The 141,843-nt window shown below is 45.3% G+C and overlaps 4 protein-coding genes and 1 pseudogene across 11 annotated transcripts in view; 2 read left to right on the plus strand and 3 right to left on the minus strand.

Moving 5' to 3' along the window:
- Nucleotides 1-32,183: 32,183 nt before the first annotated feature.
- LOC142845117 (U6 snRNA-associated Sm-like protein LSm6 pseudogene) lies at nt 32,184-32,409 on the minus strand (annotated as a pseudogene).
- Nucleotides 32,410-46,019: 13,610 nt separating this feature from the next.
- Csnk2a1 (casein kinase 2 alpha 1) lies at nt 46,020-94,790 on the plus strand. 5 transcript variants are annotated; one of them, XM_075962490.1, is made up of 14 exons: nt 46,047-46,173; nt 63,449-63,602; nt 65,067-65,276; nt 68,952-69,063; nt 71,769-71,870; nt 72,362-72,412; nt 73,704-73,763; nt 75,724-75,807; nt 79,960-80,070; nt 80,602-80,703; nt 82,847-82,947; nt 83,645-83,793; nt 84,907-84,993; nt 86,659-89,593. In XM_075962490.1, the coding sequence occupies exons 3-14, from the start codon at nt 65,176-65,178 to the stop codon at nt 86,772-86,774; spliced, it is 1,176 nt and encodes a 391-aa protein (XP_075818605.1). In that variant the 5' UTR covers nt 46,047-46,173; nt 63,449-63,602; nt 65,067-65,175; the 3' UTR covers nt 86,775-89,593. The 5 variants fall into 5 exon arrangements, with proteins under 5 accessions (XP_075818602.1, XP_075818603.1, XP_075818607.1 ...); XM_075962489.1 differs by lacking the exon at nt 63,449-63,602 and adding an exon at nt 62,739-62,921 and having other exon boundaries at nt 46,053-46,173; XM_075962487.1 differs by lacking the exon at nt 63,449-63,602 and having other exon boundaries at nt 46,020-46,173; nt 86,659-94,790.
- Nucleotides 94,791-101,725: 6,935 nt separating this feature from the next.
- Nucleotides 101,726-119,849, plus strand: Tbc1d20 (TBC1 domain family member 20). The gene is made up of 8 exons (XM_075962493.1): nt 101,726-101,920; nt 109,993-110,178; nt 112,330-112,410; nt 115,652-115,838; nt 115,994-116,095; nt 116,350-116,491; nt 117,227-117,414; nt 117,616-119,849. Exons 1-8 carry the CDS (start codon nt 101,854-101,856, stop codon nt 117,869-117,871), a joined length of 1,209 nt encoding a protein of 402 aa, XP_075818608.1. The 5' UTR covers nt 101,726-101,853; the 3' UTR covers nt 117,872-119,849.
- A 2,413-nt stretch (nt 119,850-122,262) lies between these two features.
- On the minus strand, nt 122,263-137,351 carry Rbck1 (RANBP2-type and C3HC4-type zinc finger containing 1). 3 transcript variants are annotated; one of them, XM_075962495.1, is made up of 13 exons: nt 137,234-137,351; nt 136,748-136,836; nt 135,681-135,825; nt 133,523-133,616; nt 132,558-132,756; nt 130,947-131,062; nt 130,699-130,872; nt 129,668-129,828; nt 128,510-128,621; nt 125,416-125,595; nt 124,807-124,905; nt 124,398-124,541; nt 122,263-122,863 (listed from the first exon to the last, which is right to left on the minus strand). In XM_075962495.1, the coding sequence occupies exons 2-13, from the start codon at nt 136,767-136,769 to the stop codon at nt 122,783-122,785; spliced, it is 1,527 nt and encodes a 508-aa protein (XP_075818610.1). In that variant the 5' UTR covers nt 136,770-136,836; nt 137,234-137,351; the 3' UTR covers nt 122,263-122,782. The 3 variants fall into 3 exon arrangements, with proteins under 3 accessions (XP_075818610.1, XP_075818609.1, XP_075818611.1); XM_075962494.1 differs by lacking the exon at nt 137,234-137,351 and having other exon boundaries at nt 136,748-137,130; XM_075962496.1 differs by lacking the exons at nt 129,668-129,828; nt 137,234-137,351 and having other exon boundaries at nt 136,748-137,113.
- A 3,931-nt stretch (nt 137,352-141,282) lies between these two features.
- Trib3 (tribbles pseudokinase 3) overlaps nt 141,283-141,843 on the minus strand; it is a 7,904-nt gene continuing 7,343 nt past the window's right edge. For both annotated transcript variants that reach the window (XM_075962499.1, XM_075962497.1), the window contains exon 4: nt 141,283-141,843. This exon is cut by the window's right edge and continues 661 nt beyond it. The gene's annotated coding sequence lies outside the window, so the exon portion shown is untranslated.

The raw sequence follows: 141,843 nt of genomic DNA on the forward strand, positions 1-141,843 counted from the left end.
TTGTGTAGAGAGTGAGAGACCTCAGAACACTCAGCCCTAAGTGGGATATCTCTATCAGATCACTCCTGTCAGGCCTCAGGAAACCCCACAGAAGAGTATTCGGAAAGAGTGCACGAACTGGAGAAGATGGAGGACACCAAGAAAACAAGCCCCCCTAAAACAATAGGACCAAGGCGCACATGAACGAACGAACTCACAGAGACTGAGGCAGCACATACAGGGCCCGCATGGGTCCACATCAGGCTTTCTGCATCATATTATGGCTTCCAGTTTGGTGTTTCCAGGGGATCCCTGAATGTGCCAACGAGTGGGTCTGATTCTTGTGCCTTCTCTTGGACTCTTTTCCTTCTGTTTGTTTATCTTGTCCAACTCCAAAATGATAATTTTGTTTTATCCTATTATATTTTATTTTGTTATATTTTATTATCATCCCTTAGAAGTCTATTCATGTTCTAATCAAATACAGAAAGGGAGTGGATCCAGATGGGAGGGGAAGTGAGGAGGAACTGGGCGGAGTAGAGGGAGGGGAAACTATAATCATATTATGTGCAGGAAAAAAATCTATTTTCAATAAAAGAAAAGCCCATAAAATTACTATTTTAAAAGGACACTCTAGATCCCTCCATAAATGGAAAGCCAGTATCTTGTGCCATAAGTAGAAAGTAACCTTAAAAATAAGCACAGTGAAGACAAACAATGTCATTAAACTCCGACCGGATCTGGTGGCCTGCACAAGGCTCTGGAGGCCTTTTCTCTGTTGAAAAGGAAGTGTTCACAGAGTGTGGAAAGCACGCCAGCGGTCAGGGAGACTGTGTGCCTAGCAACAGACTAAAGGGAACTGCAGAGGGAAGAAGACTCCACTGCCAGCAGCAGCCCAGGTGTGTCCTGCTGTGCCCAGCCCACCTTGGGGTGGAGGGGGAGTGGAAAGTGGGAGGGTGGAAGGGGGGGCTGTGGTCTGTTTTCCCTTCCGGTGATGTGGGATTCCCCTCTGTATGCTGTGAATACCATTGGTGAATAAAAAACCTGGCTTGGCCTGTTGATAGGGCAGAACTTAGCTAGGCAGGGAAAACTAAACTGAATGCTGGGAGAAAGAAGGGCGGAGTCAGAGAGAAGCCATGTAGCCTGCAGGAGACAGACACCTGAACTTTATCCAGTAAACCACATCCCCGTGGCGATACACAGATTAATGCAGATGGATTAAATTAAGATGTAAGAGTTAGCAAATAAGAAGGTAGAGCTAATAGGTCAAGCAGTGATTTAAATAATATAGTTTCTCTGTGATTATTTAGGGGCTGAGCAGCCGGGAACCAACAAGTGGCCTCCTTACAACATTCCTGTAGGAGGCTGGTCTCTCTCTTACATGCTGGGCAGGCTGGAGGTTGGCTCAGACTGAGCTGATGGCTCTGGCCAATCAGGTGTGCAACTGTGCACCCTGTCAGAATACTGCTCACTGTGGTTGGGATGTTTGTGGTCCCTCACAGCCCACGTGTTGATAGATTGGGGTTATCTGATGGCTAGGAAGTTAGGTCATTTGGGGATGCCCTCAAAGTGGATAGTAGGACTCTGGTCCTTTTCTCTCCTGACTCCCTGGACACTATAAAGTGACCTTTGTCCCAATGTGACTCTGCCACTTCATGCTCTGCCTCTCCTCAGACCCCAAAGCAATGGGGCAGGTGACATGTGAAATTCTCAGCGAAAAGAAATCTCTTCATTCCAAGCCAGCTTAGGCATTTTTACAGTCCCGGGGAGCTGACAATCACACAGAAACTAGCGGCTGTTTTTATTTACTTACTTACTTACTTACTTACTTACTTTTGAGACAAGGTCTCACCCCATAACCTTGTGTTTCTTTTCAGCGTCCTCCATTATCCTCATGGTGGGACATGAGGCTGGGAGGACAGCAGCATGCAGGCAGACATGGTGCTGGAGAATTCTACATCTTGATCTAAGGCAACAAGAGGGAGTCTCAGACACTGGGTGTGGCTTAAACATAGATGAGACCTCAAAGCCGGCCTCCAATAAGACCACACCCACTCCAACCAAGCCTCACCCCCTAATAGAGCCTCTCTCCCTTTAGGGGGGCCATTTTCTTTCAAACTACCACAGCGGCTGTGCACTTTGTGTCTCCCTGATCAGCACCCAGTACAGAGGGTCTGAGAAACTTTACCTCAGAGAAACATCAAAAGACTAAGAAAGTGAGCAGAAGAGGGAGAACAGGAAAGGGACACTTCCACAAGTCCTGGATGCTAGGACTTGCACTCAGAGATGCACTAAGAGAACCGGGAGCGTTAAACACATGGCCTTTGTAAAGGAGTGTCTATGTCGTCACACCTTAAGCTTTATTGTGCATCTGGAATTGGACTGGTGGTTGCCTAGAAACCGTTCCCAAACTGTAGTGTGTTTTAAATATGCTGGCGGTAAACTGCTGGTCCTTAGACTCCCTGAAGCCTGATCCAGGTTGATGAAGTCAGTTGGCACTGGGTTTCATTCTCATGTCTTCATACGGTGTGCTTCCCTGTCTGACTCCTGCAGGGACACCCACAGTCTGGGTGCAAGTAACCTGGGACTGACTTGCAATTGTTGGAGTTCAGGCTACCCCCATCTTGTAGCTGTTTCAGTCCGTATGGTGTCTGTACCATATCTACAACACAGTCACTGGGCAGGGGAGAGACAAGGCTCAGCCTCTGCTTCATGAGTGGTGAGCACCATTGCACACAGTTGCCTGGTTTATGCAATGCTGGGGTTTGAATCTGGGGCTTCGTGAATGCTAGATACACACTTAATCCTGGTTGTCCTGGAACTCACTTTGTAGACCAGGCTGGCTTTAAACTCAGACATTTCTGAATGCTGGGAATAAAAGCATGTTCCACCACACCTGGTTTCTCGGCCTTCCTTTAAGAAAAAAAAAGATTTATCCTTGTTTATTCGTCTCTGCATGTATATGTCACATGTGTGTGAGTGTCCTCAGAGATTAGAAGAGGATGTCTGAGCCACTTGGCGTTTGCGCTAGGAAACATAGTTGGGTCTTCAGCAGGCACAGAGTGCTCTCAAGGGCTAAGCCATCTCTCCAGTCCTTTCTCAGCAACCCCTCCAATATTATCACAGTTTACATAAGTGCACAGAAACTCACAGAGCAAAAGGCATCAGCCACTGTTCGGTGTGAAATGCTGTGGGACAATGCGCGTCATTCCTCGGGGTGTCCTAGCTCTGTGCCCTCAGCACAAAGTAGGAAAAAAGATGAAATTCTATCTTCTTTACACTAACACCTTGTAGTGGTGTCCAAACACAACCGTGCATCCCCTGTGTTCTAAATGGTCACTTTCTTTGCAACAGGATTCAGCAAAAGCAACATATTACTTGCTGTGTAGCAGGAGCCATTTGAGTTTAGGGGCAGGAGATGTCTCTAGCATGCAATAATTGTGACTGAGTCATATAAGTCTCCTGATCACGCTTGCTTTCTGCATTCCCACATGTCCCCACACTTAGCAATCAGTACACCCCTATGTCCTGTCCAAACATCCTGAGAGGCAATGAAGGGGAGTGGGGAGAAGCTGCCATGCATAGTCCCCGGATCTACATTTGAACCCTAGCCTAACCTTTCAGGGACAGTTTCCTCGTGCATCGCAGAGGTTCAGAGCAGTAACCATTTCTTGCCTTTTCTGAGGGTGAATCATGAAGTGCAGTAACGTTCAGAACATTGATAGCAGTGTTCAACACCTCTGTGCTCAATAACATGCAGCGGCCACCATCACAGAAGCATCCCGTCAATACTTGCGAGATGCTGCTTTCAGGGCTGGTGAGATGGCTCGGTGGATGAAGGGGTTCGCTGCCGACCCTGGTGGCCTGAGTTCCATTCCTAAAACACACATGGTGTGAGGTGAGAACTGGCGCCAAGGACTTGTCCTCTGACTTCCACACATTATGTGGTACACACATGCCGACATACATACAAAATATATAATCAGATGTTTAAAAAAAAGTCTGGTTTTGTCCCGTGTGTATGCATACACAGATATGTGTGAGCATGCAGGTGTGCATGCAGACGTATGTATGTGCCTTCATGTGGAGATCAGATGACAACCTTAGACTTAGTTTCCTCAAGGGCTGTCCCCTTATTTGAGACAAAGCCTCTCACTGGCCTGAGATTCGCTAAGTAGGCTAGCGTGTACAGCCAGCCAACCTCAGGGATGCACAGTTTCCGCCCTCCCAGTGCTAGTATCAGAGAGACAGGCTGCAAGGCAAGGACATACAGAGCTGTCACCCAGCCCCTAATGTCTTTTCTGATCCATTTTTACCTAATATATATTTTATTGTTGCTGCCGTGACAAAAATTTTCTTGTTGCCGCCAACAAAATCATCTCAAAGAGGAATAAGTTGGTTTTGGCCTCTGTTTGAGGTCCAGTCCATCACGGTAAGGAAGGCATGGGGGCAGGGGACACACTCGAAAAGCTGATGGCATTCCTCAGTCACCCAGCAGAGAAGGATGGTGCTGCACTCCTGCTTGCTTCCTCATTTCCCTTCAGCTCACGGGATGACAATGATGCCACCCATATTCAGGGTGGGCCATCCCCTCTGCAGCTGACCCTCTCTGGAAATACCTTCACAGACATACCCAGAGGTGCGCCTCCAGAGAGATTCTAAGTTTTTAATTACAGGCATGTCACTGTGTGCAACGGGCGGTGAGAGACAACTTGTGTGACTTGGTCCCCTCCTTTCATCATGTGGTCCTGGGATTGAATTCAGGTCTTCAGGCTTGGTGGCATGTGCCGTCAGACACTGGGTCCTCCCACCCAGCCCTTCTAGGATTCTCAATCCAGTCAAGCTCACACCAAAAATAAACCATTGCACTTAAAGAGGTAACACTATGTGTACAAATAAATAAAAAGTGTAATGCAAAGTTTTTGTCTTAAAAGAAAAGACAAAAAAAAACCCAGATTTTTAAAATATAAATACACGTGAAACTTGGAAATGGTGGCACACGCCTTTAATCCTAGCACTCGGGAGGCAGATGGATCTCTGTGAGTTCGAAACCAGTCTGGTCTACCGCTAGAGCGGTTACACAGAGAAACCCTGTCTTGAAAAACCAAAAATTAATTAATTAAAAGTTTTTGTGTTATAAGAAAAGATGAACAGATTTTTCAAGCATAAATACACTCAAAATGGTGACTGGACAAATGAATGGAATAATGGGTAAAAGATGGTTGGGAGACAGAAGGATTGGTACATGAAGAAGAGATGGAGAAGGAACAGGTTATTTGCATGACAGTTGCAAACAGAGATTGGTGAATGGTGGCTACATGGATGATGAATGGAGGACAATGGGCAGACAGATGGAAGATGGATAGCTGATTAGGTATCTGTCTGAATGGGTATGTGGATGAGAAACAGATGGATGGGGTTGGCAAGCAGACAGATGGTGGGTTGGTGCTGTGTGCATGAAGATGGATAAGGATAGGCGGTATAGGAAAGGATGAATGGACTTCAGACTAGATCAGTGATGAATGAATTATTGGTACTGGTCAAAGTACGAAGAAATGGATAAATGTCACTATAGATTGATGAATGGCATCTGATCAGAACACAGATGGATGTATGTGTTATCACAGTTTTTAAGGGTCCTTCCCACCAGCCTCCAGCCCAGGTCTTTGACAGGAATCCACAGAGTCGGCCAGGCTAAACTTTTCTATCTGAAGGGGGTTAAGGAAAAAGACACTCACAAACACTCTTGATGTTTTCCTTCTTTATTCCTGTTCTTCTTTATTCTCTCTCTTATCTCATGTTGCTTTACAGGTTTTATACTCCAACAGAATCTTCCAGGCAGCAGAAGAGTCCAAACAGTTGCATTCCATTTCTCAAGTGAATGATTACAGGTAAAAACATGCTTTTCATTTCCCTCACATGGTCAAACATTTTATGTACCACAGGTGAAAAATAAATTATCCCAAGAATTCATATACATTCATACCCAAGCGGCTTGTTATAGGTTAACCATGTGGCAAGCAAGGTGTTCTTGTCAGGTCTTTTACTGGCAGGCTGCATTTTGCAGTTACAAAGAATAGGCCAATTACTTTATTACTTGCCTTGAAAGGTGATCTTATAAGGAATCTTAAAGAAATCATAAACCTAAACTTTTATATATGAAAAAGAATCAGCCAGCTCTACTTTAGATCTTTAGGGTGCATATCCATTCATTAATAGTTTTTTACATCAGGAGATTGAGGACATACATGGGGATAAGGAATTAATTATCACCACTGGTGATCAACCAAACCTAGCAAGGAGAGTATGCCAGCCAGTAATAATTAGGCTGCCTTGTTCTTGTTCCCTCACCTTAAAGAGCTCTGCATTTAACTATGTGTTTTTTGAAAATTTTAGGTTGTCTTCTTGGGTTTTTCACCTCAAAGTTATTTAACAAAGACATCTTAGTCTAACTTGGTTATTTTCAGAGCTTTGTTTCAGCCGTGATGCACTCTGAGACCCATGAACATCTCCTGACATTAAGGTTCAAAGAATTTAACCTAGCTGGGCTATAGGGACTCAATTGTTAGTCATTAACTTGAGCTACAATCCATGCAGCTTCTTATGTGAGACTCACAGACCCTGGCTATGAAACATATCCTTGTATTTATTTTTATTCATCACAACTCTGTATAAGCTATCATTATTATTATCAAATCAGACAGTACATCTTATGGGAGGGGTCATCTTCTTGACAATTCACAGGTAAAAATGCCCAGTACAATGGGATGTTTCCAAGAGATAAGCACATTATATCACAGGCGTGGAGATCCCACGCCCACTCACACCATGCTAGATACCAGGGAAAGAGAGCTGCAGCAAACATGGAAAGGCACAGCAGAAGCAAAAGACATTCTGGAGTCTGGAGTCCCGTGGCCTTGCCTAAACAAGATTAGCTCATCAGAGGATTCTCTTCTGGTGGGCTGACACCTGGAACTTCAAATGCAACTTGCTGCTCCTCCAGCATGGCACCCAGCACCCTCCAGCTCTGATTTACTGTGAGTGCTCTCTTCTGGGGGGGGGGAGAAATGGAGCTGCTTTTGGAGGTGCCTTCACTGACTAGTAGGGTTCATAGGAAATACACTAGAGGCTTGATTTTATACCACAGCAATGTAGGGTAGAGGAACCTGTTGCCAAGCAAGGCAGGGACTGTTACGGCATTTCGCAAACAGTGAAAGCACAGCTCATGTTGAAGTCATCTTTTCAAGCTTACGTCCCCTTTTCTAGGTGTCTGTTTCCCCCTTAGGATGGGTGGTCCCTCATCCCTAGGCTAGCCCTTCCACACATCCCTGTACTATTCAAAGCAGGCTTCCTCCAAGAACCTCCTATGTGGCCTGGAGGGAACCCTTTTCTCCCCTTTTAGAGACCTCCGACTTTGCTTGCTCATCTTGGCCCACATCTGAACATCTGATACTCGCTGAGACTGGCCAGGCAATGGGCTTGCTTACTTTTGACCTGGTTCCCACTTCCTTGAAACAGTTTGGTCTTTTTACACAGTCCCAAGCAACTTGTCTTTTTTGTTTCTTTGTTTTTTGTATTTTCAAGACAGGGTTTTTCTGTGTAACAACCCTGGCTGTCTGACTGTCCTGGAATTAGCTTTATAGACCAGGCTGCCCTCAAACAGTAACCCACCTGCCTCTGTCTCCCAGGTGCTTGGATTGAAGGCATGCACCACCACTGTCTGCTTTTTTTCTTACTTATTTTTATTTCAGAAGTATGAATGTTTTGTCCGCATGTACATCTACGTGCCCGAGGAAGTCAGAGGATGATATTAGGTCCCTGAGACTGGAGTTACAGATGGTTGTGAGCCATCATGTGGGTGCTAGGAATCAAACTTGGATCCTCTGGAAGAGCAGCTAGTGCTTTAACCTCTAGGCTCTCTCTCTCTCTCTCTCTGTCTCTCTCTGTCTCTCTCTCTGTGTCTCTTTCTCTGTCTCTCTCTCTGTCTCTGTCTCTCTCTCTCTCTCATGCACACACACACACACTTTTTTGTTTTGGTTTTTGCGTCTAGCCCATGTTAATCTTGAACTCTCTATGTAACTAAGGCTGACCTTTGTGTGTGTGTGTGTGTGTGTGTGTGTGTGTGTGTGTGTGTGTGTGTTTGGGGTGGTTGGTAATACTAGATCTCTACCACATCAAAGATCTCTACCCCTGAGCTATATTACTCCAAGACTAACCTTGAATTGATCCTCTTTCCTCTATCTTCCAAACACTAGGATTACAGGCCTACCTTTAGCACACCTAGTTATTTATAGCGACTTACAGCATAAAGTGTATACCGTCAAATTACTCAGAGCTTTGACAAAATTTTCACAGAGCTTGAAAAACTAAAAGAGTAGCATTTGAAGCCAGATATGGTGGCAAAAGCTTGAAATCCCAGCAATTGGGAGGCAAGGAGGAGGGCAGCCATAAATTGAAGTCTGTCAGGGCTACGTCACAAGACCCTATCTCCAAACAAAACCAAAAAGAAGCCAGACTATTTGTCAGGTTTTTCTCAGTGGGACCTCTATATGTTAGGTTTTTCTTGAGCTGAGACAAGCCTCTCTGCCGCCGATGCAAATAATTCCAATCAGACCAAATTAAACCAATTTAAAAGACGCCCCTGTTTAATGCAATGCTCCCTGATAGCACCGGGAAAGCATGGAGAGGGGAAGAGAGAGAAGGGGAGACCACACAAAACCTGGAGACCACATGTTCATTCTCTGGGGGGCAGTCTAAGTAGCCTGTGGGAGTGGTCTTGACCCTCCCTGGGGAGGGGTCACTGTTTGGTGGACTGTCTAGGAGGTGGCGTTTGGACTAAGGCAACTCCCAGGGGAGGGGGCTTGAAATGGAGTTTCTGCCAAGTATTCCAAAAATGGATGCCAGGGGGCTGGGATGAGACCTCCCCCCCATGACTATAATATTCCAGACTCTTTGTATAAAGGGGTGTTAGGGAGCTGGGGTGATGCTTTTGACCAAGCACTATTAACCACCAGGAGAAAAGGGAAGGGAATGCAAGGGGCAGTAGCTGCCTTCACTGTTCCAAACTGTCCTGCAACTATAGACACAAACCGCTAAGACTTCGGTGCCATCTCCTGACCCTCACCTTGGCGGAAGTGATGGCTCCTTGGAGTCTTTGCTCATAAGAGACCCCATACTATATAAGCCAGGAATCTGTACCCATCATGTGACTTACAAATAACAAGAAGACAAAGTCCACATTGGTCCTTTATCCCTGTGTCCTTGGTGCATGGCACACAGGAGATATTCAGAAAAAAAATGTTTAATTGAATGATGAATTCATATACGGGTCCCCCGATTTGACTAAGAAAAGTTAAACTCTTCCCAGGAGATGGGAAAATGGAGTGGGTCTGACTCTTACTACCGAGGAGCAAGGACAAGGTACCACCATGAAGGGGCTGGAGAGACGGTTCAGGTGTTAAGAATGTGGGTTGCTCTTCCAGAGGACCGGAGTTCAGTTCTCCCAGCATCCACATGGTGGGTCACAACCATGTATAACTCTAGTCCTAAGAAATCTGATGCCTTCTCTGGCCTCTGAAGGCACTGAACCACCAGCAAAAAAGGGGGAGGGCAGTGCAGTGGCTCAGTAGGTGAAGCAACTCGCTGCCCAGGCTGACGACCTGCATTCCATCCCTGGGAGCTATGTGGTAGAATTTAGGAACTGACTCTCCCGTTGTCCTCTGACTTCCACACTCACACCACGGCCCAGGCCCAAACCCCCGCCCCTACAGACACACCAAATAAATAAAATGTAATTTAAAACGTATGAACCTGAGCGTGGCTTTTCCGAGTGGATGCCAATGGGTCACAGACATGCTGACAGCCAGATGTGGGGGTGCATCTTGAGAAATACCAAAGAGGGGTCAGTGGCGCCTGCCTGTAACCGCAGTGTTTGGCAGGTTGAATCAGGAGGATGGTTTCAAAGCCAGCCTGGGCTGTACAGTGAGACTCTGTCTAGAAAAGAGCTCACTGCATTCAGATTTCTGTCACCTGCCAGTCTCCTGAGACTTTTGACTCTGGGGCTCCTGTACAGGGTCCCTAAGGTCAAGGTCCTTGCCTTGTATCTAACTCTAGTTCCCAGCACACAGCTAGGCTCTGGACAGGTCCAGCTAGGCCCCTGCTTTACACACTTGCTTGCTGTGGTCTCCTCCCCGTTGTATTGTCTGCTTCGTACCCCTGCCTGCCCCGCCCCAGGCATTCCCTGTGGGGATTGGTACAGAAACTCCCAGCTCCGGGTGAGCGGCAGGTTAATTTCCTCCAGGAGCTTCCCTCGGCAAACAATGAGACAATGGCGGGCCGGAGGTAGCCTGCGTAAGACCGTGAAGAAGGGGAAGTTGTAATCTGTGTGCGAAGCCAGCAGGCGGGCAAAGGGGCAACAGAAGCCAGCAGGCCAGCCCAGGCCCTCCACCCAGCCAGCCCCTGGGACCCGTTAGGCCCCAACCTGAAGGTCACCTGAGTCGCCCTTGAGGAAAACAGCCCCTAACTGTCTTCTAGAAGAAAACAGAGGTGGGTGGGGCACGCCCCCCCCCCCCACTCCTTTTTCCGAAGGCCTCTCTGGATAACTCCATCTGCGCACCTCTGGGCACCGGACTACAAGATTTCCCCAAAGATCATCCGATTCTGGCTGTGTTTTGCTATGTGGCAGGCTACCCAACCTCTCTGTACATTCTGTTCCTAATCTGTGTGGTAGTTTGTGCCTCGATCCCAGCTCCTGGGAGGGGATGGTGGAAGGATCTTGAAGTTGAAACCACCCGGGAATACTGCATACCACCCTACCATCTCTTGTTGAGTGCCAAGAAGATTCCTTCTCGCCCTTCATCCAGCAGGCTGGTATTAAGTATCTGCTATAGACTGGCACTGTGCTAGATGCTGGGGGATAGTCCCAGTCCTGTCAGCAGCTGCAATGGGTCACTTCAGGAAATTCTGCTAAAGAGCTCCTATATTGACAGGCAGTAATGGCGCACACCTTTAACCCCAGCGCTCGGGAGGCAGGTGAATCTCTGCGAATTCGAGGCCAGCCTGGTTCACAAATAGAGTTCCAGAACAGCACGCGCTGTTACAACAGAGAAACCAGGTCCTGAAAAACAAATAAACAACAACAAAAGAACTACATAACAGATCTTAGCAGAAGAGTCATGTTAGGAATAGTTCCTAACCGCGAGCTCCCTGCCGACGCAAAATTCCCAATCAAGCCAAATCAAAACAAGCTGAATTAAGAAATATCCAGGTTTAATGAAAGTTCTGCACTCTTGGGTGGCCCTCGAGGGGTAACCAGAAGCCGCAGGATCACGAACCCCTGGAGAAAGAAAGGGAGGCCATGTGTTCCTCTTTTGGGGGATCACTTAAATATCCTGGGAAGTGGTCCTGACCCCACCCCCAGGGAGGGGTTAGGACTTGGCCCTCTAGGATTTGGAGTCCAAACCAGGCCTGGGGGCTGGAATAGATGCGAGGGGCAGGGGCCTATGCTCCCAACTTGACAAGTCAGGGCTACGTGAGACAGACCTAGAGTGCAGGTGGGCCTGGATTTCCTAGGGCAAGGGGAAAGGTCGCGATACAGTGGCTGAGAGGGAACAGCAAAGGAAGACACAGGTGATCTGGAAGTGTAGAGGTTGAGGCTCCCATACCCTCCACCTTCCAGAGCTCCCCTCCCTTTGTCTGAAAACAAAGGAAAGCCACCAAAAGTTCTAGTATCTGGGAGAAGGGGCTCCTTCTCACTGGACACATTATACTTGACAAACCTTGCCATCCCTGGCAGGGTTGGAACTTGCCGCGCCTTCTCACAGGTAAGGAATGTGGGCTTGGAACAGGGTGGGAGAATGGGGGGGGGGGGAGGAAGGCTCTTAGCCCAGAGGCCCTCAGAGTTCTTTGGGAAAGGCCTTCCCTAGCTCCCTGTTCCCAGGCCTTCTTCCCGTCACCCCAAAAGCTCCTCCAAATCTAGTCATGTGCTCATAAGCAGAAAGGGACAGGGACAACCCAAGGATATCCCCACCTCAGGTCATGACCTCATATGTCCCCAAAATCTAAGTAGCCACTGTCCTAACCTGGATTCAAGAGTAAGTTTGGCTCTCCCCACAGAGGCTGCACCCAACTGTACGGCTCTGCCAGTCCAAGGAAGACTCTTAAAGAGCAGCTCCCAGGCTGGGTGCGTAGTTCAGTTGGTAAAGCATTTGCCTAGCACTCAGGGAGCCCTGGGTTCAATCTCCAGCACTTCATAAACTAAATGTGGTTTATCTCAGGATTTGGGAGGTAGAGGCCAAAGGCTCAATAGCTCAAGGTCATCTTTTACTACACACTGAGTTCAAGGCCAGCATGAGCTAAATGAGACGCGATCTTAAAGAAAAAAAAACCAGTTTCCATCAGCGTCCTAGCTCCCCATTAATCCCCAGCCTACACTTGCGACCAGGCAGCGCTGCAGCGGGCTTCCCTGCGGATTGTTCTCAAAGACCCCACTCCACCTGATTCCTGCCTCTTACAGAGCACCCTTTGCCCACCACGCCCTCCCCAGTACAGTCATTTTAAAGACTAATCACTTCGGGCTCCGAGCCCTTCTATGGTGGGATCCCACGAACGGAGCCTGAGTCCTCCCCTACCTCCCCCCCCCCACAAAGAAACCCAGACTCCTTTCTGCTGCAGCTGTCCTGTGTCGGTGGTTCTCAGCATCTGGGTTGAGACCTTGCCAGGGGGTCAAACGACTCCTTCACAGGGGTCGCCTAAGCCCATTGGAAACCACAAATATTTCCATTACAATTCATACCAGCAGCAAAATGACAGTTAGGCAGTAGCCACTTAAACAAGTTTATGGTTGGGGGCCACCACAACATGAGGAACTGTAGTAAAGACCACAGCACTAGGGAGGTTGAGAACCGCTGTCCTTCCTCCATCCCTTCCTCTCTGTCAGGGTCTGGGGACCGCAGCTCCCTCAGAAGCTCTGGCTCCACAGCTGTGGTGTCCTCCCTCATGCTCCTCTCTGCCTGGCTACTTGTCTATTGTATAGGAGGCCCCAGAGGTACAATGGTGGTCACTCAACAAATATTTGTTACATGAAAGGAACCCACCCCGTCGATGGCATCCCTCTGCCATTCACACGGTAGGGTGGAATACACTCACTCTCACTTGCAGAGGGTAATCCCATTTCTTTTTCTAAACAATAACTTCTCTCACTTTGCTTTTTTTTTTTTAATTTTCGAGACAGGGTTTCTCCATAGCTTTTGGTTCCTGTCCTGGAACTAGCTCTTCTAGACCAGGCTGGCCTCAAACTCACAGAGATCCGCCTGCCTCTGCCTCCCGAGTGCTGGGATTAAAGGCGTGCGCCACCACCGCCCGGCTCACACTTTACTTTTATGTGCATTGGTGTGAAGGTATGCACAGTTGTGAGCTGAGCTGCCATGTAGGTGCTGGGAACTGAACCCAGGGCCTCTGGAAGGACAGCCAGTGCTCTAATCACTGAGCCATCTCTCTAGCCCCAAGAGATTACATTTCTTTTTTTTTTAAATGTTTTCTTTTTTTTTCAAATATTTATTTATTTATTATGTATACAATATTCTGTTTGTGTGTATGCCTGCAGGCCAGAAGAGGGCACCAGACCCCATTACAGATGGTTGTGAGCCACCATATGGTTGCTGGGAATTGAACTCAGGACCTTTGGAAGAGCAGGCAATGCTCTTAACCTCTGAGCCATCTCTCCAGCCCGGAGATTACATTTCTGAACTCCCACTTAAGCTCAGAGAAAGGTGGCCAAGCCCTGATTCCTCGGAGCTGTCTCCCTGAGACCAGGAGCCCCCTGTGAGCCATCGGATGCGGGAGCCCTGCGGCTCTCCCTGTCACCTCTTTCTGCAAGGAGGCTCGGCCATGCTGGAGTGGTGTTGGCCTGGCTGTTAGCAGCAACCTCCTCTCAGCAGCTCCGCTTGTTCCAGGAAATCCAGACAGAGTTTCCCTCCTGGAGGCGCCGCCCAGAGGAACCCTCTAGGGAAAGACACAGCATTTTTGAGGAAAGGGGTGGGAGGGGTGTGGGAGAAAAAGTCACACACACAGACACATACACAAAAAAAAACCAAAACAGTGGCTGAGCCAGGAATGTGCCTGGGTGAACCAGAGCCAAGCCTCCTGTCACATCCACAGCTGTGCTGGCCAGGGCCCTGCGGGGGCGCAGGCGGGGCGGGTCAGGACAGGGGCAGGACACCAGCTGCCAGCCTGCTTCTGGCTGGCAGGGCTCCCTGCCACCATCCTGTGAGGAGAAGCCGTGGAATGACCCAACCACAGGTCAGAGCACAGCCCCCTGACACTCCCTGGGCAGAAGGGCCCCGGGCCCCTCTCCGGCCTGTTCTCAATTTCATGACCAGTCTTGGAGAAGTGTTGAAACAGGGTCATTTTTCAACAAGGGCTGGACCGATTGGGTGAAGAACAGCCTCTTTTCTCAGCAGGGATCTTGACCCAAAGTTCCAAATTCAGGGACTCTGTGAACTTGGAGGCAACTTTGAAGCCATGAACTTGAAACAGCTTCTTGCACGGGGTTGTGTAAGTGAGACCTCGCAGCTTCTGAATGAGTGCAAACCCGAGCTGCAGTAAGGTGACGGGAACATTGTCAGGCAGGCGTGACACGCCAGGGGTCGGTTGCATCCCACGGGTGGCAGGTGGTGTGTACTGAGCTCCGACTCCTTTTCTTAAATTTGTTTTCATTTTTTGAGACAGTTTTCTCTATGTAACAGCTCTGACTATTCTGGAACTCGCTTTATAGACCAGGCGGGCCTCAAACTCATAAAGACTTTCCAGCTATGTGGCCTCGAGGCACATGGGATGGGCTTATATTGGCAAAGCTCACAGGTCACTATACTTTCCCATGAGGCTTTGTTGTTATTTTCCAAGAACTACAACTCCCAGAATTCCAGGAAGTTACCTGAACCTTGGGCAGGTGGGACTTACAGGTTAATTTAGGGTCTAACAGAGAGAGCCTACCCCGCAAAATGTTCTCTGACTTTGACATTGTGTACACCCACATACAGATACATACACACAATAAACAGTGTTTTTAATTTTTTGAGTTATTCATTTTATTTATGTGTATGAGTGTTTTGCCTGCATGTATGTCTGTGCACATGCCTGGAGCCCATGGAGTCCGAAGGAGTGTCAGATATCCTGAAACTGGAGTTACAGGTGGTTGTGGGTGCTGGAAATAGAACCCAGGTCCTCTGTAAAGGTAGCCCGTGCTCTTAACCACTGAGCCATCTCTCCAGCCTCATAAATAAGCTTTTGAAGGTGTTTGCCCACCACTATATCACTCATCCTCTTTAGTATTATCTTTAATATTATGGTAATAAGGGCTGGGGGAGACAGATTTTTGACAGAGAACAAGGTCTTTACCCAGCACCAAAATGCCAGCGAATAAATACACTAATTAAGTCCAAGTTTTCCGTCCTGTAAACAGACTCAGGACTTGCGGAATGCCACGAGATCCCTCCCCATCCTGTGCTGTCCTGCCCCACAGCATGTCCTCAGAGGTCACTCTGCTCCCTCACTTCACTCAAGTCTTTGCTCACACGTCACCTTCTCAGGGACACCTGCCCAGGCCATCCTAAAAAGAGGAGATGTGGCGCATGCCTTTAATCCCAGTACCCAGAAGGCAGAGACAGGTGGATCTCTGAGATCAAGGCCAGCCTGATCTACAGAGCAAATTTCAATACAGCCAGAACTACACAGAGAAACTCTATATAAATAAATAAACATAAACTAATAAAGTAAAGTAAAATAATATTGCAGGATGTGACAGTGGCCTAGGCCTGTTTTCTCCACACAAAGGAGGCTGAAGCAGGAGGGTCATGAGTTCAAGGCTAGCTTGAACTACATACATAGTGAGACCTTATCTCGGAAGAATAATGAGGTGGAGGGAGCTGGAGCACTGGGTTCAGTAGTTAGGGGCGTTTGCTCTTGCAAGGACCCCAATTTAGTTTCCAGCACCTACATGGAGGCTCACAGTCATCTGTAATTCCAGTACCAAGGGATCCAAGTCTCTCTTCTAACCTTCATGGGCACCAGAAACACATATGATATATAGACGTGTCCTCAGGCATAACATCCATACACAAAAAATAGTAATGAAATGATAAAATATTTTAAAGTTACATTATTTTAAAAATATTTGTTATTGTTGCTTTCTAAAACAGGGTTTCCCTGTGTATCCCTGATTGTCCTGGAACTTGCTCTGTAGACCATGCTGGCCTCGAATTCAAAGATCCACCTGCTTCTGCCTCCTGAGTTCTGGGATTAAAGGTGTGCACCACCAGGGCCTGAGCCTCAGGCAGGTCAAGCAGCCAGGTAAGCACTGTACCACTGAGCTAGATCCCCAGGCTTTTTCTCTTGTGGTTTTTTTTTTGTTTTCTTTTGTTTCAACTTTATTTCTTATTATTGTGTATATAGTGGTTGTATGCAGCAAGCAAAAGACAATTTTCAAGAACACGTTCTTGTTCCAGGCATAGTAGCACACACATTTAATCCCAGTCAGTGCTCCAGAGGCAGAGGCAAATGGATCTCTGTGAGTTCAAGGCCAGCCTGGTCGGCAGAGCAAGTTCCAGGAGAGTCAAGACTGTCACACAGAGAAACCTGTCTTGAAAAATAAAGGAAGGAAGGAAGGAATGGTGGGAGGGAGGGAGGGAGAGAGATTGAGAGAAAGAGAGAGAGAGAGGGAGAGAGGGAAAGAAAGAAAGGAAGAAAGAAAGAAAGAAAGAAAGAAAGAAAGAAAGAAAGAAAGAAAGAAAGAAAGAAAGACAGAAAGAGAGAGAGAGGGTTGGCAATGGCAAAGTGGCTCATGAGTGAAAAAGTGCTTACTGGACAAAGCCTGAAGATGGGAATTTAGTCTCTGGAACCCATAATAAAAGGAGAAAACTGACCCTGGAAAGTTGCCCTCTGTCTTCCATACTCCTGCTGTGGTACCCATTCTCTGTCTCTGTCTCTCTTCATTCTCTCTCTCTCTCTCTCTCTCTCTCTCTCTCTCTCTCACACACACACACACACACACACACACACACAGAGGCACACCACTAATAATTAATATATCTTTTAAGACAGAAAATCAAACTGGAAAAAAAGGAAAAGGAAAACAACTAGGTGACGAGGTGTCCCTAGACGAACCCCCGAAAAGCAAGCACTGCAGACAAACCTCAGTGCCCTGGGGTTTGTGAAGGATACTGTGTGGAACAATACTGATATCTGTTGGTGTTTGTCTCAGGGGACACACAGTAAGTACTGATAAAATCCCCATTCCTTCTCTGGAACCCACAATTAAAGGGACAGACAGAGATACACACAAACACTTGTAAGTCTACCAGAGTAGACTACGAGTTTGAGGTTCTGATATAGAAGAATCCATGTTGCACCAGGTGTGTGTCAGGGCTCAAACCTGGGACAAGCAGCTGGGGTGGGTGCCAGGTGCTCCCAGCGTCTCTCAGTACCTGATCCAAGTCACTCTACGCTAAACTCCAGCTCAGGCGCTGGGCTGGGCCTTCCCTTCCCCCGCTTTTCTGAGTCCTATGTAACCTAGCCATTTTGGTTACACGGTTTTTTGATGTCTTTGCCTCTTGGTTCCTGGCTCTCCCCGCTTCCCTACCCCTCTCCTCACAAGGCCTGGTCCCATCACCCATCATGTCCATCCCGTACTCTCCCAGATGCCTCTGTGCCAACCGTGTTCCCTCTCCTGTCTATACTAAAAGCTCAACCCTTGAGGAGCAGTGCTGTCCTCCCTTCCTTTTCTCCACTCAGCCTAAGGCTCACTCCTGTAATCTGAGTACTTTGGAGGCGGAGGCCACAGATTTGGGCCACCCTGAGCTACACTCTGACATTCTTAGCCTGCTTGAGCTACATTTATTTCTTTTTAAAAAAAAAATTATATAAAGAGTAGGTACAGATGGTACATGCCTGTAATCCTTAAGAGATGGAAGGTGGACGACCAAGAATTCAAAGCCAGACTCAGCAACATAGCAAATCTGAGGCCAGCCTGGGCTATTTAAAATCCTGTCTTAAAAAACAAACAAACAAACAAATAAACAAACAAAAACTCAACACGCAAGCACAACAATAAAATCTGAGCCAGGTGAGTTCAGGAGTTTGAGGCAGGAGGGCTAATTACTGCAAGTGTGGAGCCAGTTTGGTCTGCTCAGTGAGACTTTGCCTCGCAATAAATAAATATAAAAATATGCTTTTAAATCCTTGCTTGTGTGCTGCTCTATAGAGAAGCTTGCACCCATGCCTTCAGTGTGCATCTTCCTTTAATGCCTGTCTGTAAATCTGGATCGAAATCCTACCCACCCATCCCCACCCCAGCCTGCCCTAGACAGGGTTTCTCTGTAGCTTTGGAGCCTGTCCTTGCTCAGTGGACCAGGCTGGCCTTGAACTCTGCCTGCCTCTGCCTCCTGAGTGCTGGGGTTGAAGGTGTGTGTCACCCACCGCCTGGCAAGTAGGTGTGGACTGCTGTGAACCATCATGTGAGACCTTTCTTTTGTTCTAATTTCATCTGGGCTGGGTATTTAGGCTGTGGGCAGGACAGCCACTTGATTTGATTCAAAGGCTATCACTTGCCTACTTTTTTTCCACCCCCCTCTCTCTCGTTTTTTGAGACAAGGTTTTTCTGTGTAACAGTCCTAGCTGTCTTAGAACTTGCTTTGTAGACCAGGCTGGCCTAGAACTCACAGAGATCCTCCTGCCTCTGCCTCCCAAGTGCTAGGATTAAAGGCGTGTGCCACCCCCGCCCCTTGAAATTCTTAATAAACTCCAATTTTGCTTTAAAAAAAATTTTTGTCAGCTAGATGACTTAGCAGTTAAAAGTGCTTGCTGTCAAACATGATCATTTGAGTTAGAATCTCAGACTCCACATGACAGAAGGCAAGCATTGACTCTTGTAATTGTCCTTTGACCTCCACCCTTGACCATGGCACATACGAATCTGCGCACACGGACACTCACAGTTAACAAAAAAAATCTACAAAAATCCATATTTGTAAATTTTCGTAGTTGAAAAACAAAAGGACGAAGGCAGTAGAAGGCAGACGGACATTTGCCATTGCCATGGACAGGACCAAAGGCAGCAGCCATGCTGCACAGATGTGAAAGGCTTGAGGACACCCAGCCCCCAGCCCAGCCCTTGACACCCACCAAACACCTCTTCCTTTCGGTGAATCATGTGTTTGTGGGCTGAAGGCAGGGTTATCCCAGCCAGGAAGCCCTCCGAGTCATCAGACTAGGCAGATCCCTGAAGCGGAAAAAACAGTCCTCAGAGGCTGGTTCGAGTCCCTGCCAGGCTGTGTGGTCTCGTATGAGCTGGCCAATGTCAGAGGCCAGAGAGCAAACAGCTGCCCGGGCTAGAAGTCCTTGACAGCCACCAAGGCTATGAGGGGGATGCACCTGCAGACCCTTCTTCCTCAGGGTCTCAAGGACACAGGCACGGACCCATAGACAGGACAGGCACAGGGACCTCCTGACCTAGCCTTGGTTGACCTGGCTATCCTTGATAGCCCCCAGGTAGATAGATATCTTTGTCCTCATTTACAGATGGGGACACAGGGGCTCAGAGAGAGGGAAACCATGCCCTAAACTTACATAGTCATTACATGTTTTGACCCTGGACACTCGGAAGGCCACTTCAGTCCCCAGGGCACTTCTGCCCTGGCAACCTCAGCCGCTGCAGGGGCTCAAGGGTGGGGCCTGCTCCTTGTGCAGGCCTATTTTTAGAGTGTGCAACAGGGGCTAGGGGAGAAGCCAGGAATGACAATGGGGGGAAGGGGGTGGGGTTGCTGGCGACCGCCCCCGCACCACCAGCCGCCCCATTTCCTCGAGGAACCAAGTCGTGCACAATACAAGGAAAGCCGAATGGGGAGTGACAAGGGGCTCCTTCGGGAGGGGGGTGACCTGACCCATCAGGGCAGCTGGGGGCCCAGGAGAGGTCTCGGATCAGGGGAAATGGACCATTAGTCCAACTGCCTGGCCCAGGACGAGGGATCTCTCATACCCGACAGGCACACACACACACACTTATCCTCACACGTCTTTGTCTCTAGCTGTCTCAGTGGCCTCAGGGGGACCAGTGACACTCAGTCAAGGGGTTGGTCCTCTGGGGAGGGTGCTCTCAAGGTCAAGCTGCCATTGGAAGGCCTTCTGTGACCCAGGTCAGGCGGTGGCTCTTGTGGCCTGCCTTCTCTACCCCTCTTCCAATGGATGGGTCTAGATGTGGCCCGCCAGGACCCAGCATAGCATTGGATGGGTGACGTTTCTGTGTTTTCTCTTCAAGGCTCCTGCCCTGCCAGCCACACAGACACAATTCTACCGTGCTCTCCCCATCTGACCTCCATCCTGCCCTGTGCCGCAGTTCCTGCTAGGGTATCCTCTGCTGCTCCGTTCTCTCACTGCTGGGACACAGAAAGCAAGCCAAGTGACAGGCTGGTCTGCGCACGCACCCTTGCTACCAAGCTGTGTGCTCGGTACATAAAGCCAGTGAAGTTCCCCTCTCCCTGGAGACACCCCCTGTCCCTCAGCCCCCAGCCCTGTCCAAGGAAAAGTGATCCCTTTGAACTTCCTTGAGTACAGAGAACTTCATTCATCTCCAGTTTAGGGAGGAGAGAACAGATTCCGAGAATGGGATGCAGCTTGCGGAAGATTTGAGGCAGCCCAGGCGAGTTCTACCTGGGCCTGGGGTTCCTAGCTGTGTCACAGAAGGCCATGCTCGTCCTGACTTTCCAGTCTGAAACGCTCCATGGCAGAGATAGATAGGTTCCCCACCACAGAGCCTTAGCCAGAAGATGAAGGGGGTGGTAGGGGTGGGAGTGTGGAATGCAAACCCAGGCAGGTGTTGGTAGGTGGCCACACAGCACCAGCTGGGGGATGAAGCCAGAGGTCCAGACGCAAAGCCTGAGCAGCTGTGAGACGGTTACCCCACTCTGGGTCCCACACAGCTGTCAAAGGAGCAGGCTGGGCTCCTCAGCCAGCAGCTGGGCATCACGGCCAGAGCTCAAGCGGAAAGCAAAGCCTACGGTGCATTTTAAACCTGCATCTAAGAAGCCTCTGGAGCCAGGTGCGGCTGCTCAGACAAGTGATCCCAACACCTTAAAGGCTGAGGCAGGAGGATTAAGAGTTTTAAGCAAGCTGAGCTAAGCAGTGAGACCCTGTCTCAAAGCCGCCAAAGGCCAGGGGGTGGGGATGAGGTGGGGCTCGGAGGCACTCTGTATGAAAACTGTATAAAGCTGCTCGCTGCATAAGATGACAGGCAGAGTTACAGCCCCAGGATGCACGTAAAAAACACTGAAGAGCCAGATGTGGTACTGAACATCTGTAACCCCAGCACTCCTTCGGTGAGACGGCACGCAGAGACAAGAGAACCATCCAGAAGTTTGTCAGCCAGCTAGAAAGGGGTGCACAGCACAGCAGCAGAAACAAAGAGACCCTGTCTCAGTAAGTCAAGGACTGACACCTGAAAGTTGCCCTCTGACCTCTACACACATGCCAGGCTACACACACATGCACACACACGCGCGCGCGCTGGCACGCACAAACACACATACACACACACATTAATTAATTATTTTTCAAAAAGCGAAAAGGAAGGGCCTGGAGTGAGGCAGCTCAGTAGTTAGGTTCTTCTGCAGAGGAGTGGATTTGGTTTCTAGCACCCATACCAGGCAACTCATAACTTTCTCTAACTCTGACTCCAAGAGATTTGCTTCCTTTTTCTGGCCTCCGTGGCTCCTACATGTATGTGCGCGCACACACACGTAAATAAAAAAGTAAAATAATTCTTTAAAGTCAAAAGGGCGCCGGAGAGATGGCTTGATGGACAAGAGAACCTGGCGGGTTCGGTTCCCAGCACCCACATGGTGGTTCACAATCATCTCTACAGCTCAGAGAATCTGATGCCGTTTTCTGACTTCCGTGAGCACTGCACACACATACAGGCAGGAAAAAACCTTACACATATAAAATAAATAAATCTAAAAAGATAATTTTAAGAACAGGGGCCAGTGGGGCTGGAGAGATGGCTCAGAGGTTTAGAGCACAGGCTGCTGTTGCCGAGTTCAATTCCCAGCAACCACATGGTGGCTCACAACCATCCGTAATAAGATCTGGTGCCCTCTCCTGGCCTGCAAGTATACATGCAAGCAGAACACTGTATATGTAATAAATAAACATATCTTTTAAAAAAAGAAGAAAAAGAGGGGTCAGAGATATGACTTAGCAGGTAAAGGGGCTTGCTGTTAAACCTAAAGATCTGAGTTCTATCCCTAGGACCTACACTGTGGAAGGAGAGAATTGACTCCTGCAGGTTGTCCTCTGACCACCTTGTGGCATGTATCTGTACATGTACAAATTAAAATGCACTAAGCTTTTTAAATGAATAAATAAGGGCAAAAATTTGAGGAAGGGCCTTGCCCAAGGTTGCACAGCCAGCAGGATGAGAAAGATGGCCCCAGAGCCCATCCTCAGGCTGTGTCGCCCTAGGAGGGGAGCAGAGTCTCAGCTCAGCCTGCCGACTCTCTTTTCTTCCTTTGTTTCGCTTTGTTCACGCTGGCTAACACTACCAACTGAACCTCGTCCCCAGACCTGTTTCTCCCTTCCAGCCTCAAATGATCCTCAGCTCCCAGAAGCAGCTTGGGGCTGCCAGCTCAGCGTATTTGGCAGAGTTCAAGCCTGTCCTAGACACGTTCCGCTTGTGCTACAGCCAGTGCTGTGACCAGCTTGCTCCGGTTCTCGGCCCAACAACACGGGGCTCTTGACGACTTGTTGCTGCCTCTATTTATTCTTCTGCACAGAGAAGATTAAAATGCTATCTACCTAACCACATGGTTTTCTCTAGGGCTGAAGAAAATGTCTTGGAACTAGACAGAGATGTGGTTACCCAGCCTGAAGAGATAAGTACACAACATCAGTTTGTAGATTTGTATGTGAATTTCGCCTCACTTCAAAAGCTGAAAGAGTGGAGGAAGACAGGGAGATGCGTCTTCGGGTAAATGGCCCCGGGGCAGCCCTCACTACCAAGCCTGACAACCTGAGTTCAATCCCCAGAACCCACACGGTGGAAGGAGAGAGATGACTCCTACATCAGTAAAAACTAAATTTGAAAGAAATGATTCCGGTAAGAGTGGACACAGAGAGAAAACTTCGCAGACCTGCTTTGAGGGTGAAAAGAGAGGCAAACATCAGGGATTTAAATCCAGATGAGCTGCTGTTGCCTATAATCCCAGCACATGGAAGGCAGAGGTTGAGCAGCAGAAATCTAAGGTCACTCTCAGCTACTCCGTGAGTTCAAGGCCAGCCTGAGCTATGTGTAATAATTGTTCAGTGTATTTTTTGAGACTGGAGTCTCCTGTGGTCCACAGGGCCCTAGAACCTATTGTATAGCTGAGGACAACCTTGACATTTATCCCTCCCTTCTCCCCTACAATGCTGGGATTGCGGGTGTATGTTACTTTGCTCCCAAATCCACACTTTTTGCTTCCATTGTTCCTTAGTGCCTCTTGTTGACCAAGGGCTGCCCTCGCAGACAGCCATGACAACTTTCTTGCTGGATTCTCACTTCAGCCCTGGCCTGCAGGCCGACATCTTCTCCAGACACAGCAGGAAAAGTAATGACAGAACCTATGTCAACTCAGGGGTGGTGGCATATGCCTAATCTCAGCACTTGGGAAGCAGGGGCAGGTGGATCTCTGTGAGTTCCAGGCCAGTCTGGTCTATGAAGTGAGTTCCAGGACAGCCAGGGCTACACAGAGAAACTCTGTGACAAAACAAAAACTCCAAAACCAAAAAAATCTAAGTCAACCCACATATATCTCAGGGCTCAAATTCTTCCCATCCCATAACTGAGCCTTGATGGTCTATACAATCAAAAGTTCAGGTCCAACCTAGACTAAAGTAAGCTCAAGGCAACTTAGTAATTTATTGTTTCAAAAAAAACCATTTCTATTTATTTATTTTATTTTATGTGTGTGGGCATTTTGCCTGCATATGTGTCTGTGCAGAATGTGTGTGCAGTACCTGCAGAATCCAGAAGAGGGCATCAGATCCCCGGAACCTGAGTCACAAACAGTTGTGAGCAGCCTTGTGGCTGCTGGGAATCAAACCAGGGTCCTATGGAAGAACAACCAGTGCTCTTAACCACTGAGCATCTCCAGCCCCAAAATGTTTTCTTTTTCTTTTTAAATAGAGGAATAGGGGCCCAGCAAGCTGACTTCTTGGGTAAAGGTAATTGCTACCAACCCTGACAACAAGAATTTTATCCCCAGGAGCCACATGGTGTAAGTCAAGAATCAACTGACTCCCTGCAGAAAGTTGTTTTCTGGTCCCACATAGGTCCATGGATACACTCCCTGCAACACAAATAAGCAAAGGAAAATAGCTAACATTTCTACAGCAGCCTTTTTTGGTTTGGATTTTGTTTTTATTGTCATTTTCCAAGACGGGTCTCTCTATGTGGCTCTGGGTGTCCTGGAAATCACTCTGTAGATCAGGCTGGTTGTGAACTCACAGAGACCCATCTGCCTCTGCCTCCCAGAACGCTGGGATGGAAGGCATGTGCGTTAATATGGCCAGACTCTTACAGTGTTTTTTTTTTAAATATTTATTTATTTGTCATGTATACAATATTCTGCAAGCCAGAAGAGGGCACCAGACCTCATTACAGATGGTTGTGAGCCACCATGTGGTTGCCGGGAATTGAACTCAGGACCTTTGGAAGAGCAGGCAATGCTCTTAACCACTGAGCTATCTCTCCAGCCCTTTTACAGTAGTTTTTAAGACCCTGTATGATCCGTTGTAGACAGACTTTTCTGTCCAATCAGCCCGCTCCCCAATAACCACAAATAGACTTAATATTAATTATAAATACTTGGCTAATAGCTCAGGCTTATTACTAGCTAATGCTTACTCTTTTTTTTTTTTTTTGGTTTTTTGAGACAGGGTTTCTCTGTAGCTTTGGAGCCTGTCCTGGAACTCCCTTTGTAGACCAGGCTGGCCTCGAACTCACAGAGATCCTCCTGCCTCTGCCTCCCAAATGCTGGGATTAAAGGCGTGCGCCACCACCACCCGGCTAATGCTTACATTTTAAATTAACCCATATTTCTTATCTATACTCTGCCACTTGGCTCAATACCTTTTCTCAGTATGATAAGCTCATCTCCTTCTCTCTGCATCCCCTGCTGATTCTGAGAACCTCCTCCTCTTCTTCCTCATGCTCTCTTTTTTCTGCAAATCCTGCCCAACCTCTACCTGTCCAACTATTGGCCAGTCAGCTTTTTTACTAACCCAATCACAGTGTTTCTAGTGCGTCTGGCTATCCTTTGAGGACTTTCTGATGCTAGCTAGGCTGGGGACAGACAGCTATTACGAAAGAAGAGGCAATGTCATTACGGTAAGGGATGGGGCTTAGATTTGTCACCAAATACTTTCAGCAGCTAAGCACTGTAGAAAAGGCTCTTGTTCTCATCTTTTTTTCCTTTTAATTTGCATTTACTTATTTTAGTGCACACACACACACACACTACATGGCAAGTTATGGAGGTTCAAGGACAACTTGTAGGAGTTGGTTATCTTCTCCCACCACATGGTTTCCAAGAGTCAGACTCAGGCCACCAAGTTTGGCAGCAAGAGACATACATGAATCAGGTGGGGTGGTGGTACAGGTCACAGAGCAAATGTCAGGACAGGCTCCAAAGCTACATAGAGAAACCCTGTCTCGAAAAAGAAGAGAGAGAGAAAGAAAGAAAGAAAGAAAGAAAGAAAGAAAGAAAGAAAGAAAGAAAGAGAGAGAGAGACAGAGAGAGAGAGAGAGACAGACAGAGAGAGAGGGAGAGTTGGAGAGATGGTTCAGCAGTTCAGAGCACTGGCTGCTCTTGTTCTTCCTAAGGACACAGGTTCAATTTGCACACATAAGAGCTCACGACTGACTGTAATGACTCCAGACTCAAGGGATCAGATACCTTCTTCCGGCTTCCACGGCACCAGGCGTGCAGGTGTCACAGGCATACAAGCAGGCAAAGCATCCATACACATAAAAATAAAATGAGAGACAAAGACAGAGGGGTAGACAGAGACAGAGATAACAGCAAGACAGCATTTGAGTCAGACATTAAAGTGCCTCTGGTTTCTGCCTCAGGGCTCCAACCCAAGAATCTCAAAGATTGCCTGAATTAGTCTCCTGCAGATTCCTTGGACATGCAGACTTTTTTTTTCTTTCTTTCTTTTTTTAAAACAGGTCTGACAGTATGGGTCAGGCCAGCGTCTGTCTGTGGTAACAAAGCCAGGAGTCAACCATCTACAAGGCAGAAACACGACCCAGAGTCTCCACCTGGTGGTCGTACTCAGAAGTGCAGCATGGCTGGTGCCTGCCTGCTTCAAATATCCCAGACCTGGACCGTGGACAGGAAAGCAGCTTTAGGGTACACCTGACCCCTCTTCTCATTTGCAAGCACACCCACCCAGTGTAGGAGAGCTCAGTGGACACGGCGCAGTGTGGCCTGTCCTGTTCCTTGTTTCCTGTCCCTCACTCCCTTCTGTCAGCTTCCACAGCTTCCTCGGTTTCTCTCAAGCACACCGAGCATGTTCCCACCTTCCGCTGAAGTTCTTTGCTGGTATCTCCGTTCTGCCTCCTCAACTTCTCTCCCGCCAATGCTCTGAGGGCTCAGTCCTTTGCTTCAGTCAGTGCTCTGCTCAAATGCCACCCCCAAGAACTTCCCTGACTACACTCTGGACCCTGGCCAGCCCTATGACCCTTCTTGCTTCCTGCCTGCTGTTCTCATGAAACCATGAGCTACAATAAGGCTGAGGTGTTGATCAGCCCGGCAGTATCGCTAATGTAGCCAAGAGGCACTCAATACATGCTTCCGAATGAGTGACTTCCTTCTATGAGACAGTTATCGTTCCCTTTTCTTCCTCTGGAGGGGAAACTGAGGCGTTTGTGAAGTAACCTGACTCACACAAGTCCGCACAGGAGGTCGGTGATTGGGATCTAAAAGGACAACGACCTTGAACTTCAGGTCCTCCTGTCTTTGCTCTCCAGTGCTGGGATCGCAGGTCTGCACTACCACTCCTGGTTCATGAACAAACTATTTTGACTATAAAATTTTTAAAAAATATCTGGACCAGTTGTGCAAGCCTGTAATCTGTGTCAGAACCTGAGGCAGGAAGATCACAAGCTCAGGCATCTTGGGCAGCTTAGTGAGACCAGGCCCCAAAATGAAAAAGTAGAGTGGGAGATGGCTCATCGGGTAAAGTCCTTGCTGGACAAGCGAGAGACTCTGAGTCCAGATCCCCAGGAAAGCCAGATGTGATCCCAGGGGTGGACATGTGTCACTGACCAGCCAGTCTACCTAAACTCACAGGCTCCAAATTCAGTGACGAGATCCTATCTCAAAAAGTAAGAAGGTGAGCAGTTGAGGAGGACATCCAACGCTGATGTCTGACCCCCACATGCATGTACACACAGGCACACACATGAACATGTACATACATATGTGTCTTTTTTTAACTCTTTTGTGAGGCCCACCACCCAGCTCCCAAATAAATACACATGGAGGCTTATTTTTTCTCATAAATGCCCAGTCTTAGCTTGGCTTGTTTCTAGACAGCTTTTCTTAAATTATCCTGTCAATCTTTTGCCTCTGGGCTTTTGTCTGTGTATGCAGGCTCACGCAGGAACAAGTGTGGCTTGCACACCACTTTGGCTGAGAACTTCGCTCACAAGTCACCACCATGCAAGTCAACTCCCTAAACCTCTCCAGACCTTGGCACCCACCACCCTCTTGTTTTGTGTATCAACGTTTGTACTGAGTTTTATTGTTTGGTTGGAAGCGTCACCCCAGCCGCTGACACCCCTATGTTCCAAAGAGTCTGGAATGTTTGGGTGGGGGCTTCACCCCAGCTCCTGGCACCCATTTTGGAATGTTGGGTGGAAAGCTCCATTTCAAACCCCCTACTCTGGGAGTTGCCTCAGTCCAGACTCCACCTCAGAAAAAGGCCACCAAATGGTGACTCCTCCCCAGAGAGGGTCAAGAGACCACTCCCACAGGCTATTTAAACTGCCTCCAGAGACCAAACACATGGTCTTTCTGGTTCTCCCTCCCCCTCTGGTTTCCAGGTCTTCCTCCCCAGGGGGTCTGAAGGACCACTGGGGAACGTTGTCACCCATTAAACCTAGGCTTTTTCTAATTCGGTTTGATTTGGTCTGATTTGGATTATTGCGTTGGCGGAGAGGGTTATCGGGCAGGAAAAACTTTACATCTATCCCACTTTTCTGTTTGCTCCTTGACATAGTTAGGGTTCCTATGACGCAAGGAAACACCGTGACCAAAAGGCAAGTTGGGGAGGAAGGGGTTTATTTGACTTACACTTCCAGATCATAGTCCATCATAGGAGGAAGTCAGAACAGGAAGTCGAGCAGGGCTGGAACCTGGAGTAGGAGCTGATGCAGGTGCTATAGAACCCTGGACCGCCAGCCCAGGGATGACACCATCCACAATGGCGCAGTAGCTGATGCAGGTGCTATAGAACCCTGAACCGCCAGCCCAGGGATAACACCATCCACAATGGCGCAGTAGCTGATGCAGGTGCTATAGAACCCTGGACCGCCAGCCCAGGGATGACACCATCCACAATGGCGCAGTAGCTGATGCAGGTGCTATAGAACCCTGGACCGCCAGCCCAGGGGTGACACCATCCACAATGGCGCAGTAGCTGATGCAGGTGCTATAGAACCCTGGACCGCCAGCCCAGGGATAACACCATCCACAATGGCGCAGTAGCTGATGCAGGTGCTATAGAACCCTGGACCGCCAGCCCAGGGGTGACACCATCCACAATGGCGCAGTAGCTGATGCAGGTGCTATAGAACCCTGGACCACCAGCCCAGGGATGACACCATCCACAATGGCGCAGTAGCTGATGCAGGTGCTATAGAACCCTGGACCGCCAGCCCAGGGATGACACCATCCACAATGGCGCAGTAGCTGATGCAGGTGCTATAGAACCCTGGACCGCCAGCCCAGGGATGACACCATCCACAATGGCGCAGTGGATGATGCAGGTGCTATAGAACCCTGGACCGCCAGCCCAGGGATGACACCATCCACAATGGCGCAGTAGCTGATGCAGGTGCTATAGAACCCTGGACCGCCAGCCCAGGGATGACACCATCCACAATGGCGCAGTAGCTGATGCAGGTGCTATAGAACCCTGGACCGCCAGCCCAGGGATAACACCATCCACAATGGCGCAGTAGCTGATGCAGGTGCTATAGAACCCTGGACCGCCAGCCCAGGGATGACACCATCCACAATGGCGCAGTAGCTGATGCAGGTGCTATAGAACCCTGGACCGCCAGCCCAGGGATAACACCATCCACGATGGCCTGGGCCCTCCCTCACTGGTCAGTTATTGATAAAATGCTTTACAACTGGGCCTCATGGAGGCATTTCCCCAACTGAGGCTTCTTCCTCTCTGATGACTAGCTTGTGTCAAGCTGACACAGGAAATCAGCCAGGACACTCCTCAGACTCCTTCCCAGGCTTCAGCCAAATCCCTCTGGGTTGATGAGGCCGCGCTCGCCCTTCAGCAGTGTAATGTAACTGAAAACAAGCAAACAGCCTCACCAACAAACAGGGCAGCTCCTCGAGTGGTGGCTTTGGTAAGAACTGACAGTAACACAGAGCCCCTGTGTCCGTCATTTCCCAAAGGTTGCTTCCCATCTCTTCAAACCTCTAAACCCCCTCCTCCACTCAGCTGAACTTCTGGCTTCCTGTCACTTGGGGGAAACTATCTTGAGAAGGCTTTTTTCCACAGGCTTCCTGCCCAATACGCTGTCTGTCCTTCTGTGGCCAGAGTGAGCCACCCAAGCTCACAGGCCAAGCCCCCAGCTCCACACCACAGCCCAACCCCCTCCCATCAGGAATATCATTCTTGCTACTTGTCCCTCCCACACTTAGTTTCCTATCCTCTGAAGCATTCTCCATATAAAATGCACTGATATTTCTTGGTTGAGAGGACTATGTTGGTCCTACTCTGCCCTCTCTCTGCTATCCCATCCTCAGTGGGAGGGTGAAACTCTTCTAAGGTGATCTGTACTTCTTACTACTACCACACGCCTTCTTGGTGTTCTTCCAAACTCTTGATTTTTTTTAAGATTTATTTATGTATTATGTATGCAGGGTTCTGTCTGCATGCGTGCCTGTAGGCCAGAAGGGGGCACCAAATCTCATTAGAGATGGTTGTGAGCCACCATGTTGTTGCTGGGAATTGAACTCAGGCCCTCTGGAAATGCAGCCAGTGCTCCTAACTGCTGAGCCATCTCTCCAGCGCACCCCTCTTGATTTTGACAAAGGACATTTAGAAAAACTATAAAATAGGGCCATGGATATAGCTAGGTTGGTAGAGTATTTTCCTGACGTGTCCAAGGCCATGTGTTCAGTTCCTAACACTGCATAAGCCAGATGTGGTAGCTTAAGTCTCTGTCTCAGCAATCCAGAGGTGGAGAGCAGAGGACCAGAAGTTCAGAGCTCTCCTGCACTGTACAGAGTATTCCAGATCAACCGAGGAGTCGTGGAACCCTGTCTTTAAAATAAGAAAGGAAGGAAAAGGAAAGTGACAAAATAGCACATGGTGAGGCTGAAGAGGGGGCTCTAGCCGAGGATCCAGGTTTGATTCCCAGCACCCACATGGCAGCTCTCAATCATCCCTAGTGACTCTAATCTCAGGAATCCAGTGCCCTCTTCTGGTCTCCGTAGGCACTGCATGTATACGGTGCACAGACACCAGCACAAATACCTGTACACAAAATAATCAAATAGAAAATTTTAAATAGCTCAAGAATCTTCAAATGAGCCGGGCGGTGGTGGCACACGCCTTTAATCCCAGCACTTGGGAGGCAGAGACAGGCGGATCTCTGTGAGTTCGAGACCAGCCTGGTCTACAGAGCTAGTTCCAGGACAGGCTCCAAAGCCACAGCGAAACCCTGTCTCGAAAAAACCAAAAAAAAAAAAAAAAAAAAAGAATCTTCAAATGCCCATTTCCCTGATTTCACCTTTTTGTTCTATTGTTTCTTTCTCCCTGACTATGACTTATTTATTATTTATTTATTTTTTCTGTTTTGAGAGTTTGTCCCTTTTTCTTTTCTACACTTCTTTTTTTTTTATTGAGAAAAGGAAAAAAAAAGTATCCGCCTCCTCCCAGCCTCCCATTTCCCTCCCCCTCCTCCCACCCTTCTCCTCCTCCCCCAGACTCCTCTCCCCCTCCCTCTCCAGTCCATAGAGCAGTCAGGGTTCCCTGCCCTGTTTATTATTTATTTTTGATTTTTTATATTTAGTGTGTGTGTGTGTGTGTGTGTGTGTGCGCGCGCGTGTACAGAACCAGAGGACAACTTATAAGAATAGGTTCTCAGTCGGGCAGTGGTGTTGCACACCTTTGATCTCAGCACTCAGGAGGCAGAGGCAGACGGATCTCTAGATTCGAAGCCAGCCTGGTCTACAGAGCAAGTTCCAGGACAGCCAGGGGTGGGTGAGGGTTGGACTGATTCTCTCCTTTTCCCATGTGGGTCCTGGTAGATCACCCTGAGCCTTTGCAGTAAATTACAGACATGACTCTCATGCTGAAAACAGGCATTTATTTCCCAAGATGATAACCCACATTGGGAAGTTTTATACTGACACGAATTTATTATCTAATATATGCATCTTATAAAATTTATTATCTAATATACACAGTTTATCAAATTTCCCCAGTGGTCACTCTGATTTTTTCTTCCTCCCTCCCTCTCTCCTTTCTTCCTTCCTCCCCCAGATTCCTTTCTTCCCTCCCTCCATCCTTCCCTCCTTTCTTCCTTCCTTCCAAAACAGAATCACATATAGCTCAGTCTTGCCTCCAACTTGCTATGAAGTAGAGAATAGCCTTGAACTCCTTATCTTCAAGCCTCTACTTCCTAAGTCTTTTTTTTTATTACTATTATATTCTGTACAGACAGGAGTAAGTGTGAACAGGAAACGTTTAAGATTTGATTTGTAATGTAACACCTCCATCTTATTTAAATGTCAACTAAAAAACAAAACACACCAACCACTATGAAAACAGGCCACAACTAGGGTCGTAAAAGAACAAAAAGCAAACTCTTCATAATCAAGTACATCCAAGTGTGAAGAGAGCTGCTCCTGGTGCCTTCACATCCTCCGCTTCTGTGTACTTATATACAGCACATAGTTTCCGCGGATGAACGCATCCCCGTACTTATTCTTCAGCTTCATTTGCATACTCATCCGTCTGTTCCAGTGCTAAATTCATGGAGCCATCCACGCAGGCCAGGACCTCTCGATAATCCTTCACCACAACCGGCCATCGGATGATCTGCTTTAAGAAGTCGCTAGGGGCTTGCTTCCGCAGACTCATTCTTAACAATCGTGGCAGGCAAGGAACTGAGTTCTAATCTCCTCTGTTACATAATCAGCGGTGCAGCTGGTAACTGTCACCAGGTCACCTCTCACGGCTCCAGGCCACTATTATCTTTGTTAGTTTTTACTTTTGAGACAGAGTCTCAGTATATAGTCCAGACTAGCCCAGAACTTGCTATGTAGCTCAAGTTGGCCTCCAGTTTGCATCGATCCACCTGCTTCTGTTTCTCAAGGGTTGGGATTAAAGGTGTGAACCCCAGGCCCGACACACACTGTGTTTTCTTTTTTTTTAAGACTATATTTGTTTATTATATTTAGTTTCCTGCCTACATGTATGTATGCATGCAGGTCAGAAGAGGGCACTAGATCTCATTACAGATGGTGTGAGCCATCATGTGGTTGCTGGGAATTGAACTCAGGACCTTGGTAGAATAGTCAGTGCTCTTAACCTCTGAGCCATCTCTCCAGCCCCTGTGTTGTCTTTTATAGCAAGGGTCTGCAAGTCTTTCCTGACCTGGGATCTGGTATTGTCTGTAGTTGCTGTCTGCTTAGTCTTCTTCCTCTAGACCTTTTCTTCAGGCCATCTTTAGTGGATGCAGTGTCTGCAGAGCACAAACTGAACATCTGGCGGGACCTTACCCTTACACTTGTTACAGCTCCATCTCCAAACACAATCACATTGAGGGGTGGAGCTTCAGCATTGCAAGTAAGAACACACGTCAGCTTACAGCTTCTAACATTACCTCTCTGGCTGGGCTTATCTGCTAGGTTCTGACAGATGACTCTCCCTTCAGCCTAAGCACTGTCCTCGGACCGCTGGGAGTTAGACAGACCTCAGTCAGAGCTTCTAATCACACCCTTCCTGTCACCAGAAATGGCTTCTCTTGTGACTTGAAAATTCTTTCTTTCCATTCCCTAGCCAAAAACTTTAGGGATGTCTCATTTCTCTTCTTTTTTAAAAAATATTTATTTTTACATGAGTGTGCATATGTGTGCACGTGTGTGCGTGTCTGCTTGAGGCTATGCATACCACATGTGTGCAAGTGGTTACAGAGATCAGAGGTATTGGATCCCTGGAATTGGAGCTACAGGCTGTTGTGAGCCATCTGATGTGGGAGCTGAACTCAGGTCCTCTATAAGAACAGTAAGCACTTTTAACTGCTAAGCCATTTCTCCAGTGCCTTTCCTTTTACTGTGTTGGTTTCTGGGTTTTTGTATGTGCAGGTGTATGTGTATGAAGGTACAAGCGAACATGTGGAGAGGCCAGACGTTCACGTCAGATGTTTTCTATGATTTTTTTTTAATAGAGAGGGTCTCACTGTGTACCTTGACTGGCCTGGAACTCACTATGTAGACCAGGCTGGCCTTGAATTTATAGAGCTCTACCTGCCTTTGCCTCCCAGGTTCTGGGACTAAAGGCAGGTGACACCGTGCCCAGACCCTCAATTGCTCTTTTGTTTGTTTGTTTTTTGTTTTGGTTTGTTTGTCTTTGGACAGAATTTCTGACTAAACCAGAACTCCCTGATTCATCTAGCAAGCGACTCTCCGGGATTCTCCCACCTCTGGCCTTTCAGGCTGGGATCACAGGTGTACACAGATGTGCCTGACTTTTGTGTGGGTGCTAGAAATCTGAACTCAGGTCTTCGTGCTTGCACAGCAAGCTCTTTACCCACTGAGCCCCACGGCGTAGGCAGGCGTTCTCCCAGCACGGTGCTGCTTAGCCTCTTTTCTTCTCTCGCCTCCCCACACCTGTCTTCTCAGCCAACCCTTAAATGTTCACGCTTAAAGTATACTCAGGCTTTAATGTGGTTTAAACCCATCACTGCCTCTCATCTGAAGTAGCAGGGGCCTCTTTCCTGGTCTTGCTGGGTCCATCTTCATTCTCAGTCCATTCATTCCTCATTCAGCATACATAGTTAAATGGATAGAGCAGGAAAAACTGAAAACTGAGCCCTGGTCCTTCCTTTTAGGTCAAAGCCTTCCATATCTTCCCACCTCACTCAGAACAGAAGGCAGAGTGTTTACAACCGCCCAAGACCACATAGCATCCAGGCCTTTGTCTTCCCCCTGCTTGCTTAGCTCCGCCACCCTGTCAACTGACGGTTCTGCATCCCCAGCAGGCAAGAACCTTCTTGGGGTCCTCCCTCACCCTGCCCCCTCTATTGGGAGCAGTCTTCTCTTTGGCACCCTCATGGCAGCCTGCACCACCTCTCCTGGGTCTGGCTCAGTTTCTTCTCCCCAGTGAGGCGCTGGTGATGACTTGGTTTGAAAGGACTCAGTGGCACTGCCTAGTCACCTTCAGTGGTGATTTCAATAAGAATGGGCCCTAGGGTTCCTATATTTGAATATATGACTATATACTTGGCCCTCAGTTGGTGGAACTGTTTGAGAAGGCTAAGAGGTGTGGCCTTGGTAGAGGAGGTATGTCACTGGGGGCAGGCCTTGAGGTTTCAAACAACAATGCCATTCCCATCTCTGCGGCCCCCCTCCCGCCTCCCTCTTGCAGATCAAGGGTGTAAGCTCTCAGCTACTGGTCCAGCGCCATGCCTGCCTGTTGCTATGCTCCCTGCCATGATGGTCATGGATGTACCCTCTGACACTGTAATTCTTTCTTCTGTAAGGTATGTTGGTCACGGTTCTTGGTCATAGCAATAGAAGAGTTGCTAAGACACCTCTCTGTTTCGCTTCCTCTCTAACAGTCACTAGTACCTGTTAGGCCATAAAACATTCAACACACAGAACCTGGGATCCATGGAATGAGAAAGCCACAGAAATAGACCTTACTCTGGCATTCCCAAATGGTAATAATCCACACTTACCACGTGCCAGTCCATGTAAAGGACTTTACTGTGCCCACCGAATCTAATGAGGTAAAAATCTACACCAGTTAGCGATGGCTGTCATAACAACTCCTCACCCAAACAGTCTCTGCCCTCAGGGGCCGAGGAGATGGCTCAGTCATTGAAGAGCTTGCTGGGCAAGTATGAGAGCAGAACTTGTATTAGAATCCAGGCATGACAGCACATGCCTGTATCCGAGGTAGTTAAAATTCCTTCCCTGAAGGAGAGACAAACAACATCCATGTTCTCATCCTAATGTGATTCTACCAAAGTTCGCCTTGGAGAACCAACGCGTTCATTATTAGATTTCCTTACGGACAACCGTCAAGAGGGTAGAGCAGGACCACGGGTGACATTCAAGTATCCCTGATAGGAAGATAACTCTTCCATCGCTGTATAGATGGAGTTCCCTTCCCTCATCCTTTCCCACTTACATTCTCAAGCCATTCCCAGAGAGATCGCATGCAATTAGGGCAGAACTGCATGCAACTGGTCAGGAGGTGTGGATGAATGTAATAATATGGAGCGGCGGCGAGGCTGCGTCCCCAGCACCCCGCCCAGACGGCTAGCTTTACCGAAATAATTACACGGAAACTGTATTCTTTTAAACACTGCTTTGGCCCATTCCTATCTAGCCTCTTCTAGGCTAATTCTCACATATTAATTTAGCCCATTTCTAATCATCTGTGTAGCACCCCTAGGTGCGCTTACAGGGAAGATTCTAGCCTAAGTCCATCCTGGGTCGGAGCTTCATAGCGTGCATCTTCCCTGGAGCAGGTAGCATGGCGTCTCTCTGAAGCGTCTGCTCAGGAGAGGAGAGCTGCGGAGTCTGCCCTCACTTCCTCTTCCTCCCAGCATTCTGTTCTGTTTACTCCTTCCACCTATCTCCTAACCAATGAGAGCCAAGCAGTTTCTTTTAATTTAACCAATGACCTTCCTCCATCAGATGAAGACGTGGGTAAGAGTCATGCCCACTCGTCCCTGGCCTTCTTTCTATAAGGGGACACCAATAGTCAACAAGCCCAACAGTGATGGTCTTTTGCGAGCTGGCACAGCTATCTCATGAAGATATGGCTCAGAGAATAGTCCTGCGCAACATCCTGCACTGGGGAGGCAAAAACAGGAATATCTCTGGGGGCATGCTGGCTAGTCAGGTTAGCCGCTTGGTGAGCTGCAATTTCACTGAATGACCCTTCCTCAAAAAAATAAGGTGGAGGCACTGAGAAGATGGTTCAGTGGCCAAGAGCCATGAGGACCCGAGTCTGGATCCAGTACCAAAGTAACAAGCCAGGTGTGGTCTTGTCTGCACCTGAAAGCCTCGTGCTGTGGGAGGTAGAGACAGGCATGTCACTAGGAACTGATGCTTAGTAGCCTATCTGAAAAATCAAGCTCACAGTTGAGTGAGGAACCCTGCCACAGAGAATAAAGTAGTGATAGAGGAGGACGCCTGGACCCTCTTCTGGCTGCTGTGTGCACACAGGAGTGGGCACCTACACACAGACGTGTACATACACGGTGCACACACAAAATAAGGAGGAAGACACCCAGTGTCGGTTTCTGGTCTCCGTGTGCACATAGATGCATATATCCCACATACACAAGCAGGTATACCACACATGTTTGAACACACACACACACACACACACACACACACAGAACCTATAGCTTTCAAAAGCAAATACTAGCCATACATGGTGGCATCCCAGCTACTTGAGAGGTTGAGGCAAGACTATCAAAACTTCAAAGCCATGGCTGGAGAGATGGCTCAGTGCTTACAAGCACAGGCTGCTCTTAACCACTCAGAGAACTTTTTGATTTCCAACACTCACCTGATGGCTTACAATTACCTGTCACTACAGTCCCAAAGGATCAGACACCCTTTTCTGACCTCATGGCACACTGACATACATGCCACCAAAAGACCCCTATACAAAAACTAAAAAATTTTAAATTACTGCAATCTGGGGAAATGGTTTAATGGGTAAGAACACTTATTCTTCAAGGAAAAGGACCTGAGTTTGTACCCCCAGAATCCACGCAAAAAGAACATGGCTGTGTGTGCCTAGAAGCCCTGGGAGCTCACTAGCCAACCAGCTGAATCAAAATGCTGAGCCTCAGTCAGCGAGAAACCCTGTCTAAGAGTGTCGTAGTTAGAGTTTCTATTGTTGCAATGAAACACCATGACCAAAAAGCAAGTTAGGGAGGAAAGGGTTTATTTGACTTACACTTCCAGATCATAGTCCATCATAGGAGGAAGTCAGAACAGGAACTCAAGCAGGGCTGGAACCTGGAGGCAGGAACTGATGCAGAGGCCATGGAGGGGTACTGTTTACTGGCTTACTTCCCTGGGCTTGCTCAGCCTGCTTTTTTAGAGAACCCAGAACCACCAGCCCAGGGATGACACCACCCATCATGGGCTGGCCCCTTACCCACTGATCACTAGTTGAGAAAATGCAGCTGGATGCCATGAAGGCATTTCCTCAACTGAGGTGTCTTCCTCTCTGATGACTCCAGCTTGCCTCAAGTTGACACACAAAACCAGCCAGTACAGAAAGGAATAAGATGGAAATTGATAGTGGAAGATACCCGATGTCCTTTGCTAACCTTTACCTGCACACGACACACACACACACACACACACACACACACACACACACACACACACACACAGCCGCCGGGCTGGAGAGATGGATGGTTCAGCCATTAAAGGCTAGACTCACAACCAAAAATATAAGAGACCCCGCCTGCTTCTGCCTCTTGGCTGCTGGGAATAAAGGCTTGCACCGCCACTGACTGCTAAACAGTTCTTACCTTGTTTACTGAAACTGTTGTTTGTTTTTTTAAGAAAATAGAACTCCCCTCCTTTATTTGTTCATTTGTTGTTTAAAATAAAAAGAAGGCATGGCTATGTAGCCCAGGCTGTTCTGGAACTCATGATCACCCCGCCTCAGCCTTCTGAGGGCTTGGATTCTATTCTATTCTATTCACCATACTTGCATGAAAGAACTCCTAAGGCCACACTGTAATGTTCACCTGGTCATTTTGTGTATAATCAAGTCACTTGGGTGAGCCTAACATCTCTGGACAAGAAGTGGCAACTGCCCCCAGTTGGGAGAGAGTGAATGAATAGTCACTAGGCCATTTAACTGGCCATAAGATATATCTTTTCTTTTTGCTATGATTTTAAAAAATTGTTTATTTACTTGTATTTCGTGTATATTGGCGTTTTGCTTCATGTATTTCTGTGTGAGGGTGTTACATCCCCTGGAGCAGGAGTTATAAACAATTGTCAGCTGCCCATGTGGGTGCTGGGAATTGAACTGGGGTCCTCTGGAAGAGTAGGCAGTGCTCTTAACTACTGAGCCATCTCTCCAGCCTGTCTGTTATGCTTTTTAACAGTTAAGGGAAGGAACAGAGGCTCCGAGAGGTCAAAGAACTTGTCCAAGTTTCTACCATTATTAGGCAACTGCTGGAATCCAGCCAAACTGCTGACATATTTACAAACTGCGTACCCCGCCAAAGGGTGTGGGTGTTCTATTCACAGCAACACTTGAATTCCTAATCCTCCTGTCTCCACCTTCCAAATGCTGGGTTGACAGGCATGTGATGTGATGCTCAGCTATTACTGAAAACTCTTAAGCAAGAACAGAGCCTGGCACTTAGTAAACTGTCCTCCAGCCACGGTAAGGGTGACCTACAGAAGGAGGAAGCTTCGGGCCAGAATTGATAAGGGGTTAGGGGTGTGGTGCCAGAAAAAGGAAAAACAGTCAAAGGAAAAGCCAAACAGAAAACGACAGAGGTGAGGAACAAGTTGAAATACATTTTTATTTTTTATTTATCTTTTGATTTTTTTTTTTGAAACAGAGTTTCTCTGTGTAGCCCAGTCTGTCCTGGAGCACACTCTGTAGACCAGGCTGTCCTCAAACTCGTGGAGATTCGTTTGCCTCTGCCTCCTGAGTGCTGGGATTAAAGGCCTACATCACCACATCTGGCAAAAGACATTTTTGAGTAAGCACTTTGTAGGGTTATGGATGTAGCTCAGTGGTAGAGTCCTGTCTAGAATGCACAAAGCCATAAGTTCAATCCCTAGCACTGCAAAACCAAACAAGCAAACAGCAGCAATATTAAACACTTTCCATTTTATGGGGTAGTAAAAATAAAATTCATGTTTGTTGTTTAAAAAAAAAATTCAAACAGGGCCAGTGAGACCATTTAGTTGGTGCCTGATGACCTGAGTTCAGTCCATGGGAAGCACAGGCTAGAAGGAGAGCCCCAACACCCAGAAGTTGTCCTCTGCATTCTATTATGTGTTACAGAACACTAGTGCACACATAGACAAAGTAAGTGAACGCAATAATAAGAATTATTATTATAATGAGAATTTTAAAAATTAAAATAAAATGGTGGTATACACCTTTAATCCAGCACTTGGGAGGCAGAGGCAGGTAGAGTTCTGTGAGTTTGAGACCAGCCTGGTCTGTATAGCAAGTTTGAGGCCAGCCAGGAATATACAGTAAGATACTGTCTCAAAACAAACAAACAAATAAATCAATTTTAAAAATCAAACAATACAGACAGGGATGCTGAAAGTGAGAGCTTCCTGCTTTTTCCATTCCTGATGGGCTCTGCTAACTGATGGTGCCAGACCCTCCTGGACCCTTCTATAGAACACATATACCCACTTTTTGTCTTTTTTTTTTTGGAGGGGGGTGGCACAGGCTCTATGTAGCTTTGACTTGCCTAGTTCTCACTTTGTAGTCCAGGATTGCCTGGGCTGCATTAACAATCCTCCTGCCTCAACCTCCCAGGTGCTGGGATTATAGCATGTAATACAACAGCATGCCCAGACAAAACATTCTCAGCCTCTCTCCTCCTAATTTTTTCCCTAGCACTGGGAGTTGAGCCTAGGCCTTGTGCATGGCAGGCAAGTGTTCTACGTCTGAGATGCATCTCCAGCACCATTTTCCAATGTGGTCAACAAACTATTGTTTTGTCTCTTGCTTTTTATTGTCCATCAGTAAACCAGAGCCAGTTCTCCAAGTCAAGACATAATAGTATCCCCATTCTCCTTAGTCACTGTGATGTGCTGCTGTGACCTGGGACAAACTGTTGATACTCTCTTGACCTGCATATGTATAACGTCTAAGGAAGAGTCACAGGAGTCCTGTTATGACTACAAGAGTTAAAATATAAAAAGCATCTTGAAGTTTGTTTTGAGATATAGTAAATGCTCAAAACTCTGAGTCCTTGGGCTGAAGAACTAGCTCAGTTAGTAAAGAACAAGCCTCCTAAGCATGGGAAGCTAGTTCCATCCTCAGAGCCAATGTAGTAAAAAAAAAAAAAAAGTTAGGTATGAGGGATAGAGGTTAAGAGCACTTGCTCCTGAAGAGGACCCAGGTTGGGTTCCCAGCACCAGCATGGTAGTTCAAAACTGTCTGTAACTTCAGTTCCAGGGGTCAGACACCATCTTCTAGCCTCCTTAGGCACCAGGCACACCCAGGGTACACATAAGTACAGGCATATAAAATAAATAAATACACATACAATAAAAATAAATAAATCTTAAAAAAAGGCAAGTGTGATGCTGCATGCTTCTAATTCTGGTGATGGGTGTTGTTGGTTGTTTTACTCTTTTACTCTGTAGTTCTTCTGGGGGCCTGCCACTTAGCTCCCAAATAAATCCACACAAAGTTTAATAACTGCTTATAAATGCCCGGCCTTAGCTTGGCTTGTTGCTAGCCAGCTTTCCTTAACTTAAATCATCCTGACTATCTTCTGCCTCTGGGCTTTTCTTTTTCTCTATTGTGTATATCTTTCCTTCTCACTTACTCAGTTGCTGGTTGTGTAGCTGGGTGGCTGGCCCCTTGAGTCCTCCTCCTTCTCTCGCTCCTAGATTCTCTTGCTTCAGGACCTTCTCCTTCCAGATTTCTCCTTCTATTCATTCTCTCTGCTTGCCAACCCCACCTATCCTTTCTCCTGCCTCACTATTTTGCTGTTAGACAGGCAAAGAATCACAGTTTCACAGAGTTAAACAAATGTAACATAAAAGAATGCTACATATCTTTGCATTATTAAAACAAATGCTCCCACAGCATAAACAAATGTGGCATATCTTGAAATAATATTCCATAACAGATGAGGAAGCAGAGATAGGTGGGTCCCTGAGGCTTGCTGATCAGTCAGCAGGTGAATTTCAGGCTAGTAAGAGACCCCGGGTCAAAAAAAAAGTGGCACCCAAAGAATAACATCATCATTGTCTTCTGATCTCCACATACTTTCCTTGGCACAGACACACAGACACACAGACACACAGACACACACACACACACCCCGAGTGGTCTTCCTGAATCTGAGATGGCTAGTGTCACATGACTGGCTTTCATCAATAGAATAAGGTAGAGATAATGTTCTAGCATCCCCTGAAGAAGTCTTATTGCTTGTATTCTCTTCCTTTTGAAGGTCATCACTTAAGGAAGCCAGAGCTTATTTACTGGAGAAGCCAGATTGAGGAGAACCAATATTCAGACCACAGTAGCAGCCATTTTTCAGATGTGTAGAGAAGGGTACAGAGGAACATTCAGCTTGCTGACTACAGACACAGAGTGAGCCCACACAAAACCATGCAATAAAGCAAAGAGCTGTCCCAAGGTAAATCCGTAAACTGCGGAGGCAGCAAACAAATGGATGGTGTCATTTAAGTCACTGTGCTTTTCGTTAGCTTGCTAAGCAGCAGAAATCTGATATCAGGGTCACAGTACAGAAATGAGCTCTAATGACCGAGGCTAGAAGGCTGTGATCTCCCTCAGTTTCCACATTGGTACAATGGGACAGTTTTCATTCTACCTTGTCTTATTATATGAGGATTAAACATGAAAAAGAGCATTCTGCATACAACATGAGGCAAGCAATTTCGACTTCTTTTTAAAAATATGCATGAGTGTTTTACTTGTATGTATGTTTATGTGCCACAGAGGGCATAGGGTCTCCTGGAACTGGAATAACAGATGGTTATGAGACACCATGTGGGCACTGGAAATTGGATTCAGGCCCTTTGAAGGAACAAGTACTCTTAGTCCCTAAGTCACATCTCCAGCCCCTCATTTTTTTCTTTTTATGTGTTTGTGTGTGGATGCCTGTGCATGTGTGCTTATGCTTGTTTATACAGGTCATAGGTCAACCGCAGGCATTGCTTGTCAGGCAGCACCTTGGTTTTGGGACGGTGTTTTTACTTGGCCTGGTATTCACCATTTAGGTTAGGCTGGCTGGTCTTTAGGCCTCAGGGCTCCACCTGCCTTTGCCTGCTCAGTGCTGGCAATACAAGTCTGTGTTACCACATCTTTTGGACTTTTTCCCCCTCTTGGTTCTTAGGATTAAACTCAGATCCTCATATTTGGGAGGTATATGCTTTCCCTACTCTGCTAGGTCTGCAGCCCTCTTTTCCCTCCTTTCACGGTTCTTTCCAGGCGTTGCTATGACAATTGCCAATTGTCAAGGCACTGGAGAGTGTACCATTTAGTATGCAGATGAGATCGTAATGAAGTTGGAGGTAGTCTGGCAGTAACCCTGGCAGCCCTGTTGGATCCAATGATTTCAACCAGTCTACCTGAGGAGAATCTTCTGGCTTCTGGCATCCTTGTCCTCAGAGGTAAACAGGATCCAGCAAGCAGAAATCCTGGTAAGGGGGTCTGGTGGGATGGCTCAGCCAGTCAAAGCACTGCTGCCAAGCCTGGCAACCTGGGTTCCATCTCCAGACCCTATACAGAGGAGGGGAAAAGCAGACTCCTCCAAATTGTTCTCAATCCCCACATGCATACACACACACACACACACACACACACACACACGCTTTTTTGTTTGTTTGTTTTTTTGTTGTTGTTTTTTGAGACAAGGTTTCTCTGTATAACAGTCCTAGCTTCCTTGGAACTATCTCTTGTAGGCAACACTAGCCTCGAACTCACAGAGATCTGCCTGCCTGTACCTCCCAAATGCTGAGATTAAAGGCATGAGCCACTATCACCAGCTAAATTTTTTAAAAAAAAGGAAAGAGAAAAGAAAAAAAATCAATCCTGATGGTTGAGCCTGTAGTGGCTTCAGACTCAGATCTAAGCACTTGGGAGGTTAAGGCATAAGAATTGTCAAGGGTTTGATCCAGCCTGGGCTAAAAGTGTGATAAGATGTTTTTGAAAAAAGTGGGGGGGGGAGCTGGAGAGATGACTCAGAGGTTTAGAGCACTTGCTACTTTTGCAGAGGACTCAGGTTTGGTGACTCACAACTGACTGTAACTGTCTGTCCACTCTGGCCTTTGTAGTCACCTGTACAAACATAAACACAGTGCACATACACATGTATACACACATATGCACACCCAATACAATAGATACATAAATAAAAACTCAGGCCATCTATGCACTGCTCAGATCGACACTGTCATCAGAGAGGCAGATGTGCTAAGCCCAAGACCTCCATTTCACTCAAAGGCACGGCTTCCTTGAAACGGCCAGTGTCCTGACCACTCTTCTCCCATATTCTCTACTCCTTTCTTCCTTGGTTATAAGTGTTTCCGAACCTAGGCCGACTTCAAATGCAGCAAGCTCTTTTCTGCCTTGGGACCTCTGTACCTGTTTTTCCCTTCCTAGAGTGAGCTTCTGTGCTGCTGGATACTTTAGAACCACTTACCATTTTCATTCATAACACTTAGGCTATCTAAAGCTCTAAATCTACTCACAGCTCCTTGTTGTCCTTCATAGCATCTGTCTGTCTGTCTATTTCTCTATCTATCTATATCTTCTATCTATCCATTCATCTACTATCTATCTCATCTATCTATCTATCTATCTATCTATCTATCTATCTATCTATTATCTATCTATCTATCTATTTATCTATCTATCTATCTATCTATCTATCTTCTATCATCTGAGACAGGATCTGATGTAGCGCTGGTCTCAAACTCACTAATCCCAAGTCCTGGGGTTGCAATTAAGGGTCACCAGATTCAGTTTATGCAGACTGTGGGAATTGAACTGAGAGCTTAGAACATGCTAGGCAAACACTGTACCAACGGCGCTACATCCCAGATACAGCTCTCTGGTTTGTTTGTGACTGGTCTCACGAACTCCAGGCTGGCCTCAAACTCCTGATCTTCCTGCCTCTACCTCTCCAGTGCGGTCACTACAGACATGCATCACCATGCCCAGCTGGGTAACCTTGAGATCATCTTGTTTGATCACCTCAGTTCACAGATGGGAAAACTGGGGCCCAGGGGAGAGAATGGTTTTAGATTGCAGACACCCAGATAATTGTGGATGCTCAGGCAACTGGGATCAAACATCACAGGCCTGTCTGGGAGAGGCCCATGAAAGGTAACTGACAGCTCTCTAAAGCCGTCGGTACATATCTGCAAGCCACCTTCATTCTTTCATGGTGGGGGCAGGAGAGTCTCCTTGGGAGCAGAGGTGCCCGTCAGCTGACACACTGTGAAAGGAGGGTTGCAGAGGGTGGAAAGCATAGCCCTGGAACACACAGTTATTCTGAGGCAGCTAGGGAGAATGGCTGCTACAGAAATAACCCAGCCTCCTCACCCTTGTTCCAGCCCTCACACCTCTGCCCCACCAGAGGCGAGGCTAATAATCAATAGCGTGCAGCAGCTCTCGCAGACAGACACACCAGCTTCTTGTCTGCTAGGGGGCTCCCAGTCTGATGGAGGAGGTCAGCTAGGGACCTCAGACTGCTACGCGACGGCACCTGGGTTTGGGAACTCAAGGAGAGCAGTTCCTCAGAAGAGAAACCCCCTGAATGAATTTGACCTATGCATACAAGTTCTCCAGTCCACAAGGTAATTGTAGCACAGTTCAAAGAGAGGGAGCCAACAATGCCAAGTTCCGGCAGTTTTCAGTCTTAGTAAGTGGGACATCAGGAATTTTACAGAAGGTAAGAGACTAAAAGGAAGGGGTTTGAGCAAATTTTTTTGGGGGGTGGGCGATATTGAATATAAGCCGAGTGTTAGTGCACAAGAGAGAATTTTGAGACTCCCCACAGGAGTATTTTGAGCAAAAGGAGAACATACTCTGGTATGCATAGCAGAAAGAGCCCCGCGCCTGTTTGGAGAAGGAAAAGCGTGCAAACAGAGTGAGGATGAGGGTGGATTGAAAGGCAGACAACCCTATAGTGGTCCAAGTAGGCAGCTCTGGGTAGGATTCCATAGATGGAACCGGGCCTTCTTCTCTAGAGCTATTACTAGCTTTTCCTAGATTACAGAACTGTAGAACCTAGAGTCACGCCACCTACGGTACCCAACTTTCGTTAGTCTAAACTCTTAAGTTTGAAGGGGAAAAAAGTGCTGCTGGAAACCAAAACCTAGACCAGGGGTCCAGGCAGGACAGACTTCAGTTCCCAGGATGCTTCACTCTACAGTACGGAAGGTCGCGCATGCTTCTTTGCAGAAAGGAAGGGCCTCGTCGGCTAGTGGCTCTCTCGCTAGGCGTAGTGCGGGAAACCTAACGAAACGCCATCTTCGGCTGGGTCAATCCAACCGTTTGTATGCTTGATGGGACGCTCATAGTTTGCCTAGCCACCTATTACAGGTTCTAACTAAAATGCACCTCTCTGTTAGAATTCGCACTATTAAGTTTTACGATCAGAATTCCAATTCAGCTCCGCAGGCTCACCCCGAACGCTCTCAGATGACACTGAACTAGCCAGCAAGGCTGCAGGGAGCCTACGAGGGCGGGGCGGCTCCGCCCTTTCCGGCTCCGCCTTGCCGCTGGTTGGGAGGGGGCTTCCGCTTCCGGCATTGGAGGCTGTAGCCTCGCTCTGGTCCCTGCGGCTGGCGGCCGAGCCGTGTGTCTCCTCCTCCGCCGCCGCCATATTGTCTGTGTGAGGAGAGGGGAGCGCGGCTAGTGCCGCTGCCGCTTCCACCACAGGTACCTAGGGAGCCGCTGGCCGAGGTCATCGGGGCGCGCGGGTGAGCCCAGGCCCAGGCAGCAGGGCGAGGTCGTCCTGCACGCTCTCCGCCCAGGCGGCCTGTCGCCTTCCCCTGCCCCCCTCGCCGCACACAGCAGCCGAGGCCCCTGCAGTCCATCCCGGACTCTCGCCGCCGTCCCGGAGTGCGCAGAGCGAGGCGGAGGGATCGGCCGGTGCGAGGGTGGGGAGCTGGTTGTCAGACTCCGGCTTCTTGCAGGAGGGAGGCTGGACTGGGCGGAGACTAAGGGACAACTTGGAGGTGGGGGGCGCGCGCGGGTGCTGGGGAGGCGCACGGAGGGATGGGGCCTGCTGGGCAGAGTGGCACGGATCCCTGCGCCGCGCGGGGCAGCGGGGAGAGGGCCCTTCCTGGGGTTCCTCTGGGCGGGGCTGAACTTCCTACCTGCAGACCCGGTGCCAGGTGGAGGGTGCTGGTGAGGAAGGGCGAGGGAAGCGCAAATTGGGGCCGACCGAGCGGATTTGGGCTTGAGGGCTCCTTGGAAGCCCGGGTGGAGGAGGAGAGGTAGTGGAAGAAAGAAGAAAGTTGGCTAAGAGTTTAGACATGTTAATGACCTTTTGAAAGAAGAGTACTTTCGAGTTTGTTTCTTTGATTTTTTTGCAGTTTTGGAACAGATCTAGATTAGGCCTGTAATGGGTGAAACTTCTGGAGTTTGTTTTGGGGAAGCAGGGTCAGAGTTGGGAGAATTGCTTCCTTGTCTTTGCTGTTGTGGGGGAATAATGCTTTCTGAAAAGGTGGCAGGTTATTTGGAGAACTGATTTCTCTTGTAACTGTTGAATTTTTTTGGAAAGGGCCTAGGGGAGAAAAAAAATGAAAACCAAAGTAGGGAGGGAAGTTTTTTTTTTGCCCCCCAAAACTTGGAGACCTCATTTCGTCAAATAACTGGCCATATAGGCCGGTGACAATGAAGTAAAACTTCCCTAAGGTTCTCAGATATCAGAACCAGTGACTTAGCTGTGTGACCTAACCTCTGGAGGCATTGTTTTTCTACTTGTTAAATGGTGGTATTTCCTAGTTTACAAGTTTATAAGTTTGTGTTAAGGAGTGTCTTAAGATAGTTTGTTTCAAGTGTTTGCTAGACTATGTAGCAAACATTAAGTGTTCAGTCCATATGACTTGTTATTAAAGGGGCTAGTTGATATGTTCAGAATTCCTCCCATCTAGGTACAGCTTATTGTTAGGCGTCACTTCAGCAATCATCTCTGTAGCTGGTTATAATTACTTAGTAGACCTGAGGCTGAAAGTCCAGGACAGACACTAACTTCTTCCCTATATGTCGTCTTGAAAAGTTCACCTGCTGCAGTCCTACCAGGGCAAGCTTGTCCTTCCTTGACTTTGAAATATTTGGCCTTAGTTTGTTATTGGAGGAGGATGTGTAACTTGAAGAAAGAAGGAAAGGGTTGGATATTTACTTAGATTGGTTTTATTAATAGTTGCAAAGTTAGGTTACTCTTTGGCAGCTTTTCCTTGACGCAAACTAAGCACACCATACCTGCTTTATTTTGGCTTTTATGGAAAACAAGAACAGAAAATCAAGTACTCAAGGGAGAAGGGAGATCATGGACCAGTTTCTGGGTTACCTGGAAGTTGGGACTTGACTGAACTAGGCAGTAACATTTCCATGATGAGGTTTTGATTCATCCACTCTGTTACTGTTTGCTTGCTTTTGTATTTTGTAGCCCAGGATGGTCTCGAGTCCACTTGCCTAAGCCTTCAAATATAAGGAATTACAGGTGTGATTACCACACCCAGCTTCTTGGTACTGGATTTGTCTCTGAACATAACATTTCGTATGTGTGTGTGTGTGTATACATTCATGTGTATGCTTTTTGTCTGTAGGTGAACATGGAGGCCAGGTGTCTTACTCAGTTGCTCTCTGCCTTTTTAAGTTATTAAACCTTTTCTTTGTTTTGTTTTGTTTTAAAGATCTGTGTCTGGACTATTGGGTGGTGGTGGTGGTGGCTCACACCTTTAATCTCAGCACTCAGGAGGCAGAGGCAGGCAGATATCTGATTTTGAGGCCAACCTAGTTTATAGATCAAGCTCCAGGACAGTCAGGGCTACACGGAGAAGCCCTGTCTAGAAAAACAAAAAGAAAAAAAATTCTTTGTCTGTGTGGGGATATGTGTGTGCACATGAGTGCAGGTAGCCAAGGAGGCCAGAATGGGCTGGAAGTTCTGGAGCTGGAATTACAGGCAGTTATGAGTTGCCCAGTATGGGTGGTGGGAACTGAACTTCCATCCTCTACAAAAACAAATCTCATTCATTTAAAAAAATTTTTTTTTTCTTTTCCTTTTTCCGACATGGGGTTTCACTGTAGCTTTGGAGCCTGTCCTGGAACTAGCTCTTGTAGACCAGGCTGACCTCGAACTCACAGAGATCCGCCTGCCTCTGCCTTCCAAGTGCTGGGATTTAAGGTGTGCTCCACCACTGCCCAGCTAAGCAATACTCATTCTTAGCTACTAGGCTAGCTCTTCAACCCCTCTACCTTATTTTACTTTCTCATTTGTTTGGTTTTTGTTTTTCGATACAGGGCTTTTCTGTGTCACTCTGGCTATAGACTAGGCTGGCCTCGAACTTAGAGATCCATTTGCCTCTGACTGGTATTAAAGGTGTGGACCACCACCCAGCATTTTAGCATTCATTTTCTTTTCCTGAGACAATATCTCACTAAATCTGGAATTCCATGATTTAGCTCAATGAGCCGTCCAGCCAGCACCAGAGATGCTCTTGTTCCTACCTCCCACCTATGCTAGGATTTCTGCACCTGACTTTTTATGTTGATGCTCAGGATTGAATTTAGGTCTTTGTTTACCCCCTTAGCACCAACTCGGGCCTGACCATAACATTTTTACATCTTACAGTCATTTAAAGACAAGGAAGACTTTTCTTAGAAATAGATTTAAGCCAGGTAGGTGGTGGTACACCCCTTTAATCCCAGCACTTGGGTGGCAGGGGCAGGCAGATCTCTGAATTTGAGTCCTTTCTGGTCTACAGAGTGAGTTCCAGGACAGCCAGAGCTACATAGAGAAATCATTCTGTCTTGAAAAACAAATGATACCTTACCTGTGTGTGTCTATCTACACAGTCTGTAAATACATTGTTATGTAGTAGAAAAGAACTTTGCAGGTGTAGTTAATGTTAAGACTCTCTGAAAGATTTTATTTTAAATTATATGTATGTGGGTTCTGATGGAGGCCAGAAAAAAGGTGTTGAGTCCCTGGAGTTGGAGTTACGGGCAGTTGTAATCTGTGCTGGTGGGGGTGCGAGGAATGAAACTCAGGGCCTTTGGAAGAGCAGCACTTCCCCTTACCCATTGAGCCATCTCTCTAGCCCCCAAAATCTTAAAATAGAAAATTAACCTGGATCCTGGCTTAGTCACAGATTGATTACATGAGCACTTAGAATCAGAGTACCTTTTCATCTGGATTAGATTGGTGGATGGGGCAATCAGACAGATTAAAGCATGAGAGGGACTCGGTTAGGTGCATTTAGAGAAGGCTGCAAAGAGAATATGAGAAGGCATGTGGGTACCCTCTAGTATCTGATAGCAAGGGAATGAAGACCACAGTCCTACAACCACGAGGAACTGAATGCCAATATCTAAAAGAACTTAGAACTGGATTCCTCTCCAGAGTTCTCAGCAAGTAAAACAGTTTTGTAGATAACTTGATTTTGGCCTTGAGACCCTAAACTAGCCAGGCTCACCCAATTTATAACCCATAGAAAACTTAAGATAATAAATTTGTGGTGATATAAGTCACTACATTGATGGTACTATGGTAGCAGAACACTAGAATAGATTTTGGTACCAGGAGTAGGGTGTACTGTTAACCTAAACATAGAAGTGCCAGTGGGTGGAGGCTGGAAGAATTTTGAAGAATGTGGTAGAAAAGACCTAGAACAGATTGTTAGTAGGAATGGGATGCTAATGACTTTACTAGTGAAGTCTGAGATAGGAGTGAGTTACACGTTACAGCAAATGGAACAGAAATTGTATCTTGCGCCATGGAAGGCAGAGCTTATAAGTTTATTTGCAAATAAACTTAGGTGTTTTTTTGTTGTGTTTTTTAACTTAGATGTCCTAGCAAAATGATGAAGGTGAAGCTTGCTTTAATTGTGAATATCTTTGTAAGGGAGTGGACTCCCCCCCCCGTGAAATTAAAGAAAGCCCCATTGCATTCTTGATAACTTTATGCCCAAAGGAACGATGCTAATGTCCGTTGAAAGAAGTAGGAAAAAAATTAGCCGGACAGTGGTGGCACATGCCTTTAATCCCAGCACTTAGGAGGCAGAGGCAGGTGGATCTCTGTGAGTTCGAGACCAGCCTGGTCTACAAGAGCTAGAGCTAGTTCCAGGACAGGCTCCAAAGCCACAGAGAAACCCTGTCTTGAAAAACAAAACAAAACAAAAACAAAAAAGATGTATTTTTAGCTTCAAAATTCTGGCAAAAAAACCCAAATACAGAAAGACAATTATCACATGTACTCACTCATAGGTGGTTTTTAAACATAAAGCAGAGACACTAAGAGAGACATAGATCTAATCTACATGAGAAGTAGAAAAAAGACAAGATCTCCTGAGTAAATTGGGAGCATGGGGACCTGGGGGGAGGGGAGAGACAGGGAGGGGAGTAGAGAAAAATGTAGAGCTCAATAAATATCAATTTAAAAAAAAGAAAAAAGAAGTAGGAAAAATTAAAGACGATTGTTGCATATAGAGGACGTGAGCATGCTTAAACCCCTGTCTCTTAAGACCAAGAGCCTAGAGGATTGAAACAAAGCAGCAGAGAATTTTCTTTGGGCAAGAAATGGAGTGGACTTTGGCATCACTTTGGGTGTATTTCTTATGTTTGTATTCCAAATGTTTTAGTTAACACTGTAGCCCAGAACATCTTATACCTAAATTAAATGATGATATTTTGTTGTTGATTTTGTTTTGAGGTAGGATTTTGCCATGTATGCCTTCTTAACCTGAAGCTCACTAGACCAGGCTGGCTTGGAAGGAATTTGTTGACTATTCTCTTGTCTTTGCTTCCCAAATGCTGACATTACAGTTGTATGCCACTACTCCTAGCTGAGATTTAGGTTTTTTTTTTTTAACCTGAAAGCATTAGATGAGACTTTTGGACTTTGTCTTGATGCTATAGTGGTTGGAGACCTTTGGGAATTTTAACTTGGTATAGGATGAATGTATTTTGTGGGAGAATGTAAATCTTTGGAGGCTGTAGGATGAACTATAGTGGACAATGACCCCACTAAAATGTTGGTACCCTAATCCCTAGAATATTATGTGGCAGAAAGACTATTTAGGGCAGTGGTTTTCAGTCTTCCTAATGCTGCAACCTTTTAATACAGTTCCTCATGTTGTGGTGACCCCTAACCATAAAATTATTTCATTGCTGCTTCATAGCTATAATTTTGCTACTGTTATGAATGATAATGTAAATATGTGATACATGATTCCTCTGAAAGGGTTGTTCAATCCCCAAAGGGAATACAACCCACAGGTTGAGAACTGCTGATGTAGGGAATTTTAAGGGACTCAAAGGATTACTCTTTGTTTTTTCCCCCCTCTGGAGATTTAGTCTAAGCACCGTTTCCCCTAAAAAGCAAAGAACCTGCTTCTGGATGGGGCAGTCCATGCCCTTAATCCCAGTATTCCAAAAGCAGATACAAGTGAGTCTGAGTATAAGGTCAGCCAGGACTACATAGTGAGATTTTTTTTTTTAAGCAGAGAACTTTGGGTGGAGTTAGAGATTCCATCCTACCATTCTGGGAGCTGGCAACAGGGAAACTATGAATACAGCAAGCAGCTTTGTGCAAAAAAGAGAGCTCCAGCTGACAGCCAGCCGTCAGAGGAGCCAGTTCTCCAGTCCAGCAACCATAGGAAATTAAGTCAACAACCTGAATGAGCAGGGAGCAGATTCCTCCCAGAGCTTCCAGCCAGAAAAATGGCTCCTTGATACTTTGGGTGTGACTTAGTTGGCCACTCAACAAGATCCAATTAAGCCCGCTCTGCTTCTGATTTACTGAAACTGGTGTAATTTATGTTGCTTTTTTTCTTGTTTCTGGTAATTTGTTACAGCAACAATAGAAAACTTTACACTGACTTTTGCTAGGTTTATTTCAGAATGTTGAGTTAATTGTTTTCTAGAGAACAAAAGCAGCAAAGATTATTCCTAGAATAATGTATAGAGTAGCACTTATGCCTTGAGCTTGATATTTAAAATATGTGTGAGTGTGTTGCCTGCATGTATGTCTAATGTCCATAGGGACCAAAAGAGGGTATTCGTTCCTCTGGAATTGGAGAGAATTCAAGATGGTTGTATGCTTCCATGCAGGGACCGAAAATTGAACTGGAGTCCTTTTAACCTAAGTGCTCTTAACAGCCGAGACATCTCTCAAGCCCTTAATGTTTAAATATTTTGTTCCTGTCCTCAGATGCAATATGAAGGGCCTAGATAACCTGCTAAAGTGCTGGATCTAGTGCTGAATCACTGTGGCAGCGTCAGGGACGTTGGCAGGGTCTATTCTCTTACAGTGCAGCTTACTCAAAGATATTACTTATTTCTGTCTGTCATTGTCATTTGAGGTTAGATTTAGCAATCATATCTACAAAATGATTTTTTCTTTTTGTGAAAGGATCTCGTTTTGTAGCCCACGCTTTCCTAGAACTTACAGCAATTCCTTGCCTCAGCCTTCCAAGTACTGGTATTACATGTAGCGTCCACTGTGCTCTGCTTGACTTTGTTCTTTTAATAGTGTCCTTAGGTTGGAATCAGAAGATTTGGACTAACTAAACATTAGAGTATGAAGGAAGTAAGACCATTTCTTTCATTGAAATACAGTTGACAAATTAACATTTCAGGGTATAATGGACTTTTGAAATTCTCTGCTCAAGTTTGGTTTTTAGACTTTGCAATAAGGAAAATTATCCTCTAAAGGGCAACCAGGATGACTCTAGAGTTGTCTAAAAGATCCTGGTCAAGACTCTAGTCGTGGCATTGAACCTGTATTCTTTTTTTTTTTTTTGATGTCAATTATCTTTTTTTTTTAAATCTTTTTTTTTTATTGAGAAAATGAGAAAAACTGTATTCTTGAGCACCCTAAAATACCTGGGATTATAGTTAGTTCTCTCTGCTTGCTTCTTCATTGAGTCATTGTGAGGATTAGTTGAAAGACAGTACCTAGCTCAGAAAATGTCCCCAACATATTAACTGTTTATAACATGTATAGTAACTTTACAACTTGTATAAAAATATATAATTGCAGAAACCTACATCTGATGAGGTTTGCCATTTAATTTGCTAAGGGCTCAGCATTTTCAGACAATAATTAATTATGCTTGTAATACCTGATTTAAAATTACGAACCAGGCATAATGCTACACACCTTAATCCCAGTACTTGGGAAGCTGAGGCTAGTGGATCTCTGAGTTCAAGGCCATTTTGGTCTACACAGTAAGTTCCAGAAACAGCCATTCCAGAATGGTGCATTCTTTTAATCCCAGTACTTGGGAGGAAGGGGAAGGCGGATCTCAGTGAATTCCAGGACAGCCAGAGCTGCTTCACGAGAAACTCTGTGTTAAGCCTCGCCTCGTTCCCCGCCCCCAATTCAGTAAGTAGCTGAGGATGACCTTGAGTTTCTGCTCTTAGTCCCTTGACCTTCCAAGTGCTGAAATTATAGGCGTGAATATTTTACAATTTCTATATGTCACATGTCAAATGCCCCCACTTCATCTATTCTTTTAACACTGGTCTTAGTTCTTTTGGTTTTTGTTGTTGTTTGTTATTGTTTGTTTTTTGTTTGGTTTTTCGAGACAGGGTTTCTCTGTAGCTTTGGAGCCTGTCCTAGAGCTAGCTCTTGTAGACCGGGCTGGCCTCGAACTCACAGAGATCCATCTGCCTCTGCCTCCTGAGTGCTGGGATTAAAGGCGTGGGCCACCAGCGCCAGGTTCTGAGTTGTTTTTTATTAGCTGAAACATTTTAGTCTGTTTAGAAAAGTGAACAGTTGGAATTTTTTCCCACAGAAAAGAAACAATTGATAATTTCTAGCCAATATTTAAGTATTTTGTTACAGATCAGAATCCAGCAGTTGTTGACCAAACATGTTATAGAAATCAAGGATTGAGCCTTTTTAAAAGTTTGAGGGAATAGATAATTACATCACAAGATAAAGCTAGGAGTGGTGTTCTATTGTTTCTGCAAATTTTGTGTCTTTTAGCCTTAGATTTAAAAAAAAAACCTACTTAGCAACAGTTGCTATGGTGGGTGAGCGCCTTTTAATTATGATGATGTTTTCTTACATGAGAAAAATACTGTTATCTGAAAATTTTAGGATTGAGTATATGGTTAGAGGATTTTTTTTCATAATTTGTATATGTCAGATCTCAAATACCTTTTGTCTGTTCTTTTAACTCTGAGTCTTGTGAATTTTTCTGAGTGATTTTTATTAACTGAAACATTTTAGTCTTAGAAAGGTGAGCACTTGGAATTTTTTTTAGTTATGATTAATGCTCTAATGGGCATTTCTCAATTTAGCTATCTTACTAATGCACTATGAATTTTAAGAAAATCACCCACTTAAAAATGAATGGACAGGGCTGGAGAGATGGCTCCACAGTTAAGAAAAGTGGCTGTGCTTCTCAGAGGGCCTGAGTTCAATTCCTAGCACCCACATGGTGGCTCACAACCGTCTGTAACTTCAGCTCCAAGTCATCTGATGCCTTCTTCTGGCCTCTGTGAACAGAAGATAAGAAGCTATGATGGTGTATGCCTTTGAGATAGAGGCAATCTGTGTGTGTGTGTGTGTGTGTATATATATAAAATACAGTATATATTTGCATACTATGTACCTGCAATTCCATAGTGTGTCCTGTCTCAAGAAAAGATACTCCCTCTGAAATGGAGAGGGGATAATTTTAGAAAATTGTGTCATTTTTGTATTAAAAAGTATAAAGTGGCCATTTGGATTAGTCAGGAGATTTCTCGGGCACACCCGACGAAATTCAGCAGCCCCTGAGTGCTTGCTATACTTCTGGCAGGTACTATACCAAGGACCCCCAGATACCGTTGCTCTCAACTTCACAATTGGCTGGCATTTTATCATAATAAATACACTGTATCTCAGCTTAGTAGCTTTTTGTGGTACCCTGAGGATCTTACTCTGTGCCCCGGGGTAATTTCTAAGACAGCGGTAGGAACTGGATGGGAGAGAATGGAATTTAGAATTCGTTGAAGTTGTTAGGGGGTAGGAGGACTAGGAGGCTAGTAGGAAGAACTCTGCTCTTGGAAAGTTGAGGATCAAACCTCACAGTCTCTCAAGCCTTGTTTTTTGTTTGTTTGTTTGTTTGTTTGTTTGTGTTGTTTCAACCTCTACAGCTGGAGTAATAGCTACGTGGGATGATTTACTTAACTGTTCTTCAGTTTCTTCATCTGTAAAATGGGGTTAGTACTTTACATCTCAGAATATTCTGAATTGTGAAGATTATTAATGAAATCACCAGCTAATAATATATCATGTCAATGCTGGTGTTGCTATTTTTTTATTCTTGATTTTGATTTTCTGATGCCAAACGTTCTTACTTTCTAAAGAGACTCTTGACTTGTACATCTTGGGTTTGGTGTGGCCTGCTGGGTGAGTGAGACACTGAGTTGTTGCTTAGGTGTGGATCAGTATATAAGTCACACCCAGTGTAGTTTTTTTTAGTTTTTCGAGACAGGGTTTCTCTGTAGCTTTGGAGTCTGTCCTGGCACTAGCTCTTGTAGACCAGGCTGGTCTCGAACTCACAGAGATCCGCCTGCCTCTGCCTCCCATAAATTGTGAATAGGGAGAGAGTTGGACAGTCCTGTGAGACAGTGTTGAGATAGTCCCTACCTCACTCTATAGCCCAGACTAATCTGGTACTCACTTATGTTAGCCCAGACTGACTTTGAACTTGACAAACCTCCTGTCTCAGTCTCCCCACTGCTAGGATTATAAGTATGAGCTCTTTTCTGTTTCTGTAGAAATTATATGATTTGTTACAAATGGGGATGAACTCGTGTATGTGTCTGTCTGTCAATGTCTCTGTGTATAGAGGTTAGAGGATAACTTTCCACAGTCAGTTTTTTCTTTGTACCCTGTGAATCCTTGAGATTGAAGTCAACAGCCATTTGGCTGGCCTGATAGAATCTTTGTTTACAAGTGCTTTTGTTTGTTTGCTTATTTTTTTTAAATGTTTATTTATTTAATTATTGTGTATACAATATTCTGTCTGTGTGTATGCCTGCAGGCCAGAAGAGGGCACCAGACCCCATTAACAGAGGGTTGTGAGCCACCGTGTGGTTGCTGGGAACTGAACTCAGGACCTTTGGTAGAGCAGGCAATGCTCTTAACCTCTGAGCCATCTCTCCAGCCCTGTTTGCTTATTTTTAAGATGTGGTCTCACTGTAACTCTCTGACTGTCCTGGAACTTGCTAGTAAACCAGGGTGGCCTTGAACTTGTAGGGACCCTCCTGCCTCTGTCACTTAAATACAAGGATTACAGGCCCATATCACCATGCCTGATATAAATCATAAACTCTCTCATTTATTTTTGTGTTTTGCCCTTTTGGGGTTGGGATTTTTTTGAGATAGGGCCGTAGCTGTGTAGCCAGGGTTGGACTTTAATTTAAGGCGATCCTTCTGTCTGAGTCTCCTGCATGCTGAGATTACAGGGGTAAACCATAACACACAGTGAAAAGTACGTTTTTTTTTTTTTTTTTTTTTTTTTTTTGGTGTGTGTTGCTGTGGGTTGAGCCTAAGTCCTTGGACATGCTATGTAAGTGCTCATAACTGAACTGTAACCCCAATCTCGACTCTTTTGTCTCTTTTCCTTTACTGGAGGTTGAACCTGTGGTACTGCACATTCTAGACAAGCACTCTTTCTTGTCCTCTTCCTTTAAAAAACAAAGCCTGGTAATCAAAACAGTAAATTTTCAAGCATGTTGAGTATAAGTTAAAACTTGATTCGGGAAATAACCAGGCCAGCTTAAAGATAAACAATTATATTTTTACTTATTATAAGGGGAAACTCACGCCACAGAAATGGGAAGTCTAAGTTCCACTGTGTCCTGTGGGAATCACACAGAGAGAGCCAGCACTTGGTCCCTCCCAGTTTTTCTTACTGGGCTCCAGGTAGCCACACCTTAACTAGGTTCCACTTCTTAAAGGTGATTGGTTAACAAAGCTTCGCCCATCAATGTTGGGTCTTTTTTTCCCCCTGTGTAATTTAGTTGGAGATTATTTATTTTCATTATTTACTTCTGTTCGTCCGTCTTTCTGACAAGTTTTCCTCCCAGAATGTTGCACTTCACACTTTGAATATACTGAAGAATTTTCAGATATCATTCTTAAGGACTTAACTATCCACCAGCAGCTACCTATGTTTTCCTGTAGTTAGCATGTAGTTGTGCTCCTGGTTTTTGTTTTAATTTTTTACAGCCATCTTATAAACCAGTTTCTTAAAACATGTCCTAAGGTGACCTTCATACATCTTTAAAGCAAAGACTTTGTTTTTAAGGCCCCTCAGACAGCCACTCCATCTACACCTCAAGACAGTAGTTTTAGTTTGTTTTGTTTTGCTTTGTTTGTTTGTTTTTGAGACGATCTCACCACGTATCCCTGGTTGGTCTAAAACTCACTATTAGACCTGGCTGGCCTTGTACTCCCAGAGATCTGCCTGCCTCTGCCTCCAGAGTGCTGAGATTAAAGGTGTGTACCACTACACCCAACATGGCAGTGTTTTTGTTAGCTGTTAAAAAATCAGTTTGCACCTATTACTTAGGCAGAGGCAGGTGAATCTGAGGTCAAAGCCAGCCTGGTTTACCTAAAGAGCACCAGACCAGCCAGGGCTACATAGTAAGACCCTGTCTTTTTGTTTGTTTTTAATTTTAGTCATTTTCTTCCTTCCTTATTTGTTGTGCATTGTTGTTTTGCCTGTGTAAGGGTATCAGGTCTCCCGGAACCGTTACAGATGGTTGTGAGCTGCCCTGTGGATGTTGGGAATTGAACCTGGGTCCTCTGGAAGAATAGTCAGTGCTCTTAACCACTGGGCTATCTCTCCAGCCCCGTTTGTTTTTGTTTTTAAAAAAGGTCTTTTTGCAGAATTTAAAGACCTGGTATTGAATTTAGTAAAAAGAACCTATTTAGGTCCTGAATCCTAAATAGACTTGGGTTCAATTCTATTTTTTATTTAGTACTCCTGTAATGGGGGGAGGGATAACAGGCTATTTACCTCTGAACCTGAGAGTTTGCATCTTATGCCACACCTATTTTAAGAGACATCCAAATGGTAGCAGGAATTATTGCAGATGTAAATGTTGAGTTCCACTTTAGATGGTTTTAGGTCTCAAAGTTTCTGTCCGCACGTTCCAAAGAATGGTGGCCAGTGAGATTAAGCTTCACACTAAGACTCATTTTGCCTCTGTTGTCTGATCAAAAAATAAAATACACAGTTAATGACTTTTCTGCCTGTTAAGTTTTTAGGGTAGAGTTATGATAACAAAATAACTTGTTTTTTTTTTTATTTAAATGTTTCACTTTGGAAGACATCCTACTGTTGCTGTGTCATTTATTTAACATTGGTACTAGTTTTCTGGTGTAAGGTGGAAAAATAAAATTTACACAAAGGACTTCAAATGTTGGTGTTTTTGTTTTGTCATTTTTTATAAGTTTGTTTTAGGTTAGAAATACTTTTGAAGAGCCTGGGCAGTTTGGATGCTCACTTTACTAGACGTGGATGGAGGTGGGTGGTCCTTGGACTTCCCACAGGGCAGGGAACCCTGATTGCTCTTTGAGCTGACAAGAGAGGGGGACTTGATTGGAGGAAGGGGGAGGGAAATGGGAGGCGGTGGCGGGGAAGAGACAGAAATCTTTAATAAATAAATAAATAAAGGGGAAAAAAGAAATACTTTTGCATTGCCTTTTAAAGCATTAATGCTGTATATTTTTTGGTAGGAATAAAAGCAGAGGGCCCATTTGTGTAGTAGAATTGTCATCTAAAGATAATGCCCAATGGGTTCCTCCTTCAGTAAGGTGTATTATTGTGACCCTTTATGGAATTAGATCTTACTTTGTAGTCCTGACTGTGGAACTTGTGATCTTCCTCTTGAGTGGTTGCATACAGGTATATGTTATCATGCCCAGCTTTAAAGTGATTTTTTTCTTTTCTTTTTTCTTTTTTAATTTATTTAGTTTTGTGCACATTGGTGTGCCAGTCTCTGATTCCCTGGAACTGAGTTATAGACAGTTGTGAGCTGCCATGTGGGTGCTGGGAATGTTTGAGCCTGGGTCCACCTAGAAAGGCAGCCAGTGCTCTTAACCACTGAGCCATCTCATCAGCCCAGTAATTTTTTTTTAGGAAGGTATGGCGCGTATCAGACTAGTCCTTATGCAAGAGTTCTATCACTGAGCTATATCCACAGCTATTATAAATATTATATTTCAAAACCAGACCCTTAGTATGGCCAAATATATTTACTGTTTTTTTTTTTTTTTTTTTTTTTTTTTTTTGCTTTTTCGAGACAGGGTTTCTCTGTAACTATGGAGCCTGTCCTGGAACTAGCTCTGTAGACCAGGCTGGTCTCGAACTCACAGAGATCCGCCTGCCTCTACCTCCCGAGTGCTGGGATTAAAGGCGTGCGCCACCACCGCCCGGCTATTTACTGTTTTTTTTTTTTTTCTCTTCCACTTATTTACTGTTTTGAACAGGAAGTTTTCTTAGTTGGTTGTGGCTCACACCTTTAACCCAGGCAGAAGGCAGGTGGATCTCTGATTTCAAGGCCAGCCTGATCTAAGGAGGCCTTTCAGGACAGGCTCCAAAGCTACACAGAGAAACCATGTCTCCAAGAGAAAGAAAGAGACAGAAGAAAGAAACTTTGGAATTTGAAGGTCAAAGAAAATATGGGAACTGTCAAAATTCTAATTGTTGGTCTTATTAATCCATTTTGTTATTGGGGGGTTTTGTTGCTTTTTAGATGGGATTACTCTGTAGCCCTGGCTGTCTTGGAATTTACTCTGTGTACAGGCTGACCTTGAACTCTGAGATCCACTTGCCTCTGCTATTGAAGTGCTGGGATTAAAGGGGTGCACCACTATCCAGTAATTTTATTAAGCTCTATTTTTTCCTCAATTTAATTCACCAGTATCTTTTTTTTAAAAAAATTATATTTTTCCATTGTGAGGAGGGGGGCACCTGGTGGTCCTCTTCTTCCATCATGTAGATTTTGGAAGTCAGACCCAGGTTATCAAGACTTGATGCTAAGTTTATTCACAAAGCCATCGTTAGAGCCCTATTTGTCTTTTGTGTATGTATGTGTTTGCACTGTATGGGCACACTTCTTTGCAGGTGCATGTGAGTGTGTGGGGGGCCTGACAATACTAAAGCATAAGCAGCACCTTTCAGATGTAGTACTGTAGATAAGAAATTCTGGTTTCAGGTGGTGGTAGTGGTGTACACCTTTAATCCCAGTACTCAGGAGGCAAAGGCAGGTGGAACTCTTGAGTTCGAGGCCAGCCAGAGGTACACAGTGAAACCCTGGCCTCATAAAGGACAACAAAACAAAAAACCAAAAGAAACAAATTGTGGTTTAAACTACGGATGGTGGCATGTGCTTGTAATTACAGAACTTAAGGAGCTGAAGCTGGACTGTAAGAAGTTCCGGGACAGCCTGGGGCTACCTACACAAGGCAAGCTGGAGCTACAGTGCAAGACCCTGTCAAAGAAGGGTTTCATGGAGATGTCTCAAGCAAGGGAGCTTAAGTTCAGATGCCCAGAATCAGATAAATGCCAGGCAGGAGTGACTGTCCACCTGTAATTCTAGCATTGGAAGGCAGAGCCAGGAAATTCCCCTGAGCAAGCTGGCTAGTGAAACTAGGTTTTGGGTAGAGACCTGACCTCCAAGAGTAAGGTGAAAGAACCTTGGAGGAAGATTTCTGACATCAACCTTAGGCCAAAAGTTATTTATGTAAGGTGCAGTGTGGTAGCTAGAGTAGTAGTCCTATTCATTTAGTACAATGCCAGTATTTTCTCTGTGTCTTGAGTTTTTAAAATTTCAGTAATTGAGTCTCTTAACAGGAAAGACCCAGTAATTTCTTAAAGTTGGATACTTGTTCTTTAAAAAAAATGAGGAAAAAAATAAAGTTAGCTTCTATTAAACTATTGTTGCCACCTGTCTAGTTCTGAATACTACTGTATCTTTTCTGAAGATACTTTGTAGATCATCCATCCAACTTGGATATCCTGTTGGAATATAGCTTAATGCCTATGTTACATTGTCTCCCACGGTTCTTGAAAGAATAAGTTGTGCTAAAATTATCAAATTGGACTGGAATTTAGGCTCATCAGTTGAGCACTTACTGCCCTCCAGAGGATGCAGGTTTGATTGCTGGTACTGTCCTGGCAGCTTGTACTCTAGTTCCAGGGGACCTGACCCTTTGCGTATGGTGCACATACATGTAGGGAAACATTCATACATAGAATAAAAATAAATATTTAAGAAAGTAATAAAGGGCTTGGGTGGTGGTTGTTCACTCCTTTAATTCCAGCACTCTGGAGGTAGGAGGCAGGCAGATCTCTGAGTTTGAGACCAACTAGTCTACAAAGTGAGTTCCAGGACAGCCAGGGCTGTTAAACAGAGAAACCCTGTCTCAAAATAATGGAGGGACCAGGTGTGTTAGTATATACATTTAATACACAAAGAGTCAGACAGGAAGATCCCTGTGAGTTCAAGGCCATCCTAATCTACACAGTAAGCTCCAGGACTATAATACAGAGATAGTCTCAAAATCATCATCATCATAAAGGGACTAGAGAGTTGGCTTAGCTGTTAAGAGCACTTATTCTTCCAGAAGACCCAGGTTTGATTCCCAGCACCCACATGGTGCCTCACAGCCATCTGTAACCTCAGGGGCTCCAGTGTTCTCTTCTGACCTCTGAGGGCACTATGCACACACATGCAGGCAAAACACTCATACACATAAAAAAATTTTTAAAGCTAATTTAAAAAAATCAAATTAACTCTTTAAATTTGAGGCAGGTCCTCACGGAACTTGTATTGGCCTCAAAGTCACTATGTAGCCAATGATTTTATTTATAGCCAGGTGTAGTAACCCACACCTTTATTCCCAGTACTTGTGGGCTAGAGATAGATGAATCTCTGGGTTTGAGGCTAACCTTGTCTATACAGTGAGTTCCAGGATGGCCAGGAAGTGACCCTGTCTCAAAAAGAAAACTAAAATAGAATTATTTTTATTTTATGCTTGTGTTGTTTGCATGTATGTATGTGCACCATGTGCATGTGGTGCCTGTGGAGGCCAGAAGAGGTGTTCAGATTCCCCCAGAACTGGAGGTCCACATGGTTGTGAGCACGTTAGATGGGTACTGGAAACCAAACCTGCGTCCTCTCTTAAGAATTTTTGTTTTGTTTTAATTTCTTTGGGTGTTTTGTCTGCATATATGTCTCTTCTCTGTACCACATACATACAGTGCCCCTGAGGTCAAAAGAGGACTTTGGAGTCCCTGAAACTGGAGCTACAGGTGGTTGGAAGTTGTCATGTGAATGCTGGGAATGGAACTTTTCAACCACCAAGCTATCATCTCTCCAGCCCCTGAACTCGAGCTTCCAATTGTCCTGCTTCTACCGCTCAGATAATGGGATTATAGGTGTAGGTAGGTGCCAGTAAACCTGACTTTGTGTGTTGCTGGTGCTGCTGAGTTTCGAATTTCCATCCCTGTGTGGAATCATTGAGACACATAGCAAGACATTCATTCCCTCCCTCCCTATATCTCTCTTCCTCTCTTTCTTTTCTTTCTCTCTCTCGACCTTGCTTGTCAGGTCTCCAGAGGCTACCTTAAAATAAGTTGAGATGTGATAAAACCTCCAGTACAGCTTTGTTTCTTCCCTCGATCTCCATAATCAGTCTCAGTTTCAGTGCCTTCAGAGTTCAGATTCTTACAGAGGGGATCACCTACTGGACTCCCTATCTTACAAGATAGGACTCTTAATCTTCAGGGACTGACAGTGGCCTTTCAGATTTGCTTATTTCCCTGGGTCCTATTTTCTTTCCACTTTTTAATTGTTCTTTTCTGACTCAGAAGACCAACAAGGAAGAACAGAATGTGCCTAGTATATTCAAAGCCCTGGGGTTTAACTCCTAAGACCACCCCTAATGCCACTTTTTTCTTTCTTATTTTAGGGGAGAGATTGCTTTTCGAGACATTTTCTCTGTATAGCTCTGGCTGTCATGGAACTACCTCTATAGACCAGGGTAACCTTAGACTTATCAGTGATCTGCCTGCCTCTGCTTCCAAGCGCTCCACCACACCATGCCAGTGCTGCTTTAAGAAAAGGCAAGTTTGTTTGACTAAGATTGGGTTTGTTAGCCGGGCGGTAGTAGCGCTTTTAATCCCAGCACTCGGGAGGCAGAGGCAGGCGGATCTCTGTGTATTTGAGGCCAGCCTGGTGTACAAGAGCTAGTTCCAGGATAGGCTCCAAAGCTACAGAGAAACCCTGTCTCGAAAAACGAAAAAAAAAAAAAAAAGATTGGGTTTGTTTCTTTTTCTTGTTTTGTGGTACCAGGAACTGAATTTAAGGTTTTGCAGATGGTGTGTAAGCTTTTTACTATACTATTATCCCAGCCCTTGTTTGACTGAATTTTGATTTTCTAATTTCCAAGACAAGCAAGTGCAATTGGACTTTCCCTGAATTTTCCACAGATGTGACTGGTTCTCTACAGCAGTGCTTAGTTAGGTACTTTCCTCACATAGTTGCTTTTTCTTTGAGTGTAGTCCTGCCTGAGGAGTTAATACAGTCTGACCACATTACTCAGACTTTTGTGTTTGTTTGTTTGTTTGTTTGTTTATTTGTTTGTTCAGTTTTTGGTTTTTCTGTGCATCCCTGGCTGTCCAGGAACTCACTCTGTAGACCAGATTAGCTTCAAACCTGGAGATCTGCCTGCTTGTCTCTCAAGTGCCAGGATCAAATGTTGTTTGTTGGATTCTACCATGTGGATCCTGGGGGGTTGAACTCAGGTCCCTAGGCTCTGTGACTGTCTCACTCTCGTGCCCCCCCCCCTCTCGCGCGTGTGTGTGTGTGTGTGTGTGTGTGTGTGTGTGTGTGTGTGTGTGTGTGTGTGTGTGTGATGGAAGGAACCCTGACCTCACATGGTAGGCAAGTGCTTTCAGTCCCTGTCCTGTGTTTGTGTGAGATAATGATGGAGCTTGAGTGAAGGTATTTTGTATACTAGGAAATATTTCATCAATGAACTCTACCCCCATCTCTCATAATTTCTTTTGATTAGTATTTAAATGTACTAAATAAAACTGTGGTATAAAAACCAGTTTCGCCTTTCACATTCCAGAATAATCTTTTGTTTCAAATACTAGGAAATTCAACAAAAATTACTTTAGTAGAACTATGTAATCCACCTTGTATAACTATCAGATTTTAGACCATTTCGAAGCTTCTAGTTTTCTTTTTTGTTGCCATGTTGAAAAGCAGGTGTCAGCTGGGCAGTGGTAGTGCACGCCTTTAATCCCAGCACTTGGGAGACAGAGGGAGGCAATCTCTGTGAGTTTGAGGCCAAAGTTCCAGTACAGCCAGGGCTATAACACAAAGAAACCCTGTCTCAAAAAACAAAAGAAAAAATCCTAACATTGCATATGGATTACAGGCTACTTTGTAGAATTTGGTTCAGATTAGCTGGGATATTAAGCATAGCATTATATTTGAGATTGTTATTATTAGTAAAATGGTTTTCCCCAAAAATACTTTGAAAAAAGTAATTTGTTGTTTTTACTTTTTTCCCCCAACAGTTTGAAGAAAATAGGTCTGAAACAAGGTCTTACCTACATCTGCCTCTGAACACAGTGACTGCCAGATCTTCAAACATCAAGTTCAGCATTGTCTGCCAACCTGTCTGACATGTCGGGACCCGTGCCAAGCAGGGCCAGAGTTTACACAGATGTTAACACGCACAGACCTCGAGAATACTGGGATTATGAGTCACATGTGGTGGAATGGGGGTAATTACTTCCATTTACTTCAATGCCATCACCCACAGTGCTGTATCTTGTAGATTTATGTTAGTAAGCCTTCCCTCCAAAGCACAAGGACAAAACCGAGCTTGCTTTCTTACATAAGTTTATTACACAGCAGTTTGGTGATTTGGCAAACTTAGTTTCTGGGTTTGTAGTCTAAAAGTCATTGTGATTACTTCTCTGGTTTATATATCTTGGGGATTATGGTACTAACAAAGACTTAGCTGTCAGCTTGCCTTCAAGCTTTAGCTACTATTCTGGAACCTTGGGAAGCTGAAACAGGTAGAATTCAAAGTTAGGACTTGCCTGGGCTTCTGAGTTAAAAGCTAGCATTGAAGATACTAGAGAGGTTTTTAAGTCCTTGAGAGACTTTAAAATCACCAAGCTTAATTACGTAAGGTCTTTTGGGGGGTCAGAGTTCTGTCCCATGGTGATAGTAAAGGATGAAACAGTTCTCTAGAAATAGAAACTTCTTTTAGATGAGAAGCAGGATTTACCTTTTATCCTTTCCATGATCCTAGTTATGTGCATCGTGGAATGCAGCCCATTTATCCTCCAGAGCTGTAGCTTACTTCAACAACCGTGTTTACTCTCAGAGTTACCCAGAAGAGGCTCATTTGAACATTTGCATTTCCTGTCTGAACATGGAGAGTTTTGTCACTTTTGTGATAAAAGCATTTTGATAGATTAAGTACAAAATAAAGCAATTTGAAAACTCATAGAGGTATAACTCAGCTAAATTTGAGAAGCTGAGACCAGATGACCTTGAATTGGAGGTCCAGGGCTATGCAGTAATACCTTGTTTTTTTGTTTTTGTTTTTTAAGTTAACTTCCATATATGATATTTTATATCTGATTCCATATGACTTTGTGTAGTCTGTAAGTGGTTAAAACTATCTCCCTAAACTGTCATAGGGTATGGTTTTCATTCTGGTATGCTGTGATATTTAACAGCAAGCAATTTTCCACATATAAGGAGACACTCTTGGATTAGAGATGGTGTTAAGAACCATGGTACAAACCGATAAGTGTTATCACTATTGATAATCTTAACAATTCTGTAATGTCATGGACTTTGAACTCAAGATATTACCTTTTTTTTACTCCTTCAAAACCAAATGCTCTTCCATAGCTCTGCTGAAATGGTACTACAGAGCCCTTTTGAGTGTTTACATGGTGCTGTTTGCTTGCTGTGTTAGTTCATATGCCCTTGTATAAGAGAACTCAATGAGTAGAAAGAGATCTGATAGTATTAACATTGTCCATTGTTCTTAGTTCTTTATGTCTCCTTTCATTCTCCTTTTTAACTGAGAAAATGAATGGCTGATAATCGTGCATACTGTATTATAGGAATAAGTAGAATTAGCCCCCCATCCCCTGTTACTTAACCATTAAACCTAGGGCCTTGTGGATTGTAGCAGGTACTCAACTGCTAGGTTATAGCTCCACTCTTTTTTTTCTTTTCTTTCTTTCATGACACAGGGACTCATGTAGCTCAGAATGGCCTCAAATTTGCTGTCTAACCAGGATGACATTGAACTTCTAATCTTTCTGCCTCTACTTCTCCGGAACTGAGGTTCAGTGTGCACTAGCATACCTTGGGTTATATGCATATCTATACATGATAGAATGTTAACTTTTTGATTTATTTTGGGGGGGGGGTTAAATATTACTATACTTGCTTAGTGGTGGTGGCTCACACCTTTATTCCCAGCACAGGAGAGGCAGAGGCAGATGGATCTCTGTAAATTTGAGGTCAGCCTGGTGCTTGCTTGGTCTGCAAAGCCAGTTCCAGGACAGCCAGAGCTATTACACAGAGAAACCCTGTCTCGAAAAAAAAAAAATTATTGAAATTACTTAAGCTTATTTAGTTGATGGGGAATTTGTATGTGCTACATGTGCCAAAGAACAATTTGGGAGTTTTGACCAGAGATTGGACTCGAGCCTTCTAGCAAGGGCCTTTACCATCTAAGCCAGCTTGCGAGCCCATATTTATTTGTTTTAAGGTTTACTTAATTGATATGTATAAATGTTTTGTGTGGTACCCTCAGAAATCAGGAGAGGAGATTAGATCCCCTGGATTATAGATGGCCAGGAGCCACCATGTGGGTGCTGGGACTGAAGCTAGGTCCTGTGTAAGAACAAGTGCTCTTAACCACTAATTCGTCTCTCCAGATCCTTTTTTATTTTTATTTTTATTTTTTTTGGTATTTTTAAGAAAGATTCTCATGTACTAAGGATGAGCTTGTACTGATCCTACTGCCTTTACCTCCCAAGTGTTGGGATTTGATATTACAGGTGTGTGCCATCAGCCCCACTTCATTTTTTCTTTTGAGATAGTTTCTCTAAGTTAAACAGGCTAGCTTTGAATTCATTCTGTAGCCCAGGCAGGCCCTAAATTTGACAAATAGCTAGGAATGGGTATGCACTATCTGGTAGAATTGTGCCTACTGGTTTGTTGTTGTTTGCTTGATTGTTTTTCTGGTAGACTTTTTTTGTAGCCCAGGCTAGCCTCAGACTTGCCATTCCCCTTCCTGAGCCTCTTAAGTCCTGGGATAATATTTGTAGACCCCTGTAACCAACTCGGCCTCCTGAAGGAACTGTATTTGTTATTGGTTAGAGCAAGGGCCTAACCAACAGGGGACAAGGGAAAGTATTAACATATGCCTTATTCTTTACTCTGCCTATGATGTCTAATGTCCTTATTAACAAAATGTGGATAAATGCAGGACCTTTGGTTCATTATATCTGGTGTGGTTGAAAGCTTTATTAAATATCAGATCTTGTCCTGAAGGATAGGTGAGAGATCAAACAAATATCTACATACAAATATATATTTGGAATCCACTTGTGAACGAAGAGGCTTAATAATAAAGGGTTGCGTCTAAGTGTAACTGAACTATGATAGTCTTGGATCATTTGTTGCGTTCAATACCAATATTGAACCAAGTAGTATGAAGCAAGAATATATACAGATCCGTTACTGAAGGGGAAGTAGCCTGCTGTTGAGGACAAACAGCTATATACTTAAATCCTAATGCAAGCTAACCATGTGTAGTGTGCCATTGGATCATGAATAGTTGGAAATTTGAAAGAATATTTGAAAAAGCTTAATTATTCTTTTTGTTTTTAATGCTTATTGAGACAGAATCTCATGCAGCCCAGACTAGCTTTGAACTATGTAGCTGAGGATGACTTTGAACTTTGATCCTCCTGTCTTCACCTTCTGAATGCTAAGAATATAAGTGTGTACCATGTCTGATTTACATGGTACTAGAGATTGAACCCAGGGCCATGTATTTGCTAGGTCAGCATTCTACCAATTGAGCCATAGCCCCAAATTTTTCTGTTTTTTGTTTGATACACACAGTTTTAACTGGCCCAGATTTTTTTTTTAATATCACATTTGAAATATCTCTTATATTAACTTTTGCTGGTAATGAAGGTGTCTTTTTTTTTTCTCTTTTTCTCTCAATGATTGTGTGTTGCTTCTCTTCCTTTCTGTAAATAGCTCAGGATAACCCTGAATGCAGATCTTCCCCTGTTCACCTACCAAATGCTGGAATTACAAGCATGCACCACCATGTCTGGCAAAAACAGAGTTTTGCAAGTTAAAAATTTGATATTTTGAAATCATTGTCACTTTGTTTTTATCTACAGAAATCAAGATGACTACCAGCTTGTTCGAAAATTAGGCAGGGGCAAATACAGTGAAGTGTTTGAAGCTATCAACATCACAAATAATGAAAAAGTTGTTGTTAAAATTCTCAAGGTGAGTACAAGAAGAGAAATAATGTGAGAGTTGAAATGTAGAATCTATGCATGTAAATGTCTCTCTCTTTTTGGGGGGGTGGTCGAGACAGGGTTTCTCTGTAGCTTTGGGGCCTGTCCTGGAACTCTGTGTACTGGACTGGCCTTGAACTCATAGGCCTGTCTCTGCCTCCTGAGTGCTGGGATTATAGGCGTGTACCGCTGCCACCATCTGGCTCACGTAGAGGGTTTTTTTTGAGACAGGGTTTTTTTCTGTGTAGTCCTGGCTGTCCTGGAACTAGGTCTTGTAGACCAAGCTGGCCTCCGACTCACAGAGATTTATTTGCCTGCCTCTGCCTCCTGAGTGCTGGGATTCAAGGTGTGGGTCACCAGCGCCCGGCTTACATAGATGTCTTTTTATATATCTCACTTGAAAGAATTTCTTTTTCTAGTAATTTAGCCTCCCTTTTATATCCTCTGAAGTCAACAGAATTCCCGATACTAGCTTGCCAGATTAGATCTAAAGCAAGAGAAGAGATGGGTAGAGTGTGGCTGAAGAGACTCCTCTTTCTTGGGTCTTCCTAATGTCCATTTTCATGCTTTCAGTTCGTTTTTGCTTTTGTTTTCAATAAACAAATCATTACTTCTGCTTTGTAAGAATAGGAATAAGAAGGCAGGCAGGTACACCTAATGTAGTATTACCACATACACTTCAGCCATGTGAGTGTTAGGAACTAACACAAGCCTGGAAGCACACACACTTCATCAGAAACAGGAACTATCTGGGCATGTAAGCACGGTGGTAGAATGCTTGCCAAAAGTGCATCAGGCCTTGGATTTGATTCCTAATGCTACAAAAAAGGAGAAACAAACAGAACAACAGCTAGGGCCATTACTAAGTAAAGTGTTTGCCGTGCAAGTCAGAGGGCCTGCATCAGAGTTCAGATCCCTAGTAACTACCTAAAAAGCCAGACATGGCAGTAATTTCCAGGAATTTATAGACTTGAGTTTGTCTGGAACTTGCTGGTCAGGCAGGCTAATCACTCAGTAAGCTTCAGATTTAATGAAAGAAGACGAGAAGACCCTGTCTCAGAATATAAGGTGGAGGACTAACAAGATGGTGCAACAGGTAAATGTGCTTGCTGACAAAACTGACAACCTCAGTTCAGTCTCTGTAACCTACATGGTTCATCTCCCTACCTTGTGCTTTGATCTCCATGCACATGCTGTGGGACTTACTTAAAAGTCAATAAATGTTAATATAACGTTGTAGCAATTCAGGAGATGCCCAGTATTGGCACACATTTATACATACATGCGTCCATACACACCCTTCCCAACAATAGAAAAGGAGGTAGTTGTTTCTTAGCTGCAGCTGACTGGTGTTCATGTAACAGTGCAAGTCTGGTGTTTCTTGATGATTTCTTTGGCAAAGAGAATTTAGAAAACAATATTTACATAATCTGATATTTTAAATGTTGACTCTAGAAGACTGGAGAGATGACTCAGTGGTTAAGAGCATTGAATGCTCTTCAGAGAACCCGAGTTTGATTCCTAGTCTCCATAGCAGCTCATACCCGGCTTTAACTCCAGTCCTAGAGGATCTGATATGCTCTTCTGGCCTCTGAGGACATCACACACACATGTGGTACATACACAAGCATACAGACAAAATACTCATCCATGCACATAAAATTTTAAAAATATATAAATTTTGCTCAAGGTTTTTTGAAGTATTGCACTAGTCAGATTTAGCCCGTGGGCTGTCAATATGCAACTTCTATTGTTTATTAGTGCAGTGCTACTGTGCTGCATTATATTGGAGGTTCAGTTCCTTGTCACTGAGGTGTCTATTGCTACTGAGGAGCAGAGGTTCCCAAACACTTCATTTGTAGCATCTTTCTTGTTTGTTTGTTTTTGTTTTGTTTTGTTTTTGAGACAGGGTTTCTTTGTGTAACGGTCCTGACTGTTCTGGAATTCAACTTTGTAGACCAGGTTGTCCTTGAACTCATTGATATCTACTTGCCTCTGCCTCCTAAATACTGGGATTAAAGGCATGCGCTGTCTCAGTGCACAGACACCTACAAACACAAAAACTATTAGTTCTAGCTATTAGCCTTTTTTTTTTTTTTTAAAGAAATTGCATTCCTTTAAAGTACATCTGGAAGGAAAGCAGGAATATTGGTATGAACTTGAAGCCACTTTGGTTATAGGAAGAAATAAAAAAAGACCCCCTCTTTTTTTTAATGCATTAAAAGCTTTATTTTAACATTATTTATTTACTTATTTTGTGAGTGTTTGGAGATTAGTGGACAACTTCCAAGAGTTGATTCTCTCCTTTCATCACATGGACTTGGGAAGAATCTCAGAGGGTCAGCACAGCAGTGTTGGTGGCAAAGTGCCATTATAGGCTGAGCCTTCTCTCTAAACCACTAAAAGTTTTTTTTTTTTTACAGGATCTACTATGTTGCCATTTTAAATGATGGCTCACAAGGTTTTAAAGTGTAACATACTGCTATTAAATAGAGACCAAATGATGATTCTGTGGCTATCTGGTCTTTGGAGTGGGAATTTTTATACCTGCAGAGTGCCCAACAGTGCTGGGAGAAGTCTGTCACATTTCCTTTCTTTAGGAAGCTCAGATAGAAGCTGTTCTGTATTACAGTAACTGTGAGATGTACTGAGAAGTACTTTTGTATGTATATACTAATACATTTACCATTTCAGCCAGTAAAAAAGAAGAAAATTAAGCGTGAAATAAAGATTTTGGAGAATTTGAGAGGTGGTCCCAACATCATCACACTTGCAGACATTGTAAAAGACCCTGTGGTGAGTATAGTCGTTGTTAACTAGGCTTGCCAGGGCTCAGGGGGTATTGGGCCCAAAATACAACTTACTTTGTTCTGTTTTTACTACCCTACCATTAAATATTGCTTTAAATGTTCTAAATCAATTACACATTTAACCAGCTTAGTGTTCCTGCTTTGAAGGAAGAGAATTAAAACATGTGCACACATATGTACCCACAAAATCTGTTATTCTAAGAGATTGATATCCTTAAAAAACCAAATGTGTTGAAATCTAGTCTGCAAACCTAGGCCTAGGGCCAATGGGCAGTAGGAATATTATTGGGTCCTCTAGAGCCTTGGGAGTTTTCTTCAAAATCCTTCCAAAAATAGCCTAAGTGTGGTAACAATAAGAGTGGACAAGGTTTCTTACTACTGTAGCAAAGGCTGCTACATTCCCCACACAAAGACCACAAGCTGTAAACTAAAGCTGCTTGGACCAATACTAATGCATTTTCCTTTTTCTTCCCTTAGTCACGAACCCCGGCCTTGGTTTTTGAACACGTAAACAACACAGACTTCAAGGTATAAGCAACCATTTCCAACTATACAGAGCATCTTTTGGGAACATTGGTATAAAAAGAGCTTGCTTTTTGCTTGTTTTAAAAAGAATGTTTTGCTGCTAGATTGATTGATCAGTGCTAAAAGCAGTATCTGTTTTCCATGTCTGGATATTTTATACTTGCATCTGTTTAGTGCTCTTTGAATAACTAGTAAGTACATTTATAGCTAGCATATTTATTATTGATTTAGTAGTTTATGCTGGTAATCAGATTAGTGAAGGTGACAGTATATGCTGACTTTAGGTTCAAGAGAGAATAAATTGTTTCTGTAATAGTAGGGACTACATGCATATTTCATAAGATCTTAGGAACTTTGGGCTCTTATTCTTTTTCCTTATTCTTCTGTTGGATATTGAACCCAGGTCTTGAGTGTTTAAAGTGCCTGGCAGTTCAACTATCATTGAGATGCATCATTGTACTCCCCTAGGTTATGGATCATAAAAGATAATGAGAAAAGGTCATGTAAGATTTTGCTATAGCACAAACATGGACAATACATATCTTTTATTCAAACAGTTCTCTGTTCTGGTATAACTGAAGAATGTAGGCACTTTCCTCAAGTACACATTTAATAGAGTTTGACTTGACTTTGTACAAATCCAGTGTCAGAATGTTAGTATACTAAACAGATGGTTTATTTTGTTTGAAAATGGGAGAAAAAAGAACTATTTTAGATATTTTAAAATCAGAATAATAAACTCAAACTTCCAGAGAATGCCGCTCACCATTTAAAGGGAATTAGTTGTAAAAAATAATCTGCAGCCTTTTTAGAAACTGGAAAAGTTATATTGCAGATGTTTGCAGTCTAGGGTAACCTTACACTGGAATAGTTCTGTTCTATTGGCTCAGCAAATCTGTCTTTACATTTTCATATCCCCCTGGTGATGGTAGTACCAACTGTGTAGGCATAAGAAGAACATTTCACTACTATAAAGATTGTCTACTAAAATGCCTTTGAAGGAAGTTAGAAGGTAAATGAAGAGAAACCCAGTGCATGTTGTGTCAGTCGTATATATAGGTAGGTCCAGCATCGCATTATAGCTTCAGTGTGTATTTGTGTTATTCTTTACCTTTGCATGTAGAGGTGAAGACTTCAAGAGTCTCTTGAAAGTGGAGAAATAGCATTTGAAAAACAAATCTTGGGACCATGGCGAATGAGCCAGTTTTTAGTAGAAGTTACTATTAATTAGGATGAGAAAAGTGTTAGCTTAGCATTGTTTTATAGCTTAAATAATTTCATTTGTCTTTAACAGCAATTGTACCAGACGTTAACAGACTATGACATTCGATTTTACATGTATGAAATTCTAAAAGTAAGTAACTGTAGGTACTAAGTATTTTTAAATTGGTCTTTGCTCCGTTGAGAAGTTTATTTGATAGTAGAAAAACCAGGGGGTTAACTTTGTAATGTGTGCTAAACTCAAGGAGCTTCAGCAGTATTTGTAAACTGTTTTAGTATTAGACTTTTGGGTAAAGTCTCAGTAATGAAATGAGGTGCAAAAGAACTGTAATTAGAACATGTGGGTTTTATGCGACAGGGCCTCTTAAGCAAGGGTGGCCTTTCTTGGTGATCCTCCTGCCCTAGCTTCCCACATTCTAGGACTCGCAGTTATCACCCCACCACACCCAACTTTACAATGTCCCCCCCCCTTTTTTTTCTCTTTTGGTTACAGTTTTTATCCTGTGATGCATGCCAAACAGGGATTTTACCAATTAGCTGTTTCCCCAGCCCTGGAATGCCTTAAAGAAAACTGGGAGTGGAAGTGACAGTGTGAAAACAACTTTGTGTGTGTGTGTGTGTGTGTGTGTGTGTGTGTGTGTGTGTGTGTGTGTGTATTGGCTGTCAATATACTTTATTTTACTTAGGATTCAGCAAACAACAGTAGCCTAGCAGTGCAAACTTTCCTGTAATCCCAGTATGAGTACTGCTGCATGTTCGGGGCCATCCTGGGCTACAGAGTGAGACTGTCAAGAAATAAACAAGATTAAAGAAAGATTCTTGAATTCAACCCTCAGAGTTATTGTTCTAAGGACTGTAAATTTCTTCCTGTAGACTGTTCATTACAGTGGACTTTGATTTCTAAAGTGAGATCACTCAATAGTTCCAAGATCAGCTTTATAAGGAGAGAACTGCTTAGTTGGCTAAAATTTCTTATGAATATAGGTTTTAATACCGTGCCAGCTGTTTAAGATTTAAAAGTATCAAAAGAAAGCTAGGCATGTTTGCACATGCTATTGATCCCAGCACTTGGGAGGCAGAGGCAGGCAGAACTCTGGTTTCGAGGCCAGTCTGTTGTACATAGTGAGTTCTAGGCCAGCCAGAGTTAAGTAGTGAAACACTGTTTCCCTTCCCTCCCTCCTCCCCCCAAAATAGCATCAAAAGATTATACCTTCAGAGACATTTGATCTTCTGTTGGCTCATGTGGAAAGCAGGACTTAAAGCTGTAGACATATTTTACCCAGCCCTGCAAACTAGAATCACAGGTTGTCCTAGGAAGAACAAGAACTTACGTAGCTAATGGCAGTGGTTGACTAAAGGCCAGGATTGACAAACTCAAAGGTGTATTGCTCTATTCGCTTTAACTGAAGCTTATGAACTGTATTCAGATTTGAATGATGACCTAGATCAGGAGTTGACAGATTTCTTTATAGGGCTAAAGTCTGTGTCCTGCTGTTCACCTCTGCTGTTACTGCAAGAAAATAGCCGTGGATGGTGTGTATTATACAGTCATAGTTGTGTGCTGATAAAACATTCGTATAAACAGGCAGGTGGGGATTCACCACCACTCTCAGCCACTGAAGAAATTACTGTTCTTCAAACAAAGTGTTGGTAGGCGAATTTTCTTCTGAGGAGAATGTGTTTATAGAAATAATTTGGATAAGAAGTTGTACAGTTGCTGAAGACTTCAGGTCTTTCTGAACAGAAAGGTTGCTGAAATAAGTAAAGAGCAGCACATATCTATAATCCCAGCACTCAGAAGGCTGAGGGGGGTAGGTTTGACAGAAGTCTAAGTAGCTTGGCTACAACATAGCAAGACCCTGTCTTTCAGAGAGAGAGAGAGAGAGACAGAGAAATGGGATGAGACGACATGGTTTTGTAACTTGAATATGATATTTGACTCTATGAACCAGGTTTTGAGGAATAGCTGAGAGCAACTGTTTCTTATTCCCTGATTTCTGGATTGTGAGGTTAGAAAAAAAAAACTGACACGGAAGAAAAAAACAAGTTACTTAAAACACTGACTCATGTAAACAAATTTTTCTTTTTTGCAGGCCTTGGATTATTGTCACAGCATGGGGATTATGCACCGAGATGTGAAACCCCATAATGTCATGATTGATCATGAGCACAGAAAGGTAATGTCATAGTTGAATTTCTTTTGTAAATACGGTGGAGAGTTAGCAGTCCATCTTCAGTACTTATCCCTATTGCCTTAGTCCTTAGTACCTGTTAGATACTTGATAAAATACTTGTTCATACTTGGGCTGAGTGTGGTGGCACATGCCCTTAATCCCAGCACAGAGGCAAGGGGATCTCTTGAGTCCAAGGCCAGGGTGGTCTACATAGCAAGTTTCAGGGCTATGTAGGGCTATATACTAAGACTTTGCCTTAGTATATAGAGACCTTGTCTCAAAAAATAAATAGGACCAGGCAGTGGTGGTGCATGCTATTAATCCCAGAACTTGGGAGACAGAAACAGGTAGATCTCTGAGATAGAGGCCAATCTGGTCTACAGAGCAAGTTCCAGGACAGACAAGGCTATACAGGGAAAACCTGCCCTGAACAAACAAGTAAATAAATAAATGGCCTGCTTTGAACAACTAAATAAATAAATGAGTAAATAAAACACATGCTTATGAAGTTGATAAATTATTCAGAACACGCTGCTTTGGTAGCAGAGATCAAGAAGCCTTTACGAATGCAGTAATAGCAGCATGCTTTGTAATATTGCAGATTTTAGTGTGTGTGTGTGTGCGCGCCTGTGCATCAGTATACCTAGATTTAGAAGATAGAGGTCAATGTCATATGTCTTCCTCAGTCACTCTCCATTTCATTATTTCAGACAGGGTTTCTCACTGAATCTCAAACTGGAGGAATTTGCTAATCTCTCTGACCATTGTCCTCGGGAATGCCCCTGTTTTGTCAACCTCTGGGATTACTGACACATGCTATCACACGTAGTTTATAACATAGGTCCTGTGGTCAGAACTCAGGTTTTCTTATTTATACAGCCGATGGGCGCTTTATTAGCTGAACCATCTCCCCATTCCTCTGGACCCCCTTTTTTATTTGTGTGTGTTGAAACAGGGTCTCTCTTTGTTGCCCTGGCTGTCCTGGAACTCACTGTGTAGACCAGGCTAGCCTCAAACTCATAGCAATCCACCTGTTTGCTTCTGCCTCATGAGTGCTGGGATTAAAAGACATGTGTCACTATGTATATATATATATTTTACTTCTTTCTCCTCCTTTTTTTTGCTTCCTTCTCTTCCTGCTTTTGTTTGTTTTTGAGACAGTTTCTCTGTGTAACCTTGGCTGTCCTGGATCTTGTTCTGTGGACCAGGCTGGCTCCAAACTCACAGAGATCTACCTGTTTCTGCCTCCTAAATGCTGGGATGAAAAGTGTGCGTTACCACACTTGGAGTGATAGAATCTTTTTTAAAAATTCATTATTTTGTGAAGGGAGGAGTGGGGTTGTGTATATGAGTTTGGACATGTGTATACCATGGCATATGTATTGAGTTCAGGCGTCATTTTTTTTTTCCTTCTACCATGTTAAGTCCCAGGACTTGAACTGAGGTCATCAACCTTGGTAGAAAGTGCTTTTAACTTGCTGAACTGCAACCCAAAGCAGTATCTTGTTATATATCAGAGGGTATCTTTGAACTTCTGATCCTCCTACCTCTATCTTTTGAGTGCTGAGATTACAGTGTGTCTCCATGCTCAGTTTATATGACACTGGGAGCTGCACTCAACATGTCAGTGTGTGTGTGTCAACCTTGGGTTTCTTCCTCTGGATTCATACATCTCTGGTTTTTTGTTTTGTGTTGTGTTTTTTTTTTTTTGTTTGTTTTTTGTTTTTGAGATAGTGTCTCTTATTGGCACCTGGTACTCACTAATTTGGTAGCTGGCTAGCCAGTGAGCTGCATGAGTCATTCCCCCTGCCATTATTTCTGCAGTGCTGTGATTACCAATGTGTGCTACCTTGCCTGGTACTTGTTTTGTTTGTGTGCTGAGGTTAAAACTCAGGTTCATATCCCTTTTTTGTTTTGGTTTTGTATTTTGAGACAAGATTTCTCTGTGTAACTGCCCTAACTGTCCTGGAAGTAGCTCAGTAGACCAGACTGACCTCACACTCACAAATATCTACCTGCCTCTCCCTCTGAATACTGTGATTAAAGGCGTGCGCTACCGCCGCTCCGTGGTTCATATCCTTTTCTGTCAAGCACTTTGACTGAGCTTTCTCCTCATCCCTGACATTCATCTTTTTACACAATGCTGACTGTTGTAGACTTAAAGGAATTTAGGTGACTAGTTAATACATTTTCTGACACATACCTTGTAACAGGTAGTTTGAGGGTGGAGATACATGAATGAACAAAGCAAACAAAAATGCTTTTCCGAAGAGGTTACGTTTCAGTCAAGTGTGGTAACTAAAGCCATTATGCAAGCAGTCTCAATACTTGGGAGACTGGGCTAGGAGATTGCTTCGAGTTCAAGGCCAGCTTGGTTCTATATAGTGAGAACCTGTTTCAGGGAGGTATTAGAAAGGGAAGGAAGGATGGTGGGATCAGTGAGTAGGCAGTGGCAGATCACAGAAAATACTTTAGATTTAACTAAGGAATATGTTGTGATTAGTTAGGGTTTCTATTGCTATGAAAGAAAACTATGGCCAAAAGCAACTCAGGGAGGAAAAGATTTATTTCAGCTTATAGTCCCACAGCAAAGTCCATCACTGAGGGAACCTGGAGGGCAGGAGCTGAGGCAGAGACCATAGAGGAGTGTTGCTTACTGGCCTGCTTTCTCAGCCTGCTACTACCAATACAGGGCCCCTTGCTGTAGAAGGGGATGGCTAAGTAGTACCATCCACAATGAGCTGGGTTCTCACATATCTTCAGTCAAGACAGTGCAGCACAGGCTTGTCTGCCTGCCTGTCTGCCAGTCTGTTAGGGCATTTTCTCAGTTGAGACTTCTTCCCAGATGACTCTAGCTTGCGTTAAGTTAAAATAAAACTAGCCAGTACAGTGTTTTATAGCATGTTTTATAGGGTCCATTGGAAAAGTGACAATTTAAAGAGTACTGGACTGGACCCAGCACTACAATGTTAAGAAAAAGATATATTCCAAGAAGAAAAAGAGTTTCTCTCTCTGAGTAAACTAATAAACTAGGGCAGACACCAGCACATCGTATTTTCTAATTTGATTCAGTGTAACACTGAATGCCTAGACATTTATCAGATTCTTCAGACTTCCCCTTCTGCCCTTTCAGATGCTGGCTACAAGCCCCCAGGTTGTTGTAGCTGCGTTTTTGAACAACAACAACTATTACTTTTTTACCCAACCCTTTTCTGGTTCAATTTACTAGAATATTTCAAAATTTAGGTAAATAGATTTACTGGTTTATTAAAAATGATGTTATTACACGCCAGGCCATGGTGGCTCACGCCTTTAATCTCAGCACCTGGGAGGCAGAGGCAGGTGGATCTCTGTGAGTTTGAGGCTAGCCTGGTCTACAAGAGCTAGTTCCAGGACAGTCAGAACTGTCACACAAAAAAACTGTCTCGGAAAAAAAAAAATAATGTGCTGTGATTAAAGGCATGCCACTACCACTGCCCACCCCAAAACACATTTTTATACAGGTTTCTGTGATCTAGTTTAGGAAAGAGAAACTCAGTTTCTGTTGCTTACCTTCAGAAAAAAAGAGACTGGGCAAAATGAGTACATAAGGGGGAGTTTTACAGTTTTGCTGTCTGAGGCCTACACTGTACCAGGAACTCAGGCTAGGAATGTAGTTCAGTGCCTAGGAAGCCCTAGCTAGGGTCAAAGGCTAGCATACAAAGAAAAAGGCAAAAACTTTACCAAAAGTATGTTTATCATTTTAGAAACTTAGAAAATATAGGTATTGTGGAAATTAGTCAGAAGCCACGGATAAAAAACTATGTATATTAAAATCATAATACCACACAACATGGCATGCTGGAATATGGCATGACTAGAACTGAGATAGAAAGGAAAGAAGGAAATGAGGTCGGGGGAAGAGAACCTTCAAGTCATGTTTTCCCAGACCCTTTCTCTGAGGGCAGGGAGCGGTGTCTGGGCAGAGTGCAGGCATGTTGAAAGTTCCCTGCGTGTGTGGTGAAATCACTAAAATGAAAATGCATTGATATTGCAAAGTGCTGGCAAGGATGTGAACACCTTGTTGCTTTCTCTGGAGCACTCCATTGTTGGGATGAGAGTAGATGAAAGATGCTATAGTTATATGTGACTTGTTCTCCCTCCCACCCCTTTCAGCTAAGGCTAATAGACTGGGGCTTAGCTGAATTTTACCATCCTGGCCAAGAATATAATGTTCGAGTTGCTTCCCGATACTTCAAAGGCCCAGAGCTACTTGTAGATTATCAGGTAAGAAGAGAAGGGCAAGTACAGTGTTGTTCTTATGCTTATTTCGCACAGAATTTACAGAAATGTCAGTTTGTGCTTTGAGTAGACCATTTATTATATCTATAGCTGTCCTTTTTAAGGTAAAATGTAACAAATACATGAGCTGTCTTCTGTAATTTGTTTTGTTTGTGGTAATGTTAAATTATGGTCCTAAATTTGCCAAAGCAAAACCAGAAGATAACCAATAAAAGATTATCTTGATCCAGAAGACATGTTGTAAATAACTTCTAATCCTGCTTTTAGGAGATAGAGGCAAAAGGATTTTGATCAAGATTCGATCGATCCCCAGTACTAAAAAAAAGAAAAAAGAAAAAAACACAAGCCAATAACTGGGTAAAAGAAGTCATAAAAAGACTGAGAAGTGGTACATGAATGTGTTATTGATGGTTCACTGTGAGCAAAGTGATTTTTAAAATTCTTTTATAATATCTATTGTATCTGGAAGTGACAAGTCTGGGAATTCATGTGATAACAATGTTTTCTTTAATACAGATGTATGATTATAGTTTGGATATGTGGAGCTTGGGTTGTATGCTGGCAAGTATGATCTTCCGGAAGGAGCCATTTTTCCATGGACATGACAATTATGATCAGGTGATGACATGTTATTCCCACTAAGAAATTTATTAACCTAGTTAAAAAATTGCCAGATCTGCAAACTCATAAGAAACTTCAGTGGGGTTGGACTACAGGTGAGCTCCAAGCCAGGCTGGGCTACAAGCTTTAAAAATTAAAAACCCAGCACTTGAGAGGCAGAAGCACGCAGATCTCTGTGAGTTCGAGGCCAACCTGGTCTACAAGAGCTAGTTCCAGGACAGGCTCCAAAGCCACAGAGAAACCTTGTCTCGAAAAACCACAAAAGAAAAAAAAAATTAAAAACCCATCCAGATGTGGTACCTGGGAGGGAAAAGGCATGTGGATCCCAGAGTCCATGTCCTGTGTCATGCCCCACCTCCACTCCCCCACACATGGTAACTCATACCTTTAATCCCATCACTCAGAAGGAAGAGGCAACAGATCTCTGTGAGTTAAAAGTTAGCTTGGTCTACACAGCAAGTTCCAGGACAGTCAGAGCTACATAGGGTGAATTTGTCTCAAAAACTTAAAAAAAAAAACAATTTTTTTAAAAATATAAAGTACAGTTGCCTCATAACCCCCTCCTCCCAATCTCATCTACAAGTCCAATTCTTAATGCACAGTGCCTGATAATTGTCTATTTGTTCACTGGAGCCGTACATTTTAATCTTAAGACATCAGAGTCTCACCCCTCTCCCAGTCTTGTTAATGTTTGTTGCTTCATTGTAAAGTATGTATGTAAAATGCTCTATAAAATAGGTTCTCTATAAACGTATATATGCTCTATAAAAATATGTTCAGGACTAAATAGACAACTTAGTGGTTTAGAGGGTTTGCTGCACTTGCAGGTGACCTAGGTGTAGTTTTTAGCACCCACATCAGTTAGCTCTCAACCAGCTGTAATTACAGTTCTGGGTAATCTGATGTCCTCTTCTGGCTTCCATGAGCACAACACACATGTGGTACACATACATACGTAAAAAGGTTGCTTTTTGCTGTTATTGTTGGGGGGGGTGTTAAATAGTTTTCAAAAATGAGGCTGGAGCCAGGCCAGGCATAGTAGTGCGCGCCCTTAATCCCAACACTTGGGAGGCAGTGTGAGTTTGAGGACAGCCTGGTCTACAAAAAGAGTTCCAAGACAGCCAGGGCTGTTACACAGAGAAACCTTTTCTCAAAAGAAAACAAAGATGAGACTAGAGAGATGGGCCAGTCAGTGGTAAGTCCACTTTTTGACCTTGCAGTTGACCTGGTTTCAGTTTCCAGTACCTACACAATGGCTAACTGCAGGTCCAAGTGCTCTAACCCTCCAGGTGATTGGCCACTGCGGGCTCTAGGTGTACATGTGGTACATAGACATACATGTAGTCAAAACACCCATACACATAAAATAAAAATAGAACTCCTTTAGAAGAGAGGAAAATATTTTCTTCCATGTGTCGGCTTATATTTAATAGTGCTTTGGTCATTTTCTCTATATAAATTGTGTTTAGTTGTATGTATCTATATATCAATAGAAATGTAGGTGGTACTTTGAACTAATTACACTTGCCCCTTAGAATTTAAGGAAATTAAACTAAATTAGTGGTGATAATAGGAAGGTATTAATGTCTAGTTCTCTTTGGGCAGAGTAGACGTTTTGTTTTGTTTTTTGAGCCTGGGTATCTCTGTGTAGCCTTGACTGGCCTGGAAAGCAGATCTGCCTTCCTCTGTTCCCCCACCCCTCAAGTGCTGGGATTAAAGGTGTGTGCCACTAAAGTCTACAAAGAGGAATGCCTTCAGATAGCTCATTGTCTATAGGCAAATCCAGCAGTAGAAGCAATTGGCTATAGTAATGTAAATGCAGAAGTGTGGCAAGTTCCAAAGAAGAGATGTTGTCGTTGTCGTTTGAGTTGTGACAAGGAAAAAGACCTTGAGGGGGGGGCGGACTTTCAAGGGGATAAAAAGGCAAAATAGTTGGACTTTTCTAACATTTTCACATTGAGTTGACTTAAGGACTTTATAGGAAATACTCCTGCTACACACCAAAATTTGAACTAAGCATTAAGGGACAACATTTATTTTAGGGTATATCAATACCGTTTATTTAATTCATTTATTATTGGTTACTGATTTGATCATACAGTATGCTTGTGTTGTGAGCTTTGTTTTTCTTTAATATTAGTTGGTGAGGATAGCCAAGGTTCTGGGAACAGAAGATTTATATGACTATATTGACAAGTACAACATTGAATTAGATCCACGTTTCAACGATATCTTGGGCAGGTACGTCATACATACACACACAGAATTTGTCTGTGTTTTGGCATTTTGGTTCCTTGAAATTGTCTTGTTCTCTTTGCCAAAAGTGTAAGGTGTCTGATCTGGAGCTGCAGGATGCTGTTTGAGCACACATGACAATATCAGATTGAATGGCCATCTGTCCAAATTGAGATAGAAAAGTCTTGAGTGTGATGATTGTAGTCAGAGGGGTCCTGTGAAAGGAATTTAAGTAAGTTTGGGTCTAAGTAGAAGAACCCAGTTGGATCCAACATTGATACAGTTTATGTCTTAAATATTAGGACTTTCTAAACAAAGAAATAGACTGATTTGCTGACAGCTGCCTGGCAGTGCTGAAGAGACAGAATAGGAATATACTGGCCACTTCATACGAGGACACAGATATTTATCTGCCAACTGGCAGAACTGGCGAAGAATAAAGATAGAGTATTGGCTAGCTCAGGCCCTGACTGCTGCACAAGAGCATTAACAACTCAAGTGTGGTTCTTCAAAGGGGAAAGACTCAGGTTTCTCCTTGATGCAACATTGTTATTTCCAGTTGCCTGTTAGGAGCTACCTTCTATCTGTGGGTGTTATCCCCTTGAGAACAGGAGTGGTAAAAGACTGTCCTTTGGATTTTATCCTTCTTTGCTTTTGTTCTGTACCCTGCATCCCATTTCTCATTTCTAGCTTTGCCTTACAGACACTCTCGTAAGCGATGGGAACGCTTTGTCCACAGTGAAAATCAACACCTTGTTAGCCCTGAGGCCTTGGATTTTCTGGACAAGCTCCTGCGATATGACCACCAGTCACGGCTCACTGCAAGAGAGGCTATGGAGCATCCTTACTTCTGTGAGTCCAGTTGTGTAGCCCTTCACTGCCTAGCGGATTATATGAGGCAGAGGGGAATTTATGTTGTAAACAATGTTCTGAGTGTTATAGATCAGATCTGGAATCTAGTAGCTCCTACCAAAAAGTAACTTCACCCATTCTGAGCCTCATTTTCTTCAGCTGAGGGGCACTGTCAGCAGTTGACATGCAGAATTACTGGGAAGAGAGATAGGGATATAGCCAGTGGTAAAACACTTACCCAGTACATGTAAAACCTTCAGTTTAATCCACAGTGCTACCAAAAAAGGACATGACAATGTTTTAATCAAGTTTTGCTGTCTACCAGACATGTGGTTCATGCCTATAATCTCTATATTTCGGAAACCTAGACAGGAGGTTCACCACAATTTCCAAGTCAGATTGGATTACATAGTAAATTCCAAGACAGGCTGGGTTATAAAGTAAGAATCTATACAAAACAAAGCAGAATTGTTGCAAAGATTCTTGTCTATAGACCTTTATTTTCCTACCAATTCCCAGTGGCTGCTTTGGCCTGAGGGTATATAATGGGTCTTGACCTGTTCCATCTCTGCCTATCATTTGTTGGAGAAAGCCAGTGAAATTTACAAGTCTTAACTATTGTATAAACCATTAAAGTGTATGGGTATATAGCCAACTATGATAACTAAAACATATAGGCTGGTTGGTATGAAGAGTAAAGTCTGCTTATAGCACTAACCTACATAGGCAAATAGCTTTGGCCAATTCAATCTCCTGCTCTGGTGGACCAATTCACTGCTAATAAATTGTTCTCTTGGCCAGGTTAGATTGTATTATCTTCATTAAACATTCATTTAACCGTCATTATTTTTAATTTAGCTCTATAATGGATATTTTCTTATCATCCTACTGTTGTGTTCAGACTTGATTTTTTTAACCACAGTTCTACAGGCCAGGTGTTTCTTTTATGCATTGTTTACTTGGTTCATGGTGATGGTAGTTGCCACTGTATGTTCTAAAAGTGATACAGAGTATAAATTAAAGGTAAAGATTAAAGGTGGCTACTCTTATTTCTCCTCAACTGGTTTAGTACATTAAGCAGAACAAAATCTAACTTGATTATCTGTTTTCTAGACACTGTTGTGAAAGACCAGGCTCGAATGAGTTCATCCAGCATGCCAGGGGGCAGTACACCTGTCAGCAGCGCCAATATGATGTCAGGTTGGTTGATTGGTAATTCTCTTTTTAGAAAACTTGGGAAAAAGTTACTGTTCTTAGTTTTAGTTCCCTCTTTGTGCCTTTCTTAGAAAATGGTGGACATGGATAGGTATGAGAACATTGACGTGAATTGTGTGGGAGCCAGAGGTCAGCCTCAAATGTGGTTGCTAGGGAGCCATCCATATTGTTGTTAAGAGTGTGTTTACCTGAGTGTATGCCTATGCACCACAACACAGGCTTTCTCCCAGGGACACACCAATTTGGTTAGGCTAAGTGGCCAGACAGCCCCAGGGATCTTTTTCACCATCCCCAACCCTAGGTTTACAGTGGTACCCCTACATGTAACTTTTTATATGGGTGCTGGGGATCAAAAATTGATCAGTGGGTATATATAATCTGTGCTACTGAATACTCTGGATATATTTTAGTGACACTGTCTTGAGTAGGATATCAGTGGTGTCTCCCCTTCAAATCTCCAGTATCCCTACAGAAACGTTCTTGCAGAGACTTGAATTACCAACAGATCCTGAAGAACAAAGACATATGTGTTTGTTTGTTGTGATTGCTTTTTTTGAAACTGTCTTGTATATAGCTCAAAGAGACTTTTCACTATAGACTCCTTTAAACCTTTTATATTTTGAATCATGTACAAAAATCTCCTATATTCATGGTTTTACTTACTCAGCATCCAAAAATATAATTTGTCTGGAATCTATCAAGAGAAAACATATTCATATAACTTTTGTTAGAGTTTTTGTTAAATTATTTTATGACTGTGCCTAGTTTATAGTCTAATCTTTATTATACATATATGTATGTAGAAAAAACCATAGTATACAAATACATAATATTGGGTACAATCCATGGTTTCAGGCACCCTAGGGCCTTGGAACACATCCCCTATAGATAGGGGGCAGTCTTGTATTTGGGGGAGAGAGAGAAAACTGGCTAATTGAGGGCAAGCTGACATATAGTTGTAATAAATGGAGAAGAAATCAAATCACAGTCATAGTATAAAGTCAAGAATTTGCCTTTCTCCACTAAGTGATCATTGTAGATTTTTTTAAGAGTATATCTTTTTTTTTTTAACTTTATTTTATGTGCATTGGTGTGAAGGTATCTAGATTCCCTGGAACTGGAATTACAGGCAGGTGTGAGCTGCTATGTGGGTGCTGGGAACTGAACCCGGGTCCATCTGGAAGAGCAGTCAGTGCTCTTAACCACTGAGCCATCTCTCCAGCCCCGACCATTGTAGAATGACAGTTGCCTGAAGTGCTGTGCTGTTTAGTATGGTAGAAACAGCCCACACAGCTATTTAATAAAAACTGAGTTAAATTAGTATTGAGTCTTCAGTCCTTGTAGCCACACTTCAAATGTGTGCTAACCACATGTCTAGCCAGAGGTCACTGAGAAAAGGTGGGACGCAGAGCAGAGAGCCTCTAGACACCCTGCTGATGATATCTGTGCATAATTGTCGGTTAGCTGCCTGCTAAATTGATTAGGACTTGTTGGTTTTAACTGGGATTTGTACAGATTAAGTGTGCAAAAATGTAGCCAAGAGAAGTCATGAAGAAAGAATCTTCATTGTTTTAACTTTTGGGGAAAGTTTTATGGAAAGTTTGCTGGCTGTAATTGGTGTCTCTGACTTACTGTTGGCTGTTCTTTCAGGGATTTCTTCAGTGCCAACCCCTTCACCCCTTGGACCTCTGGCAGGCTCACCAGTGATTGCTGCTGCCAACTCCCTTGGGATGCCTGTTCCAGCTGCCGCTGGCGCTCAGCAGTAATGATCCCCATCTATCTCCTGATGCCTAAGCAGAGGTGGGGAAGTCCACCCTCTCCTTGATGCAGCTTGCGCCTGGTTGGGAGGGGTGAGAAAACTTCAGAAGCACCGTGTCTGAACCGTTGCTTGTGGATTTAGTAGTTGAGTCATAAAAAATTATAATAGGCTGATTTCTTTTTTTTGTTTTGTTTTGTTTTTGTTTTTTAAACTTGGACTTTTCATAACTCAGGGTATTCCCTGAAAAATTACCTGCAGATGGAATATTTCATGGACAACTTTTTTCTCCCTTTCCAAATTCAGTTCATCACCACTAAAGAAAAAGATAAACTGGCCTCAATCCCAGCTGCTGTGTTTGGGTGGAGATTTCTTCCCCTTCCCACAATGCTCTCTCCACATTACTACACTCTTGGGGCGCAGATCTCATGCTCTTCCCCAGAGATTAGAAAGTGTAGCTTATCAAGGGAGGTGGGAAGGAAATAGTTAGGGAGGACCCAGTCTATCCTGAACATTGTTCTGCTGCTGGTCACCTCATCACCTTTCTTCAGGACTGCGTCCATGGGTTAGTCCAGCTCTGGTGGAGGTGGATCTGTCTTCGTTACATCAAGATGTTAAAAGTCTACCCAACTTGCAGACAGATCCTAAAGCTTCTTTTCTGATTGAATCATGTCTTGCTGACCTAACCCTAAATCGTTTTAATTTTAGTTGAGTTTAAATCTGTGATAACTTTCTCTCCTGGGCTCCTGCTTTGGTCGTTCCCTTTTCATCTCCTCACATGCTGTGCTTCATAGCTGGTAGGAGAGGGAAGGCAAACTCTTTTTCAGTTTTCTTTGACTTGGCCATTTTGAAGTCAGTTAGTTACAGGGCATAATTTATTGCTTTTTAAAAAAGAAATACTGTCCATGTAAGTTTCCTGCTAGTACTCTTAAGAGCTAACGGGTGATGTGGCCACACTGGGTTCATTTTTAGCTTTGTACTTTTCTCTCCTCCTACCTTCCCCTGTCTTCACATGCCATCTAGTGAGGAGACCTTGCTCTCAGAGTTGTAATTGTATCTGAGAGGCAGGAGCAGAGCAACCATCTCCAGTGAACCAGAAATGGTAGACCTGTAATTGTGGGAAACTATCAGTTCTCTTGTTATGGCCCTGCCACCCCTCGCTGTGTGTATATATATAAAACTTTGTCCTTCATATGTGAAAGATCCAGTGTTGGAATTCTATGGTGTAAATAAACGTTTGGTTTTATTTATCAAGGGTAGATTTAAGTTCCCTGTGTAAAGGTCTCGCTGGGTGGGTGTCTCACATTCAAACCTGAGGGGACTACAGCCCATACCATGGAGGCTTCCCGAGGCCCTCATTTTTATGCACCCCTCGTTCGACCCATGGTACTGGGCAGGGCAGAGGCCTTAAAAAAAGCACCACAAGCCAAAGCGTCTCTGGGGATTAAGGATCCTTTGCCATAAAACTCATTCTGTGTCTCAGCATTGCAGGGATTGGGGATAGGACAAGTTGCCAGTTTGTGTGTTTGTGTGTGTGTAAAGTGGACTTTCCACTGTAATCCAGCCACCTAAGTTTATCAGGTGCTTCACTGAGGAAGCCTAGTTTTTTAAGCACAATAGCAAATCATCAGCTCTGTATTTTCTCCTGTTGTTTCATTACAGTGGCTGCCTATGGGGACTAGGAAAAAAAATCTTCCAACATATTTTAAGGCCTAAAATCTTAGTTCCCCATTCTCCTACCTTTATAGACTCATAAGCCTTTCTCACCTGGCATCATAGACAAAACATAATTGTTTGGGGAGTTGGATTTAATTAACTTACCTAACTTTGTAATCCATCTTGGCTTTAGTAACTTTATCAAGGTGGTGGCTTTAGCAACTGTAATGATAAAAGTAGAGGATGCTAATGCCTTTCTTAACCTTTCTCAACCATAGGGAGAGCTAAAAAGAAACTTTCTGACTGCAGAGTGATTTTTCTTCTTTTTGGCCACTTGCAGTGACTATTTATTGTACTTGATTCTTGTATACCCTAGCGTGCTGTGAGGGTTACCATGTTGGATTTGTGCGGAGCTGAAAGCACCAGGTGTGCTAGAGATGCGGTTTGTGATTATGTTTGCACTGGATCGTGATTTGAACAAGACACTTAGACTGAATTCTTTCTTTTGAGGTGGAGAGGAAGGTTGTAATCAGGACTCTACACCCTACTCACAGCTCAGAAATGTAGATGTGTTTGAGGCTGCTATGGATAGCTGCAGACGGCTGGGCCTCCTCACACTCATCACACCTAGTACAAGAGCTGATGGTGAATGCAGAGGACTCTGGAGTGCCACCTCAGAGCCTTGTAAAATAAATAGAAATGGAAAAGAAGCAAGGAGTCACGCAGAAATGTGGAGGGTTTTAAAAGACCTGAGTGGGTGGTGGGTAGGGAGGGTCAGGGTTTACAGAGTAACAACTTCTGTGTTGTAAATTACCTCATCTGTACACCTTGTATTGGGACACTATTTCTCAGCACTTCCTGTGTCTGCACTGCTTAGATGGTGGGAAATGAATGCCAATATAAAACAACTGTGTTGGCAAAGTATTTTTTACTTTGTTTTGAAGTGTGCCCTTCCCCTCTTTAAGTTTAAAGTTAGAATTCTGCTCTTTGGTTTATTGGTTGTAATTGTATTGTAATTGGTATGACTAAGACATAACTGTGCTGGGAAGAAGTTGTGCCATGAAGGTCTTTTTTTTTTTTAATAAAAACATTTAAATAAATGAAATGTCCCTGTAGCCTGAGCAATATGCATCTCCAACCGACACCGTGTGTAATAAAGGATGACTTAGTTTTCGTGTGATTTGAACTTAATACTGGGTTGGTGAAGATGTTAGGTGGGAGAAATTGGTATTGGTGGTAAAACTCTAAAGTCTGAGAGTTTTGACATTGAAGAGCTGTGGAAGGGATCACGGTGATTCTATTTCCTTTACGTCTCTGTCAAACACATTGTTACTAGGTATATCACATATCATTTGTTAGATGGGGCCGCTGTTGTTGGCAGTATGGTGAAAATGTATTTATGTCAGGTGTTTGGCACTGACCTTATTCCTCTGGTTAGTCCTTGGTGTTTCCTGTGTCAGCAGTTCACAGTACAGTTTGGAAGAGGCCCTTCCATCTTCAGGACCTATATGTTCTATGTGTTTTAAGGAAGGAGAAACTAAATTTGAATTGTCTGAGGACTTGCTTGCCTCTAATAACTGATTTTTTTTTTTTAAAGAACTTCTGAGTGGTACTTAATTTTAAAAGGCCTGTGGAAAGAGCTTGTTTTGGGGGGAGGGGTGCAAATGTTGGTTAAGTGTATTATGATCCCTGTGGACAGTCAGCCTTGAAGATAGCCTAACTATGGGGGCTGTTTTGCAGTTTTAGAGACCTGGGCTGGTGAGCTGTGGGAACAGGTAACTGTCAGCTAGTTGAGAAAAGTCCTCACAGACAGAGCAGACCCCATTTGCTTCTCACTTAACCGTAGTTGTAAAAGCTGGAGGATGCTGGTATCCTGGATTTCTCTTGTCTTAGATTCTCACTGCATAGGATTTTATAGCTCCAACTTTGATTATTAGATATTGAGGAGCTAGGTTGAGATGCAAGAAACTGTCATGTAATACAATTAGAGTTGATCATTTGAGCAGATCCTGAAAGATGGAGTTTTGTTCTCATTCTCCACAAATCTCACCAGCAGGTTTGAGTGGGTCTTGTACTCACAGGTCCTTGCCTGCCTTCTTGCTGTTTTTCTTCTTAGTGGTATAGTTTTAAGGAATGTCCCTGGTTGTGGGTGATGTGTACCAAAGAGGCTGGCTAACTTCTAGGACCATTTCTCTCCTTTTTTGTTTTTTCAAGACAGGGTTTCTCTGTGTAATAGTCCTGGGTGTCTCCTAAGTTGTGAATAAAGGTGTGCACCATAGCGTCCAGCCTAGAACTATTTCTTGGTTGAGAAAGAAGTTAAATTAACCAGAAGTCTTTGGGGTGACCCTTCCTTCCTGAGAAATTGGGTCTGAAAACTTGGATCCTCATGTCCCACCCATGTGGTATTTCCTCTCCTTGCTTCTACTGTTGCCTTTCTTTGTCTGGCCACTTGAACCTTCTTTGTATTATTTTGTTGATATAATTGTCCTTTCTACTTGCAAGTTAGCTCCCTGGTGACCTTATTTGTCTTACTAAAACCCTTTTTCTAAAATGTAGGCTAGTATCTCCCAGGATTGAAGAGGGCTAAATGGAATAAATAACATAGTGCTTCCTAAATGGCTGGTTCCTCGCTTCCACTACCATCCTCTGCCCTCCACACATGCAAATAATGGAAATGCCATGACGAGGTGCATCTCAGAACCTTGTCCTTGGGTCTCTAGCTGTAATTATAAGCCGGAGGCCAGATTCAATCAGTAGGACAAGAAAATGGCTATGGCCCTAGTCAGTAAGTGAACGAGACGAAGCAATAATTCCAACCAGTGTAGAAGATTTGAACACAGAAATTTGGTTTTGATATTTTTGTTGTTGTTTTTGTTTGTGTGTGTGTGTGTTTTTTTAGGCAGGCCCTCTAGTTCCCAAAGCCTAGCACTGCACTTTGCTGTTCTTCCCACTTTCTTTTTACATTCTGTCACTCTGGCCAGAGTAGGGTTCTTGTTGACCACCTTGAAGTGGCCCTGCCCTGGACCCTCCAAGCTCTTCCAGAATGGCTAGTCCATTCCTTAGAGGAGTGGCTACAGGGATTGAGGATTTCTCAGTCAACAGCATTTGTGCCTTACTCACTTTGACCAGAATTATCTTCTTGACAAAGAAGGGGAAAAGGGAACAATAGTAGCTTCCTAAGCCACCCTGTGATTCTCAGCCATATATAAAATACTTGTACCAGAAACCCGGAAAGTTGGGTGTTAAACTTCTTGTTGAAAAGGCCTAAACCTCTCACAGTGACTCCTGTAGTCAGTCCAGGCTGGCCTTGAACTCAATAGGTAGCTGAGGTGACCTTGAACTCATGATCTTGCTTCTACCTCCCAGGTGCTTGTAGGCAGACTTTTCTGTCCCACCCATCAGTTCCCAATAACTGACATGGAGACTTTATATTAATTATAAAAACTCATAAATTTTAAATTAATGCATTTATATTAATCTACATTCTGCCACATGGTGGCATCTTGAACCTCTTGTTTCCTCTCGATGTTTAGCTGGCAGCTCTTGACTCTGCCCTTCTTTTTCCCAGTGTCCTTAGTCTGGTTCACCCACCTAATTTTATCCTCTCCAGCTTTTGATCAGTCAGCTTCTTTATTAAGCCAATCACAGCGACATACATTCACACAGTGGTGGTATTAATCTCCTCCTCCTTCACATCCCATTCTGTATATTCATATCCATTCCTTTCCTTGCTCCCCAGCGGAGGTTCATCCTTCTCTCCTACTGACTATCTTCCCAAAGTGTATATATTTTTAACCATTTATTTTTATTTTGAGATAAGACCTCACACTATAGCCTAGGTTGGCCTGGAACTTAATATGTAGCTCAGACCTTGAACTTGCCTTTAATCTTTTATCAACAAATGTGTTGGTGTTCATGAGCCTTGGCCTATGTGAAATAATTTGAAGCAAGAAGTAGATACAATCTAATGTGTAGAAATATCAAATAGGAAAGTGAGAATCAGGGTTATTTATATGGAATAATTCCAACTGGTCTGTTTTTTAATTTCCTAGATAGGAGATTTTAGCTTTGTATTGAAACCTAGGGTGTGTAAGGCTCTGGACTCTCTAGCACTGCAATAAAATAATAAATTGATTAATTATATATGGGAATTAAGGATTTCATGTCAACATGGTAAAAGGAACTAATTTGTATAGGTTATTACTACTCCAGATGCATATAAACACCTCAGTTTACTTGAAAATAGAAGGCCAGATTAAATAAAGGGAAATTCCCACTTCTCAAAGGAAGTTAGGATTTACACTGAGGAACAAATGCATACTGAAAACTAGCTAGAAATGAGCATCAGAGGATAGGGGCTAGTGTTGGCAGAGAGCGCGCACACCTTTCGAGGTAGAAGCTGAAACAGTCCCGTGATACTTTTCAAGGCTGCCTTTCGGGGAACATCTGGAAGAAAACAAAATCTTAGCTATAATTGCCTCTGGAAAATGAGGTTACAGTAGCATGGGAAACCCTACTAGGAAAAGGCCCTGAACTGTGAGAATCAGAACTATTCTTGGCTTCTGTTTCCTGAGTGTACAGCTGTGTTTTCAAGGAGTCCCTGAGCCCCTTCTGCTTTGTTAAAATAAACTCTCTTTTTGCTTTTGTTCCCGCTTTATACTCTTGCATCCACATAGACTTCTAGGGCAATTGGTCTAGACTAAGTTCAGCCAAGCAGCTGTCCTTCAGGGTTAGCCTCTGCTGGATTGGGCATCTCCATTTGGATCAGATTCACATTTGTTCCAGGTGGTTCCTTCTGAGTCACATGCTGAACTAGCTGCCTGGGACATGTTATCCATGGTGAACTGCAGAAGCACAGAGGCCAGATGAAGTCACACAGGTATGTGCCACCTTGTTGGCCTCAAGTCGTCAGGCCCATCGTCAGTGAGACAAGGACATACATAGACCTCACGTTGAGAGAACTGTAGGAAGTAATATGGCAAAGGATATGATACATAGTCTTACAGTGGAAGAACTGAGACCACTAATGCAATCAATCATGCTATCTCAGCAGAAACTGAAGCTGTCTAACCGCTGATGACTCAGGAGTGAGCATTGTGGGTAATTTTAATCATTTGAAGTCATACATAAGTTCTATCTATAGTCATCCCTTTGTATTCATGAAGTACTGGTTCTAGAAGCGAAGCCCCCCCCTCCCAGAATCTGTCTAACCTTGAGTTCCTTCTGTAAAATGGCCTTGTAGTTAATTTCATACATTTCCCACATACTTGTAAGCCACCTCTGTATAGTATCTAAATACAATGTAATGCTGTGTGGATGGTTCCTGTAAGGGAAAAATGATAAGTTGTCCTTGTTCAATCCGGAACTAATCATTTTCTTTTAGGGGATTTTCAGTTCTCATTTGAGTGGATATAGAACTCATAATTACAGAGGACCATTATATATGTATTTATCAGAAATCCTTGTACTTTTTGTTTGTTTTTAAAAAAGGTTTGTTCTTAATTATGTATATGGATATGTGCTTATGAATGTGGATGCTTACAGAGGCATTGTGTCCTCTTGAGTTGGCACTGCAGGGGGTTGTGAGCCACCCAACATGGGTACTAGAAATTGAACTCAGGTCCTCTAGAAGAGCAGTATGAGAGCTCTTTGACTATTGAACCATCTCCAGCCTTTTGTTTGTGTGTTTGTTTCTTGACAGGGTTTTAGCCCTTGCAGCAATCCTGCATCAGCCTCCTGAGTGCAAGGATTATAAGTGTGAGCCTCCACACCTGACATAATTCTTGTTTTCCAACAATTGAAATCAGTTCCAAGTTTGAGGCTTCCTGGCCAGAACAACATGAAGTCTTGCTACACAGAGAGCTTCTGCAGTCTAGGAGTGTTATGTTTTGGGGGACGCGGTTACATGTGCTTTCACTTGGTAATTATTAGTTAAACAGTACTATATGATTGGCAAAATTGTAAGGGGTTCAGATGTTAAAAGGTTTTAAAAGTAAAATGGGAAAAGCAAAATAAATTCAAAATTGAACCAACGCTAGGAGCATGGGGGACGTTAACATAAATCCATCATCTGGTTAGCTGTGAGGAGAACTTGCAGCCGTCATGACTTGTCTGACCAAAATTAGAATGTCACAATAAAGAATTAGTGTGGGAAGTGTGGGTGTGGTAGCGTCCATAACAGGATGAACAGTTTAGAAGCACTCAACACTTTATGAGAAGTTATGGCTAAAATTGAAAAATCAACAATTAGTTCTTTATGCATGTTGTTTTGATATTTTTATTGTTAACATAGTAGAATTATGTACTTGTAACACTGTATTGCTCTGGTTAAAACATAACCAAATTTTAATAAATGGATATTTATTTTGAATACATTCTTTTCCACCATTCCAACTGCCAAATTTCTTTGCAGGCCACCATCCTGGTGCCTCAGTTACCACAACTAGCACTTTTTTATGCCATCCTGTTTCCAGATTTGTCCTAAACTTTCCAGTCAGAACTCATTCAGAAACAGGTCTTTTGATTATTGCTTCAAAGCTTCTCAATTGTTTCCCAATTGCACACAGTTTCTGCTGTCTCCCAAAATACTACTCCTTATAGACACTGCCCCACTTGAAGGGTTGGAGGGATGACCAACTTTCTCTTCTGGGACTTGGGTAATTGTGACTGAGAGATAGGCACAGGAAAAGTCTTATGGAGAGCAGAGGTCAAGGGTAAATAGAGACAAGCATGATGTAGAAACAGAGATAGCTGTTGGTTGACAGCTGATGTGAATACAGGTGAAAGATGGGCCCTGGACCTGTTAATGTTTTCACTACAACCACACAAAAACTAGAATGTGTCTTTAAAAATCTGTTAGAAGGGATCTGTGAGAGAGGCAGTCACTGTCCTTTGTCCCCTACCACACAAAAGGCCAAAATAGAAAGGTAGGATACCAAGTACTCAACTGGAAGAAAACAAAACCACCCTTCACAGGGACAGAAATGCATACTGGGTCTACAGTCCCCAGCTGCAGAAGGGCAGGAGCTCTAAGGAAGCCACACCGAAAGTCCCAGGAGCACAGTGCGTGAAGAAGACTGAGTGGGCCTCAGGACAGTGCTCTAGACCCTCTCAGTGCTGAGCAAATGAGCATTGTATGATATATACTAATAGCAATACTGAGAAGGACAAGGATACAAAGCCTTCAAGGAAGATGCCAGTATAAGACAGAAGCACAGTAGGAGAAAAATCACTGCACTCCAAGTCAGCAATGTCAGAATGTGAAGCCCGTGCATGGGATTTCACCTCAGCAGCAATTAACTGAACCAACCCAACTCAACTCCTGCACAAAAGGCCTAGCAGAAGGAAAGGCATGCCTAACCCCATACCTGAAAGACCTTTTATTTGAATTTCTGCTGTCCCAAACAAGATAACAACTGCACTAACTGTAGACAGTAGACGTGTGGTGCACTTCGAAGAAGTAGTCTTGCACATTTAGACTCTGATGTTAGTGCTGAAGCTAGTAAATAACAAATTAATTTGATAGAGGACTTACCAAAATCAGCACGCAAGATCAAAGGTGTAGAGACAAGGTGGGGGTGTAATTAAGTGGTTGTAATCCCTTCTCCCCCATTCATAACTTCCAGGATACTTGGAGACAGATAAGATGACTCAGCAGGTAAAGGCACACCTGTTGCCAAAATTGAGTCTCATCCCCAGGGCTCAAGGTGGAAAGAGAACCAGCTCCACTGTCTGATACACCTACACTCAAATAGAATCAGATTCTGAGTTTTAAAAAGAAAATAGGGGTGTTGTAAAGTGCTTGTATCCGCAAGAAGGGAGGAGGAACCAGCTTTACAAATTATCTGACCTCCATATGCATGTACCCACACACTTTATACTTAGTAACAGGCCAGATGCGGTGGTGTACCCCTTTAATTCCAGAACTTGGAAGGCAGAGGCAGGCGATACAGGGATACAGAATGAGACCCTGTCTCATTAAATACATGCTAGGGGCTGAAAATATGGCTCAGTGCTTATGAGCCCTTGCTGCTCCTGCAGAGGACCAGGTTGGTTCCCAGCACCAGTGTGGCACCTCACAACCTCCAGTTCCATGGCGTCAGAGACCCTCTTTCTGGGCTGTGAGGGCTTCTGTATACATGTGGTGCACAAAAGCATGCAGACAAATACACATAGTTTAAAAAACACTTAAAAGAATTAGAAAACATTAAAGAAAATAAGTTTAGGGCTGGAGAGATGGCTCAGAGGTTAAGAGCATTGCCTGCTCTTCCAAAGGTCCTGAGTTCAATTCCCGACAACCACAAGGTGGCTCACAACCATCTGTAATGAGGTCTGGTGCCCTCTTCTGGCCTGCAGATATACACGCAGACAGAATATTGTATACATAATTTTTAAAAAAAAAAACTAGTTTATACATAGATACCACTAGCATATCACATTTAAATTGCTGGGATACATTTCCTGGTTTAGTATATGATGGCAAGTGCTTTTGCCTACTGAACTGTTCTCCTTCCTGAATCTTAAGAATCCTCAGCAAGATGGTGGTGGCACACATCTTTAATCCCAGCACCCAGGAGGCAGAGGCAGGTGGATCTCTGAGTTCAAGGTCAGCCTGGTCTACAAGAGCTAGTTTCAAAGCCACAGAGAACCTTGTCTCGAAAACAAAAAGAAAAAAAAATCCTCTCTCCAGGAAGGAATGTACCACTTTAAAGGAAATAGCTACATACCAGTCAGTCGCTGTGAGCAGCTACTCCTTTCTTTGCACTTAACTGTCTTTCCAGAACTTTGTCATGAGAGCCAGGCATGTCCTTGTTTTACAATGGTGGGGAGATCACTTTAACCTCAGAACAAAGTTTGGCCCTGCAGTTTTGGTGTTGGTGGGGAGGAATCACTGACAAATTACCACTGAAGGGAGGAATCCAGAACCAGCTGGCTCACTGACCAGCACAGTCATAAATACTATGACCCAAATTGCTTGAGCAGGTTATTCCCCCGTGGGATGACCTCATTCTCCGAATTTCCAAGTGGGATGATTTAATTCTCTATAATCACAAAGCATCTTTTATCCTCAGTGATGACTTAGAGGAGTTGGACTGAACTTTCAGTGTTAGTATTTATTTATTTATTTGCAGTAGGAAGAATCAAATCTAGGGCCATGGTCTGCTTTAGCACTGAGCTACATCTCCAGCCCTTGGGCAGTAATATCTTTGCATTATGGAACCTACATAGGTGTAATACTTTAGATTCTTAGAAGTTTTGTATGATTTTAGGGCTGGAGATGTAGCTCAGCGCAGTGTTTGCCTGACATGCATGAAGTCCTGAGTTTTAAAAGTCTTGGCATCCCTTAATTAGGCATGGTAGCCCAGTTAACAAGCATTGTAATTTCAGCACTCAGGAGGATCAGAAGTTCAGTTATCTTCAGTTAGCAGCTAGTTCAAAGCCAGCATGGCTCCAAATATAAGAAAAGCAGGTGGAGGAATGGCTCAGTGGGCAAAAGTGCTTACCAGCAAGTCTAATAGCCAGAGTTGTATTTGATTCCCAGAACTCATGCGATGGAAGGAGCAAACCAACTCCCAAAAGTTATCCTCTGGCCTCCAAACACTCTTTATGGTAATCCCGTGCTCACACACATACACACTAAATAAATACACATAATAAAACATTTATATTTTGCTTTCATGTATGTATGTCCACCACATGCATACCTGGAGCCCAGAAGAGAGCATCAGATCCTCTGGAACTGGAGTTAGACAGTTATGAGCCACATGTAGATTCTGGGAATTGAATCCTCTGCAAAAGCAACAAGTAAGTACTCTAAAACTGCTGAGATACTTCTCCATCTCCCAAAACATTATTTGAGAGACCTTTTGGCCCTGGGTTGACCTAGAACTCTTAGAGATCTGCCTGCCTCTGCTTCGAGAGTGTTGGGATTAAAGGCTTGTACCACCATGCCTACCTGGCCATTAAGAGATTATACTTGTGTTTCAATGACAAATATGTATTTAAATAATTTAGACTTGTGATTTTTAAGTTGTAGCCTTAAACTTATATGAACACATTTAAAAAGACTTTATGAGGGCCCTGAGAGAGCTCAGTGGTAGAGCACTTGCCTAGCTTGAGCAGGCCCTGAATTCATCCTCCACACACAAAAGAAGTAAATTAACCAACCAACCTCATTCCCTTTTGGCCAGAGCCTTTCTCTAGCAATACAACAAATTAACAAACACAAAAGGACACCCGATACATGATCTCTAGAGCCTTTATAAAACATTGGAATGGGTCCTGTTCAAAAAAGAATGGCCCCAAAATGTCACTGGCAAAACCAGGAGTCTACGGTGTTACCCGTCGGCATTGTCGCAAGCAACAACAAATACTTGCTGAGAGAATGAGTGTGTCTATTGCGTGTGTTAAGCACGCTAGGGCTCTAAAGCGAAGGAAATGATCAGACAAAGGATGCCAGAGGGAAAGGAGCCTATTCAGCTGCATCACCAAGCCGATCCACCCAAGAAGTCTACACAACCTGAGCTGCTGGAGCACAGCCCCTGAGAACTAACTCATGGCTTAATAAGTGTAGAAAAATAAAAGGCCTCCAGACCGGAAAATGTTCTTGTAAGTGCCGAGAAGTATATGGTATCTTGGCTCCAGAAGAAGCATTTCTTGTGTGCATTTTTATTATTTATTTATTTTTAGATACTTTCTTTTAAGTTATGTAGCCTGGCAATGGTGGTGCATACCTTTTAATCCCAGCACTTGGGAGTCAGAGGCAGGCGGGATTTCTGTAAATCTTTTTTAACAATTTTTTTTTTATTACCTACCAATCCCAGTTGCCCCTCCCTCCCCTGGATCTCAGTAAATTTGTGGTCAGCTTGGTCTACAGAGTGAGTTCCAGGACAGTCAAGGCAGTTACACCAAGAAACCCTGTCTCAAAAAAAAAAAAAAATCTGTGTGTGGGTGTATACAAGTACATATACCTTTAGAGACCACAAGTTTGAATTGGACCCCTGGAGCTGGAGGATTGGGTTGGGAGTCACTCCACGTGGGTGCTGAGAGCCAAACTTGGGGTTTCTGCAAGAGCAGTATGTGCTGTTAACCTGTTTAGCTGTCTCACCGGCCCCCAAGCAATCTTCAAAACAAATGTGTCTCCATTTTTTTTCTTGCTGAAAGGAAATGAGGTATGGTTTAAAGTACAAAACAAAGATGTCTGTTGGTTAGGGGGAAGTTTCATGACTCAGTCTAAATGCTTTTTATATTTACAGTAATTACAGGTCAGGGATAGAGCTTGTAGAGTGCTTCATTAACATGCACAAAACCTAGGCTGGATTCTTGGCACAAATGAATTGGTAGTGCACTACTGTGGTAGGATCAAAAGTTCAAGGTCATCCTTAGCCACACAGCAAATTGAGATTAGCCTTGGCCACAGGAGAACCTGTATATAACAACACAATCTAAAACTACAAAAAAACAAACAAGCAACAACAACAAAAAAGGTTTGAAAGGCTTTGTTAGAAAATCAGGATACTTAAAAAGTTTTTTTCAGGGCTGGAGAGATGGCTCAACGGTTAAGAGCATTGGCTGCTCTTCCAAAGGTCCTGAGTTCAATTCCCAGCAACCACATGGTGGCTCACACCCATCTGTAATAAGGTCTGGTGCCCTCTTCGGGCCTGCAGGCATACACACAGATAGACTATTGTATACATAACAAATAAATAAATATTTTAAAAAAAGTTTTTTTTCATTGTCAGAACACTATATTAAACTCAGTATGGACCGGGTGATGGTGGCACACGCCTTTAATCCGGAGGAAGAGGCAGGCAGATCTCTGTGAGTTAGAGGCGAGCATGGTCTACAGAGAGAATTCCAGGACAGGCTCCAAAGCTACACAGAGAAACCCTGTCTCAAATAAAGATCAAATACAAAACAAACTCAGTCTGGGTTTCACATGCTAGACAACTGCTTTGCCACTGAACCACAGCTTAGAAAAAAAGAATTACTAAATTTGCAAGTGATATTTCAAATGTTCACATAATTTTAATTAATTGAGTTTGTTAATGGGATCAGGGAAGTGATTATTATAACCTGTGAGATTAGGAATAACATTTAATTTTTTTATTTCAGTTGAAATTGGGGAACAATTAAAATTGAAAATTTCTACGTGTATTAAATATTAATTTAAAAAACCAAAATGACTTCAGAGTAATCTCTTTTGCTCATGAAAATTCCCCAGAAGATGCTCCTTTGTTCCTTTGTGTGTGGGGGGGGGGGGTGAGAGAGAGAGAGAGAAAGGGAAGAGGGGAGGGGAGGGGAGGGGAGGGGAGAGGAAAGGAGACAGAGAGATCTTTGTGTGTGTGTGTGTGTGTTATCATGAAGCCAGAGGACAACCTCAGGAATATCCATTCATCTCCTTTGGCCTGGAGTTCACCAATTAGACTAGACTGGCTAGCTAGGAATCCTCTTCGAAGACCTTAAAAAGATTTTGAAGGCCCTTTAGGAGGCAGAGGCAGGTGAATCTCTGAGTTCGAGGCCAGCCTGGTCTACAGAGTGAGTTCCAGGTCAGTCAGGGCTAGAAACTGTCTTGGGGGGGGGGGGGGGAATAGAAGAGAAAGAAAGAAAAAAGATCGAAAAAGAAAAAGAGAAAGGACTTACAGAGTAAAGGTGGGCTAGAGAGGATATGGAACCAGGAGGGTCCAATACTTTAGAAGAAAAAAAAATACTGAGACTAGAGAAGCTCATCAAATAACTAAACTCATGGGAGCATCTTCACTGGAGATCTGAGAGATGAAGCAGTGTCTGGGCGGGGATGACCCTCAGTCACTGAGCTTGGGTTTAAGTGCGTGTTCAGTTAGAAACACCGGAGGTGAGGAGCTCAAAGGCCTGATCCCACCCATAGTATTTTGACCAAAGGATAACTGGTTCGCACAACTCAGCGAGGGAGCAGTGCCCCATAACCATCTCCATGAATGGAGGCCGTCTGCCGGCGTTGTGCAGCCACAGCCGCAGGAGCTGCACAAGGCGACCCTGCTAAGTTGGGGAGCCAGGTATGACCAGAGGTAGAGCCCTTGACAAACGATAGTCTGCGCATAACATTGGAGCCTGGCAGTGTCCAGCCTGGTGAGTTCAGTAATTTTCACAACTGTTTCACAGATAATAAAGTAAAAGCTATAATAAAATATGGTCTAGCACACGAACGCACAACCAAATTCTCGGAGCCTACCCTCCGCACCCGTGCTTTCCACTGTCAAGCCGCATGCGCGCACCCCAGCCCCTCCCACACCAGCACGCGGGTCACGTGGGGGCGTGGTTGTCTGCGCGCCTGCGCGTCGCAGGCCGACGGAGACCAGCCTGCCCGGGCTGAACTGGGCTTCCATCCGCGGTGGGAGCGGCGCCTCAGGCTCGGCCGCCAGCCGGGGCTCGGGCTGGGGCCCGGGCCCCCGGGGATGGCCCACCGGCCCTCACAGGGCGACGGCTCCGCTGGCCGCTGGAAGCGCGGCGCGGGGAAGGCAGGTACGGAAGGCAGCGGGCTGGGGCGACGAGCGAGGGCCCGCAGCGGCCGGGGCCTGAGGGGGGCGGCGTCGGGTGAGGAGGAACCGGGCCTCGCCCCGGCCGCCGCCCGCCACGTCCGCAGAGCGGGCTGCCCGTGCTAGACGGCTGCCGGCTGGCTGAGCTCCGGCTTCCACTTGTGACCCTGAAATTCCTCTCTGCACGCGCGGGCACACACACACAAACTCATGCAAAGTCGCCTCTGTCCAGTTCCAGAAACTCCCGTCGGTGAGCTCTCCACCTCACACTCCCTGTTCAGCTACTTTCTGGCCTTTCCTTGGGCCACCTATGCTAGTGTTCTGTTGTGCACAAAGCACTGCTGTTTCCTATACTCTTTTTTCCGGCTAAAGCATTTTTGTGAAATCTTGGGTTTTGTTGTGCGCGTGTTCTGGAATACATTTCCCATATGGTAGCTGCTTGGTGAGAAGTCCCGTACCAGGTGAGCTAATCCAAAAGTGCCGTTCCCCTTTCGTCCCCTGACAGGTGGTGCGCAGGTTAGAACCGACCCTGTTATCCCTCCCACATGTTTGGATGATGCTTCTAGATTCCACGTCTTGGTTCTCCGGGCTCATTTTCTGTTATTCCTCTTTTCTCATCCGATAAGCTGGACAGCCTGTGAGCCACTTTCCCGGGCTCTTTGGTATATATAACACTCTTTGCTTGTGTCTGTGTGACATCTGTCTTTATGACATAGCCAGTGCCCTTGTGACATGGGTCGTGTGACCTGTTGCAGTGCAGCTATATCTTGGTTGCAAAACTTCAGGCCCTCTATCTAGCTTGTCTGGGTGGAAAGGGAACGCAGAGGATTTTTCTTAGTTAAGATGATTGGTTTTAAATATATTGACGACCAAATTACTAATGCTAAAAACACTCGGTTGTAGAGCTCATAGCCAAATCGGTATGCACTGTTTTTCCCCATTCAGTAAAGTATATTCTTTCTCTGAAGAGGGCAGGAAGTGCCTGAAGGACCCCGAGCTACATGGCCATGGCCCTTTTACAGTTACCAAGTGTACAGATCTTGGTAATTTACCCTGGAACTTTCCTGTTTCCATCTATCTTTATGTTAGTACTTAATGAATTCCTTCCAGTTTGGTTACATTTTTTAGAAATGAATTAGTACTATCAAAGAAAAGGGCACTTGGGTTTATTTTCTTTTAACAGGAATTTTACCACGAATACAAGATTTTTGTGGTCCACTGTCTTTGTCTTATACAAACATGGTGTTCAAACATATTTTTTTCTTTTGTTGGAGTGGGTTTTTCACGACAGGGTTTTATTGTTTAACCCTGGCTGTCCTGGAACTCACTCTGTAGACCAGGCTGGCCTCCAACTCAGAGACCTTCCTGCCTCTGCCTTCTGAGTGCTGGGACTACCTCCCAGGCCGCTCAGCCATTTATTTATTTATTTGTTTATTTATTTATTTATTATGTATATAGTGTTCTGCCTGCATGTATGACTAACTACACACCAGAAGAGGGCACCAGACCTCATTATAGATGGTTGTGAGCCACCATGTGGCTGCTGGGAATTGAACTCAGAACCTCTGGAAGAGCAGTCAGTGCTCCGAGCCATCTCTCCAGCCCACTTTATTTATTTTTAATGTTTCTTTTGAGATCAGGTCTCATGAAGCCCAGGCTGGCCTTGAACTTACTTTGTAGCAGAGGATAGCCTTGTCTGTATCTTCTCCCTCTACTCCACAGTGTTAGGTACAGGCATGCATTGCCACACTTGTTATTTTCTTGTCTGTGTTCTCTCAATATATGGGCTGTGGAACCAGGCACAGTGCTAACAGTTTTGTTTGCTTGGATTTGGGAAACAGGGTCTCAGTATGTAGCCTTGACTGGCCTGGAGCTCGCTACGTAGACCAGACTGGCCTCAAGCAAGCTTTACAGTGTAGTAAATAGAAGTTAAGTTGGATTTTAAAAACTAACATTTCACCAAAAACACAAAACCCAACCCAGAATAATATTCCTGTAAAATGTTAGTATTGCCTAGGCATAATAGTCCACACCTTTAGTCCTAGCACTCAGGAGGCAGAGGTAGGTGGATCTCTGTTTGAGGCCAACGTGATCTATATAGATAGTTCTTGGTCAGCCATAGCTACACAGTGAGACCCTATCTCAAACATAGAGTACGTAGGGGCTAGGGTTATGGCTCAGTAGGTGATTACTTGCCTACAGTATGTGAAGTCCATGGTTCATTCTCCAGTACCAGGGAGAAGAAAAAGATCTTCTGCTTTGGTGACCCTTATTAAAATAAGCATATTAGGGCTAGGGGTTTAGCACAGTACCAGCACACTTTTATGTGCCATTTAAAGGCCCTAGGCTCCAGCCCCAGTGCCATGAAAAAAATCTTTGGGGAGCAGGTCAAAGTAGTGCCATTATCATTTCTTTCTCTTTTGTTGAATCGGTTACTTTTCAGGCATCTAGAGCTTATTTTTTTGGAGTAGTAATATTTTGTAAACCTAGGACAATTGTTTTATTTCATCATGGTGATGATAGCCAAGTCCTCTTCCGTAAAAGAATTTGGAAGCTGTCAGTTTAGGAGTTTATGATGCACCACTCCTCCAAGTGAAGCGTAAAGAAATTGTTAGTTCAATTTACCTTAAAACAGATAGTAGACAAGAATTTTAATCTTTCTCTGATTAAAGAAGGGGCAACTGTGACTTTTCACTTTGTAGGAGTGAATAGGATGTTTGTGAATTAGTTGTTCAGTGGTGACCCTGATGCTCTATGATATAGGCTGGCTGTTGGCCTCGCTGTGCAGTTTGTACACCAGCGGCTCACTTGAGTTCTCTGAGTTACAATGAAATGCTACGCAGTGGGCTCAGGAAAGTGTGTGTAGGGGTGGCATATGTAGGAATGACTTCCTCATCCGCCACTCAGCTTTAAGCTTGTGACTACTGAGTACATATGGCAGTCAGAAAACAACTTCCATGAGTTCTCCTGCCGCCTTATAAGATCTGGGGATAGAACTTGGGTCATCAGGCTTGTATGCAAATACCTTTTCCCACTGAGCTATCTCACTGGCCCCGCCAGCCTTACCTACTGGAAGGTGAAGGTGAAAGTTAAGGATGGCAGTATCCAAGTGATCAGATAGCACTCCAAGTCCACATTTGAGTACCCGCCTCAGGAAAGCACCCAGAGTTGTCAGGAAAGCCAGAAAATCTACAGAAGTGTTCAGAATTCTGCAGTAAGCCACACAGTAGTGTGGGGAAAAGTAATGCATTTACTATGTGGCAGTTTTGTTCCAGAAGAGCAGAAACTAAGTAAGCTACATAGTTTATTCTACTACACATGTGCTTTTTGAGTCCACATAGTCAAAATCAAGAGGTTTAGCCAGGTTCAGTGGGTATAACTTTAATCCCAGCACTCAGGAGGCAGAGGCAGGCAGAACTTTAAGTTCCAGGCCAGCAAGGACTAGTTTGAGACCTTGTCTCAAAAATAACAGCCAGGCATAGTGTTGCATGCCTTTGATCTCACGAGTCAGTGTTCAGTGCCAGCCTGGTCTATAGAGCAAGTTCCAAAACAGCCAGGACCGCAAAGAGAGACCCTGTCTTTTTTTTTTTTTAAGATTTATTTATTTATTATGTAGACAGTGTTCGGCTTGCATGTATGCCTGCAGGCCGGAAGAGGGCACCAGATCTCATTACAGATGGTTGTGAGCCACCATGTGGTTGCTGGGAATTGAACTCAGGACCTCTGGAAGAGCAGCCAGCGCTCTTAACCTCTGAGCCAGCTCTCCAGCTCCCGAGAGACCCTGTCTTAAAAAATAAAAACTAAAAGCTGAAAACATCAGGGAGAAGTAAGTATTGTAGCCATGGCTTGGTCCAGAATTAGTTAACTCATGGCTGTGTCTTTGCCTAAACCTCATGGGAATCCAAGAGTTTGTAAACTGTGTTCTTCCCCACATTACTGAGTAGCTTACTGGGAATGGGCAGAAATAAGATTTTTCCATACTCTTGGCGAAAGGTCAGCAAAAGTTGGAAGTGACTTTGGGACTGCCACCTCAGTGCTCCTTCCTGAGGTGTGTAGAACATGCAAGGGTTCTTACTGCCAAAGTTTGCATGGAACTTATGTTGTGTTCACTGTTGGAAACTAATTCAGTTCCTGCTCAGTTTCTTGCTCAGCCTGTGCTGTTGAGGTCACACAGTATGTATAGCTCCCGTGCTAGATAGGGATCCCTGTGAAATTTCATAAACCCTGCACTCATCCCTAGCACTGCAATAAAAAATGAAAAACAACAATAACAACAAAAACATTGCTTGCCCTTCTTGATCCTCTTGGAAAGCATGCAGCCTTGTCTTCGGAGGATGTAGGTAGCCCTTCAGAAAAAGCCCAGACTTCCTGCTGAACCACTCAGTTCAAGTTGAGCTCCCCCACTCCAGTCGTAACTTCCTTGTTCTCTCCCCGTTTCTTGTTCTTACTGTTCCCTGTGCCTGTTTCTTGCCATGGTGTTTTCTTGCATGATGTCTTTGCTCACACTCTTTCCTCTGGCAGGCGTGCTTTGCCTTTGACACTCTTCAGTGCGGCAGTGCTTAGGGGATTTCAGAATCCGTTCCTGGCAGAGCCTTTCAGGGTTTGCCATCCTTCAGGGTTCTCAAATACCCTGTGTAATAATTGTGTCCCTTCCTGCTATGAGCTTCTCAGGAGCTGTGAGGGAGCCATTGTTCATTCCTCACCTCAGTACTTCCTACAGACCCATTAAATGATGGACCTCGTAGTGCGTGGGAGCCTGGAAGGGAGGCACCACTGAGGCAAGAGCCTGACATACCTCAGAAATATTTGGTGCTGTCCTTTACTGAGTGAGAGAAGAGCCTGATTTTTTTATTTCTAGGTAAAGGAGCCATTTAATTTAACATCCAACCTGGGCCAGTCTTGAGAGTGAAGAGAACAATATGAATTTACTCTGAGAAGTTATTTTCAGAGGCTAGACTTATACCAGGAAAATCTCAGACACTGGTCACCCTCTTGTGTTACTAGGGACAGCAACAACAGTGTAGCAGTAGAACAGGCTTACCTAGGTCAGAAATCACTGTTTTCTTCCTGTTTGACCTCCAGTTGCATATGACTCCAAAGCTCTCATTTGTCATAGCTCACACAGATAGGTCACTAGGACTCTTAACAACTCCAGTTTGTGTTAATAATGTCCCCTTTGTCATGAACACAGTTGTAGACTGTTGTCTCAGAATAGGACATTATTAAGGTCATCTGTTCAGTACCTCTTCCAGAATCTAAAATACCGTGTGATATTGTTTCTTGTCTCATCTACCTTCTTATGGTGGTGTCCGCCTTACAATAACCATAGTTTCTAGTATCCAATATTTATTCTATAGATATGTGTATGCATATGTAGGTTGGCCTGACTTACTGTACTGTATTTCACTCTTGGCCTTACTGTCTACATACAGGTTTTCTTGATAATTATAGTGTACTGCCTTGTGACATTTGGCGTTTTGTGTTGAAATTCTTGTTGTTTTTATTTTTTCAGTGGTGCAGGTAACCATAAACTCTTAACAAGCATCATCTGCTGTTCATAAAAGTAGATGTTCCACTTGAAAATCAAGAGGCTTTGTTCTGTTAAAATGAGAGAACTAGTAGTCTGAGTTGCAATTTCTGCTTTCTAAAAAACTGCAGGCAGATCTCTGTGAGTTTGAGGCCAGCCTAGTCTACATAGCAAGTTTCCAGCCAACCTGCACCACACTGAGATCCTGTCTTGTTTGTTTGTTTGTTTTTTGAGACAGGGTTTCTCTGTAGCTTTGGATCCTGTCCTGGAACTAGCTCTTGTAGCCCAGGCTGGTCTTGAACTCACAGAGATTGCCTGCCTCTGCCTCCCGAGTGATGGGATTGAAGGCATGGGCCATCACCGCCCAGCTGGTCCTGTCTTTTTTTTTTAAGATTTATTTTATTATGTATACAATGTTCCTCCTGCATGTACACCTCTATGCCAGAAGAGGGCACCAGACCTCATTACAGATGGTTATGAGCCATTATGTGGTTGCTGGGAATTGAACTCGGGACCTCTGGAAGAACAGCCAGTGTTCTTAACCTCTGAGCCATCTCTCCAGCCCAGGTCCTGTCTTTTTTTTTTAAAAAAAAATTGAGCTGGGCATGGTGGTGCATGCCTTTAATCCCAGCACTCAGGAGGCAGAGGCAAGCAGACCTCTGAGTTCAAGTCCAGCATGGTCTATAAAGTGAGTTCTAGGACAGCCAGGGCTTCAAAGAGAAACCCTGCTTGAACCCCCTCCCCCAGATAAAAAAAATCATTTTTGTTTTTTGAAATAGGCTCCTAAGCCGGGCGGTGGTGGCGCACACCTTTAATCCCAGCACTCGGGAGGCAGAGGCAGGTGGATCTCTGTGAGTTCGAGACCAGCCTGGTCTACAAGAGCTAGTTCCAGGACAGGCTCCAAAACCACAGAGAAACCCTGTCTTGAAAAACCAAAAAAAAAAAAAAGCCGGGCGGTGGTGGCGCACGCCTTTAATCCCAGCACTTGGGAGGCAGAGGCAGGTGGATCTCTGTGAGTTCGAGGCCAGCCTGGTCTACAAGAGCTAGTGCCAGGACAGGCTCCAAAACTGCAGAGAAACCCTGTCTCGAAAAACCAAAAAAAAAAAAAAAAAAAAAAAAAGAAAGAAATAGGCTCCTGTAGCCCAGGCTGGCTTTGAACATGCTATATAGAAGAAAGGCTGACTTTGAACTTGGGATACTCCTAAGTCTGCTTCCCAAGTGCTGGAATAAAGGAATGCTCCATTGTACCTAGCTTCTAAAAGAATATTTCAGCATTATAAACTAGCTGTAAGTAATAGACTCTTGCATATAAATGTGAGCTGCTTTGTAGCTGGGATGTAGGTCAGTTGGTAGGATGCTAGGAAGCCCTGGGTTCAATCCACTGCACTGTATAAAGTCATGCATGGTAGCATAGGCCCCTACTGCAGTACTCGGGAGGCAGAGGCAGGAAGATCAGAAGTTCATGGTTCTTCTTGGCTACATGGAGAGCAAAAGACAGACAGGGACTAGAAAGATTGTGCAGGAGTTAAGAGCACTTATTGTTCATGCAGAGGGCCTGGATTCAGTTCTCAGCATACATGTGGCTGTTTACAGTCATCATTAACTCCAGTTCAGGGGATCTGAAACTTTTCCTGACTCCACTCACTCCGGGCTTTGATGAGGTGCTCACACAAACATGTGGGAAAAACACAAATATACAGGAAAAAACAAAAACATACCACTTTCTGATTGCCAAAAATGAATGTGACTTTAAGATGTTTTTTTTTTATTTTATGTGTGTGAGTGTTTACATGTAAACACTCATATCTGGTGCCTGCAGAGGCCAGAAGAGGGTGTGAATTCCCAGAACTGGAGATGCGGGTAGTTGTGAACTGCCTGTTGTGGGTACTGGGAACTGAGCTGGGCCCTCTGGAATGCACTGTACACTTTAACTGCTGAGCCATTTCTCCATCCCTGAATGTGACTTTTGGGAAACAGTTGAATTTCGTACGATGTCTCGGCCTCTTGAACCACCAGACACAATAGAAATACACACTCCTCTGACATTTGGCTTTCACAAACGTCTCCCCTCAGTTAGTGTTTTATTAGTTCTCTCAGCCTATGGCTGAGACTTGCATATGGTTTTATTAAAATGTAGAATTAAATTTTTTTTTCAATGCTAGAGGTTGAACCCAGGACCTCTACTATGCTAGGCAGGTCCTCTCCCACTGTACTCCCCAATTCATGAAAAACACTGAGATACCTGTGTTCTGCGAACACATTGACAGTAGCTGCTAGATACACTGGTACTTACTGATACTTCCTAAAACTATCATGTCTTGTTACTTTCTTGGGGTATGGCCATAGTGTTTTTCCCATTGTATGACAAATATATGTAGGTTGTATAAGCAAGCATGAGGATTGGAGCTAAGAGAAGGTACCTGATTTACCGCATACCAAGTTGAGATAGGGACTCTAAAGCCAAACACCGCACATGCTAAGTGTGTGCTTCATTCTCTGCATGCACATTGTGTATCTGTTTGTTTCCCCAGACTTTAATGCCAAAAGGAAAAAGAAGGTGGCGGAGATACAGCAGGCCCTGAACAGTGATCCCATTGATGTGGCCGCCCTCCGACGAATGGCTATCAGCGAGGGAGGGCTCCTGACTGATGAGATCAGGTGCCAAGTGTGGCCCAAGCTCCTCAATGTCAACACCAATGAGCCACCACCTGTGTCAAGTAAGGGAACAAAAGCTGGGGGTGGGGAGTTTCAACTTGGGAGTAAAGTTGTCTAGTTAGAGGAGTTTACTAAAAATGCCTATCTTAGGGGGCTGGAAAAGTGGCTCAGCAGTTAAGAACACGTGTTACTTTTGCAGAGAACCTGGGTTCAGTTCCCAGCACATATATGGTGATGCACAACCATCTCTAACTCTAGTTCCAGGAGATTTGATATCTCCTTCTGGCCTCTGGGTACATTACAGAAATGCTAAGGTTCCTTGGAGTTCCAGAGTTCTTCAGTTCTTCCAGAAGCTAATGAGCTAATCTGTAAGCCATACTGTGAAGCAAGTCCTTGAGCACAAGCCCTGTAGCCAGTGCCCACCTGCCACCTCCGTGCAGTGTCCTGGTGTGCTGGGCCTTCTCTCATTCACTTGGCAGTCTGGGTGCCCTGCTGTGTCCACATACTGGACGTGATTCAAATGACTCATGTGCTAAAAAGTTTGATGATGTGGTGCCAAGTGGATGCTAGGTTGCCACTTGTTACAAATGTGACAGATGTTTGAAACTGGCCTCCTCAGGGCAATGGGCCTGTGTTAGAAGGGTGGTCCTGGGAGGGAGGAAGAGGAAGTCTTGCACAGGTTCCTCTGATAGTTTTCTTTGTGGATTGTGAGGAAAATCAACACTTCCATAGTAGCACGTGGCTTGGGATGAGGAAGATACATGTTTCTATCTGTAAACCATCTCTCTAGCTCAGTCGATAAGGGCATTTGCCTAGCATTCACAAAGTTCAATCCCTGCACTGCATAAAACTAGTTGTGGTAGCACATGCCTGTAATCCTAGTACTGACTTAATCCGTACCGTACCCAGGAAGTAGTGCTCTGTGAGTCTGAGGCCAGCCTGGTCTACAGAGTGAGTTCCAGGATAGCCAGCGCTATACAGAAACCCTGTCTCCAAAACAAAACAAACAAACAAACAAACAGAAACCAATTTAAAAAAAAAAAGTTCAAGGTTAGGGCTGGAGAGATGATTCAGTGATTAAGAGCACTGACTGCTCTTCCAGGTGATTCGAGTTCGATTCTCTGCACTCACATGGTAGCTAACAACTGTGTTTAACTCCAATTTCAGGGGATCTGACACCTCCTGGCCTTCTTGGGCATTGCATATATACAGTGTACAGACAAATGTACAGGCAAAGCAACGATACACTTGAAATAAAAATAAATCTTTTTTTTTTTTTGTTTTGTGAGACAGGGTTTCTCTGTGTAACTCTGGCTGTCTTTGGTCCTCACTCTGTGGACCAGGCTGACCTCAAACTCACAGAGATCCACCTGCCTCTACCTCCCGAGTGCTGGGATTAAAGGCATGCACCACCACCACCCAGCTAAACCCATACTTTTAATATGCAGTTGTCCATTAGCATTCAGTGACGTTTCACTCCAGTGCCACTTCCATGCCCTGGATGCTCAAGGCCCTGCAGTGCTCACATGCTGAGCACACACTGTGCCTTATTCCTAATTCTAGTCAGTCCTCATGGTAGCCTGAGAGGTACGTGTGGACATCAGACATGAAACAGCTGTGTTTAAAACTAAACTAGAGATTACCTGTCAAATGCATCTTTCCTGGTATTTGTTTTCAGTAGTAGTGCGCTTCCAGTCCAGGGCCTTGCATGTGCAGGGCAAGCACTGTGCCATTAAACTGCATCCTTGGTCTCTCCCATTTTAGTATTCCTCTTCCTCTTTTTGTTTTTCATTCTCTTTTTAAATTTTTATTTTGGATGGGGTCTTTCTGGGTAGCCTAGGTTGTCTTCAAACCTGAGGCAATCCCTCAGCCACAGTCTCCCAAGGACAGGGATTACAAGTGTAATCCAGCACTGCACCTAACTGCGTGGTTGGGATTCTACTTGTACCTGGTGCTTAGATGCAGGTGTTACATCTTCAGTCTTGTCCTCTTGAGGAAGACTGCTCTGTGTGTCCTCTAGGTCTCAACTATCATTCCAAAAAGTCGTTTTTATAACTGTTTGCTTCCTTTGTGATGTGGGTCTAAACTCTGGCATCAAGCTTGCTAGGTTAGCTCTCTACCATGAACTATACTGGAAGTCCCAGAAGAATTTACCCCTCAGTTGGTTTTCCAGACCTCTTTGCAATAATACCATGTTCTTCTTTCTTTGCTAGGGAAGGATCTGCGACAATTGAGCAAGGATTACCAGCAAGTGCTGCTGGATGTCAGGCGGTCTCTTCGGCGCTTCCCTCCTGGTGAGCAGATTTCCAGACTTGCTACATCTAGACTGAGGCTTTCTGTCCCTTTGCATTTACCTTCTTGTGATGATGCCTGCTGGGATTAAGGTGTTTTCTTCCCAGCAACAGAGGCATGCATGCAGAAAGAACCCTGCTCTCAACCACTCAAGTGGAAACCCTCACTATGGATTCTTTGTGCCCAGAGGTGGCAAGTCAGAGAAGCAACTCTTGCATCCTTGTCTGCCCTTGTGCCCTAGAGGAGCTTTGTAAGGATTGGCAGGGCAAGGGGTCTGGCTTTGGTAGCAGGTTAGTTTGGAATGTATCCTAATGGGAATTGTAACTTCATTTGGTGAGTGTGAACTTCACATGTGTGGTGATGGCTGGAGCCTTTCCCTGTATGTTTGTAGAACATGTTCATTAAATTGCCTCTTGTTTTCCAGGACAAAAAAAGACTATACTTTCTGTTTTCATATCGAGGGTACTGGGCAACAAACCTCAATCTATAATCTAGCTTTCTTCCCGTGTAACTTTACCTTGACCTTTGAAGAGACATTTGGCCATACTTAGCTGAAACAAGCTCCGGTTGGCACATGTGTATTATAGGCCTCTGCTCTATTTGGATCTATTCTTCATGGGAGGCTTGTGAGCTCCCACAGGCTGGTAGCCAGTCAATGTGGTTATGATAGCACTTCCCATGGCCCAGTCCCCTGTTTCTACCCTGCTGGTCCAGTTGAGGTGAATGAGGGCAGATGCCTCCCTCTTTTTCCTCTGCATCCTTTACTCCTTGCATTTATGTCACCAGTATGGTGATCTTTCTGCACACTGGTTCCTCCTGGGCATTTTAAACCCTTTCCACTCATGTCCTCTGGGCCAGCCTGACCAATCATAAACCAGAAATTCTCTTGCTCTTGCTCTTGCTGCTTTCTTGGTTTCACTTAATTCTTGGTTTTCTTTGTTTTCTCGTTTATCTTTATAGTGTACCTCTTTTGAGAAGGTGGAATTAATGTGGGCAAGGAGTGACCTTTATTTTTACCTTGAACCTTTATTGTTCAGTTTAATGTGGACCCTTCCTTATCTTGCTATTTTCTCTCACAAAAAAATTGTAGCTGAATGCTGAGCTAAGCACATAAGAAAGCTGTTCTTGGTGACATTCTTCTAAAATATTTCATGAGGTCAGAGCTCGATATCCTCCATCTCCCCTAAGTAATTGCCTCAGTTGTTTTCATTTACAGCTCATTCTTGGAACTCAAAGTTAGCGTTACTGCACATGGGCTCTCATGGGCTCTCACAAACACCAGGCAGTTCCGCCTCCAGTTTACACTGACTTGCTGTGTGCCATCCTTGTGGAAACCTTTGTGGCAGGCCACCCACCGTCTCCTGTCAGTCAGTGTGCCCTTCCTAGGTACATTCGTTTATTTTCCATGTGACTTTTTCAAACTGGCTATGGCAGGATTCTGCTGAGCAGCAAAGATTACCTGCTTCTTAGTGACTATTTTCTCCAGTTCATACAATAGTAAGAGTGGAGTTTTGTGGATTGTTTTTTTGTTTTGTTTTGTTTTGTTTTTTGAGACAAGGTTTCTTTTTCACTCTAGAGCCTGACCTGGAACTAGCTCTTTGTAGACCAGGCTGGCTTGGAACTCACAGATATCCTTCTGCCTCTGCCTCCCGAGCCTTGGGATTAAAGGCGTACACCATCACCACCCAGCTCTGGATCGATTTTAGTAGAGGAATTGAAACAGATCATGACAGCTTTCCAACCAACAGCAGCTTCAGTTTCTTAGGTGTTGTGTTTTTAACTCCCTTAACAGAACCTTGTGATTCAAGGTCACTTTCAGATCCAGGGCTGCCTTGTAGATGCAGAGTTTGAACTCTCCAGCCTTCTTGACTTTAGGTGTCTTGATCTTGGTACATGGGCTAAGCATGGTCTTATGCCCTTTGAGCTCTGACTAAAGGAAGAACAGGTTCATAATTCTTTATCAAAACATTTTTCGAAACAAGGTTTCTCTGTAGCTTTGGAGCCTGTCCTGGAGCTAGCTCTTGTAGACCAGACTGGCTTTGAACTCATAGAGATCCATCTGCCTCTGCCTCCCAAGTGCTATATGGAATTAAGGCGTGCGCCACTACCTCCTGGTTTGAATACAACTGGTTTTTTTTTTAAATATTTATTTATTTATTATGTATACAGTGTTCTGTCTGCATTTTTGCCTGCAGTCCAGAAGAGGGCACCAGATCTCATTACAAATGGCTGTGAGCCCCCATGTGGTTGCTGGGAATTGAACTCAGGGCCTCTGGAAGAGCAGGCAATGCTCTTAATTAACCTCTGAGCCATCTCTCCAGCCCCTGAATACAACAGTTTTAATTTTCATATAATTCCTTACATAATTTCATTCCAAAAAGTAGGGTTGGTGGGAAAGGTGGAGGAAATGGGAGGTGGGAAGGGAGTGGGAACTTTAATAAAATAAAATAAAAAAGAAGTAGGACAAAGAAGTCTCTAGGTACTTTTCTGCTGATCACAGATTCACATGTTGCCACATTAATTGCCTGTTCCTTCCCTTTTTTTTTTCTAAAAGCAATGAAATCTTTTTAAAAGATTTATTTCTTCTGTAGATGGTATTTTGCCTACATGTATGTCTACTTGCCAGAAGAGGGCGCCAGATCTCATTTTAGAAGATTATGGTTGCTGGGAATTGAACTTAGGACCTGTGGAAGATCAGCTAGTGCTCTTAACCTCTGAGCCATCTCTTCAGTCCTGCCTGTTTCTTTCTTTTTTATACAAACACATGTAATTTTGTTTCTGAACTATTTAAGGGTAAATAGCCATCACAATTCCCAAAATATCTAATCCACAGAATACTTCATCTTTCACCATTTATTTATTTTTATTGTTTTAAATGTTCTTATCTTTATTTGATGTGCATTGGTGTTTTGCTTGCATGTGTATTTGTGTGCAGATATCAGAACTTCTGGCTGGAGTGCAGAGCTCGTGGCAGCATGGCATCTTGGAGGCATGTGCAGTCTTTCCCTATGATTGGCCATGCTGACTGTAAGGTTTTAGTTAGGCAGTTTTGTCAGGGGCCCCTACTATGTGGTTTTTCCTCTCCACATACGTAATATGTAGATTATTCAAGGAATTTTTCAAGGAATTGCCAACTATTTTGTAATTCACTGTCTGTTATTGGGTACTTTTCTCTGAAAATCATGCTGGCCTAATCTTTGTCACTAGGCTCCTTGCCAATTCAGATGCATCTCCTCTTCCCAGGCATGCCAGATGAGCAGAGAGAAGGGCTTCAGGAAGAACTAATTGACATCATCCTCCTCATCTTGGATCGCAACCCTCAGCTCCACTACTACCAGGGCTACCATGACATAGTGGTCACTTTCCTGCTGGTAGTGGGGGAGAAGCTGGCAACATCCCTGGTAGAAAAGTTGTCTACCCACCACCTCAGGTACCTGTGCGTCTGCTTTTGTGCCAGGACGGGTGTCACTCCTCCAGCCTTCTCAGGATAGTCAGTGTCCGAGTAGTTTGAGCCCACTCTTTAAGCAGCCCTAACCTGAACTTTTGAACCTGACTAAGTGCATTGACTGGATTATCTTCCCACAGGGATTTCATGGATCCCACAATGGACAACACCAAGCACATCCTAAATTACCTGATGCCCATCATTGACCAAGTGAACCCACAACTCCATGACTTCATGCAGAGGTGAGTCCACATCTGTGTGTACATGGACACACATGGCAGCCGCCACCATGCTTTCTAGCTCTTTGTTTCTTCACAGAACGACTTTAGTTGTAGCCTCATATTAATGGTTAGTGTCAAATTCTTCAGGCATCTTTGTGTCCATTCTTTCTGTCTGGAAATTCAGGCCTGTCCACAGTCCTGGAGAGCTTACTGGGTACTGTGCCTTTGGGATGAGCTGACAGGGCACCTAACATCTGGATTTCCTTTGCTCCTAGTGCTGAGGTGGGGACCATCTTTGCCCTCAGCTGGCTTATCACCTGGTTTGGGCACGTCCTGTCGGACTTCAGGCATGTTGTGCGGTTATACGACTTCTTCCTGGCCTGCCACCCGCTCATGCCCATTTACTTTGCAGCTGTGGTAGGTACACACTGGGGGGCAGTGACTAGGTTCACTGTTACCCATTAGCTTGATTAGTGTTCTTGAAGGGGACAGTGGCTCCCTGGCTGTTGGCCCACTCCCCAGACTGGGAAGTGTCAGGGAATGTTGGTTAAGCAACTGTCCTCACTTTGAGACTTCTGACCCTTCAAAGCACCAGTGTGCTGTGTGACTGTCAGTGATCCCGCGGAGATCACCTGGAACTTATAGCTAGTGGATATCATGATGGGCAGAGATGACAGTTCAGTCTGCCTGCCAGTGCCAGGCTTCAGGAAGAGAGGGGCTTGGTATTAGGCTTGAAAGAGGAGTGGGTAGTGGAAGAGTGTGGGGCTCGTTTCCAAGAGAGGAGAGTGGCGTGGAAAGTGGCCTTCAGCAGCTATGAACGTGTGAACACTCTTGTCAGGAGGATGCCTGAAGGAAGCAAGATGGTTGTAAGGCTGTTCTGAGGCTCCTCAGAGTCTGCTGTAGTCCTTTTTTTCTTCCTATGAGAATGTCAGTTTGTTTCAAGACTTAAGGTGCCTTGAGCAGACAGGTGTTCTGGGAGGATTTGCTAGAATTGGTCAGTCATATTATAGTTGGCATGGGATATAGCACATTTGCCAAACTTTTGGGCTGAGCACTGTCTGTTACTAAGACTTAGGTCTGTATGTAAAGAAAAGCAAGTGCCTATCTAGGTTGTGTACCTCTGGTGTCTGACTCAAAGCCTGCCTTTGCCAGATTGTGCTGTACCGGGAGCAGGAAGTCCTGGACTGTGACTGTGACATGGCCTCTGTCCACCACCTATTGTCCCAGATCCCTCAGGACCTGCCCTATGAGACTCTCATCAGCAGAGCAGGAGACCTCTTTGTTCAGTTTCCCCCTTCTGAACTTGCAAGGGAGGCAGCTGCACAGCAGGAGGCTGAAAGGTGAGATGGGGGAGGCACTGCTGCAGCTGGGGCAGTGGAAGCCAGCAGAGGGAGGGTCGGCTTGTCTGGTGTTTGCAGAGATCTACATTGTAGCAGGCACTTATGGGTCCTTGTCCAGGAGAGCTGGACAGTAGCCTGCTCTGCAGCAGTCCTCTCAATGTCCTCTTGTCCCTCTGTGCCACCTTCTGCTCCTGTCCACAGAACGGCAGCCTCTACTTTCAAAGACTTTGAGCTGGCATCGACCCAGCAGAGGCCAGATATGGTGCTGCGGCAGCGGTTTCGGGGACTTCTGCGGCCTGAGGCTCGAACAAAAGATGTCCTGACCAAACCAAGGACCAACCGCTTTGTGAAACTGGCAGTGATGGGGCTGACGGTGGCACTCGGAGCAGCGGCTCTAGCAGTGGTGAAGAGTGCCCTGGAGTGGGCCCCTAAGTTCCAGCTGCAGCTGTTCCCCTAAACTCAGCCCAAGGAGCCACTTTCTCACCCAGTGCACCAAGCTCTCCCTACTTCCAGGAAGGCACAAGAGGGTGGAATTGCTGTAATTAAAGGGTTTCTGTCAGGGGTGTTCTGTTCTGCTGCCCTTGGCAGCTTATGTTTTGGCTTTGGTGCATAGTGGCAGAGCTGCCTGACACTGGGCTTAGTGGACCTGAGTGCTCTTTGTTCCTCAACTGTTGGAAGTGGCTCTGGAACACCTGGCTACCCAGCTCACTGCCTAGAAGAAAGTTGGGCACAGAGAGGCCCTCCTTATAGCACCACATGTTCTGTGTTTTCTAGACAAAGCAGGCAGGGACAAAGTCCAGCCTTGGGATGAAAGTGAGAGGTGAGAACTCCAGGCTGGGAGCAGCTGGTCAAAGTCACAGACAGACATGAGCTGGGTTCTGATCCCAGCCTAGAGATCTCAGCAGAGGAATGCTAATCTCCTGGATGGTGTTACCTATGTTTCCCTATTCTTTCTCTATAAGCCACATGACATTACCTATAAAGACATTTTTAATACTATTTTTATGATTGTATACTACACCTAACATAGCAAGTATCCTCACTTAAAAAAAAGAAAAAAAAACTTATGTGTGTATGCAGGTGCCCACAGAAGCCAGAAGTGGGCTTCAGATTTCCTGGAGCCTGGTGTGGGTGCTGGGATCTGAACGCCAGTCCTCTAGTAAAACTGAAGTAGTAAGCACTCTTAACGGTGGAGCCATCTTTCCAGCCTCCTCTCTTATAGTTCCTTCCTGGGAGAAGCTATCAGTGATAAGCATGTACTGGGATAACATTTACTTTTTCCTTTCTTGGAGGGAAATGGAACCCAGGACCTTGCACATGTGAGGCAAATATTCTACCACTGAGTAGCACCAGACTTTTTAGTAGTTTTATTTTTTAGACAGGGTCTACCTAAGTTACCCAGGCTGGCCTTGAACTTTTGATCCTCCTGCCTCACGTCCCAATTATCTGGGATGACAGGATTGTACCTGAGATAAGTTCCCTGCTCAGTTTAGCCAAAGTTGCTTTGTGAACAATCCCATGCCCACAGTGTCACTTGTTTTCCTTATTTTCCACTAGTCATCCACCTTGGCCTGTCTGTAGTGATCTCAGCTGCTGGGTCAGGCTGGGAATGTCCTTGGCAATTTGCCAGCATGTAGACAGGTCTTGGCAGGAACCCCACACCACCAGCCCTCTTTCCCCTGGGCTCCTCAAGGAGGGGTGTGTGGGCTCCGTAGGATCACTCGGTCTTCCTAGGATGGCTTTGTTAAAAGCAAAGCCAGGTTTGTTTTATAGAAACTCTGGCTTGAAAACAAAAGTGCCTTTTGCTGCTTTAAAGAGTGAGTACTGGGAAGCATCTCCATGCTTCTATTTTCCTGATCTCTCCTGGGCACTCTTCTCCAGTCCTGCCATATTCACACCCAACGTGTCCCCTGTGCCCACTGTATGCAGTGGGATGCTCTGCGTGCTGGGCAGCCACAAACCAGAGCACATAGGAGGTGTCCAGGCTGAGTTACACAAAGCACTTTAACCAAACCAAGCTGGAGCAGTAAATCATTCTCCACACAGGAGCCCGGCCTGGGGCAAGTGATTCACAGGGATTAATTCAGGACAAAGGAGAATTTCCCAGGTCCAGAGTGATGCAGTGACAAGTTACTGTCAGTCTGCCACAGGAAGTTGTCATCTGTGCCTTTGGCATACTTGAAGAGCTGTAGGAAGTGTGCTGACTAAGGGGAGGGGCATGGGCCCAGGGTCCAAGCCACAATTCTGCATCCAAACAAGCAGGTGGCACTGGCTTGTGCTAAGCTGAAGAGAGTGGTGTGTGCCCATACCAGGACTCCCCTGCTACTGAGAAGCATTGTCAATTTACCTTCAGGTATTTACTTATTCTGTAAAGATACGTGTAGATGTTTTGTACAGAGCCCTGTATGAAATAAACACCCTTATGTGGTTCCTAATCACTTGTCTTTGTAACTCTTCTGCTTGCCTAGAAATAGACCTGGTCTCAGGTGCCCACCAACTTTTGCCCTGGGCGCAGCTGGCGTCTGGGCCTGTGTCTGTAGACTCGACTTGTCAGCCTTGGCTGTTAGCACACAGCCTTTCCAGTTTTGTAATCAGTTTGGGGCAAAAGTCCTGGCTGTAGCAGCCAGAAAGGGCTAGCTAGACAAGCCACTTTCCTTTCTTGACACCCAACTTAGAGACAAGAGAAGCAGTTTGAGCCACACATGGAACAAAGGTCCAGTGATGTCATCTTTGGGGTACTGATGTGAGAAAGAATTGGCCTTCCCATTACTACCTGAAAGGATTAGTGCCACCTCCTCAGTGATGACTGCACTCAGTAAGGTGCAGCCTCCTATTCGTGGACAGTGCTCTCATCTGGGAGGGACCCGTCTTCAAGGCTTCGTTTAGGATATGTTTATGATGAGGGCCTCTCAAGTGGGCATGTGATTAAGATGCCCAAGCAGAGGCAAGCAGGAGACTGATCCAAAATCAAGGTTGAGACTCCAGGCTTCCATCCTTTCTTTAATCCCTTTGTGGGCACGAGTGAGGATTTTTAGCAAAAGTGTTAAGATTTTTTTATTTTTTTAAGATTTTGTTGCCAGTAATGTGTACATGTGATTGCAGGTGTCCCTGGAGGTCAGGTTGTATCAGCTGGAGTTAGAAGTGATTGTAAGCCACCTGATACAGGTGCCAGAAACTGAGCTTGGATGCCCTTGGGAGAGCAGGACATACGGGAAGTATGGCCGTCATACCACTGCAGCTGCTGTTGCGCCCTCACAGTTAGGTGAGGCCTGGATTGTAATGCTTGGATTCAGAATCTAACAGCCTGTTGTGGAAGGGACGCCCCAGCCCTTAGGCCTAGTTTCTGTCTACTGAGGAACATCTGACAGTGACTGCCTCACTCAGCTTCTAGCCTAGCTGTTCTCAACCTATGGTCATGACCCCATCAGCAAACCTCTATCTCCAAAATATTTACATTATGATTCATTAACAGAAGTAAAATTACAGTTTTGAAGTAGCAATGAAAATGTTATGTTTGGGGTCACCGCAGCATTAGGAAGGTTGAGAACCATCGGTCTATCCTCTAAACAGCTCCACTCTCAGCAGTAAGAGTACTCAGCAGCTGGGTCTCTACTTTTCTGCCTCTGCCTGCAGAGGGGCCAGTCAGGAGCGTGGAGTCGGTGCTGCGTGTAGGCATTCTTTGTGGATCTTCGCTCTCCCACAATAGGCCACCAGCCTTTGATACCCTCTGATATGGCAGTGGTGAGACTCAAAGGGTTAACAGGGGCCAACCTCTGGTAGCTTATAGTAGAGGGCTAACGAGCAGTCTGGGTGACAGATGGCCTAAGTCAGCCTCAAACTCAAGGACTGAACACAAAGGATGAATGAGATTTGGGTAACTGGGTAATGGAGGAAGGGCACGTATATAATGAGTTTTGGTCAGGCCAAGCCTGGTGCATGCCTGTAATCCAACACCCTGGAGGCCAAGGCAGGAAGATCACCATGAATTCAAGAACAACCTGGGTTACCCAGACCTTATTTCTAGAAGCAAATCCTCACTCATTGGGTTCCTGTTTTGATCCTACTCAAGACTAGATGTCTATCCAGGGCTCTACATTCCAGGGGCTAGAAAACACCTGCCCTGGAAAAGCTGCATGGCCTAGCATCAGGAGTGAGGCTTTGACCACAAGTGCTCGGCCTGCTGTTAGGATCAGTGTGGGATGACAGCAGTACTCAGTCTCAGGAGGGACTGGACGGGTCAGAGTGGAGGGAAAGCACAAGAACAGACAGTAGCAGCAGCGCCTCGCCTCCTGCCGACTGTAAGTAGAATGGACCCCTCCAGCAGTGCTTGTTAGACGCCCAGGAGAAGGGGGGAACAGTCAAGCCTTTCCTCCCAGTCTGTAGCTGTTTCTGTGGCTCTCACCTTCAAGCCCTTCTAAACTGCAAATTTCGCCAGTACAGGCTAATATCGGCCCTAGCAATGCTTGTCCCAGGAGTTAGACATGGTGGTGCCAGAGCTGAGCCAGCCTGATTCCCACAACCTCCCAGGCCAACAGATCACCTCTAGGTGCTGTTCCAAGCTCCCAGAGCTCACTATCCTGCCTCTATGGGTGCTTGAATTTTTTTTTTTTAAGATTTATTTATTTATTATGTGTACAGCATTCCTTCCATGTGTGCTTGAATGCCAGAAGGGGGTGCTGGGTCTCATTATAGATGGCTGTGAGCCACCATGTGGTTGCTGGGAATTGAACTCAGGACCTCTGGAAGAGCAGTCAGTGCTCTTAACCGCTGAGCCATTTCTCCAGCCCTATCCTGCCTCTATGGCATTCAGCCTAGGACGTTTGCTCCCTCAAGCACAACACACCTTCCTTCTTGGAAAACAACTTTAATTCACTATTCAACAAAGGGGGATGCAGAGCTGGACCCCATGGGCTATGTGTTCTGACCTACCAATCTACCTGCTTGAGTTCATAGCAGCCCTAAGAGGTGCCAGGCCTTCAACAGCAAGAGCAGCAAAAGTGCCCAGAAAGCCAGCAAGACAAAGGATGAGGCTGTGGGTCCTCGGGAAGCATGCTGAGGGAGAGCAGTCACTTGGAGGCTCAGAACACTAGCCATCCAGGCCTTAGGCCAGGGCCGTGTTGAATTAAGGCTGGTGGCTAGTAAGGGTAAGGTATCTAGCTCAGGGCCATAGTCTGGTCAGCTCCGTGGAGCAACACGGGCAGAAGGATTGACCTGACACCAGCTCAGCTGGGGCTCTTGTAACACAGCAAGCAGGCTTGCAGCAGAGCTCAGGGCCTTCTCAAACCAGAGCTAAAACCCCTGGCCCAGTCCTGCTGTTAGCTGCTACACATGTGGTTCTGGATCAATATTGAGGGCCAGCATCTTCGACTCAGTGGCAGTTCTGACAGCTAGGATGGCAAGGAACTCCATTGACCCGGCAGCGGCAGCCCCCACTGGTGTCCCCTGGGCCCTGAAGGAAGAGAAAAGAAGGTATCAGGGTGGTTAAACAGGCTATCCCCAAGTCACTCCATCTGCCCAAGGCAGAGCCCATTTGAAGGTCGAAGTGGCTGTCAGAAGCCCTCCTGCCTCAGCAACCTGAAGGAGGCAATCATGAAAGCCTTTCAGCCCCAGCCCAACCCCTTCAGCATCCTCTCAACTCCATGGACTTCCTCTCCAGGCCAGAGAAGGAAGGGGGTGCAGCTGCAGGTGGATCAGCACCTGGGTAGAGGGAAGTAGTCCAGTTCTCTCTGCACCACTTGTCTCTAAGTCATCCAGTAACCATGCCAGCTCTGACTCCAGCAACCTACCTCTAGTACTGTCAGCCACCACCTACAGGGTACTCAACCTGTGACAGGCACCCACTGAACACTTCTCTTGTACTTGAGACAGGCCCTGACACTGTCTCCACTCCATGGAGGAGAAATCTGAAGCTGAGAGGTGGCAGATATGTGCCAAAGGGAATGACTTGCAATCCTCCTTCCAACTATGCTGACCCAGACTTGCTCTCCTCCAAGCAGAACAGCAGAAAGCCTTGCTACCACAATGGCTGCAGACCAAGAGGCAAAAGGCTGGGATGGGCAGGCTTCAGGACTATTTACTGTGGCCTTTTGATAATTTAAAAGAAATTCTTAAGATGTAAAAATTCTTAGCCCTAGCCGGGTGGTGGTGACACACGCCTTTAATCCCAGCACTCGGGAGGCAGAGGCAGGCGGATCTCTGTGAGTTCGAGACCAGCCTGGTCTACAGAGCTAGTTCCAGGACAGGCTCCAAAACTACAGAGAAACCCTGTCTCGAAAAAAAAAAAAAATTCTTAGCCCTCAAGTCCAGCAAGGTGATACATACTATAATCTCCACCAGGAGGCTGAGGCAGGAGAACTGCCACAAATTCCAAGCCAGCCCAGGCTACAGAGTGAGAAACAATCTAAGAGGGAAAGAAGAAAATCAGCTGGAAATAAAGCAGTCAGGAGGCAGAGAGAGGTGGATCTCTGTGAGCTAGAGGCCAGCCTGGGCTACAGAGTGAGTTCTAGAACAGCCAGAGCTACACATAGAAACCCTGTTTTGGAAAAACAACAAAAACTAAAAAGAAACGAAATCTTCCCCTGAGCTGGTGAGATGGCGCAGCAGATCAAAGGTCTCGCCACACAAGACTGCTGACACCATCAAGACGGAAGGAGAGGACGAACTCCACTGAGCTGTCCTGACCTCCACATGAACACTGGGCGTAATCCCCACCTCCTTCCCTCCCCCTCTCTCACACAGAGGTGCACAGACAAATACAACATAATATTAAGCCAGGCTCCGTGGCACACACCTTTAAGCACTTGGGAGGCAGAGCCAGCCAGCTCTCTAAATTGGAGGGCAGGCTGGTCTACATAGTGAGTTGCAGGTCAGCCAGGGCTACATACTGAGACCCTGCCTCAAATAACTTTGTTGATGGCTGGAACTTTTGAGTCCCACTCCAGTAACTATAGCACCCTCAACCCTCCAGTACCCTGAAGACTCACCCCAGGTCCCCAGCGTGGACCCTTGGTGACCCAGCAGATCTCAGTGTGGCAGACAGTGCAGCGGATCCAGTCACAGCCGTCCTTCTTCTGCACCACAATCCGGCACTGTGGGCAGTACATCGCCTCACCCTGCTGCAACATCACCTGGGAAGGGTAGCTACTGAGACCCTGGCCCTGCCCTCTGCAGTGTACCCTCCCTCCGAGCCTGGCATGGCTAGCTGCTCCTCTGTCCCTGAGGACTCCCAACCCAGACTCTTCCTGCAGCTCTACACCTGACACCCTACTGGAAGTCACACTGAAATGGTGCAACCAGAAGAGTGGGTAAACCTCTAAGAATATGTGAACTTAGTCCTTCCCAAGAAGCATCTAGAACATAGGTCCCTAGGCCCTCGCTAAGACCCTGACTTACCCTTAGCATCTCCGTTGTCTGCCGGGCAGCCACATCATTCTGAGCCCGAAGGGCCAAGTCGTCCTGATACTCCTTGCAATTCATGCCCTCATGGATGGCCTGCAGGACAAGGGGCTCTGAGTGAGACGTTTCCCCTGGGGCTTGCACTGGAAGCGGCAGAAGAGGCCCACCACTGGCACTGAGTGCCTCTGAGTGCCATCAGTGGAAGCCCTCACTTACAAAACTTATACCCATTTTACAGAACCCACATGGTCCAGGGAGGCGGAGCCAGGGTCATCAAGGAGCCTAATATAAATCCTATTTGCTTTTTTTTTTTTTTTTTTCGAGACAGGGTTTCTCTGTGGCTTTGGAGCCTGTCCTGGAACTAGCTCTGTAGACCAGGCTGGTCTCGAACTCACAGAGATCCGCCTGCCTCTGCCTCCCAAGTGCTGGGATTAAAGGCGTGCGCCACCATCGCCCAGCTTCCTATTTGCTTTTTAGTGCTGATAGGCTCTATAACCCTAAAACAGCGCTCCCCTGTGCCCGGACTGTAGCCTCTGCAGTTGCTGTAGCCAGTCACAGCAAGCCCTAGCCAGATGAAGGCAAGAGGCCACGTGGGCCCTGTCTCACCTTACAGAGCAGACAGTTGACATGGGAGCATACAGGACAGGCGAACTCGTTGACATCATCCTCAAAGAAGCACCAGCCCCTGCAGTCAGGGGTCTTGCAGTGGTAGCTCAAGGTGCTGCGGTTCTCCGCGATAGACACGCCCAGATCTAGGAAGCGCTGGTAGTCCTCGGGGGACAGGAGCTGCACAAACATGGCTTTGTTGTTGGGAGTTCAGAATACCAGCAGATGCTCTTCCCCTATCAAATACTCCCAGGAAACCCAGCACCTAAACCTAGTCCGATGCCCCCCCCCCCCCTTTTTGAGATAGGGTTTATGTAATTAAGGCTGGCCTTGAATTCCCAAGAGCTGGCCAGCATAGTGGCACAAGCCATTAAATCCCAGTATTTTGAAGACTGAAGCAGAAGGATCACTAGAGTTCAAAGCCACCCTGTAGGAAACAGCAAGAGCTAGTCTCAAAGACAAATCAGGATCCAGGTACACTGCACTCTGCAAACAATGTGGCAATGTCCCAGACTTAACCATCTTCTGGTGCCCTCCACACCCTGTAAGTCTGTTTCACATGGGAGAGTCCCCAGGCAGTATTCTAGGAGGCTGCACTTCCTAGCAGGGAAGGCTGAACTGCTGAGGAGAGACAGGACAAGGTAAGCCAGAGAGAGCTGAACCGCTCCTTAAGTAGTGGCAAACAGCAAGTCAGTGACGGGGAGTCAGGCCTTTGTTCTGCATCTTAGCTGGGTGGTTGCTTAGTGTAAGCAAAACTCACAGACCTTTACACCTGTAAGGGGCCCATTCTCATGTGTGAGTAACAGTGAATGATCTTTACCTTGAAAATACTGCCTGGGACCAAAGAAATGGCACAATAGGCAAGGGTGTTTGCTGCAGAACCTACCAACCCGAATTTGATCTCTGAGATCCACATGGTTGAAAAGACAGAATTGATTCTGACCAGTTGTCCTCTGAGCTCCAAACATATGCTGTGTGTTGCACACTCATATTGATACACACATAAATAAATTTAATTTTAAAAAAATAATTATGTATATGTGTATGCATGTATTTATGTGTGTATACACACACACACACACACACACATACATATCTGGGAACAGTAGTACATGCCTTTAGCCCCAGCATTCAGAAGGCAGCATTAGGTGGATCCTGTGAGACAGGCCAGCTAAGACTACATAGTGAGACCCTGTCTCAAAAAAAAAAAAACACACACACACAAAAAAAACCAAACAACCCAGAAAAACAACAAAATGTTATCTGCTGAGAAAGAAGGAAATAAGACAAAATGCTAGGGCCTGCAGAGTTGGGGCTGCTTTTTCTTTCATTTCTCTTATTTTCTACCACCCTTTTGTTTGTTTGTTTTGAGATAGGATTTCTCTATGTAGTCCTGGCTGTCCTGGAACTCAGAGATTAATTTGTCTCTGCCTCCTGAGTGATGGGATTAAAGACATGTGCTGCCCCCTGGCTATTCTCTGCCACTTAACAGAACTATCATCACCATGTCATTCTGCTGACACCTGCCTCCTCACTACCACACCTGAAGATTGAGTAAGGACCTGAGGACTTCTCGGTGTTCGCATGCAGCCCCTTGGGTGAATATGGCCTTTAGCAGGGCGGCCTTCTCTCCAGAGCATGGTCAGATACCTCAACAAGGCCCAGGAGCTTACCCACTCAGAAGCCCATGGACAAGGTAAAAGCTGCTTTGAATATAAAACTGAAATTCTCCAAGTTCTACTCTCTCAGATCCCCTTCCCACCTCAGCAGAGCCCCTTGAGCTTGAGAAACATTTGGTAAAGTTTTGAGGTGCTCCAGGAGAAACACGGTCAGAGGCAGGAGCAATGGGAAGAAGGGGGATCTGTGCATGCCTGGTGTTGCGGGAGGTCCTTCCGCTCCTCCAGCCTATAGCTGCTGAGATACCAGCCCATTGGGGCGTGGTCTCTCTCCCTTTAAAAAAGCAGCCCCTTCCACTCCTCCAGCCTATAGCTGCTGAGATACCAGCCCATTGGGGCGTGGTCTCTCTCCCTTTAAAAAAGCAGCCACTTCCCTCTCCTCTCTCTCACTTCCTGCTCCACTGGCGACTAGACTCCCTTCCTGGTTGGGCTGTTGTCTGGGACGGTGATCTGTAAGTTTTTTCCCCTTTAAATAAATACCACCCTATTAATCATAATTCCAAACTGGTGTGGCATTGTTTGCAACTTATGCCTTCAATTGGCGCCCAACGTTTGGTTGGTTGGTCTCCCATCTGGACCCTGGCCACTGTGATCCTGTTTCTCTGTCAAACCCAGGTGCTGTGCTTGCTCGACAAGTGCTCTACCCAGCAGCTCTAAACTTTGTCCTGACGCCTCAGCAGTGCTGGGGTGACAGTGTGGACTGCCATGCCAATTCTGCTCCCATTGTTATCCCTGAATGACCATATTACCACAGAATGTCAGTTCACTGTTCTGCTGGCCCCCACAGGGAACATGGGCCTAAGCATATGATTTACACCAGTCACCAGGATTACAACAAAGCAGTCTACATGGAGTTGTGTTTGCAACACTGACCCCTAACCACTGCCATAGGCCAGGCCTGGGCGGCCTGTTTACAGAGGGGACTGAAGTAAACAGTTCTCCTGGGCAAGGCCATGGTGAACCATCCCATACTCATCACTGAGCAGACAAGCCAGGAGCTGATTCTGAAGCACAGAGACCCAGCTCCATCCACATGGGAGCACTACTTTGCAATTCACAAACCAGAGCGCTCTAAGGCACCAGGTCTGGAGTGACCGTTAGAAAGCAAAAGCAGCTGACACAGCAGCTGCACAGGCCTGAGCACATTAGCAGACGCCATCTTTGGTGCTGGCCAAGGACAGAACAGAGGCTGAGTGAGGTTACACGGCCAGGCTGTAGCCACAGCTCCCACCCACCCGAACCCCTCTAGCCCTTGCCACACTGGTGAGGTTTCTTCCCCACTCTCCAATGCTGCCCTGCTTGGGCCCCAGGCACTCCGAATGACCCTCTTGGGATGCAGGCGGTCTATGCTCCTGTGCCTGCTGCCAGCTCAGGGCCAGCTCCCGGGACTCAGAATCCCTCCCACCCCGTGGCCTTACCGCCCGGATCTCCCTCTCCAGCAGCTTGCCAGGGCACGAGTAGGTGCTGTCAATGAAGGGGCAGGATACCTCCGCCTCCTGACTGTTTCGGATGGTGCCCTGCAGGCACTCCCTGGAGAGGAGAGGGTGCCAGTTAGGCTCATTTCAACGCCCCACAGGGACTCCAGCCCTCAGATGGTAGGGCCTAATCCCAGGGCCCTTCCTTCCCATCCCTCTCTTCAACCCATTACCAAAGCCTCACTTCTATCCATGCCACCATCCCTGCCTCTCTGATCTAGGGCACTGGCATGCCTGCCCAGGTGACTGCAGTAACCTCCTCCTTGGTCCCTGTCTCTCTAGCTGGTGCAAATGCTGACTCTCAGCACTACAGTGGTACCACCCAAAGAGGAACAGGGCTGCTACAGCTTGTCACCCGCACAGGCTCAACTATCCTGTCCCACCACCCCCACCTCCACTCTGCTCCCTGACATTTTCAGACAGACAACTTTCCAGCCTCTGCTCCAGCATGACTTCCTCAGGGGCTGCCAGCTCTGCCACACTTGAGCAAGGCTCTCAACCTAGTTACTTGCATGTGGCATTGTAAACATTAACATTGACACACACACACCCGGCACATAGGCTAGACAGGGCAGTCCATCAGGGCCCATTATGGTGAATGAACATATTTTCCCAGCTCACGGGTAGAAGGGCTGCACAGAGACCCAAAGGGAAGACTGAATACACTACAGAACAGAATGCTGTGCGGTGTCAGAGCTTGGCCCAAATGTCTTTACATATACCAGGGCAGTAACCGGTAGTGAGGAAGGGCAGTGCCTCTGGAGCCAGAATGCTTGTCTCATTTCTGAGCTTCTTACAAGCTGTGTAGCCTTGACAACATGGATGCTTGGATTGTCTGTCCCCCTTTCCTTTTTCTTTGGATTTTTGAAACAAAGCCTCAAGTAGCCCTGGCTGGCCTTGAACTCGCTATACTGTTGAAGCTATTCTTGAACTTCTCATCCTCTCGCCTCCACTTCCTGAGTGCTGGTATTCCAGGCACGAGCCACAACACCTCATACATAAATGGCGTTTTGTGGGCATCCAAGGAGATAAAGAACAAGGCCACACACACTTTCACTGTGGCTTTGGTAAGCACTGCGCCTAGCGGGAGTTGGGCCGCACCTGCAGAAGGTGTGCAGACACTCACGCAGCACCACGGCCTCGCCGGGCGCCAGCACTGAGTAGCACACAGGGCACTCAGCAGGCTCAGTGTTCAGCACCAGGCTCCTCTGCTCCAGCTGCACGTGCTGCAGGTAGTTCCCCTCCTGCTGCTGCTGCTTCCGCTGGGCACATGGGCAGGGCAGGGCCACCGGGTGGGTCAGGGTCTCAGTTGGTCAGGTAGGAAGTGGGACAAGGCTAGGGTAGTATGGGGGGGCAGCAAGGCGGTGGTGGGCTGGGACTATGGGCAGGCCAAGACAGCCAGGGTGGGGCTACAGCAGAGTAGGAAGCTAGGTGAGGGACAAGGGAGGTATAGAAAGAAGAGGCTCAGGGTAGAAGGGGGAGTAGAGGGTCCACAGGGATCAAATTCTGGGTAAGCAGGGTGGGGCTGGAGCAGTGGTGGAGGGAGAGCCGGGCTGCAGGGAAGGCATGGCTAAGGCTGGGGTCATGGTCAAGGTTGGGAGGCTGCACTGAATCCAAAGGAACTGAGGTGGGGGAAGAAGATGCTCTTGGAGCAGGGAGTACCAGAGTTGGGTGCCTGTGGATTGTGTCTGTGGTGGGAACTGTCTGACTACTCTGGGGAAGTGAGAGAGGACAGAGTTACTCCCAAGGGGCACAGGAAGACAGTCCATGAGAGAGGAAGGGAAAAGAGGAGGGGTAGAGTGGGAGCCAAGATGAGGTTACAGGCCATGGGCTGAGGTTTGGGCATAGCATAGCAGAGTTAGGGTCGCAGATAGAAGTATTGTTGGCACAGCCAGAATGCTCATATACATGGGCGGTGGGCATGGCAAAGTGAGGATTCAGAACAAGTGAGGAGCGAGTCTCAGCCACAGAACTGGCGTCGGAGAGAGGCAGCTCTCAGTCAAGGGCAAGGTTATGGTTCGAGAGGGGACTGGCAGTAGCCAGGGACACAGCAGTTTGCAGGTGGTTCCCTTTCTGGCTTAGGCCTTCCTCCACCAGCCTGCAGATGTCTGCCCCTAGACCCGTGTGCCCACCTGCTGGTACTGGCGCAGCGCCTCCTCCTCACCAGCCAGGCGTGCCCGCTCCTCCTCATCCGGCTGGTACGAGGCAGGTATCTGGTAGGTTTCAGGCCTTGCACGACAGCACATTTCACACCCAGGCCGTGTGGGTTTGTTGATGAAAGTGCAGCCAGGGCACTGCCAGCCCACCTGGATGCAGAGGGGGTGTGAGCTCGGCTGGGTTGGACAGAGAAGACAAGGCACACATCAAGTAAGGTGCTTACCGGTGGCGACTCTGGGGCTGCATCTGGCTGCGCCGGCTCCTGGTGGGGCCTGAGCTTGGGAAGGACGGGCTCCAAGGGGCCCCGTGGCTGCAGGGTGAGGTCCTTGAAGCCCAAATCTGCAGAAGGAGTGTGTGTGCATCCAGGCTGCCCAGGTATCCACACGCTGAAGCAGGTAGGCACACCCCACCCTGAGTCACCTGACAACTCTCTTCCTGAAGGTGGGTATCCAGGATACCCCAAGACCAAGGCTTTGCCTCACCTCTAACTGGACCATCATGACCACCCTCCCTTTTGAGAGGAAGAGCTGCCTCCACCATGTTGAAATGCCCACCAAGAAGAAAAAGACCTGAACATCCAGTCAGGAGGGCAACGAGGGACCAGAGGGGACCAGGACTGGGAGGGGCTGAGACGTGGCAGCGCCACCAAGGACACTGGTTGCACAGCTGACAAAACCCAAATGAGAGTGGCTGCACCGTGCCAGTGTCAGCCAGAGAGAGGATTCAGTCAGCAGCGGTGCTCACCACCGAGCCTGATGTAAGCCCTTGGGCCATAGAACGGGGAGGGAACTGACTCCTGCAAGTTGTCCTCTTCCCTCCACATGTATGTATGCATACACGGCATGTGTACAGCTACATGCATAAATAATGTAATTTTTAAATTATTGACTTACTTTGTGGGGGGTTGTTTTACTGTTTTAAGACAGGGTTTCTCATATAGTTCTGGCTGTCCTGGAACTCAATCTGTATTCCTGGCTGGTCTTGAACTTAAGAGATCTGCCTGCCTCTACCTCTCAAGTGCTGGGATTAAAAGTGTATGCCAAACTGGGCGGTGGTGGCCCACACCTTTAATCCCAGCACTCAGGAGGCAGAGGCAGGCAGATCTATCTCTGTGAGGTTGAGGCCAGTCTGGTCTACAGAGCAAGTTCCAGGGCAGGCTCCAAAACTACAGAGAAACCCTGTCTCAAAAAAACCAAAACCAAAACAAAACAAACAAAAAAAAAAAACACCACACACACACACAAAAAAACGAAAAACAAAAAGTGTGTGCCACTATGCCTGGCCCAATAAGTGTTATTTAAAAATTAAAAAAAAAAAAAAGCTGGGCAGCAGTGGACTTGGAAGGGTTATAGAACAGCCAGGGCTAAACAAAAAACCCTGTATCAAAACAAAAACAAGAGAAACCCTGACTCGAAAAACAAACAAAAAAAACAAACAAAAACAAACAAAACCCACTGCACTTCATAGATGCTAATTTCCTGCGCTGAAGAGTTGTTCAGAAGAATGGCCTTTTTTTAAAAACTGCATAAGTATCGGGGGAGGAAGATCTCATTTCCTGAGATTCTGCACCAGGGGTAAAGTTAAAGAAGAAAAACGTCTCTCTAAACAACTGTGAAACTTTTCTACGGGTCTGAAATACTGCAGTACAGACAAGCATACTAAACCCTAGCTACATTCCCCCCACACACAAACAGAAACACGGGGACCGTGCTCGGGGTCACACAGCCCCTCTCCTCCTGCCAGCCCCGCTTGAGCGCTCTACACAAACGCTCTCCCGTCTGACACCCTCTGCATGGACAGGGCCCTCCAGCGCATCCCTCAGAGAGAGCTTCACCTTCCAACATGCGAAGCTGCCGCTGCCGCTGCAGCTCCTGAGGGTTGAGGGAGGTGTTGCAGGCAGACAGCAGGTAGAGGTAGGCGCTGTCTCCGTTCCGCCGAACACCATGTGAATGCAGGGTCTCCTGGTCTCGTGCCAGCCTCTGTCCAACCACCCACTGCTGCAGGCTGGGTGGAAAGCCATAATCTAGAAATACCTGTTGGAGGGGGCAGTTATAGTTTCAGAGTAAAATATCTACTGCCACACTCATATCTGAACACTTGATCCAAGTTGGGGATGATGCTCCTGAAACTGTGGAAGCTCTGGCTGTCATCGTGGGCCACCGAAGGCTGGCTCTGAGGGTTAGAGCCTACCCTGCTTTCGCCCTAGTTCTCGGCTCCCTGCCTGACCATATGAAAATCCACAACCAAGGCCAGGCATGGTGGCAGGCGCACACCTTTGATCTCTGTCACCTCAAGGCCAGTCTGTCTACAAAATGAGTGTCAGACCACCCAGGGTTATATAGTGAAACCTCATATTTACAAAAGGTGAGACAGGAGGGCTGGAGAGATGGTTAGTGGTTAGGAGAATTTGTTGCTCTTACAGAGGATCCAGTTCAATTCTCACCACCCACATGGTGGCTCACAATCATACATAACCCAGTTCCAGGGGATCCAACAGACAGACACATGATGCAATACACACATGCAGACAAGCATTCATACACATAAAGTAGGATAAAAAGCTCTAAAAGAGTTGGAAAACTAGCCGCAGCTGTGAGCTCCTGGCCCCTCGACGGAGTCTCTCGAACACCAACCACTCCTTCCCATGATGCACATGTGCTCTGAGCTGTGAGCCAAAACACCCTCTCCTCAAGCTGTTTCTAGCAGGTGTTTGACCACAGCAAAAATATGGGGTGGGAGGCACACAGAGAGGATGAGGAGAGTAGAGAAGAGCCCACCTGCCTCCAGCCCCACACTCACCATGTCCTTGAGGGAGGCCACTGTCATATCAGGGCGCACTGTGAGCCAGATGGTGACGGTGTGCATGTAGGCATCCTCCACACTCACACACAGCCTGTGGGAAAGAAAGAGAGGCATGGATTTGGGTTACCAGCATGGGAATGCTCATGCCTGCATGTGTGCAGGTGCTGTGGGCTGGTTAGATTTCTGTCAACATGTACAAGTTAAAAGAGAAAATATTAATTGAAAAAAAAATGCTTCCATCAAACTGGTATATAAGCAAGCCTGTGGGGCATTTTCTTTCCTTTTTTAAACATCAATTTTTTAAAAAATTTACCTTATTTCATGTGTATGAGGGTTTGCCTGTCAGTACATATGCGTACCACTTGTGTGCCTAGTACCTGTGCCAGGCAAAAAACGATGTCAAATACAAAGAGAATAGAGCCACCATGTGGGGGCTGAGAACCAAACCTAGGTCTTCCATAAGAGCAGCAAACACTTGTAACTGCTGAGCCAACTCTCCAGCCCTGTTGTAGGCACTGCCACCTCGGGGCAGTGGTCCTGGGTTGTATTAAGAAGCAATAGGAGCAATCGGGATCAAGTCAGTAAGAAGCACTCCTCCATGCTATCTGCATCAGTTCCTGCCTCTAACTCAGATATCCACCTGTCTCTTAAATGCTGGGATTGCAGGCATGTCCCACACGCCTGGGGTAGGAAAATGATTTTGATACCAACCATTAGTAAAAAACAGAAATAATTCCATGGTGGTGGTAGCTCATGCCTTTAATCCCAACACTCGGGAGGAAGAAACAGGTGGATCTCTCTGAGTTTGAGCCAGCCTGGTCTACAGAGTGGGTCCAGGGCAGCTAGGGCTACACAGAGAAACCCTGTCTTGAAAAACACAACAAACTAACAAACCCAGAAATAAACAGACATACAAAAGACTCCAAGTTTTCTGTTCACGTTCTCATAGTTTTTTGTTGTTTGTTTCGGTGTTCTTGTGAGATATAGTTTTGTGTATTCACATTGGCTCTGAAACTTCTACTCCTCCTGTTCTATCACCTAAATGCATCACCACACCCAGCTCAGAACAGAGTCTAACCTTCAAATTATCTTAGGAGTTTAGAAACATACACGTGTTTTAAATTGCAATGCTCATTCCAGTGAACAATTCCATAATTACAATACTAGTAACCCCATAGAACAGCAGTTCTATGGGTCGTGATCCCTTTGGGGAGTAGGGCCACCAAAGACCATCAGAAAACACAGATATTTACATTATAATACATAATCGCAAAATCACAGCTGTGAAGTAGCAACAAAAACAGTTCTATGGTTGGAAGTCACCACAACATGAAGAACTGTATTAGAGTCCCAGCATTAGGTCGTGTTGAGAACCACTGCAATAGAGGCTAAACAAATTATGGAAGCCTTATAGTAACAAAATAAAACCTAAAGTTACTATCTTACCAGGTCTGGTAGTGAGCACCAGTAATTCTAATACTCTGGAGACAGAACTGTCTTAAGTTGAAGGCTAGCCTGGGCTACACAGTGATATATAGGCTAACTTGGACTATGGAGAAAGTCTTGATCTCTAAAAACAAAATATAAATTAAAATAAATAAAAAATAAAGGTTGGGAAGATGACTCGGTGGATAAACGCCCTTGCTGTGCATCCTGTTGACCTGAGTTCATCTCCAGATTCAACAGTGGGAAGGAGACAACTGTCTCCTGGAAGCTCTCCGCCTTCTATACACCTAAGAGAATGAACCCCGTTCTTGCTTTGGCGCACAGACACTAAAACTGGAACGACAGAGGGAAGATCTGCATGACCCCTGGGCAAGGGTGACACCATTGTGCAAGGTCCCCTTTAAAAAAAAAACAAACCTGCTGGCAGCGGTGGCGCAGGCCTTTAATCCCACCACTTGGGAGGCAGAGACAGGAGGATCTCTGTGAGTTCAAGGCCAGCCTGGTTTACAAGAGCTAGTTCCAGGCCAGCCAGGGCTGTTACAGAGAAACCCTGTCTACCCGACAGCCCACAGCCGAATAGCAGCTAGGGCTTGAGGCTCAGATCCTACGGGAGGACCCGCCAGTGAGGCCATGGGTTTGATCCACAGCACTGCAGGCTCCACAGAGCTCCAGGAAGCCTCCAGGCCCCTTTAATGTGAGTCTCACTCACCTGATGTCTTGTGTTGAGGAGACCTCGGGCTTTACTTGCACCCTGAGGGGCACCCTCTGCTCTGCCAGCCAGGTGGCATACTTCATAGCAGACTGTTCATCTCCACCGGCCACTGCCCGGGCGAGGCTCAGGGCCATCTCCTCTGCTGCAGATCAACACAGAGCAAGCAGGTTAGCACTGGTTTACTTAGGGAGGCTGGAGAGATTGACCTTGGAGCATGCTTTGTCCTGTTTCCCTATTGAGTTACCTTCTGCACCTGGCTATTTGAAGTCCTTTTTTTTTTTAGGGGGGAAGGGGTGCTTTTTCAGTCCTCACTCCCCTGCACCCTGGACTCATGGGGTGCCCTTTTCCCCTCATGCTCACAGAGTCCCCCACACTTTCATTTATCTGACAGGCATTTCTTGAACTCTATTGTATGTCCAGCAAGTGGAGTCTAACAGAGGTTATGATTAATAGGGTCCTTTTCAAAAACCCCTATTTTAAAATTTGACAAGATAATCTGGCTGTGCTCCATTCCAGCAATAATAAGGAGGTCAGGAGAAACCTCTAGGAAGTAAGGGAAACTGAGGCCTGAATGAGGGATTGCTCAATAAGGAAGATTGTATCAAGAGGCCAGAGAATGGGCAAAGGCCTTGGGCAAGAAGTGGCTGAATCTGGACAAAAAAAAAAAGCCAAGGACTTGAGGCATATCTCAGCTACAGAGCACTTGACTAGCATGCCATGAAGCCCCGGGTTCATAGTGGACAGAACAGAGGAGGCTGGTGGGAGTGAATGCAAGGAAATGGGAGAGGTCACTAAAGGTGGCCCAGAGCCTTGGGCTTGGTTTTATTAGGGCAGGGTTTCCAGCAAACAGGACAGTAACACTATAAGTGTTCCTCCGAATCTGGGTGGAAGGGCAACGGACAAAGGCACATAGTGTTCCCTCCCCGCCTTACTCTGGTCAACTGAAGTCTGTTTCCCTAACAATCAGGAGCTCTCCAGGTTCGATATTCTATATCCACTGAGTCTCTGACCCCAGCACTGACCCAACCCAGGGCCCACTTCCACCAGCTCCAGTCGGTGCCCACCTTTCTTGGTCTTCTCGTCCATCTGGCCTGGCTGCGCCCATCCCCTCACAAAGGGCTGCTGCTCTCGGGAAATGCTACCTTGGGGTCACCTGGGAGAGGGCGGGAGGACAGCAGCGATTCAGCCCTAGCCGGCCTCGCGCGTGGCCCAAGAGATACCCCGGGGAGCACACGGGCAGCATCACACTGCCCTGGGCCCAAGGCCAGGCATTGGTAAGCGGTGGGGCCCCCGCGAGGAACACAGAAAGCGAAGAAGGCCCTGGCGCCAAGTCCGCAGTGGGCAGTGGGTAACCACGACCCAAAAGCGACGGACAGAAGGAGGCCAGCCGGCGCGGGCACCCCAGCGTCCGGAACTCCAGCCCCGCGGCTCGCGCTACCCGGAAGACAGAGCGGGCTGCATCCCCGGAAGAGAAAGTGAAAGTGGCAGCCCCGGAAGTACAGCAGGCTCAACGGAAGACTGTCCCTTTATCCGAGACTCTGCAAGCTCACCGGCTGGGGCGGGCGTCTAGGCAGCTCTTGGCACTTATGGTCCATCACATGGCCTCACAGACCGGGGACACTAGGTCCAGGAGCCGATGACCGTCCCTCGGCCGACCACGGACACCCTGCAGCGCCTAGCGGGGGGGGGGGGCGGGGAGAGGGGGCTGGGGGCGGGGCCTAGAGGCTCAGCGGGTGGGCTCTCCAGCGGTTCTCCACTCTCACTCTTTAGGCACGAACCTGACTAGTTCCGCGTCCACTTCTGCAGAGCCTGCAGGCTCACGGAATCCGCCAACACACCAATGAGTACCCAGGTTTTGGCGCCGTTTTCGGTTGTGGAAACGGGGTTTGAATGTTTGTGACTTGCCCAAAGCCACACTGCTGGGGTTTGAATCCAAACGTCACAGTCTCAGGAGCTCCACCTTGGCAGCCTGGAGACTTGTCTCCTGTATCGCCTAGCTTGGAATTCTTTTCAGCCTCAACTCATGTTACCTTTTCTTCCAGTTTTCATCCCACAGATTACCAGATACAGTGAGTCCCACCTGCAGAGCGGATAACAGAAACTCCTCTCCTGCACCCAGATCTCATCCTGCCAGCCCCTCGCCTGTCTGTTTTCCCTCAACTGCCCTAGAGGATCCTATTAAAACATAGATAAAGGGGTAGGGGAGACAGCTCAGTGGATTAAAGGCTTGCTTGCTGTGCAAACCTTAGGACCTGAGTTCAATACTCAGTGCCCCATAAAAAGCTGGGCATGGTGGTGGGTGCTTGTAATCCTACCTCTGAGGAGGCAGACAGGAAGATACGTGGGATTCTCCAGCCAGCCAGACTAGCCTAAGCAGTGGAGACCCTGTCTGAACAAGATAAATGGTGCCCCACAGAAACATGGGCACGCGCGTGTGCGCACACACACAAAATGCATGAACACTTTCCACCTTCACTTCACTTGCATTTCCCACCGTCTCCCTCTCCTTGGCTCACTACACACTAAAGTGCCAGCTCTTGAATTCTGGAAGAAATTAGTTGGCCAAGTTTGGGAGCTTCTGTTTTAGAATTTTCCATCCTCAGCTGAGAATGTCTGTAAATTTCAGCATTTGGGAGATGGAGGCAAATGACTCTGGAGGGAGGGGAGGAGGAGAGAAGGGGGAAAGGAAAGAAGGAATGAATGAATGAATTTGCACCTGGGATCTTCTAGTAAAAAATATTTTTGGGTTTTGATAGAAAATCTGTGACTATACCTCCCAGATTCTAAGATTATAGGCACAACTATCAGATTGTACTGGTCTCACTGTGTAGATCTGGACAGTCTGGAAAAGGCTTTGTAGACCAGGCTGGCTTCAAACTTGTATAATCGTCCCACCTCTGCCTACCACATCCTGGGATGATAGGAGCTTACCACAGCTCTTTTGCTTTGTTTTTAAAATAACCTCTGCTTCTTTTCCTTTGAGAGCTTTTAAGAATTTTTAAAACTTTTTTTTCAGGCCAGGCGGTGGTGGTGCCTGCCTTTAATCCCAGCACTCAGCACTCGGGAGGCAGAGGCAGGTAGATCTCTGTGAGTTTGAGGCCAGCCTGATCTACAAGAGCTAGTTCCAGGACAGGTTCCAAAGCTGCAGAGAAACCCTGTCTTGAAAAACCAAAACCAAAACCAAATAATCCAAATTTTTTCTTTTACATTTTGACTTTCTGACTGTGAAAATTTTGTGTAATAATCTTGAATTTGTGAAATTTGATCTCTCCCTAATTCTCTCTCTTATTTTTGCAATAGTTCCTAGCTTGAGTTTATACATTTACATACACTAGCACTTTGGTTTCTGTCCAGATGACAGGTGAGCTCTGCGTGTCTGTGCCTGAGGGTTTCCATTTCTCTTGCCTTATTTTCTACTGTGGACTGTGAAGATTTGCTTACTGATATCGTCTGCAAAAAATTAGTGGGGGGGAGGGAAGATGCAATCCTTTTTTTTTTCTGGCCTTAGCCTTCTCTCTTTAAGGGGCAAGCTGACATCCACTCTTGACCCTTTGACGTCAGTGGGTAGACTCTAAAATTCATTGAAACCCAAGTTCCCAATCAGGGTGACAGATCCATGTCTGTGTGAACCTTAACAAGAGACTCCATACCTCTGGGTCTCAGTTTCTTCCTCTGCTCATTGACCGTCATGGCAGCTCTCTTCTCGCCAGCTAGTATAAGAATCTATATACATTACCAGTTCCCGATATGTATCACATTGTTTGCCCCAAAGTCAGCAGCTTGAAACAGTAGACAGGACATGGTGGCACACAATTGTGATCCCAGGACTCTGGAGGCAGAGGCAAGAAGATCACAGACTCAGAGCCAATTTGAGTTATTTATTTTGACACTGTCTGAAACAAACACCCCAACAATAAATATTTCTGGGGTCAGAGACAGAGAACTGGTTCCTAGGTGGCTCTGGCTTGATCTTGGGCTGAGATTTGATTCAGGGTACAGACTGATTTGCAGGAAAAGCCCCTACCTCGTGAGCCTGTGTGCACAGAGACCTCTCCACATGCCTGCCCCTTCCTCGTGAGCCTGTGTGCACAGAGACCTCTCCACATGCCTGCCCCTTCCTCGTGAGCCTGTGTGCACAGAGACCTCTCCACATGGCTCCATCAGATGGCAGCTGGCTGTCTCCAGTGCAGGTGCCCAGGAGAGGGAGGCAGACACAAACCCAGAGTCTCATGAATGCTGGATAACAAACACTTATTGCCAAGCTATATTCCCAGCCCAATATCTGTTTCTTCCTTTCCATCCCTCCCTTCTTTCCTCCTATTAGTCACCACACTGTGTGTTCTAAGAGAGTCTGGGCTAGGATGATGGCTCAGTAGTTAAGACTGCTTCTAGGAAAAAGAATTCTGTTCATAGTACCCACACAAATGCCTTGGGAGGTAGAGACGGGATCCCCAGAGCAAACTGATAAGACTGGCTATATGAGGGAGATCAAGGTTTAACTGAGAGGCTTGACTCAGCCGGGCGATGGTGGCTCACACCTTTAAGACCAGCAGCACTCAGGAGGCAGTGGTAGGTGGATCTCTGAGTTCAAGGCTAATGAGCTCCAGGGTGGCCAGAGCTACGCAGAGAAACACGGTCCCGAAAAACCAAACAAAAAGAAAAGGGAGAAAGAGGCTGACCCTCTTCAAGGAATAAGATGGAAGAGTGATTGAGGATTGTTCAAGACAGGATGTGGTGGTACATGCCTTTAATCCCAGCACTCATGAGGCAAAAGCAGGCAGGCAGATCTCTGTGAGTTCTAGGCCAGCCTGGTCTACAGAGCAATTTCCAGGACAGCCAGGGCTACACAGAGAAACACCACTTTGAAAAGGCAAAAAGAAAAAAAAATCAAAATATCTAACTCCAGCCTCTATATACATTGACACACCTGCACGTGCATGAGTGCGCGCACGTGCGCGCGCGCGCGCGCGCGCACACACACACACACACACACACTATTCTATTCTATGCCCGCCCAGGTGAAGAGCCTGAGGTACAGAGTAGTTACGAAATCTGTTGAGGGTCCAACAGCTGGCACATCCTGGCTTTGGGGCAGCCTGACACTCGAGTGCTGAGTTCTTAAGTATGACAGTGCCACTTTTCTCCGTGTAATGTGACACACGTGCCAGCTGCCTCTGTGGAAGACAGCCAAGGACTGAAGGAGTGAAGAAAGCAGGCCTCCTGCCAACATTCTGGAGAGCCAGATTGGCCTGCCCTAAAACCACCCTGTTCACTGACCCATCTTTATGCAAAGTATGTTGCCTCCTGGTTAAGCCAACTCTCCACCAACCCCACCCCCTGCCTTGGCCTGAAGATGGAACCCTGCCTGACCCCTGAGCCTGTTAGATGTGTGCTTACATCTGAGCTACACCTGCCCTCAGCTTGGAAAGCTCCCCATGTGAGACCTGGGGTCTCTAGGAGAAATAGCGTGTACAGGAAGATCAGTGGGGGAGTCTTACCATGAACCATTTGGTTGGAGTTGAGATATATCTGGCTTCCGTGTTGGGGCCAGTGCTGAGGGCAAGGAAAACCATGAAGGACAGAAGGTAGAACTCTCCAGCATATAGGACAGTTCTCTTTTATTAGGCACATAGTGAAAATACAAACTCAACCGAACAAAAGCCAGCATACTGACAATGGACCTGAGTACTAAGAGTCCCCAGCAAGGGGCCTGAGACTTTCCGTATGGCAGAGGACAGTCCCTGTCTTGTCCTTTCAACTGTGCTGCTCCAGCTAGAGGCCACCAGGGTAAGGGACCCAGACCCTCATTCCCTGAGGCGGATGCTTCTTTGTTGGATTCTCATGCTTTTGTCTTGGCTCTTGGGCCAAGTCTTCAAGCAGGCTTCCTGCCTGGAGACCGGATCCAGGCAGCACACTCCCAGCCTGGCCTGACAGGTGGGCCTGAGGTATGGGTTGAGGTCTTTGGTCTTTGGCACGGAGACACAAGGCATCTGGGGCACTGATGAAGAGGGCTGTCCTGTGAACCGAAGCCTAGCACCAGCTCAGAGAAGGCCAAGCCTGAAATGTGCCCTGGGCAGAAAGCAAGAGGCTGGCCTGGGAGCATGTGGCACTGAGGCCACTCGGCTAGCAAGGTATTTTCTCCCCCTAGCTCTTTGCTGCT

This window comes from Microtus pennsylvanicus, chromosome 2, assembly GCF_037038515.1.
Source record: "Microtus pennsylvanicus isolate mMicPen1 chromosome 2, mMicPen1.hap1, whole genome shotgun sequence".
Taxonomy (NCBI): domain Eukaryota; kingdom Metazoa; phylum Chordata; class Mammalia; order Rodentia; family Cricetidae; genus Microtus; species Microtus pennsylvanicus.

What these genes read in the sequence shown, in the direction of transcription:
- Csnk2a1 (XM_075962487.1), top strand. Translation starts at nt 65,176, where the DNA reads ATGTCGGGACCCGTGCCAAGCAGGGCCAGAGTTTACACAGATGTTAAC. An exon ending in TTGTTGTTAAAATTCTCAAG is followed by an intron (nt 69,064 to 71,768) that starts GTGAGTACAAGA and finishes TTACCATTTCAG; the next exon opens with CCAGTAAAAAAGAAGAAAAT. An exon ending in TATGGAGCATCCTTACTTCT is followed by an intron (nt 83,794 to 84,906) that starts GTGAGTCCAGTT and finishes TCTGTTTTCTAG; the next exon opens with ACACTGTTGTGAAAGACCAG.
- Tbc1d20 (XM_075962493.1), top strand. Translation starts at nt 101,854, where the DNA reads ATGGCCCACCGGCCCTCACAGGGCGACGGCTCCGCTGGCCGCTGGAAG. An exon ending in GCGCGGCGCGGGGAAGGCAG is followed by an intron (nt 101,921 to 109,992) that starts GTACGGAAGGCA and finishes TTGTTTCCCCAG; the next exon opens with ACTTTAATGCCAAAAGGAAA. An exon ending in GCACAGCAGGAGGCTGAAAG is followed by an intron (nt 117,415 to 117,615) that starts GTGAGATGGGGG and finishes TCCTGTCCACAG; the next exon opens with AACGGCAGCCTCTACTTTCA.
- Rbck1 (XM_075962495.1), bottom strand. Translation starts at nt 136,769, where the DNA reads ATGGACGAGAAGACCAAGAAAG. An exon ending in TGGAGAGGGAGATCCGGGCG is followed by an intron (nt 125,596 to 128,509) that starts GTAAGGCCACGG and finishes ATGTTTGTGCAG; the next exon opens with CTCCTGTCCCCCGAGGACTA. An exon ending in GTCCACGCTGGGGACCTGGG is followed by an intron (nt 122,864 to 124,397) that starts GTGAGTCTTCAG and finishes CTCTTCCTTCAG; the next exon opens with GGCCCAGGGGACACCAGTGG.